At 44.2% G+C, this 144,179-nt stretch overlaps 3 protein-coding genes across 4 annotated transcripts in view; 2 read left to right on the forward strand and 1 right to left on the reverse strand.

The window, feature by feature from the left end:
* The first annotated feature begins 2,815 nt into the window (after positions 1 to 2,815).
* Sh3bp5 (SH3 domain binding protein 5) lies at positions 2,816 to 74,117 on the forward strand. Its single transcript, XM_057769193.1, has 9 exons — positions 2,816 to 3,132; positions 4,874 to 4,936; positions 26,714 to 26,842; positions 59,991 to 60,155; positions 64,661 to 64,791; positions 69,383 to 69,425; positions 70,041 to 70,260; positions 72,209 to 72,469; positions 72,761 to 74,117. The coding sequence occupies exons 1-9, from the start codon at positions 2,989 to 2,991 to the stop codon at positions 72,970 to 72,972; spliced, it is 1,368 nt and encodes a 455-aa protein (XP_057625176.1). The 5' UTR covers positions 2,816 to 2,988; the 3' UTR covers positions 72,973 to 74,117.
* Positions 74,118 to 74,161: 44 nt separating this feature from the next.
* Positions 74,162 to 111,930, reverse strand: Capn7 (calpain 7). Of its 2 annotated transcripts, XM_057769190.1 has the most exons (21): positions 111,609 to 111,930; positions 108,718 to 108,826; positions 104,443 to 104,600; positions 103,519 to 103,586; positions 101,256 to 101,456; positions 100,211 to 100,297; positions 97,285 to 97,411; positions 95,432 to 95,517; positions 93,467 to 93,560; positions 91,170 to 91,316; positions 90,210 to 90,316; positions 89,355 to 89,475; positions 85,925 to 86,069; positions 84,792 to 84,891; positions 82,006 to 82,141; positions 81,448 to 81,523; positions 79,516 to 79,661; positions 78,597 to 78,659; positions 78,035 to 78,165; positions 77,008 to 77,100; positions 74,162 to 76,917 (listed from the first exon to the last, which is right to left on the reverse strand). In XM_057769190.1, the coding sequence occupies exons 1-21, from the start codon at positions 111,708 to 111,710 to the stop codon at positions 76,773 to 76,775; spliced, it is 2,442 nt and encodes an 813-aa protein (XP_057625173.1). In that variant the 5' UTR covers positions 111,711 to 111,930; the 3' UTR covers positions 74,162 to 76,772. The 2 variants fall into 2 exon arrangements, with proteins under 2 accessions (XP_057625173.1, XP_057625174.1); XM_057769191.1 differs by lacking the exons at positions 79,516 to 79,661; positions 82,006 to 82,141.
* Positions 111,931 to 136,678: 24,748 nt separating this feature from the next.
* Positions 136,679 to 144,179, forward strand: part of Dnah1 (dynein axonemal heavy chain 1) — a 60,363-nt gene continuing 52,862 nt past the window's right edge. The window contains exons 1-5 of the mRNA XM_057769608.1: positions 136,679 to 136,972; positions 137,918 to 137,990; positions 139,684 to 139,858; positions 140,229 to 140,385; positions 141,283 to 141,415. Coding sequence (XP_057625591.1) covers positions 136,679 to 136,972; positions 137,918 to 137,990; positions 139,684 to 139,858; positions 140,229 to 140,385; positions 141,283 to 141,415 — 832 coding nt within the window. The remainder of the gene's footprint in view (positions 136,973 to 137,917; positions 137,991 to 139,683; positions 139,859 to 140,228; positions 140,386 to 141,282; positions 141,416 to 144,179) is intronic.

The following is a 144,179-nucleotide window of genomic DNA, read 5'->3' on the forward strand; positions in this document are numbered from 1 at the left end:
TATGCTGAAATCTTAACTCTTTTTTTTTTTTTTTTTTTGTTTTTCGAGACAGGGTTTCTCTGTAGCTTTGGTGCCCATCCCGGAACTAGCTCTTGTAGACCAGGCTGGTCTCGAACTCACAGAGATCCGCCTGCCTCTGCCTCCTAAGTGCTGGGATTAAAGGTGTGCGCCACCACCGCCTGGGGAAATCTTAACTCTTAATTGATGGTTTTAGGAAGTGAAGTCTTAGGAGGTCACAAGGCCTGGAGAGTGGAGGTCTGAGCAAATAGAATTAATATCTGTGCAAAGAGACGCCCAAGATTTTCTTTCATCTTCTATTTTATTTTTATTTTTTGTTTTTACATCCCAACTGAAGTTTCTCCTCCCTCCTCTCCTCCTGGTCACTCTCCTTGCCCTCTCCCACTCCACCCCTTCTCCTCCCTTTCTCTTCTGAAACCATGGGTCTCCCAGAGGGCTTAGGTCAGTCCCATGCAGGTTCCCAGGTTGCTGTTTCAGTCTCTGTGAGCCCCTATAAGCACAGGGTAGTTTTTTTTTTTTATTTTTTTATTTTTATTTTTTATTTTATTTTATTTTATTTTGGTTTTTGCGAGACAGGGTTTCTCTGCAGCTTTGGTACCTGTCCTGGAACTAGCTCTTGTAGACCAGGCTGACCTCAAACTCCCAGAGATCCACCTGCCTCTGCCTCCCAAGTGCTAGGATTAAAGGCGTGCGCCACCACCGCCCGGCTTTTTAATTAAAAATTTTCATTTATTTTACATCCAGACCATAGCTTCCCCTTCCCTCCTCTTCCTATCCCCTCCTCCTTCCAACCCCTCCTCCCACTTAACTGCTGGCCCCCACCCCAACCCACCCCTCCTACACCTCTCTTCAGAAAGGGTCAGGCGTCCCATGGGTTTCAGCAAAGCATGGCATATCAAAGTCCCTCTCCTTGTATTAAGGCTGGAAAAGGCAACCCAGTATTAGGAATAGGTTCCCCAAAACAGCCAAAGCCTTAGAACAGGCCCCGCTCCCATTGCCAGGCGTCCCACAAGTAGACCAAGCCAAACAACCATCAGAGTATGCAGAGACCCTAGGCAGGCCCCAAGTTGTTGGTTCAGTCTGTGAACTCCAATGAGATGGCCAGTTTCTTCTGTGGGTTCCCTTGTCATAACCCTTACCTCGCTCTCATCCAATCCTTCCTCCCTCTCCTTAACAGGATACCTTAGAGGCCAAGGCAGGAAGATCAAAAGATTGAGGCCAGTGTGACTATATAATGAACTATATAGTGACTTCCGGGTCAGCCTAGGTTACAGAACAAGTGCCTGATAGAAAGTGCCATCACATTGGAGGTAGGAAAATCAGGAGTTCAAGGCCAGTTCCAGCTAGTAATGAACTTAACGCCGGCTGTGATTGGGCTAGGGTTGTTTCAGACAAGCAAGAGAGTGAATGGGAAGTCATTAGACCCTAACCTAATAAGGGAACTGTTAAACACAAAAAGGTATCAGGCTCTTCAAGACAGGCACATCGAAGCATGGGAGGGGTGTGATACAGATTCTCTGGTGCTGACTTTGAAGAAGGCCACCACATGACAAGCAGGGCACACAGCCCCTAGGGTTGTGCCTGGCCTTGTCTGTCAGCAAGGAAGCCAGATCCTCAGACTGAATTTAGCCAACCCTGAATGAGGAAGTCATTCTTCCTCAGAGCCTGCAGAAGGAACACAACCTGACTGAAACCCAATTTAACCTGTGAGACCTGGAGTAGAGACTACACAGTGGGTCTGACCCTGGATGGCCATCTTGTTCCAGCCTTATTGGAAACAAAAGCCACTGCATCTTTAGCAAAGAATTTCAAATCATCTCTCCCAGAATTGCCAGCAAGATGCCAACAACGAATAGCTGTAATCTCTTTAGAAATAAATCTAGGCCACACACCTGCACCGTCTCCATTAGACAGGAGTGCTACCTTCCCCGAGTAACCCCTTCCATTTGCTTCTGGAAAAAACCTCAGCGGCAGCGACTTTTGTAAGGTGGCTTTGCTCAGGGGCTCCTGGAAACTTCTCTCTCAAGCAAGCTGTCTTCCAAACCCCATGTGGTGGGCCATAGCTCCCCTCCACAAAGTGTCCATTTTGCTCAGGACATCTGACCAGGTACTTCCTGACCTCACAGTGACCCTGACACGGGCAACTACACAAAGAAACACCTGTACTGTTAACTCTTTCGTGATGCCCAGTTCACTAGGCGAGCTCTGGTTCCTTGTTTGATGCTGGGCAGGAAAACCACGTGATTCCTACAATGACCAAGTGTACCCACGAGCAGGCAGTGTGATCTCTTTTAAAAACCGCCCCAGTCCATGAGATTCCCCAGTTCCACGGGCTCTCGGTGCTTCCTGGATATCCAGGTAGGCCGGAAGAGAACACGCCTGTGTTTGCGGCAGTGGATCCCAGCCTTTGGACGTCCCTTCGGTGGTTGGCTGGCTAGCCACTGCACTCGCTGTACAGGTGAGATCATTGTAGAGTTCCCTTTTCTGAAAAACCGAGTGGATGCAATTCCCCAGGTTGACCCCATAAACAATCCTACCCAGGCTTCCAAAGGTAGCTTCGGAGAATGGAAATCACCTGAACTTCCTCCGTGCCTTGATTGGCTCCACTGGAGGCAGGAGGAAGCTTGCTTAATTAAAGCAGGCGGCCCAAGCGCGGACTGGTGAGCCACTGGGCGGCGCCTGTCCTAGTGGTCATGGCAGGGACTCCGGGGCACTGGGCTTTTTGTGACAGAGCATCGGGTGACGGGCAGACTATCCGGCGGCCCCGGCGAAGCGGGCGCCCTGTGCTGCGGGCCGCGGCAGACAGGGGGCGGTCGCGCCCACTTCCTCCGCCGCTCGGCACCCGCGGGGCGGCGCACCCGGGTGGCAGCACTGCGCCCAGACCTTCCCGGCTGCGGCGAGGCGGCCCTCGGCGCGCTCAGATTCCACCGCGCGCTCTGCGACCTGGCTGCGGAGCGTTCGGCTGCTCACATGGACGCGGCGCTGAAGCGGAGCCGCTCTGAGGAGCCGGCAGAGCTCCCGCCACCCGCCCGGGAGGTGGAGGAGAAAGAGGAGGAGGAAGAGAGGATGGAGCAGGGCCTGGAGGAGGAGGAAGAAGTGGACCCCCGGATCCAGGTAAGACGAGGGAGAGGAGCCCCCGGCCCCACCCGGCCAAGGCTGCCACGAAAGTCGGCGTCTACGCGGACCCATGCCGTGCAGCCCGGGGTGTCTTCGGTCGCTGGGTGTAGGCCATTTAGGTTCAGGACCTGCACCGAGGCTTGGGACACCCCATTTCACTATCTCCCCGCGGGAGGCTGCCGTGCCCGCGTGGACGTGGCCTGATTATTTGGGGGATCCCTGTAGACCTTTGGCCCAACCCGAGGGTCCTTGCAACGCAACCAGCGGTTCAGGCGGATTGCAACAAAGGGAAAAGGGGGGCGGGGGCCCCGAGCGGAGTCGGGGTACCTTGGTGCGGCTCTCGATACCCTGAACGCTGCACAGCCTCTGGGTTTCGGAGCAGCTTTACCTCGGCTGCGTGGACGCGGACACCATGGTGTGCGAGCGGGGCCGGGTGGTTGTCGCATGCCCCTGCGGGCGTGAGCTGCACCGGTGCCCAGCGCCGCGTAGCCCTCACCTGGCAGAGATGCCTGGTCGCACCCGCCCTCCTTTTTTGGTTCATTGTCAACACACAGAGGGCTTCGTTGCCTTGGCCTGAAACTGTCTAAAACCCTGCTTTTCCTTGAGGTCGAGTGTGAACACTAACTAGGGACAGCTGGTGTGAAAAGCAGACGCGTGGAGGCAGAGAAGGAATGGCCTGGCTTTCCGTGCCTCCATTTCCAGGAGAAATGGATTAAAAAGCAATTTCTAAGCGAGATCCAGAAGTGACAGCTTAACCCCTTCACCCTCCTAAGCAGGAAGCACAGCAAATTCCTTTCCATGGTCCGTTTTTATTCCCTTTCCATAAATCCTTTTTTTTATTGCTGTTAAGCATGTTCTGCAATTTCTGGGTCGGTAATTGGTTTTAAGTGCACAGGAAGAAAAGGCTTGTTTTTAATTCAGTGGTTACGCTTTAAATTCATTGTTTTTTCAAATTAATACACTAAAGATCGGTGAGATCTTAGCTACTCTTAGTTCAGACCATAGGTTTGGTCTACAGAATTTTGTGGTTTTAGCGTGTGTAAGACCCTTTGTTCAGAGTAGAGATGAGTTAACTTCATGACACTTCTTACGAAATGTCAGGTTGTAATGTTTAAAAGGAGCAGGGTTAATGCTAGTTAACCAACATGTCCCCTGTCAGGAAGACTGAGCAATGGGCAACTAGGGAAGAAAAGCCATCTATAGGGAAAGACAGGCCCGCTTGACGGGCCAGTGCGAGAAGTCTGCCTTTTACTTGTCTGGCTCACTGGGTTTGTGATTTGGCTTGGTCTTCTGCAAAGTTCTCTAAAGCAAAGGGTGCTGTTTTAACTGGGTGACTTATTGTTTGTAACAGCTAATTCACCTAGGGGGAAATGACCTTTCAGGGAAAAATAAATCCCTAGGACCTTAACAAAAAAGGACAATGTCAAAAGGTTTTAGAAATGCCAAGCCCGGCAGTGGTGGCACACGCCTTTAATCCCAGCACTCGGGAGGCAGAGGCAGGTAGATCTCTGTGAGGCCAGCCTGGTCTACAAGAGCTAGTTCCAGGACAGGCTCCAAAGCTACAAAGAAACCTTGTCTCCAAAAAAAAAAAAAAAAGAAATGCCAAATGCTTTTTAAGCCAAACCACCACTGTTTTAAGAATGAACTGTCATCATTGAGAGTGATTTTCCAGGTGTAGACTAAGTTACTCTAGTAACAAAAGGCATATCCTTCAAATCTGTCTCTCTCTCTTCATCAGGGAGAACTGGAGAGGTTAAATCAATCCACGGATGACATCAACAGACAGGAGACTGAACTTGAGGTACGGAGAGCTGGGCCACTGTTCTTGGGTGAAATAGTGTCGGCACCCTTAACCCTGGGCTGGTTTACTTTGTTTTAATAGCTGGAGGTTGACTGCAGGAGGCCCCTACTCTGGTGCCTGACAGCCAACTACACCAGAGCCCAGGCTGTGGGCGGATGCATGTGGATCCAATTTCATGTGTTGTTTTCATTACGGAGACTCCAGTGGGGCCAAATCAAGGGCTGAGCAGAGTATTAAACAGTACTTACGTCCCAGATATCCTGGTATCTGTGGAAAAGCTGAGAGAATTGTGGTTTAGCTGAACTCTTTAATGGAGAAGAATGAATGACTTCACATCTCTTCAGTATTTTATTTAGGGTGCCCCCTCCCATTCATGCTTGGAGCTGTTTAAGGTTTCCTCAGACTTAAGCCAGATATTTTACCTTCCCATACTAATAATTCACTCCTCTTTCCACATTCTTGCTCATTCCTTTGTTTTCTGCGTGTGTAGAATGTAATTATCTTAAGGGTAACAACAAACTGTTTGGACTGGGAAGGGCTTTCCTGCTGGGAAAAATCTTGGGAGATAACATCCTGATTTGAATTTGAAGATTTTCCAGCTTCCTTTAAACAAGTTAGGGTTCTCCGAAGCTACCAATTTCTGGTAGTGGTTGGGGTTGCTAGCCAAGGTGAGTGACCGTTGGCTGAGGGACTGCCAAGTGTTGTGAGAACACCAGGCCCCTCAGAGTGAGGGTGTGGGGATAAGAAAATACTTTGCTGGAATTTATTGGCAGCCCGCTTTCTGATAACAGCAGATACATGTTGGCGGTGAGTCACGCGCGGCTGTGGGGCGGCTCATCCATCACTAATTCTCATGCTGATCTATATAAAGAATTGGCAAACTTTGGGAAGTTGAGCAGTTGAAAACTCTCAATCTTAGGTTTCTAAAACATTAAACAAACAAGCAAAAACATCTTTACCATTTCTAGAGAACAGTAACAGAAACCAAAGGTTTTCCCTAAGCTTTTGTTCGGTCCTGTTATAGCAGCCCAGAGCTCTGGATAGTTGACTGTGGAAGCCATGAGCTGCTCATGCTTTTCGTTTTGTTTTCTTTTTTCTTTTTTTTTGGATTTTCGAGACAGGGTTTCTCTGTAGTTTTTGGTGCCTGTCCTGGAACTAGCTCTTGTAGACCAGGCTGGCCTTGAACTCAGAGATCCTCCTGCCTCTGCCTCCCGAGTGCTGGGATTAAAGGCGTGTGCCACCACTGCCAGGCTCGTTTTGTTTTCTTAAAAAAAAAAAAAAATCTCATGTAGTCTTGGCTGACTTAAACATTCAGTATATAGCGGAGAATGCCTTTGAACTCTGGGCCACTCACCCTTCATGTAGGTACTGGGGTTACAGGCCTGTACCACTATACCCAGCTCCTCTGAATCTTTAATGTCTGCATCCCAATGTACATAGACAAGTTGGAAAAATATTATTTTTTGTTTCGAGCCAAAGTTTTGGCTTGTTTATGTTTGCAGCATTGGAATGAAGTCCAGGGCCTTATGCACGCTAGACAAGCATTTTACTGATGGGCTTGTGAAACCAGCGATGAACAGAAATCAGGAACAGCTGGCTAGGCATAGCACGCGTGTCTGCAGTCCCAGCACCTGGGAGGCAGAGGCCAGGGGAATTAGGAGTTGAAGGTCACATAGCCACAACCAAGTTTGAGGCACATGAGACACTGTCTCACAGAGGGAGGGAGAAAGGGAAGGAAGGAAAGAAGGTAATCAGGGACAATTGAGGCAGAGCCAGAAAACTGGAGATGGCAAGGCAGTGGTCTGGCTTTCTGTTTCGGTTTCCAAGAGAGATAATAGCCCCGTTTGTCCCTTTTGTTTGCTTAACCCACTGTTAGTCACCATAGCCCCATAGCTCATTCTCTATGGCACTGCCTTATGGGGGTTAGCTTGGTTCATTTGTTAAAACTCTTTTTAGTCCTCATTTCCGAATTCCACAGATTTGGTGTGTCACAGGAAGCCACTGGACAGGTGTTTCCTGCCAGGCTCTGGGGCACATTCGGAGCCCTGGTGTATTAAGACCAGAGCTTATAGAATGAATCTCTTTCTATATAGAAGGATGTTTATTGGAATGGCTTAAAGACTGTGGTCCAGCTGTGCCAACAATGGCTGTCTACCAGTGGAAGGTTCAAGAATCCAGTCCGTGAGGCTGATGTCTCGGCTGGGCTTCAGCATACGTGAGGCTGGATGTCTCGGCTGGGCTTCAGCATAAACCAGAATCTTGAAGAAGCAGGCTTTAATACCAGTGAAGGAATGGACTTACCAGCAAGAGTGAGAGCAAACAGGCAAAGAGCTTGCTTTCTTCTTCCGTGTCCCTTATATAGACTTCTGCCAGCAGAAGGTGTGGCCCAGGTAAAAGTGGATCCTCCCACCTCAAAACACCAGGATTGAAAGTGTGTATTCCCACTTTATATGATGTGATTTAGAAAACAATCCTCCACAGGTGTGCCCAACTGCTTGGGTTTTAGCTAATACTAGATGTAGTCAGTTGACAACCAGGAATTCACACCTGAGTGGTACGAACTGGGCGGTTTGATGAAGGTAGTCTGGCTGGGTTGTGTTGCTGGGTGGCCTTCCCCTGGTGTAGTCACAACCAGGACCAACTCAGGAGTATTATACATGCTGCAGAAGCAATTTTAAAACTCCCTAGATGGTATGTTAAAAATGACAGAAGACAGCCTGGCAGTGGTGGCACATGCCTTTACTCCCAGCACTTGGGAGGCAGAGGCAGGTGGACCTCTGAGTTCGAAGCCAGCGTGGTAGAAGCCAGAGAGTTCCAGGACAGCCAAGGCTACACGGGAAAACCCTGTCTAAAACAACAACAAAAATTACAAAAGACATAGGGGGAAATTAATTGTAATGTATTTTCTTTAATCCAGAATATTCACAGTAGTATACATTCAACAGGGAGTCACTAATAAATAACAATGATTAATCTGGGGGTTGGCAGTGTGGCTCGGGAGAGGAATACTGCCTGGCATGCTCAAGGCCCTGGGTTCACTCTCTGGCGGGTAGGGGTATACATGGCTCTTTGGTGGAAGCTGGGATCCTGGACAAGCTAGGGAAGCACCCTTCCACCATACTGTCCCCACTTATTTCCCATTTAGTCCATGTTACGTTAGAGTTCAACACACACATTAGTTATCACTTACAGCATCATGACACTTGTTTACATTGTATGTGTGCGCATGTGCAACACGTGTGTACAGAGCTTCCCTTTAATCACCATCCCTCACCTTGGCAAACAGCTTCCCTGCCTCAAGTCAAAATTCCTATCCATGCGCTTTAATCTACGGGTACCATTATTTCTGGCTGCCAGGAGAGTTCCCTCGGCAGTGTTTAATTCTCGCGTGCAGGGTGTTCACCACTGAAGCTCTGAGTGATTTGAGCTGATATCCGAATACATTGCTCAGCTTTCCATTGCTCTGACAAAATAATGTCCAAGATAACCAACTTGCAAAGAGGAAAAGGCCCACGGCTTTGGACGTTTCAGTCATTGGTTGACCTTATTGCTGTGTCTGGAACTGTTGTGTACAATATTATGATGGGAATGTGTGATAGGGATTCATTAGGCATTGTCTTAAAAATGTAAAAAACAAAACAGAATACCACAGTTGACCATAACTTCTGGTGGATTACAGGAGTATGCCACCACATCTACCTAGATAAAAAAAGGCTTTTTTTTTTTTTTTTTTTTTTTTTTTTGAGACAGTCTCACTATATAGCTCTCCTGGAATTCACTCTGTAGCCCATGCTGGCCTCAAACACACAGAGATCCACCTGCTTTCTACCTCATTTGTGTTTGGATTAAAGATGTGTACCACCGTGCCTGACCCTTTAAGAAGTATTGTTTTATTATTTTTCTGTGAGTGGTGTGTGTGTGCGCGCCATGGATTGCAAGTGGAGGTTAGAGGACAACGTTGTGAGGTCAGGTTCTGTCCTTCTACCATGTGAGTAGATCTGGGGTTGGGAGCTCAGGCCATCTGGCTTGGCAGCAAGCACCTTTAACTACTGAGACGTCTTGCTGTCTGTTCTCTTTCTTTTCAAATATATCTTAAAACAGATTAGATACAAAATGTCCAAATCTAGTTAGGGCCAAGATTTAGAATAATTACAATACCTGTATGTGTATGTATTCGTACATAGGCATAAAATGCCTTAAAAACTTAACTGTTTTCAGCATCCCTCCATGTTCTGAGAGGAGGGTATCTTAGGACTGTGAAATGGACTGAGCAGGAGGGGAAGGTCACACGCACCTGCTAGACTGTCTTTCAGCTCCTGGGCTGCTGTCAACAGCTGACTCCTCCCAACCCCCTTCCGCTGGGCAGTCAGAGCCTTGCCTGGTGAATGTTTATCTGCTTCCCTTGCTCTCAGAGGAAGGTGAGCAGTCTCACAAGGTGGCTTGGAATTAAATCACTGGAGTCTTCCACATGCCTGAGGCCTGCCCCGGAACCTATCCTTTCCTCCGGGAACTAGCAAACATTTCAATTAGGAAAACAAAAACCAGCCAGGCGGTGGTGGCACATGCCTTTAATGCATTTGGGAGGCAAAGGCAGGCGGATCTCTGTGAGTTCGAGACCAGCCTGGTCTACAAGAGCTAGTTCCAGGACAGGCTCCAAAGCCACAGAGAAACCCTGTCTTGAAAAACCAAAAAAGAAAAAAAAAAAAAAAAACCGAGAAATGAAAGTAACAGCCATGTTTTGAGCTTGGGAACTCAGGAGTAGGCGGGAATGAAGGACACCCATTGGAGAGCCTGGCTTCTGTCCCTAGTGGGTTATCAGGCCAAGTCAGAAGAAGAAAACCCCTTTATTAATGGGCAGTGCCAGCACAGCCTACCAGTTTCTCCTGTGTGTATGTAGACATGGTGGGCACTGGGCCAGGAAGGTCCCATGAAGCAACATGGTGCTTTGAAGAAAGTGCTAGAACATTTGAAGTGATAACTGACTTTAAGTAGCCAATAACTATGTCTTGAAGCAGGCACCAAATTCTAGGCCTGGTGGCAGGGCAGTTGGGCTATGTGAAGCCTGACTGTGTTTTCCACATGAGGTCTGGTTGAAATGAATATCGGCTCATCCCCGAGGTTTTTTGAGACACTTGAGATGCCAAGGGCAGCTGTGATGGACAGAATATGAGGCACTATCCCTTGGATAGTGGATGGAGTGAGAGAGAGAGGTTCAAAAAGAGGACACAGGAGGCCCCGACGGAGTGGAGACCGTCACAGTCCAGGCCTAAAGGATTCGGGTCATCCTGAAGTCACCCTCCAAAGGAGCCTAGAGGTGGAACAGAAAGAGAGCCGACATGACCCGTTGCCTGTGCGAGGACTGGGGAAGGAGGTCGCTGCTTTTGTCTTATCGTTAGCTCCAACAACAGAAGCCTGTTTTCTCATGGAGCAGGAGGCCAGACGCCCAGGACTGGGCTCCCTTCCCAGCTTACACAGGGCTATCTTCTCACCAGGAAGAAGGTGGCTATCTCGTCCTCTTATGGGCACGCTAATCTGTGTGCTGGGCCCTATCCACACAGCCTCACTTAATGTCGCTGTTTTGAAGGCCCCATTTCTAAACACAGCGGAACAGGACCTAGGGCCTTGAGTCTGTCTGTAATCCAGTGGTTTTTTGTTTGTTTATTTTTCTCAGTGGAGCACATGAGGCCCTTCAGTCTGTGAGGCAGACTTTGAGAACAGGGTTGAGAACTCACCAGAGAAACAGGTGAGTTTGTAGTTGAAGTTAGGAGTTTAGAATCTGTCTGCTCTTGTTACTGGGCCATGTTAGCAGCTGGCCCAGACAACAGGTCTCTGTAAAACCTCTATGGGGCCTGCTGCTCTCCACCTAATGCAGGGGGGGGGGGGGGTGGAGGGAGAGAGAGAGAGTTACTGCTGAACTACATCTCCCAGCCTACTCTGTAGCCAAGCCAGGCCTTAAGCTTACAATCCTCCTGCCTCAACCTCCAGAGTAACTGTGATTAGTCTACATCACCATGTCCCAGAGAAAAACGGTGCTCAGGCCTTGTGCTTCAGCCATGCCCCTGCCTCAACTTAACCGTCTTTGGTATCAGGTGAGAAAACAATCATTTGATTTGTGTGGAGTGATTGGCTTTGAATCCCATATTCCCCGCTTACTAGCTGTGGACCCTGAGAAGGTCATTTGATGTGTGAGCCTGTTTCTTCCTTTGTGAGATAGCTGCATTTGAGACTCTGCTGCGAGATAAGCCCGGAGCTGTGGAGAAGGGAGCAGATGGAAAGGAAAGACCATGACTTTAGCATCACATAATTTGGGTGAAAATAGGAGGTCTGATGGCCTTGAAGTGTCTTGGTAAGCCAGTCTCATCTGTGACTGTGGGGAGGTCCTCAGGTGGCTCAGGGAGTGAGAAGAGATGCTGAGTGAGTATCTACTTTTGAGGGTCATTCAGGGCAGAGTACTTATGGGGTGTTTGGATGGCAGGAGAGCTGAGGCCTGCTTGCTGAACAAAAGTCTCTCGTGAGTTGTCCATCTAGGCTAGGCTGGCCCTAGGTCTAGTGATGGCTCGGTTGTCCTCCCCTAGGTGCTTCCATGATCGTTTTTGGTCAGAGAAGACGGTGCTGGTCAAGGAGCCAGAGAGGGGGCTTGTACTGGCCAGGATTAGGCAAGAGGTCTGACCTGCAGTCCTGAGGTCAGAAGGACTTTGTGCTGAGGCTATCTGCTGGGTCACAGAAACAGCTTGGTGACGCGAGGGCAGGACCATCAAGGTCACCCTTTACCATACATCCAGTTCTAGGCCTTCCTGGACTATCCAAGGGTCTGTTTCAAAAAGAAGTAATGTAGCTAGCCAAAATGAGCTGGCGTGCTAAGCGAGCCCTGGTCCACCTCATGGGATTTGCTCTTAGGTAAGTGGCCCCATTATGACTGTGTGACCGTAGATCATCACTTAATGCACTAGGCCTCAGTTTTCCCATTCTAGTGATGGTAATGGTGCTGCTGACTGGGCGAGGAGAGGGGTGCAGCATGTTGGGGAATCACAGGCAGGGCGTCCATTCTAGAATGTGTCTTTAATAATGACTAACATATGAGCACCTGTGGTGTGCCAGCATCTGGGTTGAGCATTGAGTCCTCAAAACAATTTTATGATATATTCCTTGCCTCAGTTTTTGCAAGTAACAAAACTATACAGAGGCAGTGCAAGCATTGTGCCTGTAATTTCAGCCCTTGGGTGGCTGAGAGAAGGGTTATGAGTTCAAGGCCAACCTAGGCTGTACAGAAAGACTCTATGTATTGATCTTATTTGAGCTATACATTTTTATCTGCTCCCCTCCCTTTCTATTTCCTTCCCTTCAACCCTCTCCCATGGTCCTCATGCTCCCAATTTACTCAGGAGATCTTGTATTTTTCTTTCTCCCATGTAGATTAGATCCATGTATGTCTCTCTTGAGGTCCTCATTGTTGTCTAGGTTCTCTGGGATTGTGATTTGTAGGCTGGTTTTCTTTACATTATGTTTAAAAACCACTTATGAGTGAGTGCATATGGTAATTGTCTTTTTGGGTCTGGGTTACCTCACTCCAAATACTGTTTTCTAGCTCCATCCATTTGCCTGCAAATTTCACGATGTCATTATTTTTTTCTGCTGTGTAGTACTCCATTGTGTAAAGAAAGACCCTATTTCAAAGAACCCCAAACAACACCACCACCAAATCAACCAGTCAACCATAGAATCCAAGTGTCTTTCTCTGTGACATGCAGCTCTGGGCACCACGCTGTTCTTAGGATCTTGAGGAGAGCCGTGACCGTCCTTGATAAAACATAATCTGTATTCTCCTTTACTATCCCACAGTCTGTCCACCTATGAAGGTGTCAGCTCATGAAAGGACAATAGTCTGCCATCTTTTACTATATTAGCATTTTAAAATTCGAGACAGGGTCTCCCCATGTAGCCCTTAGTGACCTGGAACCCATGACCCTGCTTCCTGTGTGTGCACCACTACACAGGCCTGTGGTAACATTTTCACACTGGCCTTCTGTGGTGTGGGAGCGGGGAGAGGAGACAGGTCTCATATAACCCAAGCTGTCCTCAAACTCCTGATCCTCCTGCCTCCATCACAGAAGCTTTGGGATCACAGTAGTGCACTATTATATCCAGCTGTACGATGGACTTTAGCATTAGAATGGGATGCCACGTGGCCTTGGGCAAATGGCTGTATTTTGGAAACATTAGGTAAGAAAAGTGTGTGTTGGGGCTGTAGAGAAGGCTCAGTTTGGTTCCCAGCACCCACCTCGATCATTTGCAACCACCTGTAACTCCAGCTTCAGGCAATCAGCATCCTCTTCTGGTCTCTGAGAGTAGCCCTTCCCCCACAACAGTATATATTCACAAGACTCACATGTACACATAAAAAACCCCAAAAACTATATGTAAGGTATATACAAGAAAAGCCTGCGTATGAGGGGAAAAATGGTCTGCTTCCAGTATTCCTGCTGTGGGCTGAGCAACGTGCCCTGACCACCAGTTAGGGCTAAGATACAGGAGTGGACAGTGAGTCTTCTGAGCTAATGGTAGCTCATGCCTGCAATCCCAGCACTGAGCCTTAGGCAGGCGGATCCGGAGCTCACGGCAACCTCGGCTGCATTAGATCCTGTCACAAAGACGATGTTGGCAAATCTTTAGTTTTTAGTAGTTTGACACTGCTGTGGCATTTTACTTTCTGTGTTTGTTTTTATTATGTGCTATAGAAATATCAGCTCACAATGGAGGTTAACAATCTGTCACCTTGTAGTTGGAGAAGCATGGCTCCAAAAACTAAGAGTCTACACTCAGATGTTTCCGCCGGTTGCTGCTGCTTCTGGGAAGGCTGGTGCCTTTATTTTCCATTTCTTGGCACTTTTCTGAATTATTTTCAATGAACAGATTTTATCAACTTAGGCAGGAGGCTAGGGGAGAAATGAAACTTACTAAAGGATGCGTCCTGTGCCAAAAGAATTACTTTTTTTGGGGGGGGGGTGTTGTTTTGGTTTTGTTTTGTTTTTTTGTTTGTTTTGAGATGGGGTTTCTCTGTGCAGCCCTGACTGTCCTGGAACTAATTCTGTAGACCAGGCTGGTCTCAAACTCACAGAGATTCACCTACCTCTACTCCCAAATGCTAGGATTAAAGGTGTGCACCACCACCGCCCGGTGAGAAATTTGATTTCTTTTTTTTTTTAATATTATTTATTTATTTATTTATTTATTATGTATACAATATTCTGTCTGTGTGTATGTCTGCAGGTCAGAAGAGGGCGCCAGACATCATTACAAATGGTTATGAGCCACCATGTGGTTGCCGGGAATTGAACTCAGGACCTTTGGAAGAGCAGGCAGTGCTCTTAACCACTGAGCCATCTCTCCAGCCCCCGAGAAATTTGATTTCTATGGAAGGAATTTTAGGAACCATCAACGCTGTTAGGAAAAACTTGGGGTTGGCAGTTCTGCCTAAATTGTTAGTGGACCCCAATGTTGGTGGGTGAACTGGTTAGTTTTTGTCCTCTTGACTCAAATCAGCATCCTCTTCTGGTCTCTGAGAGTAGCCCTTCCCCCACAACAGTATATATTCACAAGACTCACATGTACACATAAAAAACCCCAAAAACTATATGTAAGGTATATACAATAAAAGCCTGCGTATGAGGGGAAAAATGGTGAGTCACATGGAAAGAGAACCTCTGCGGAGGCATTTTCTCCATCAGACTGGCCTGTGGACAAGCCTGTGGTACATTTTCTTGACTGAGTGTGGTGCCACCCCTGTGCAGGTGGCCCTGGCTTGTGTCAGAAAGCAGGCTGAGCAAGTCGCGAGGAGCAAGCCAGTGAGCAGCATTCCTCCAAGTTAGCGCTTCAATTCCTGCACTGCACGATGAGCTATAAGCTGGAAGGTGAATTAAATTGATTCTTCCCTAACCTGCTTTTAAAGTCAGTGTTGTTACAGAGGCAGAAAGCAAACAAGGACAGTTGGGTTGCCTGATTGGGGTGTCTCCCAGGGGAATAAAGAGCAGCTTAAAGGCAATTTAGATTGGGCTGTAACCAAGAAGCGCTTGTTTGTGCAGTTGATGAAAAACAACAGAAAACATTGAAGATAACAATATAATTTTTGTTTGTATTTGAGTATTTGAATACCTCTGCCCCATCTCGATTTTGGAAACCCTCATGTAGCTCAGGTAGGATTATAGGTCTTTTGTTTGCCCTGCCCCCACTTGGTCTCTTGAGCTAGGTCTCAGTCTGTATTTCAGACTAGCCTGGAGCTCAAGATCCTCCTGCCTCTGCCTCCCGAAAGCTGGGGTAACAGGTGTGAGCACCATGCCCAGCTTCTTTGAGTCCTTTCTAAATGGACAAAGACTTGTGGGCACATGTAGGCTCAAGTCATGTATAAAAGGTTCAAGGCTTGCACAAATTCATTCACTTATAGCCTCAGTAGCAAATGATACAGTCTGGGCTTTGGCTAAAATATAGAAATACCCACGTAATCCTAAAATTGACACCATTGATAGAAAAAATTGACTGTCTCATTTTGAAGCTGTAAAACCCCATGAGAACGTTCTTGGGTCCTTAGCTGGGACCGTCACTGGGGGACACATGCCTGATATTGTAGCACAAACTGACTTCTCCCAGGTTGCAGCCCTGTCTCTGAGGTGTACTGCAGAAGGCGGGCTGCGGCAGTTGACAGATGGGCTCAGCATTGTCTCCTTTGTCTTAGGAATGATCAAATTGACAGAGCGCTCTGGTCCCCATGGACCTTAACCTTTTAATACTGAACCATGATTTTCTTTCCTTCCTCAGTATTTGTTGTGAGGACATTTAACATCGCGCGCGTGTGTGTTTTGGCTGGGGGTATTAAACATCTAACTCAGTCCTTGGCAGGCATCCCGGTTGTCTTTGCTCAGTCCTTTTCTCTGGACTTCCTCGTTCTACTCATGGATGATTTTTAGCAGTAAGCATAGGTGGCTCCCTGCACCCCCAGCGGATTTTAACCAAGAGCGCCACAGAAATTTGCAAAGCAGCTCTCAGAGAGCTCGGTGAATCAGCCCCTTTCATTTCCTTACAGGAAGATGGAAAATTTTTGCTCTATTCTTGTCTGAGCTTTCCTTTGCTGTGTTTTGCTGGATTCTGTGAGAGACACTCATGTTTGCACTGACTGAAATTAGCTGCCTGCAGGCAGACAATGAAAGGAATATCCGCTGTTTGTTGTAGCCATGGCCAAAGCCGCTCAGCGGGGCTGCTCTCATTGTTTGGCTTCAGACTCAGCCAAAGCAAGATGAATGGGTTCTTAAGGCTTCTGTGGCCAGCAGGCGGAAGGGCTCAGGCTCTTGTGATAGATTTGAAGTCCACCGGTTGAATGTTTTTTTCTTTGATGTTTGACTTTTTGGGGCAGAGGGGAGAGAAGAGGTGAAAGGGGATGGTGGTGGTCTTTCTGGCTGCACCTACCGCTTTGGTGTTGACAGCAGCCATTTTATTTAGGACATGGTTTGTGCCTCAGGATTTGGAGAGGAGGCAATGAGGCTCCGCTGGCCTGTCCTTGCTTGAGGAGTCTCCTGCAGTTGCAGCCAGGTAGCGGCTGGACTGTGGTCATCTGAGGGTATAATGGCATCCACAGTGGCCCACTCAGGTGCCTGACAGGTTGTTGGCACTTGGTTGGGAGTTAAGCTAGTGGTTTTATCTAGAGCATTGGCAAGTACCTCTTCAATATGGTATTCTCAGATTCTCTTTCTTAGGATGTGTGGCATCTCCCAGAGTGTTGCTGGTTCCAAGATGACCACATAGAAATTTGACAGCTTTTTCTGTCTAATCCTTTGAACTTTCCGTATGGTACTTCTGTGTTTTCTTGATCCAAGCACAGACAGCCCTGACTTCAGATTTCTCCTAATGGGAACAATGCTGAAGAATTCTAGTCGTGTTTAGAAACCACCATACTCATGATGGTTACAGAGACACAGCGACTCTCCTTTCCTTTGGGGGCACACATCACAAGCAGTTCACGTTTTGAGAGGCACTTTAATGTTTAGTGAGCCAGCAAAACAAGGACTTTGGTTAGAATTTGTGAGCCAACCACATGAAGGGTCAGGGAGCAGGTGTTGGCAGTGCTGTAGGTCTTGATTGGACATAGGGAGCTCTTGCTGCTTTGACATTCTTTAGTAATGGTCTCTGTGAGCCTTCGAGATGGCTCAGTAGGTAAGGACGTTTGCCAAGCCCAACAGCTTGAGCTGGATCTCTGGCACCCACGTGGCAGGAGAGAACCAACTCCTGCAACTTGTTCTCTGAACGCCACACACATTCCATGACTTTGTGTGTGTGTGTGTGTGTGCGCACATGCACACACACACACACTCAAATATAGGGTTTTTTTAAAAAATTATGTTACATCTTCAATGCCTGTTGGAAAAAAATTAGTGCCACCTAGAGCAGAAATTATACTTGCTAAGTTGGAGGGCACTTTCTGAAGGTCCATGGCCACTCCTGCCTTGGTGTGTCCTTCCTTGCTGGTTGCTGGGTCTCTTAGAGAAATCAAATCCCAGCGTTGATTCATTTTCTAGAAACTGGATCTACTTCCCCACTGGAAGTTGTCCAAGAAGCTGCCCTGTAACACTGAAGCTTAGAGTCAGAACCTCTGAGGAGAGTTTTGATAGGGGTAACTAGTAGAAAGAAACTCCACGGCCCGTTGTGGTGGAGGCTGCTGTTGGCTGCTCGGGAGAGCTGCCTTCCTTGTGCAGCCTTGGAGACATTCGGGTTTTGTTTTTCCATCTCAAGATTACTTGGCGGGTGATGGTGGTGAATGCCTTAATCTCAGCACTCCAGGAGGCAGAGACAAGCGGATTTCTGTGAGTTCAAGGCCGCCCTGGTCTACAGAGCAAGTTCCAGGACAGATTCCAAAGCTACAGAGAAATCCTTTCTCAAAAAACCAAAAAAAAAAAAAAAAATTACTCTATTTGATAGAGGGTCTCATTATATAGCCCCAGCTGCCCTCAAACTCACCACAAATATCAGGCTGGCCTTGAACTCACAGAGATCCACCCACCTGCCTCTACCTCCCAAGCACTGGAATTCAAGGTGTGTGTCACCGTGCCCTAATTTTTACTTTTAAGTTGTGTGCGTGTGTCTGACTTAGAAGCCAGGAGGAGATATCGGAGCCTCTAGAATTAGTTACAGGCGACCGTGAATTGTGGCATGGGTCCTACGAAACAAGCTTAGGTCCTCTCAAGAGCTGGGCTTCTTGACCCCCAAGGCATCTTTTTAGCCCTGGCTTGTTTTTGTTATTCTGGATTTTAATTTTCCTCTCTTTCAGATGCAAAAGTCAATACTTATCTGGCAAGGGCTGTTAATGATTAAATGGTGTTCCTGCAATGCCTGGTATGGTCCCTGGCATGTAATTCTGAGCTAGGGCCAGTTCTGCCCTTACCTTCTCTTGTTGACTAATCTACATAAAAATAGCTATCCAGCGAGCTAAGTATGTGTTAAGTGTTTGTGTAGGTAATCTTGGTCTCTTAATAATAGCCCTGGAGGATGCTGAAGAGAGACACTGAGGTGGTAAGTGTGGGTCCTCCCAGGTCACACAGCCAGTGGAGTTAGAGCCAGGACTGAGGCTGGAGTCCATGTGCTCTAATGATTTGGGGGTCCATGTTCGGGAATGGGGAAGAGGCCTCTGTGGCCCCTGTCGAGACTGGCGAAGAGAGCGCTGGCCTAGAAGCTGGCTTGCCCGTCCTTGTGGCGACACCATGCTTCGTCCTTGTGGGGGACACACTTGGTTTCCTCACCTGTGACCCGGAAGCATCCGAGTTAACTGGTGGGCAGAGTCCTTTCCAGCTCTCCGCTCAGCAGCCTTGGGATTTCAGTTTTCGGCTAGTCACATGTTCCTTCCAGGACAAGCACCTGTAGTCTTGACACACTGGGAAGTTGAGGAGCTTTCCGTCAGTCTGCGCCGCAACAGATTAAACTTTAATGTAGTTTAATTTTTTACAGTGCTAGGCATTGAGCCTAGGGCCTCATGTATTCAAAGCAAGTCTATGCTACTGATATCCCCAGCCTTTACATATTTGTTATTTTGAGATGTGGTCTCAGTAAGTTGATCAGGCTGGCCTTGAACTTGCCATCTTTTGGCCTCAGCCTCCCAGGTAGCTGAGATTTTAGGCTAGTACCATAAGATCTGACAAAACTTAAGCTCTATTGAAACTGTACTTAACACAAATTTTTCAAGGGCCTGGAGAAGTAAGGTTGAAAGTGGGAGGCCTCTTTCCTCGAGCCCCGTTTTCCTCCCAGAAATGGACGCCTTTGACAGATGCCTCTGGTGTGTCTGTAAAGTGGTGACAGGGACTTTTGACACTGACTCTTTGTACCCTGTGTTCTGTGTGCTCCTTTGCCTCCACGCTGATAGCTTCAGCCAGGAGAGAGACAAACTGAAAGCCAGCAGAAATACACAGCTCGGCTTGCCTGGAATGCTGTGGTGGGCGGACACAGGCTGAGGGCGGAGGCAGCAGAGGCAGTGCTAGATGACCTCCAGAGCTTCTCGCGGCTGGGCTCTGAACTTGCCCTGTTGTCCTGGTTCTGAACTCGAGCTTCTCATAAAGCGGACCTTGTATTTGGAGCGGCTCCACCGGTGATTGATAAATCTGCCTGGTTAATGTGCACGTCAGTTGCATGTCTGAAATGTAATGACCCAGATTTGTTTTTAAGCATGGGTCTCAAATTAGAAACAGTTAAACCTGTTGGCCTAAGCCTGGAAACCGTCTGCTTGTGGTTGAGTTCAGGGAAGCTGGGCAACTTGAGCCGTTCTGCCTTCTCATACTTAAAGAATCCTGTGGGTTCATGAATGTGTGTGTGGCTGACACACGAGAAAACGTGGGACCTGCCAGTCTCTCTAGCTGCGTGTCTCGGCCTGAGCCCATAGGGTGGCCTTCCCCGCAGTTCCCTCCTTGGGGGCCTGCCTGGCTGACGCATGCACTGGGTACTTGCAAAGGCTGATGAGTTTCTTCGTCTCTGGAGTTTGGGGCCTTGGGTGTTGAAGCATTTCTTCCTAATGACTTTAGCCCCTTTTTTGTGGCGTGGACCTATAGCATTGGTGACAGAGCTGTCCTGAAAAGGAGCCATCTCCTAACTAAGGGACTAGATCGCTGCCCCATGTTAATAAAAACAAATCAAGGCCGTGAAAGCTGAGACTGAAGGTTTGAGGTCAAGGGACAGTAGAGGGATGGAATAAGATAACTAAGTGAAATATACGAACCTCGGGGAAAGCCTTGTTCCCGCCTCCTCTCCCTCACTCGTTTCCTTTGCCCCCTCCGTTCCCTTTTTCTTTTCTAGTGTGATCTGGGCCAGCCTACAACCCCCACTTCTTGTCCTAGCCTTTCCTAGTGCTGGGATGATAGGTGTGTGCCCTCAGACTTACGTGAGATTGTTGGTGTAATGTGCATAGTCATATATCGGGCCAAGGTTAATGTTCTGATTTTGGTCACTGAGCTATCACATGGGCAGTTTTCGCTCTGGGCACACCAAATGTTCACATCTCCACTTTACCCGCACTTTTTTTTCGAATCTGAAATTATTTTAGAATGAAAAGCTTTTAAAAGCTTTTCTTCCCATTCCGATTTTGACTTGGAATTCGGACACCTGCAGTGTGTTCAAAGGGAGGCTGTGAGCTTCTGTATGGGCCTAGGTACTCGTCTGCCTATGTGGGAGTGTTTCTAGTCAAATCAGAGTTAACAGCCCTTCTGTATGGAGGGGATGGATTCTACCAAGGCCTAAAATGTCTCTAAAGCCCTCCCCTTAATTTTAAGGGGAACCTGCAGGAAGACGCTGTGATGACCCCTATCTTTCTTTCTCTTGGTTTAGAACCAGAATGGTTCGTGTGAGGACATGTAAGGGTTAGGTTAAGGAGCAGGGTCTGGCTTGGACACCACAACTGTCCAGGGACCTGGCGCCTGCCCAGGTTTAGACACCTCTGTGCTCTGCCCCACTGTCCGCTCGAAATTCTTGAAGTCCGCAGGAGTCATCTCTGGGAGCTAAAGGAAGAGTTGTTGGATCTTCCTGGGAGAGCCTAGATTTCCCAGGGATCTTGGTGTGCGTGGTTGTCCTCACAGTTACTACCTCTCATCCTGCAAAGGTGTCCTCCAAGTGACCGACTCCATGACCACATTACTCTGTCCCTGCAAGAGCCCAGGTACTTGGCTCCTTTGCTACCTCTTGTTCTTGTCTGCACTGGGTTCTTGGTTGTCTCGTCTCTCCTTCTGGCTTTCTCTGTTCTGGCCTCTGTGAAAGGGGCTTGTATCAGAAACATGGCATCAGGGCTGTGTGTGGAGAGTCGTCAGGGAGGGAACCAGCAAGACTGGCAGGCCCTGCAACAGGTCTCTACTACCAAAGTCAGAGCTTAAAGTGGGGAAAGAATGTGACCAAGGGGATGGGGCTGTGATAACAGTGATCTGGAGGTCTCCCCAATTTAGGGTTCTTGTGCTTTCTCCCTCATCCTGTTCATTTCCTCAGTGGCTGTGGAGTCCTTCTAACCAAGGTGTCTTTGTCAGGTGTGGGACCTGCGTAGTGGTCAGGGGTGTCATGTACTACACAGGGCTAGCCCCAGACACTGCCGCTCTTCACTCTGGCCGCCCCTGGCCGACTCTGCCGCCTCCTGGCCCCGCGCCCTCCTGCTTTGCTCAGCCTTCCTGACCTGTCTTCCTGGTCTCTGCTCCACCCTGCACAGTCAGCAGCTTCAAAGCCTGCTGTGGGATTCTTCAGGTAGAAGCTGTCCTGGCTTCCTTTGTCACAGGGCTCTGGGGTATGGACTGAGAGAAAAACTGACGGACAGTGGCAGCGGCCAGAAGGTCCCGGGAGCATGATGCAGTCATTAAGAGCAAATTTTACAGATAGGGCTGTGCTGTCCAATATGGCAACCATTAGCTATGTGAGGTTGCTGAAGTTAAAGCTTAAATTAATTAAAATGTATTGCAGAAACAACATCAAGTGTTTTTTAGCCACCTGTGGTATGGTTACGGCCTCTGAGCCCTTCAGATAGTTCTCTGAACTGGCAGAGAGCACTTTCCTCCTCCAGACATCACTCAAGTGCTTTCTTCGCGTGTGTTGGGAGCTCTCACAAGTACTCTCAAGACTGGATTGGACATCTTTGGAGAGCACAGTTTGCAGTGAGCTCACTTTCCCAGCTCAGGTTCCTCACTACCGGCTGGTAAGCCCAAACGCTTCAGTGGTCCCTTTTACCGTGACTCTGGAGTGGTCTTGCCGACAGTGACATGGCCGTCACTCGGGTTCATCCCTCGCAGTGGGTAGCTGTCCGCTGGCAGCATTTCCTCCGTGTCCCAGGACTGCGTGTACACCGACTCCACGTAGTCATTTAAGCTGGTGTTTATTTTTACTTCACCCTGCCCAAAGAGGAAGCTTCATTTCTACACATGGGCAACCATCCAATAAAAGGTTATTTTTTCCCCTCTTCGTGTCAGTTTCTCTGTGTAGCTCTGACTGTGCTGGAACTCCCTTTGTAGACCAGGCTGGCCTGAAACTCACAGAGATCTGCCTGCCTCTGCCTCCTGAGTGCTGGGGAGTGCTGGGGTTACAGGTGTGTGCCTGGCTTTATGTATATATAGTATATTTCTCAGGTTTAGAGAGAGGAAGATCCAAATTGCATCTCATCACAGTGGAAGTGTTTGTCTCTTGTCTGCATTCTGTTTCTTGTGATGCCACAAGGCACATGGCCTCTGGAAAACCCCAGGGGACACTCATGAGGGGATGAGGGTGAGAAGGCAAGGGAATGGACTTCTGTGACTAAAAGGCACTCGCCACCAACACTGACTTGAATGTTTCTTGGAGTCACTGTATCGGTGAAAGGACAGAACCAACTGTACAGTTAGCCTCTGGCCTCCACGTGAGGCTGCGCACACATGGCTACACACTAAATTTTTTAAGAATGAAAAGTCCAGTCCTACTGTATTATGAAAGTGGGTTCCAGCATCACCCAGTGGATCCTGCAGACCGCACGCTAAGGGAACCATGAGAGACCTCTGCACGCCGGACTGGAAGGTTCACTGTCGAGCGTGAGATACCTGCCCTGTAGCCTCGCAATCACGTCACCTGGCTCCAGTTTTCTTATCTGCATTCTGTGCCTGTGGTTCCTGTAGATCCTGTCTTACAGGGTCATTTCCAGGCTCAGCCCAGGCATTGGAAGCCTCTCTTCTCGAACCAAAGCTGTGTATATTTATAAACGGTATCACCAAGGAACCTTTGAAGTCCGTGCCATCTCTCATAAGTAGGACAGTTATTTTGAAAACTCTGCCACCCCGTCTTTATGCAGCTGGTTCTGGGGACTCCTCCGTGAAACCACTCATTATTCCCAGTTTACAAGCGAGGTGGTTGAGGCTCAGCTAAGTTGATTGGCCGAAAAACAGGGACTTGTCCCCAGTACAGTGTGACACTGACACCCTGTTCCTAAGGCACACTGGCTCTGGGTGGCTTAGCTGGAGTTCTCATCTGATGTGGGGCTGTGTTTTTGACACACTGACACATTCAAACAAGGAGATCGCCACTGTCAGCGATTCTCTGCTTGAGTAAATTACCCTCCCTGTGAGTCACAGAAGCTTAGAAGATCTGAAGACATGACACAGTGGGAACCAGTTCAGAACTCCTTGGCGTGCAGATTTTTAAGTCAACTGGGTTGCTGGGTGTGGTGGCACACACCTATAATACCAGCACTTACAGGTGGAGGAGGAGTGTGAAGTCCAGACTAGCCTGGGCTACAGGACAAGCCAATAAGACATCTCAAAACAGCAGAACACTAGCCCTGGGATGGTAAACAGATTTGTTTGGTTTGTTTGTTTGTTTGTTTGTTGGGGGGTCAAGCTGGCCTTGAACTCCAGATCTCCAGACCCTCCTTGCCTCTAAATCCCAGGCGCTGGAATTACGGGGTGTGTGTAAGCTTGCACAATAGTTCACGTTTTGACAGGTAAAGTTCTTCTGGAGGTGTTTGTCCTGATTACCTGTCTTCATGGATTGTTTTCCAGGAAAACAACTTTCTGTGCACTCCATCCTGAAGCAGCCCTACTGTTATCTTGGAGGATCATTTGACTGTGATGTAGCTGACAAAGAACTAATCTTTTCTAGAGCTAGGGAATGGAGCAGGAGGCACAAGTCTGTGGCAACTAGCTGTTCAGATAGTATTTAAGGAAATCTTTTTAGCTGAGCTAAATCCCATCCACTGTACGCCAGTGACTGAAGCCCTCCCGCAGCCAGCTGTGTTTAATTACAAGGCTGTACCCGGGACGGCGCATAGATCGGCCTTCTCTTCCTACCCGCATTAGCATAACTAATATAGTAACTAACTAAAGGTGCATGTTGCGGTCTCATGGTTTTTAAAGGCCTATTGCAATTGCAGTTGATGGAAGTCCAATTCCGGCTTGAGCAAAAGAGAAAGCAAGGATGTGGGTGGTGACGGGGAAGGATACTGTCTTAAGGAAGAGAAGAACAGTAGAGTGTAGGACTGCCTTCTCTCCTACCACTGTGCTCTGTCGGGCTTTCTCATGGTTTCATCCCATTCTTCAGCCACCTCAGCGGGAGCGTGATGGGATGGAGCTGATAGTGTAATGCCCACGTGTATAGCTCACTGTTGGGGAAATGATTGCCAAACCTGTGTGTCCCCCTCCCCGTGCCCTTGAGCGGTCACATTTTCAATACAGAGAGTCACAAAGGATGTTAGCCAGGCTGATGATGGGCTCACTGCCCAAGGCACCTTCGAGAAGGCCCAAATATATCAGGTCGTTTGCCCTGAAATCCATCACAAGCTATGATGCTAGCCTCCCAGGGAGGCTAAGGCAGGAGGGCTATGAGTTCAAGGTCAGCCTGGACTACAGAGGAAGGGACCTGTCTCTTACTATTCCACCCCAGCATGGATGATGACTCATAGAATCTGTAGCTACAGCTCCATAGGAGGATTGCCAGCCCTGGCTTGGGGCTTATGGCTGCTGTACTATTCTGGGCATCCTGAACCCTGTAAGCTTGTGGACTTCCTGAGTCTTTAGGGACTTGCCATTCTCCAGGAGGGAAGGTTTCAATTAAGAAGAGAGATGACTGTGTATACTACAAAACCCATGACTGTGACATAGAACTGGGGCAAACACCTGGGTCAGAAGTGGGATTCGGGCTCAGGAGCTCCCAAGGACGGCAGAGGCCACAGCCTCGTGTTCTGGAAGGCCAGCAGCATTGTCAGACGCCCCCCCCCCCCCCCTTTCCAAGCCTGTAGCTTGAGATGATGAGATGAACTGGGAGAACTGATCCAAGCCTCCTTCACCTGCACAAGGTCCTCCAATTCCACATGTACAACACAAGTTTGTGAGGTTAATCAGGAGGAGACATCTGGCTCCCTTAGATGCCTGTAAACTTTGCCATCCTTTTGCTCTTCTCAGCCAAGTAAGGCCATTGTGTCCTTGGGATCAGCCCCTGCTCCCCAAGAGTCTCTTCCCCCTCAGGCTTCTGTGTGGATCCTGCCTACTCCTTTGAAGGTTTTCTAGGGGTCCTCTGCAGTAGCTGATCTAGTGAGAGTCTCTGCTTCTGAGTTCCACAGCATCCCTAAATTCCACAGCAGCCCGGCACTGCCAGGCTGGAAGGGCCCTGAGGTCAGGGCCCCACACAGGGTAAGCTTGCACTCTGTTTAACACTTGTGAGTCCCATGGTTTAGAGCTCTGAGGAAGTGTGGGAAATGGTGTGGTCATATGAACTGAAGCCACCAAAGACCGCTGAGAGTTCTTACCCAGATCAGGAAGGTTTAACATACACAGCGTGTCCAATATAAGTCATTGTAGCCAGAAGTTTCTGTCCACCTGGCTCCACAGCCGTTCAGTCCCAAAGAAACACACAGAGGTTTATATTAATTATAAACTGGCATCTTGGCTCAGGCTTATTATTAACTAGCTCTTACAACTTAAATTGACCCATAATTCTTGTCTATGTTTAGCCACCATGGTACCTTTTCTCAGTGTGGCATTCTTATCTTGCTTCTTCTGCATCTGGCTTGTGACTGCATCTAAGCTTTTCCTCTCCCCAAAATTCTTAGTCTGGTTGCCCCACCTATACTTCTTGCCTGGCTACTGGCCAATCCGCATTTTATTAAACCAATACGAGTGACAAATCTTTACAATATACAACAGCATTATCCCACAGTAAGTCACTAGACACTTTTTTGGTTTTTCAAGACAGCTTCTCTGTGTAATAGCTCTATTTTAGAACTTGTCCTTTATACTCGACTGGCCTCTAACTCACAGAGATCCACCTGCCTCTGCCTCCCAAGTGCTGGGGTTAAAGGTGTGCACCACTGCTGCCCAGCAATTAGATACATTTTTACAAGATTTTTAGATCACGTAAATAAAATATCTAAATTACATTATGTGGTGGTGAATGCAGATTAAATCTCAGTGCCAGGGAGGTGGAGGCAGGAAGATCTGAGTGTTCAGTGCTATGGTAATGTGACTCCAAATGGGTGAGTGATGGGAAAGCCCAACATGTACGTGTAGCTAAAGTAAGTTGCAAATACGGTTTCTTCTCAGTCACGTGACAAGCTTGAAGCTCTCATGTAGCTGGTGGTAGCACTGATTGGACAGTGTGGGTTCTGGATCCTTCTTAGAATGACTGGCAGGTTTCAGATGGTGCCATGCCTGGTACTGGGCTCCTGCGATGTGTGAATTCCATCCAGGTGTCTCTGGTCAGATGCAGCAGATGTTGGCAGCTTCCTCCCTGAGCCTGATGGTGTTTCCTCCATCTTCCCCCTGGCTACAGGACGCACGTCAGAAATTCCGATCCGTCCTGGTCGAGGCAACAGTGAAGCTAGACGAACTGGTGAAGAAAATCGGCAAAGCTGTGGAGGACTCAAAGCCCTACTGGGAGGCCCGCAGGGTGGCAAGGCAGGTAAGGTGGTCTGCAGTTGTCTCCTCTGCCACTGCTCCCAACTGCACTTGGGGGTCACCCTTAGATTTCTGTATCTCCCACTGTAGGTTAGACACACTCGTCCCATGTGAAATGGCCATGGCTTTGTACAATGTACAAGGATGACTGTATTTGATTGCTTTTCTTAGACCCTGCCCCCATCAACTCCACGAGCTCTTGACACCATTGACACCCTATGGGTGCTGATATGCCTCTTGCTGCATGACTTGGCTGATTGCTCTGAGTTGGAGAGCTAGGCTCATTGCAAATGTGTCCAGAGTTGGTGTGTTCCTCCTCTCGGGTAGCACTTCTTACCTCCTGACATGTCGAGTTTTGTCTAGGGTATTGCCTACAGAAGGAATCAATGAACAAACAAGTAAATGATGAGTGTGGGAACCACAAGCCAATCCTTCATCCTCCTCTACCTCCCTGATTTAGAGTTCTCATCATCACTCACATCCCTCCAGACCTTTCCTGCTCGTAGCTGAGGGAGCAAAGCAGGCTGGTTGGCTTCACCCAAATCATACTTGGTGGGTGGGGCCTCATCCGGCTACCACTCTACCCAAGCGGGTTTCATAACCTTCCTTTCTTTTCTGTCGTCCAAATCTCTGTTGGGACAGGGGTGGGAGGGAGCTGTATTGGGAGGCACCTTATCTGCTAGGGAGCAGTGGATTGTGGCGTATCTCTTCCTTCTCTTCTCTTTTTTTTTTTTTTTTTTGTTTTTTTTTTTGTTTTTTCGAGACAAGGTTTCTCTGTAGCTTTGGAGCCTGTCCTGGAACTCCCTTTGTAGACCAGGCTGGCCTCGAACTCACAGAGATCCGCCTGCCTCTGCCTCCCGAGTGCTGGGATTAAAGGCGTGCGCCACCACCACCCGGCCTCTTCTCTTTTGACACTGAGGATGACAATCATGGTCACCTAGTCAGTTATCAGGTGTAGTCAGATAGTTCCAGGTCCTAGCAGGGAGGTAGCTGGCTGCAGTGGACAGAGGCAAGATGAGTCTTGAGGGAATTGAATCTACAGCTGAACCTGCAAAGCCTCTCACTCACCTTTTTCCTGCTTGCTGGTAGGAAGTGGGGAGAAGGGTTGGGGTGCCTCTGCCCTCCGCTCCAAGGCACTTTGGTCTCTTGTGGAGGAACTGGAAGCTTGTGAAGGCTGAGGCAGGCAGGATGTTACATTTCACTCTTTGGGTGACAGGTTACCTGGGCTTGAGCCAGATGTTGTGGGTGGTGGCCCTGTAACCTTTCTGATGGTAGGAGAGTGTCCACTTCAGCTGCTGCCAAGTGGGGTTCCTGTTTTCTTCCTTGGCCTCATCCCAGATCCCTTCCTTTTGATGTTTGCAAACCCTTCTGACTCGCCCAGCAAGGGTTGTAGCTGAGGGTCCTGCCAAGGACTTCCTCTAAGAGTATATCCTGAGCTTCTGTATCCCGTTCTTGAAATGCTGATGGCATTGTTCTTAGGGCTGAAATGAGAGGCTGTGTCTGATAGCGGAGTCCCTGGATGAGCTTGGGTTTCAGTGTCTTTTTCTTTTTTAAGATTCATTGTGGAAAATTTAGAACTGGCTTACTTGCTCCCTTCCTCCCTCTCTGTCTTTGCACTCTTCAGCGGTGGTTTCGCACATCTGGAATGCCTGTGTCTCCAGCCAACATCTCACTGAATCCCACAGGATACTTATAAGGAGAAAAACCTTTCCTACAACTTGGCTTTCTGTAATGAGTTTAGAAAGACGTGTAGTCATAGGACCAGCAAAAATTATAACTGTGCGTCAAAACTCTGCATGGCCTTGTTTTCAACGTCAAATCGTTTTCCTGACAATAAATCAGGCTATCTTGTGACCCTGAGACCAAGTCTAGGTAGTACAAAGAGGAGCCAGACCATGCCATCTTTTCTAAACTGGGCTGGGGCAGGGGACTGTCTTGAGAGCTGTTGTGCTTGGGTGAAAGCTGCTTTCAAGGGGGCCCTGATGTGTCTGCGGTGGCCTGTGTCTCTGCTTGCTCTGTTCTATGGGGTCGAACTGCCTCAGTTGAATTCTTGAACCTCTCGTTATCACTGACAGTCCAACCTTTGTTTATTTTCTGGGTTTTTTTGTTTTGTTTTTCTCTTTTTAAATTGGTAAAACAAGAATATAACAAGAAAGTTTCCGTTTAGCCATCTTAAAGTGTAGCAATTGAGTGGCCTTAACATTTATTTTGCTATGCAACCTAGACCACCAGAACTTTTCTCTTCTCCGATTTAGATGCTGTAGCCATGACTAGAGAGTCAACTCCCCACTCCTCTCACCACAGACCCTGTCAACAATCCTGCTGCTTCCTCTCCTAGGAGCATGCCTACTCTAGACACCCCATAACTATTGAGTTATCAAAGAATGTTCATTATCTGTGACCGACTCGTTTTATTTGATGTATATCCCTACTTTTCACCCCTGGTGTGTCACATGTCGGCATTCCCTTCATGTGTATGTTAATTGACATCTGTTCCCTCCTTGTACAATGTGGGTTCTGGGGAGTCAGGCCACCACCACGCAGCTGCCCAAGAAGCAAGATGTGAGGTAACAAACCATGAGCCTTGTGGTAAAATATAAAATAGTAGGAATGGTGTTCGTTTAAGATGTAAGAGTTAGTTAATAAGAATCCTGAGCTAGTAGGCCAAATACTATGTCATTAATATTAAGCCTCAAAATGGTTATTTTATAAGTGGCTTCAGGAACAGGCAAGCAGAAAAAAAAACAGTTCAGGGGGTCCAGCAAGATGGAGAATAATTGTAGCTACACTGGTGCCCAATGTGGGGCTGACCCACGTTACCCACCACCCACTTCAGGTCCCAGTGCTTGTACACCTGACTCCATTAAGAGGAAAGTGCTGAGAGCACACCTACAGCTCAACACACCCCACTTGAGCAAGTACCTGGATCAGGGCTGCTAGGTGTACACAGGCAGGAGAGCATGGTGGATTCCCGCCACCACACACAGACGTTTCCAGACTGTGCAGCATGCTGCATGGCAAATTTAGCTTTTACTGAGACAAAAAGGATTTATGTGCCGCATGCTGCTCCCCAAAGTTGAGGTGGTAAGCAGAGCTCCCACCGGGCTGTCCCAGAGCTGGCAATGAAGGTACCGCCACCATATTGAAAGGCTGAGAGATGCAGAGCCAGCATCCAGGGCCACCGTGACCAAGCTGCTTACCATTTAAAAAAAAAAAAATGCTCCTGGTCTGGAAAGGATTACAGATACACAGTAGGACAGATCTAAACGAGTCCCAGTGTGTTTTTTAAAAAATGTACATAGGCTTGGGAGAGACTGAAAAAAGAGTATAGACAGTTATAAAAAGAAATAAATTGTTTTACGAAACAAACCAAAGTCTTTAAGGAGACAGTAAAAATATTTTTTTTTCTTTCTTTTTTTTTTTTTTTTTTTTTTTTTTTTTGGTTTTTTTCAAGGCAGGGTTTCTCTGTAGCTTTGGTGCCTATCCCAGAACTAGCTCTTGTAGACCAGGCTGGCCTCGAACTCACAGAGATCCGCCTGCCTCTGCCTCCCGAGTGCTGGGATTAAAGGCGTGCGCCACCACCGCCCGAGTAAAAATATTTTTAAAAAACCACATAAAGTCTACAAGAGCTAGTTCCAGGACAGGAACCAAAGCCACAGAGAAACCCTGTCTTGAAAAACAAACAAACAACAACAAAAAAAAAACCAAAAAAACAACAACAAAAAAAAAACACATAAAGATAAAAATACACAGAGAGTCTGGATTATATATTATTGTTTTCTTTGAATTTTTTAAAGGTATCTTGACTTCAAAATTTGAGTCTAAGGATATGTTACTTTGGAAAAGAGGTTCTACTTTTTTTTTTCCACAGAGGATGGGAACCTATGGATTCCTTCTAGTCTAATGTTAGTTGCTCTAACAAGACACCCTGAAAGGTCTCTGTGAACCCTAAAAATACTTTACCCAACAAGCAACAGAAAGCAGTTTAAAGAAAACTTTGCCCAAATTCTCAATAATTGTTTATAAATGTTTATTTCCATTTTAAAAGGGTTGGCTATAAATGGTTAATGGTCATAGTAAATTTCTTTAAAAAAAAAACAAGGGGAATATGATATGGAGATAAATACTTTACATTAGTATGGATTTTGGTCTATTGATACAAATGTAAGGTCCAGTTTGTTAACACTGTGTGTGTGTAAAAGTATTATATTTATACAGCTCATTTAAAAATATACAGTTAAGAAATACAGATTAATAGTCATCTATAATAGTCAAACTTTTAGTCATGTTAGTTAGGTTTTCTAGATATACAGAAATATATTTCAATTAGAAAATCTTCCACACTTCAAAGACCTATAAAATATTGCATTTGAAAGGTTTTAAGATTGTAGACTTTTCTTGTCGGTGAGACCTGTCTGCTTCTGGCAGCATTAATTACTAACAAGGGGTTGATGGGCATTGAAGAAACTCATTATGGAATTTGCCTTCAGTGTGACGAGGCCAGCCATTTGGCAAGAAACTGCTCTTGCCTGGACTGCTTGGTGGTATGCTGTATGAACTGGACATGCAAGACCCACAGAAAAGTGAATGCTAAACTTTCCAAAGACAGGATAGTCCTTCAAGGTTCCTGCTTCACAGAAGAAACTGCCAGACATTCTGCAGGATACAAAAGAAAGAAACAAATGAACTTTGCCAGTAAAAGGCAGATCAGATCTTCAAATTTCCTGCTTCACTGAAAAGTCTGCCAGATATTATGGGACCTATAGGCTGAAGATGTATACCCCAATATTACAAAAGAACTTTGGGTGACTGTTCAAGCAGCAAGATGTCTGTCATTTCTAGAATGTTAGAAGTTGCTTATAGTGCACTTCCTGTTTACTTAGGTAATATTATATCCTTATGGGGTCTTTGGAGTTCAAGGCAGATAGTTATGGTTTTCATTAGTTATAATAAAAGATAAATTATATATAAAACTTTAGACTCACAAAGATAGATGATAAAATATTTTCTTTAATTTGCCAGATACAAATAGACTAAATTTTGTAACTGTAATTCTTGCTTGATACCTGTTTTGTTATATATAATTTTACTAAGTTAAAGTTAAAACCTTCTTTTTATTTATACAGAAAAGGGGAGATGATGTAGGATTCTCCTCTATATGCTGTGATTATGTTTTATTACCATTGATCAATAGAGAAGCCACTTTGGCCTATTGGGCAGAATAGTGCTAAGCAGGAAAACTAAACTGAATGCTGGGAGAAAGAAGGCAGAGTCACCAGATGCCATGCAGCTGCTCAAGAAGCAAAATGTGAGGTAATAAACCATGAGTCTTGTGGTAAAATATAAAATAATCTAAATGTGTTAATTTAAGATGTAAGAGTTAACCAGTAAGAAACCTGAGCTAATAGGCCAAAGAATATGTAATTAATATTAAGCCTCAGGATGATTATTTTATAAGTGGCTTTGGGAGCAGGTGGGTCAAGAAAACCTGGTCCAGGGGGACCAGCGGGACATAGAATATTTGTAGCTACAAACTTAGATACTTAGGCCTGGTGATGGGGTTCTTGGTCCTCTGAGCCATCCCACTGCCCCCATCTTTTAGGGTGATGGTACGCTCCTGCTTGAACTACCACATCGCACTCATCTCTCCGCACAGGCAGCCTTGTTGTTGTGAAATGGTTGGAATGTGGAGGCAGAGCCCGATGTCGTCTGTAAGGGCGGTGTCAGCACAAAACGACCAGGTCAAAAGGCTTAGCGCTGCATGTTTATGGGGCCACATGAGGCCGTGGTCTACATTTAGCCTTCTGTAGGAGAGTCGCGAAGTGAGGAAACATTTGGGATTTGTGGAGTGACTTGGCTAGAGGAGAACTGGCAAAGCTTGACCTGTGACATCAGACTTGCCTGGCTTAGGATCCCCAGGTCACCAGTTAGCTATGGGACCTTAGCAGTTCTCTTAGAGTCTGAGCCCCCCGTTCTAATAAAATGGGTTCTCTGTCTGTCAGCTCTGCTACAAATCAAACCACCTGTGATGTAGTGGCTTGAAATGCTTAGCTTGTGGCTTTGCTAAGCAGTTTTTGCCAGTCCTGTGTGTACACAGTTGGCTGCCAGCAGCTCATCCTGGATGACCTTATTTGTTAGACTTGATTGGTTGTCACCTGGGGTGGCAGGGGAGACTGTCTCTCATTCAATAGGACAGACTGGTTCCTTTCACGTGGTGTTGGATTTCAGGAGCAGAAAGAGCATGTCCTTCTTAGGTCTCTGCTTGATTTTATGTTTGTTGATATCCTTCTTGCTGGAGTGAGTCACATGACCAGCCCTATTCCAAGAGGTGGAGAAAAATGATCTCCACCTGTAGGCATTTGTGTAATTTACCCTGGTGATTATTTTAGTGTCCTGGAAACATTAGTTAGGAAATACATTGTTCTAGATAATATTTCTGTCAAATATCTTATATCTATGGTGAATCTGCCACCTTAAATACAATGAGACATGACTCCACAGTTAAGCACACATACTGTTCTTGCTGAGGACCCTAGTGTTTCTCAGCACCAACTCCTGGCAGCTCACAACTGCTTATAACTCCAGCTCCAGGGAGTTTGATGCCATACACATACACAGTTAATTATAAATAATGAAGATAGATCTTTTTAAAAATACAGTAAAAACCAAACAACAACAACAACAAAAGAAATAATCTAGATAGATAGAATAAGAAAAAGACCTTACCTGACTGGGAGTAGCTACATATAAAGACATCAATACCAAATGCATTCCACAAATGCAGCCACCTTTTCATCTATCTGTAGCTTCTTTATGTACCATGGATGTTCTAGCACTTAGGAGAGTGAACACATTCATGTTGGCAAATTTCCCCTTCCTTTTTTCTGAAATGTGTATTGCACAGTTAACTCCTTAACCGACTCATTGCCACCAACAGCCCATGGCTGTGTGAAGCTCAGCTAGCACATGGCTCTGCTCCGTGAGGTATGTCGCAGTGTGCTCACCAACACTAGGGTCTCTCTATCACTGCCCTTTCAGGCTAATTTAAATAGCAAAATCGCAGAAAGAACACAAATGTAAAAAATAGGCCATGGAGAGAGGATCCTCTTATGACATGAGAGCAGAACCAGAAGGCAGAGTCTCCCCAGCTCAGAGCATGGCTGGGATGGCAGGCTGCTGTCGCTCCCTGCATGTCTCTCAATGACTCTGGGAGCATCCCAAGCATTGACTTGGGGTTAGAAGGAAGCTTAGCAACCAGGTACGCTTGCAGGTATGGAATTCATGTGTGAGGCGGGGGTTACCTGGGCTTGCTAAGAGCCAGAGGCCCAGTTAGTGTGCTGACAACGACATGGAATAACATCTCTGTGGGATGCTACTGACCAGGAAAGCCTGGAGACCGGCATGCTTGAGATCCTGAGGCCAAAAAGAGAGGCCATGGGGATGGCAGGAGAACAGAGGTCTAAGGGAGAAAGTGGCATGAATGTGACCAGGGCTAAGTATGTCTGCTTAGGGGCCTGGGAAAAGCGGTCAAGGGAGCTGAAGTACCGTTGAGGGATGGAGCATGAAGGGCCAGCGAGAGAAGGCGCGCAAGCTGCAGATCCACTGGGGCGTGGTGGGGCGGGATGCAGGAGAGCTCTTATGTTGTGTGGTGTTCCTATATGAATGAGCACCACTTAGCTTTGTTTGGCTTTGAGTCAGAGTAGCCGAAACTGGTCTTCCATGTGCTAGGATTTCAGGTGTGAACCAGCACGCCCAGGTCAACAACACCACTTGATTAGGTTCTAACTACATTAGGTATCGTGCTTGCTATCATTAGCTTCCATTAAAAAAAAAAAAATAACCAGAAAAGTGTGTCAGATCTCCTGGAACTGGAGTTTTAGATGGTTTGTGAGCTATCATGTGGGTGCTGGGAATAGAATTGGGTCCTCTGAAAGAGCAGTTAAGTATTCTTAATCGCTCGGTCATCTTCCCACCTCTCCCTCCTCCTCATTATTTTACAAATGATAAAATTAATATCAGAGCCTGACGCTTGCCTTGGGGGCCTCTACCCAAACCTTTCCAGTTCAGAGGCTTCATCTGAGAGAACACGAAGCAGGTTAATGCCAAATGAATTAGTTGTTAGTTTTGGTCAGGACTGTGTGGCGGTCTGACTGGACGTTGTCAGAGAGCGGGTCTAGCTTGGGTGTGCGTCATTTCTCAGAACAATTAGGTAGAGGTGGCTGGACGCCTTAGTGAGAGACATCTTGAGAGGGCAGGAAATTCAGTGGTAGGGAGGTTACGACGGGATGTGTGTGGAAGGGCAAGAGTCAGGAGGTTAAAGGTGGAGGGGAGAGGGGAGGTACTCTTTTACACACTTGAAGGGACTTCCTTTTAGGACTGGCCTGGGGAAGTTAAGCTGGCCACAAGGCCCTGCAGTCCTGAGTGAAGGTGACCAGGCAGCTTGGCCTGTGGCAGTTAGATCGTTTGTCAGAGTGGGATTAGCTTCCTCATTCTCAGGGGGATAACAGGTTGAGGAAGTACACAGGGGTTCCCAGACCCTGAGAAGAGAGCAGTAAGGACTGGACCCTGGTTTGCCTGGTTCTGGGTGCCATCTGATTGTTGGCACATTGTAGGCACTTAGGGACTGTATAATCATGACTGACCAACCCGTGGGCAAACTGAGGAGATTGCAGGGCTCACAACGGACTGAAGTCTGTCTGCAGGTCCTTCCTCTCTGCTACCTGTCTCTTCTGGGCTGGGTGTAGCATGAGTAATAAAAACCCAGAGGCAGATGTTGGGGTTCAAGTTGAAGATCAGAGAGGCAAAGCAGCCACGCCACTAGAGAGCTCTTACCTCTGCCAAGGCTCAGACAAAGGGACAGTCCTGCAGGGACTCCATACTCCACTGAGTTCCTGTCTCTTCCCCTTTATATTCCTCTCTTCCCAGCCGTATCACCTGTCTCCACCTCCCTCATGCTGGGATTAAAGGCCTGTGGTCCCACCATTGTGTGAGCTCTGTTTCTCTTTTGGACAGATTCAATCTTGTATAGCCCAGAGTCGCCTTGAACTCACAGAGATCCCTCTGTCTCTCAAGTCCTGGGATTAAAGGTGTGTGCTACCACTCCCTGGCCTGTATGGCTGACTAGTGTGGCTGCCTTGCCCTCTAATCTTCAGGCAAGCTTTACTTATTAAAACACAAATAATCTATCACTATAGCTGGGGTAGCCAGAAGTTCCTTTTTGATTTTTATGTTCGCTGATGTGCAAGTCTGTTTGTCCATGAGCACGTGTGCTGTGGCATGTAGAAGTGGTGAGAGTCAGTTTTCTCTTTTCTGCCATGGGGTCCTGAGGGATTGAACACGGTTTTGTCAGGCTTGCTGGCCGGTTATGCTGGAGGTGCTTGTCTTAGCCTGGGCCCCTCATAGCACACTGTCCGTCTTTGGAACTACAGCACAGCTTCATTGTGCCTCCTTCTACCCAGTCAGTTCTCACTGTGGGACTTGGGTGAGAAGATCCGGCTTGTTGACGTACATCTGTGGCCCCGGTCACATTCCTCTGGGTGGCCACAGGCCAGTTTCTGGGAACTGCGTCATTCATACTGCCTCTGAAGTAAGCGTGCAGTGGAGTGAGGGGGTGCTTGGCCCCCAGGAGAAGTGATTTACAGTGTGGAGGAAGCGGAAGGCTGCCTTAGCCTCTCTCATGCCCAGAGGATGTGCCCTGCTTTGCAGTCTTGGGTGCAGAGTCTGGGAAAGCTTAGATTCTTTTCCTTCCTTGTCTTTTTTTTTTTTTTTTTTGTGTGTGTGTGTGTGTGTGTGTGTGTGTGTCTTGAGACAAGTCCCTTGGCTAGCCCTATGTAGACCAGGCTAACTTTGAGCCCATAAAGATCTGTCTCTACCTTCATATATATATATAGTTTTCATTACGTAGTCCATGATGGCCCTGGACTACTGATCCTCCTGCCTTAGCTTCCCAAGCATTGGGATCACTAGTGTGTGTCACCATGCTCAGGAAGCCAATATTTACTTTTTTTTTTTTTTTTTTTTGAGACAGGGTCTCATAATGTAGTTCTAGCTGGCCCGGAACTTGCTGTGTTGACCAAGCTGGCCTAAAATTCTGAGGGCTCTGCCTGCCAAGTGTTGGGATTAAAGATGTGCAGCCTCACACCGGACTGAAAGCAGCACTTTTAAATTCGAGTGGGCTCTGGAAATGAGTGGCAGCCTCTGCCAAGCCAACACCCCCAACACACAGGGACACGTCTTGATTGCAGCGAATTCTTCCACACCTTGGGGTTGGCTGCACCTACTGCTTGGCTATTTATTTATTTTGGTTTTTCGAGTCAGCGTTTCTCTGTGGTTTTGGAGCCTGTCCTGGAACTAGTTCTTGTAGACCAGGCTGGTCTCGAACTCACAGAGATCCGCCTGCCTCTGCCTCCCAAGTGCTGGGATTAAAGGTGTGCGCCACCACCGCCCGGCCCTGCTTGGCTATTGAGCTCTGCCTCAAGCATTCTGGCCCAGGGCTCAAACTAGAAAGAGATATGGCCTGACCCATCTGGAGGAGGGTTCTCTGGCAGTGGCATGGACGCACTTGCATTTGACTCTTCCTGAGTGCAGGTGGCAGGAAGATGGGCCCAGAGGATTGGTTGTGCAAAGTCTTAGCCAGGCAGTGAGGCAGGAGGAGCCCATTGCCATTCCCGGAACTCTTTACCAACGGCCTGCTTTTCTGTCTCCTGGGAGTTGGCTTTCCTCTGGGACATGGCTGATTCCCAGGAAGCCTTGCTGGGTGAGCAACACGTGGGCACCATGGTACAGCGGTGAGAAAAGAACGGTGTTGTAGAGGTTTTTTTTTTTGTTTTTTTTTTTTTGTTTTTTTTTTTGGTTTTTCGAGACAGGGTTTCTCTGTAGCTTTTGGAGTCTGTCCTGGAACTCCCTTTGTAGACCAGGCTGGCCTCGAACTCACAGAGATCCGCCTGCCTCTGCCTCCCAAGTGCTGGGATTAAAGGCGTGCGCCACCACCGCCCAGCTGTTGTAGAGTTCTTTACACGGGCTGAAACCACGGAGCCCCTTGGTATTTCTGGTGAGCTAATGTGTAGTTTTATACTTGCTGCGTGGCTCAAGCTGACCTGGAATCCTCCTGCTTCTGCCTTCTGCGAGCTGAGGTGACAGGATGGAACCTCCACACCCACTTGTGCTTCCTGTTTTTACTAGAATGTGGCACTGGAGTGGGTGGATAGTCCCTTCCCGCCCTCTTTGCATGCCTCAGGCATTCCCTGGAAAGAGTTGCAGAAACTCTTAATTTGGACGTGTTTCTCTAACCAGTTTGGTCAACATAGGTAGGCCTTTTATGCTGTCACGCAACATGGTTTGAGCTCTGGCCAGAGGGCAGGGCTTCTCAAGAGCACTTTGGTATAATTTCGGTTCCTGTTTTTTTTTTTTTTTTTTTTTTACTTTGGGGGTGCCCCTGCTTTCCTTTTTCCCACCCCCACATGTGACTTTATATTTCCCCCTTCGACTTACGTTTCCCCATGAAAATGACCCTTTAAAAAAATCTGGTCAATTAATTGGGTTGGGAATGTGGCTCAGTAAAACATTTTCTTAGTCTATTCAAGGCCCTGGGTTTGAGAACCAGAACTGCCAAAAAAAAAAAAAAAAAAACCCTCAAAAAAACATAAACATGACATACATACAGCTGTACTCCCAGCATTCCAGAGGACAGCAGGTTAAGGGCAGCCTGTGCAAGAGCATGCGAATGTAAAAACACAATTCTCACCTCGACGGGAATGAGAATTTATTCTGGAGCTAGATTTGAGTGACCAAGTCCCAGGAAGCTCAGAGCTAGGTTACCCCAGGTTCCCTGTTTCCACACAAACAGTTTCATGGAGTTTTCATTTTTGTTTTTTTGTTTTTGTTTGTTCTTTTCATTGAGACGGGGTTTCTCTGTGTAGCCCTGGCTGTCCTGGAACTCATTCTGTAGATCAGGCTGGCCTCGAACTCACAGAGATCCACCTGCCTCTGCCTCCCGAGTGTTGGGATTGAAGGTGTGCACCACCATGTGGGCTCATGGAGTTTTATAGTAACAAAACAAAGAAGGTTATGAATCAAGGCACTTAGAAAACAGACTGGGTGCATTAGGGACGCAGACCCAGCAGGATGGGGTTGTCTATGGGCCTGAGATGCTATTCAGTGACATTCTTGGCTTTTGGTTCTGTGGATGCTAGTGGTCTGTTACATTACTAAATTCCAAAGGGTTTTTATCTGTTAGTCACAAGACGTTCTGATACCGACTAGGCACGGAATGGCTGTCCAGGGGCCCCCAGCTAGCCTGAGATAAGGTAATTGGCCTCTGGACCTGCAGCATTCCATAGCCGGTTATCAGCCAGTTGGCCTCTGCAACGCAGCTTCTTTCCAGGAATTCTCTCACAAACAGCAAGCACCCTTAACCCCTGAGCCATCTCTCCAGCCTCTTGTATTTATTTTTATGGGCTACATCTGGCAAGAAGGAAGCTGCCCTGAGGTGTTAGCAGGTGAAGGAGAGTTTGGGGTGTTAGCTGCCCTTCCTTTGGGCTTCTGACTCACGGCTTGTGAAGCCACGCACGCCTGTTGTGCACACACCCATTGCTTAGCTGGGGTGAGCCAGGCTCAGGCACCAGCGAAGATGATCTGGTGCTGCTGTGCTGGGTGATTGCCAAGCCTGGAGACTCAGCCAAAGAACTGGAGGTTTTTCCTGCCCCGTAAACCCCACTAACAAAGCTGCTGGGGGCTGGTCAGCACCAGACAGAATTCCCAAGGTCTTCATGGGACACCACGTCAGCTGGCTCTCTCTGAAGAATCTCCTAGAATTCGGGCCCCTTCGAGGCTGTTTCTTCCCTTGACTTCTCCAGCCACTTCCAGGTTTCTGTCTTGGTAGTTTTCTCCTCACTCCAGCTCCTCCTCCCTTCCTTCCTTTGTTTATTTGAGATAGTTCCTCTCCGTAGACTACACTGACTTAGAACTCACCGTGTAGCCCAGGCTTGACCTCATAGCAGCCCTGCAACCTCAGCCTCCTGAGGAAGCCTGGGGGTTAACTTCTCAAGCCACAACACCCGACTTCAGCTTTCTGCCCGCCTCTTTCCTCTCTGTTTGCATATTTGATTGTAAAAGCGGTGGGTTTCATGATAGTGTGTTCATACGTGTGTGTGATCATCTGTGAAGCTGTCTTCTTCCCTTCGCTGGCCCCTGTCCTCGGCTTTTGTGCAGTCCTTTTTATATAACGTCTTCTAAAAACGAATTAAGTTGATAGTTTTGAGACAAGTCTCACTGTGCAGGCTAGGATGTCTGAATCCTTAGTCTTCTCCTTCAGCCTGTTTTTCTGTTTGAGTTTTGAGAACTGGTTTCCTGTAGCCTAGGCCAGCACTGTATTTACTGTGTTACCAAGAATGACCTTGAACTCCCAATCATCCCACACACCTATCATCCCTATGCTGGGACTGCAGAGAGCAAAACCACACAAGACTTCCTCTTTTTAGCTTGGTTTCCACATGTGAGATAAAACACATGATACCTGCCCTTCTGCCTGGCATGACTGTCCTGGTTTCAGTCAGTGTGACAGCCAACAGTCATCTGAGAGGAAAGTCACAGTGGAGGAATTGCTGGATCAGATTGGTCTGTGGGCATTCTGAGGGGCGTGGTCTCATTAGCTGATGCAGGAGGATCCAACCCACAGTGGGTGACTCTGTCCCTAGGGAGACTTATAGTCCTAAGCTAGACAGGAAAAGTAGCTAAGGAAGAGCCGGTGTGTGAGCCAGCGAGCAGCAGCAGCAGCAGCAGCAGCAGCCTCCATCTCCTGCTGTATTCCCCGGACTGGGTCTCCTGGGCAGAGGTGATGCTGTGTGGAATAGCGGAGTTCAGCCTTCAGATTCCTGCCACAAGTTCCTGCCTCAGCTTCCTTCCAAGAGTGCCCGGAAGCATGGGCTGAAGGAGGCCCATTTTCCCCTTGCTGCTTTTGCTCAGAGTTCTGTCACAGCAGCAGTGAAGTAACCAGAGCAATGGTTATCTCCAGACCCACTAAAGCTTCTTAGAAATGGCATACTTGCTTGTCGTGGCGGATAACACACCACGTTTTCTTTACCATCTGCTCATGGGCATCTAGGCTATTCTATACCTCAGCTGTCACGAGCAGTCCTGTGATGAATGTGGGCATCCCGGGATCTCTGTGGTACGGTGACTTAGAGTCCTTAGTGATGTGTCCGCAAGTTGTGTAGTTGGGTCATAGGGTAGGATAGTTCTATATTTAGTGTTTTGAGGAACCTCCACACGGGTTGCCATAGTGACCTCTTCATGATTATGACTGCCTTAATTAGTTAATTACGGACTAGTGACTGTTCGCTCTTTCTGTGTAAGATTTTCCTAGACTCTTGGGAGCCGCTGCTTCCTTAGAAGGGAGAGCAGCAGCTCTGCCTCATTTGGGCCGTGACGCGCTGTCTAGGGAGTCTCTGTGTCCATTTTACCGGAGAATGGTTTCAGTGGACACCAGAAAAGCTACTGTTTGCTTGTTAGTTCGCCCCAACCTTGGCAGAAGCTGCGCTATGGAGGAGCTGCTGGGTCTCTTTATTTGTAAAAGGGGTGACTGTGAGAGCTCTTGGGGCTCCCAGATCCTTAGAATTCAGGTCCCAGCCTGAGGCCCAGGCTAGCCCACTGGAAGTCTGCATACAGAAAAGCCTGGGAAGTCTGTTTCCACACTGGCCTGGGTCCTCCTCCAAGTGATAGGAGGTATCTGTACCAGGCTCTTTGTATTTTTAAGTATTTTTTTTTATTTATGGGTATGCGTTCATGCATGTGTGCACAAGTAAATGGTGGGCCAGCAGAAGGCATCGGGTCCTCTGGAGCTGGAGGTGTAGGTGGGTGCTGAGCTGCACAGGGGTCCTTTGGAAGTGTTCTTCAGCACTGAGCCATCTCACCAGCCCTCCCACATCTGTGTTCCAGGATGAACGGAGAGGAGGGAGGGCATTTGTCCCTTGTTTTAAACACTCACCTAGTATATTGCTTCCCTTTATTACTAGAACCGGGTTATGTGGTCACAGGAGCTGTTAGGCTTGGCTTTGAGCTTGCTAGATGGGTTTCCAGGGACAAAAGGGAGAATGGATATTGGGTGGCCCCTTAAACAGCCTCTTCATCTCTGCTCTGTGGTTTACCATCTTCTAGAGAGGCTCCTGACTGGAATAGACGACAGGCAGGCTTATGTGACCCACAAAGCAGACGTGGGACCCCTCTGGATAGAGAAGCACTGTGTACCCACCCAGATTCCTCGGCTGACCAATGTACCAGCCTTGCAGTGTGGGCAACTTCCTTTCTCTTGTGTTGTATCGGAGTCCTGTGAGGAAAATTCTTGCCTCCCACACAGCTGTAAGTGGATGTGCTTGTGTTTTGTAAAGTTGTAGAATCCACTCAGACTTCCTTTTAGAAATATGACTCACTTCCCAGGGCCCTCTCAGAACAAGCCCTCATGGCTGGTATGCACTGTTGGGATAGCATTGCCCCTGCCCCAGCCCATCTCCCGGTGCCCCCGCATCTCTGCACCACCTCCCAGCCCAGCCATCTTTCCAAAGTCAGTTGTGCTGATAGCCTCATCCAGAGGAGCTCACACATGGTTAATCTTACATGTTCTGTGGTCGAGTCATGGTGCCTGGCATGTGGCCAGACATTACAGGGGTTTCCATGAGGATGCTGAAGCAACTGGCATCTGAACAGAACAAAGAGACCTCCCTGCAGCAAACAGACACTGTGCAGACTTGAACTGCAGCCCTGTCTCTTCCTGGAGACTCTACTCCCCTCTGCGGCATCTAGGCTCACCTTACTACACAATCACAGGAGACAGAACTTCAAAGTCAATTGTTCACAGGCTTGCGAGATACATCAGCCAGGTGCCAAGCCAGATGGTCAGGGTTTGATCCCCAGGGCCCACATGGTGAAGGAGAGAACCAGCTTCCATAGTTCTCTGAACCCTCATACTGTGCCCTGGCACATGCATACCGCTCCTCCCCCCCATATGAATACACAAAATAAATAAAATGTAATTTATTTAAGAAAAAGAAAAGTTAGTACTCTGGATTTGTGCATGCAACTCAGGTCCTGTTCCCTGAAGAGGAACTGCTGAACACTGTGCCTCAGAGGCAAACAGAGGGCAAGAAGTTTTCAAATTCCGACTGCCCTGGCTGCTCCAGCTGCACAACTCAACTCGGTGCCACTCCCCACCAGCTCACAGGTGACTGGGTACCGTCCTTCAGCGTGCTGCTCCCCACCAGCTCACAGCTGACTGGGTGCCGTCCTTCAGCGTGCTGCTCCCCAGCAGCCCACAGCTGACTGGGTGCCGTCCTTCAGCGTGCTGCTCCCCAGCAGCCCACAGCTGACTGGGTGCTGTCCTTCAGCATGCTGCTCCCCACCACCTCACAGGTGACTGGGTGCTGTCTTCCCACCAGCCCACAGCTGACTGGGTGCAGTCCTTCAGCGTGCTGCTCCCCAGCAGCTCACAGCTGTCGAGACAAGGTGTTCTCCTCACAGTTCCCGAGTAGTCAAGGGGTGTTCTGAGTCATTGCGCATTCTGTTGCCTTTCTTCCCCAGGTTGACTAGCCCTCAAAAACATAAAAATAAAAAAGGTTTGGGACTTAATGGAATTTTTGTTTTGTTTTGTTTTGTTTTTTTGTTTGTTTTGTTTTTCGAGACAGGGTTTCTCTGTAGCTTTGGTGCCTGTCCCAGAACTAGCTCTTGTAGACCAGGCTGGCCTCGAACTCCCAGAGATCCGCTTGCCTCTGCCTCCCAAGTGCTGGGATTAAAGGCGTGTGCCACCACCGCCTGGCACTTAATGGAAATTTTAGAATTTTGGATGGTCAACTAATAAAACCTATGTAACTGTTATAAAAGCTGAAAAGTCCAAGATCAGAAACACTGTGGTTCCAAGGGTTCAGATAAGGGATGTTCAGCCTGTGGTTGAGTGAATGCAGCTGTACCGGCTTAGAGGTTGGGTCAGGGGTGGGAGCTTGGTACTTCTAGTGGTCTAAGTGCACCAGGCAACTGCTAGAGCCAAGTGAACCAGGGAAACCCTAGAAGTCAGAGCAAGCAGGCGTGGGAAGCCAGGATCCCTGGCTGACCTGGGTTTCTAGGTGGATTATCTGCTGTCCTGGTGATGAGACTCAGGGTCGCCAAGGTGTTTGCAATGCTATTGAGAAAAACAACCAGCTGGCAGAGGCTTTCAAGATATTGGTTTCTGAAAGTTTGGTGATTTTCTTTCTCTCTTCTTTAAAAAAAAATTGTGCAGCCGGGCGGTGGTGGCGCACGCCTTTAATCCCAGCACTCGGGAGGCAGAGACAGGCGGATCTCTGTGAGTTCGAGACCAGCCTGGTCTACAAGAGCTAGTTCCAGGACAGGCTCCAAAACCACAGAGAAACCCTGTCTCAAAAAACCAAAAAAAAAAAAAAAATTGTGCATGTATGCATGCGTGTGTGTGTGTGTATGTGTGTGTAGGTCAGAAAATAACTTACAGAGGCCATCACTCCCTTACACCATGTGAGTCTTGGGAACCAAACTCAGGCCATCAAGCTCCAAAACAAATCTTTACCTCCTGAGTCATTTCACTGCATAGCCCTTTTTAACCGATAAATCAGTTAATTAAAAGAGCTAACTTAATAAACATTGGTGACGTCAGCCTCTTGCTCAACACTGCGTTAGCACTCAGAAGTGTGTAATCACTGAGTACCGTGGACTCTCAGTGCCTCTCAGACTCTCCCCACATTGTTTTTCTTACGGTGTTTTTGTTGTTGGTGGTGGTGGTTTTTGTTTTCTTGAGGACTGAGCCACACTGTAGACCAGATTGGCCTCAAACTCGCAGAGATTTGCCTGCTTCTGCCTCCCAAGTGCTGGAATTGATTGAAAGTGCTTGCCACCTGCACACCTTTAATCCCAGCACTTGGGAGGCAGAGGCAGGTGGATTTCTGGGAGTTTGAGGCCAGCCTGGTCTACAAGAGCTAGCTCCAGGACAGGCTCCAAAGCTACAGAGAACCCTGTCTCAAAAAAACAAAAAGTGCATGCCACTGTGTATGGCCTTTTGTAGTGATTCTTAAGGTATTGATGAGATACAAACTTGTAGCACAAATAATAAGAACCCAGAGACAGATATTGGGGTTCAACCTGAAAACCAGAAAAGCAAAGCAGTCAAGCCACTAGAGAAGTCTCACCTCTACCAAGGCTAGGTGAGCACAGACTAATAAGGCTAAGCCTCTCTCTCCTTCCATTTTATATCCCCTCTAGTGCTAGGATTAAAGGCATGTATTCCCTAGTACTGGGAGTAAAGGTATGAGCCACCACCACCTGGATTTGTTTCTGCATTGATCTTTTTATTTATTTATTTATTTATTTATTATTTATTTTTTTTTGGTTTTTCGAGACAGGGTTTCTCTGGTTTTGGAGCCTGTCCTGGAACTAGCTCTGTAGACCAGGCTGGTCTCGAACTCACAGAGATCCGCCCGCCTCTGCCTCCCGAGTGCTGGGATTAAAGGCGTGCGCCACCATCGCCCGGCTGCATTGATCTTGTGTAGCCCAGGGTGGCCTTGAACTCAGAGATCATTTGCCTCTGTCTCCCAAATCGTGGGATTAAAAGTGTGTGCCACCACTGCCTGGCCTCTAGTGGCTTAGCTTTTTCCCTTCTGATCTTTAGACAAGCTTTATTTATTAAAACATCAATAAAATATCACTATACAAACTAGTCTTTTCGAAAATGCACATTGGTCCTTTCAGTATCTGAGGATTATTTCCTTTATGCCCCTGGGCAAGTCAGCACCCACTTTCCTCCAGACTTCACCGGGCACCTGGTGAGGGCCATTCGGGTTTTATGGGTGTCTTTCTGTATTTTGAAAAGTCATAGCTGGGATATTAGCTTCCTGACCAAGAGCAAACAAAGGTGAGGCCAGATGAGGGTTAGAACAGAGCTCTCCTGCATCCTTGACCACACCTCAGAAGATGCTGGGCAGTTTCAAAGTTGCTTTCACACATGCTACCATATGGCAAAACACAGAACCCTGGACCTGTGAGTTCTAAGATGTTAAGGTTTTCCCCAGGCCTGTGTTTGCTGAAGTCTCTTTGGGATCAGGGTTATGCAACCTCTAGCCCGGAAAAGATAAGGTACGGTGAGGGGATGAGCTAGGGAAGGAGGCATTTGAGACAGGGTTTCTCTGTGGCTTTGGAGCCTGTCCTGGAACTAGCTCTTGTAGACCAGGCTGGCCTCGAACTCACAGAGATCCACCTGGAAGGGGGCATTCTTGTGGTGACTCATGCATACCCCTGGCAGTGTGCTTTCACGTTGTCCTTCCTCAGAGACTTCCAAGAACAAATGCACAGGGAGATGGATTTTATTGTGTGAGCCACTGGAGAGCAAAAAGAATCACAAATGCTTTAAAATAAGTGGCTACAAGGGGTTACACACAGCATGGCTCATAGCGAGATACCTTAATTAAACTAATATTTCTTACACACTGGCAGCCTTGTAGGTATGGGAAGGGAAAACCGCAGCAGTGGGGCTGGAGGAATGGGGAGGCCCAGTGGTTAAGAGGGCTCTTGCATTTCCACAGAGCTGGACTTTGGTTCCCAGCATCCATTGGGTAGCTCACAACTTCCATAACCCACCCAGCTCTAGCAGATCTGATGTCCTCTTCTGGCCTCTCTGGGTACCTGGACACAGATAGCACATGCATGTGCATGCTCACACACTCACAAACTCACACCCACCCACACACATATACACACATGAAAGAGAAAAACAGCAGCTGTACCCTCAGGAGGCTTCCCTGGTCCTAGGGAAGACTGTGCCTTACTGTGAATGAATGAGGGGATGGTGTAGATTGGACTTTTGCTGTAGCATCTTGACCCCAATGCTCTCGGGCCTGGGAACTGGCCAGGTTTCACCTGGTGGTGTTGGTGCTATAATTCGTGTTACCCTTCGGTTTCCTCCCATCACGTTCTCCCTTCACGCCCCCGGCCCCCCCTCGCTGGCTCTGTCGCGGTCTTCAGACTGGGAGGCCCCTGAAGTGGTGTTTGCTGAAGTCATTCTGTATAGAATGCTGAGTCCTCGGTCTTCAGCCCTTCGAAGGGAAGCCACAGAAGCCCCAAACTGAGGTGGCTGGAGCCTGCCCAGGACAGATGTCCCCACGGGCCTTGCACGTGCAGTAGGGGCCATGGCCAGCCACTCCTGACTTTCTATCATGAAGGCGTGGAGACTGTTAATGACTGTGAACTTATGTTAGCATGGTGGAAAGCAGCCTCCAGGTGGGCATAAGGAGCGCACAAGGTTGACTCAAAGGCTGGCATGGGTCAGGGTTAGTGTGTGGACTGGTGGAGGCCGTGGGCCTGTTGTGGCTACCCCTCCACCCATCCCTGTCTCTGAATCTCTGAACGTGATGGTCTCGTGTCTCTTCATGTCTTTATAGTGTTACAGAGTTTCTCTGGCCTGATGGTGATTATTGTCCTGGGGACAGGGGTTGCTTGTGAGTGGTATGCTGTCAGGCAGATGTCTGTACAGGGAGAACCTGATTGTGGCACACTGGGGGATGAGGACACTTCCTCTTCCATCTGCCTGTAGGGTGAGAAGGATGCTATATTGGAGTACAGGCGGGTTTGGGGGGCCCTATGGTCACCTGTGGTAGCTGTGCTGCTCTTGACCGTACTTGAGCTGCTGCAGGGCGGTGCAGAAAGTCGTCAACAACTTTGAAGTTAGCGGCCACAGGTTGGACATCTAAGTTAAACAGGAGCTCAGAAAGGAAGAACCACGCTTGGCAGCGCACATCTGTAATTCCTGCACTGGAGGCAGAAGCAAGAGCGTCTCGTTCAGCCTGGGTTACATAGTGCGACCAGCATCTTAGAAGAATAGGACTCCGAGGACAATTCTGGCTGATTAGTTTTAAAGAGCTGGAAGAAAGAAGAATAATTAACACAAGGCCAGTATTCTGCGGTCAACCGAGAATGCCCAGAAGTTGGGACTCTGAAGTGGGTTTCAGAGGGTGAGTAGGGGTCCCCCAGGATGGTGTCGGGGGTAGGGTTGTGTTTCCTGTTGAGGGAGTGGCAGGTGTAAGGATATGGAATGGGCGGGGAACTGTGGCTCACTGAATGGAGGGCAGACAGGACTCGTGCTGTGGCTATGTTGGGGTGGTCATTAGGCAGGCAGATGGTGCCAGACATCACCAGACGTGCACGTTGCAAAGAGCACCAGGCCTTCCACATGCAGGCATGGAGACTACACTCGCCCGGCACTGCCCTGCAGTGGCCTGGTGGGGTCGGAAGGGTAGGTGGAAAGTGTCTCCTGTGCGCCCCGGGTGATTCTCCTGGCCAAGCCTGGCCTGGTAAAATGGGTCTGTAATCTACTCACTCAGGAGGCTGAGGAAGAATCATAGCCTCAAAGCCTGCTTAGGTTTCAGAGTTCAAGGCCAGCCAGAACAACTTAGTCTTTGCCTCAGAATTAGAAATTACGAAAAGAGATGCTAGAGACATGGCTCGGTGGCAGTTTGCAAGGCACACACAAATATCCCCAATTCAATTGCCAGGTTCCAGCGCCACACACAAATTCCCTGCTTTGGATTTCTGAGTACTGAAATTATAGATATGGACCTTGTACTCACCACACCTGTCTGAAAATTTAGGTGCTCAGTGCCTCAAGCTCCCAGAGATCTGCCTGCCTCTGTCTCCCTAGTGCTGGGACTAAAGGAGTGCACCACCATGCCTGGCTACTTCGAAATTTAAGGACACACATACACACACACACACACACACATTGAAAGAGTAACTAGTGAACACCATGTGCTGCTGCCAGCATTAACAGTTCTGAGGATGTGAGGTGATGGTTAGCACTGAAATATTGAACTCACATAGTTCAGGCTGGCCTTGTCTATAGAGCCAAGGATGGCCTTGAGCTCAGGATCCTGCCTTCTCATCCCAAATACCGGGATTACAGGCATGGGCTGTAATCCACACTGGGCTCAGCAGAGCACCTGAGAACATCTCTCCAGTAGTGTTTCATCTCCTCTCTGCCTCTAGTTTTTGTTCTTATCTAATTCTAAGCAATCCACAGACCTGGTATATCACTTTGCTTCCCAACACGTTTGGTATTTCTCTCCCGTGGATAGGAAGCTTTAAAAGATTACATCTTGGGTAGGGGGTGTAGCTCAATAGTAAAGCACTTTTCGAATGTGCATAAAGCTCTGGACTCATTCTTCAGCAATGGGGTGTGAGGGGGTCACATCTAAGTTAATGATAACTTGATATAATTCAGTCCTTTCTCGGTTGTTTACAAAATGCATTCTTTGGGCTGGCAAGATGACTCAGTCATTATGACTGCTTACCCAAACCTTGCAGAAGTTTGATTCTCAATACCCAAATGGAGTCTCATCAAAGTTGTAATTCAAGATCAAGAGGATCTGATGCCCTTTTCTGGCCTCAACAGTATACATTCATACAGGTTAACACACACAAACATTGATTAAACAAATCCTTAAAAGTGTGTAATTGTGACTGGTTTAAAGCAGTAGTGTCCAGCTCCTTGACACTGTGACATGACGTCACCTACAAATATGCTGGCTGCATTCCTAGCTATCATGAGACACAGGCAGCCTGTGGCCCACAGTCTGGACCTGCCAGGTTTAAAGCATTTGACTGGGAACAGCTGTGTTTTGGGTGCACAGTGTGACCCACCCCTCTGGCTCAGTTGCACGGTTGCTCCAGCCAGTGCCATAGTTTTGAGTTTAAGGAAAGACCTACGTAGCAGAAAATCAGCAGTGATAGCTGAGAAGGGACACGTGGGCTGGGTGTGGTGGCGGGGAGCTGTGAACACTCAGGAGACTGAGGCAGGCTGGGTACACCTTTACTCCCAGCACTTAGAAGACAGAGATAGGCAGATCTCTTTAAATTCAAGGCCAGCCTGATCTACGTAGTTAATTTCAGATCAGCTAGGGCTACAGAGAGACAGACCTGTCACACACACACACACACACACACACACACACACACGTGCGCACGTGTGCGTGCTCACTTCCCAGGACTGTGTAGCAAGGCTCTGTTTCATAAAATGTAATAAAATAAGATGGAAAGAAGCACTTTCATGCACTCTTTATGGAAGTTGCAAACATATCCTAATAATAGACATCCTAGAGGAGAGTCGGGGATAGACTCTGTGACAGTTACTCTTGGTTGTCAACTTGACTAACATCTGGAGTGAGCTAAAATACAGAAATGAAGTGTGCACCTATGGGAGATTATTCTTGCTAGGTTTAAAGTGGGTGAATTCATTTCTAGTGTGGATCTTTGAGATACGAAGGCACTTTTGATCAGGATCTTAAGGTAGGAGCACACACCTTTAATCTGGGCCATACCTTCTGCTGGAAGCCTATATAAGGACATGGAAGAAGGAAGCTTTTGCTCTCGGCCTGTTTGTTCTCTCAAGAGCAAGTTCGGATCTCTGTGAGTTCGAGACCAGCCTGGTCTACAGAGTTAGTTCCAGGACAGGCTCCAAAGCCACAGAGAAACCCTGTCTCGAAAAACCAAAAAAAAAAAAAAAAAAAAAAGAGCAAGTTCATTCCTTCACTGGTACTAGAGCCTACTTCTTTGGCATGCCAGCGTACACTGAAGACCAGCTGAGACAGTCAGCCCTGTAGACTGAGCAACTTGTGGGTTCTTGTACTTTCTGTTCATAGCCGTCCATTCTTGAATTAGCTGGACCATCACCTGTAATTCGTCCCAATATATCCCATCCTTATAAAGAGATTCATTCTATAAGTTCACTGCTCTGAAGAACCCTGATTAGTACAGGCTTGAACTCATTGGCACAGGAAAGAACTTTCTGAGCGGGATACCCATGGCACAGGCACAAAGACCAACAATAATAAATGGGACCTCGTGAGGCTGAAAAGCTGCTACAGTAAAGGGCACTATAATTCAAGCCAAGTTCAGCCTATAGAATATGAAAAAAACCTGCCATTTATGCATCTTATAGAAGGTTGGTATCTAGAATGTGTAAAGAATTTTTTAAATGAACATCAAGAAAAGAACCCAGTTAAAAATGTGGTATAGAACTAAACAGAAAATTCTTAAAAGATGAAAGACAAATGGCTGAGAAACCCTTTTAAAATGCTCAATCTGGGGCTGGAGAGGTGGCTCAGTGGTTAAGAACACTGGCTGCTCTTACAGAGGACCTGGGCTCAATTCCCAGCACCCACATGGCAGCTCACAACTGTTTATAACTCAAAGATCTGACACCCTCACACAGATATACAGGCATGCAAAAATATTAATGCATATAAAATAAAAATAAGTAAACTATTTAAAAAAATAAAATGCTCGATCTTTAGTCATCAAGAAGATACAAATTAAAACTACTTTGAGCTTTTCTTTTTTTTTTTTTTTTTTTTTTGATTTTTTTTTGTTTGTTTTGTTTTCGAGACAGGGTTTCTCTGTGGCTTTGGAGCCTGTCCTGGAACTAGCTCTTTTAGACCAGGCTGGACTCGAACTCACAGAGATCCGCCTGTCTCTGCCTCCTGAGTGCTGGAGATTTTCATCTCTAATCAGAATCGCCAAGATTGATAAGACAAAGGACAGCACAGCTGGTGAGGATGCAGGGAAGGGGAAGACTTATTTACTGCTGGTGGAAGCGCAAACTCTTACAGCCACTGTGGGAATCAATGTGGAGGGGCCTCAAAATTTGCTCTACTACAAGACCCAGCTGTGCCACTCTTGGGCATATACCAAAGGACCCTGCGTCCTACCACAGAGACGTGACCCAGCTATGCCTCTCTTGGGCATATACCAAAGGACCCTGCATCCTACCGCAGAGACACTTGCTCCTCTGTGTGCACTGCTGCTCTAGTCACAATAACCAGAAACTGGAAGCTGCCTGAATGTCCGTCAGCTGCTGAATGGGCAGTAAAATAGGGTGTGTTACACAGTGGAGTGTAATCTAGCTGTTAAGAAAAGGAAATGTGCAGGCTCGGGGATCAAGAGAGGAGGTAGAAACATCGTGAGAGCCGAAAGCGGTGACTGACTCCAGGGAAACGGTGCCTTCTGGACATAACAGGGCTGATGGCCATACAGACTCACAGAGACTGTGAAAGCACACACAAGCCCTGCGCAGAGTCAGCCCACATCCCAGCACTGCCAGGGGGAAGTGGGCACAGAGTCCCACCCCCTCACCAAGAAGATATCTGCTGGGAAAGGAAAAACCGGTCTTCCCTAATGGCATGTACTTGGTGCATCAGCCACACTCCAGGGCAGATCTCGTGCATAGGAATAGTTGGCCAACACAAAACACACTCCGTGGTTGAGGCGGGGTGGGGGGTGGGGTGGGGAACAGGGAGCATGTGTTCTGTTTTGGTAGTTTTTTGTCTTGCTGGGTTTTGCTTGTTTTGATTTTCATTTTGTTGTTTTTAAGAGAGAAAGGAGATGAAATTGGGTGGGTAGAGATGTGGAGAGAGCCTGGGAGGGACTGGGGAGGGGAAGGAATATGATCAAAATATATGGTATGAAAAAAATGTCAGGGGAAGAAAATGCCTGGCTCAGCAGTTAGGAGTGTTTGCTCAGCTGTGAGGGCCAGGGTTTGGATCACAACACACACATGACAAACTGAGCATTCTGCAGATGTCTTAACTCTAGCTCTGAGGTGTCCAGTGGCAATTGTATGATCACAGGTACACATACATATTCACACTCATGCACATGCACACACACACACCAAATCTTTTTAAAAAATAAGGACAGTCCAAGCAGAGTTGCTCAATGGCTGTCCCCTGACGCATGTGCCTCAGCCGACCTCTGCCTTGCAGGACACTTCCTGTGGGTCCCTGTGGTGACATTGTGCTTAGTGTGAGACTTCCTGGGTGTTATCAGAGGCCTTGGCATTTCAGCTAGAGATGGGGAGCTACTTGTTCAAGGTTGCAGGCCCAAGACAGCGGTCTTTGTTGGTGCCAGGAATGTGCCCTGTTCCTCCCGTGTCTCTGGGCACAGCCTCCTGCCTCATAGTGACCCAATTGTCTAAGCCTTCAATGCCAGTTCTGTACAAGGCATTGGAATGTGTCTTTTGTTAGCATGCTGGTGTAGTGGGAACTGGGACACCACAGGGAGCCTGCTTGTATTGGGGATGCTGGGAAATATGGGTACCTTTCCTCTCAGTCCCCAGGTCAACAAGGCTATACCTGCCGGGGTCAGAACTTGGCCAAGGGCTCCTGATGTTCTTGACACTAGGACTGGGACCAAGACCAGGGTTGGGGGACACTGTTTCCACTTCCAGCTTCCTAGTTCTGTTTTCTTTTAGAGGTTAAAGCACCTCATTTTATTTATTATCATATGTATAGTGTGCATGTGTGCACACCAGTGTGGTGGTCAGAAAGCACTTTGTGGAGTCAGGTTTTTTTTCTATATATGTGGGTTCTCAGGATTGAATGCAGGTCATCAGGCTTGCTTGGCAGGTTCTTTATCTCTGCCTCTCTCTTTCCCCATCTCTCTCTCCAAACATCTCTTCCCCCATCCCCCCTCCCTCCTCCCTCTTTCCCCATTTTCTCTTCTTTTCTTTCCTCATTCCCCTTTCTGTGATGGACCCTGGGGCCTTACGCATCCTAGTCACTGAGTTGCAGCCAGCCCTAGCCCACCCTAGGTCCTTATCCATGCTTTCGCTCCCGTCAGCGCCAGCTGATTCGCTGCTGAGGACTGTCGTGAGGATGATGACAGAGTATGTGGCTTTCCCCTAGTGAGCGTTCAGCATCTTTTCTGGTATAAGGCAGCATGCCGCCACCTTGGAGTATTGGGCAATGAGTGACTCGGCCACTTGTATACCCTGAGTCCGCATTTTGCTCCCCAGTAGAAGGAAGGATGATTGTATTATCAGATTCATACGTGTCTTAGACTCCGAAGCTAGCTGCCTATCCTGCAGATGGCATGGTTGCAGGCCAAGTCATGTGTTGGATGTGTGGGATGGAGGTTCTGTCTCACTGCCTTGGGGAAACTGCCACAGCAGAGGGTAGTTTGTAGCTTATAGGTATAAAATGTAGTTTATTCTTGCCTAATGTGTAGGGCCCAGGAAGAACGGTCACTGCTATCTGTCCCTATCCCATGCCCCTTCCACGTGCCTGGCCCAGGACTCCTGCCATCAGCAGCCCCGCAGCAGATGGGCCTGTGACTGCTGCAGCACAGCAGATGTGGGATGAAGCCCCGGAGCACTGTGGGTGCACCCTTCTGGAGAGGGGGGCAGGGAGAAGGTGGCATCTGTTGTGTATGTCCCTGAAGCCGCAGGAAGAGTGTGATCTGGAATGGGTTGTTCCTAGAGGCCCTGCCGCACGTGGCTGGCATCTAAGTCGCTCGTCATTGTGACGGAGGTCCAAGCACGAGGAGGAAGTAGAAATGGCTGATGCTGATTCAGGCTGAGTCCCAGGTCACTGTCCTTGTCCTTACTGTTGACTGTAGATTATCCCACTACCCATCCATGATGTCAGTGTCAGAAGCACCCCAGCAGCAGTGCTTCATGATACAGGGGCCAGGGGCTCTGGGCTCCTGATTGATATGTCTGAGATGCATCACTTCATAACCTTCCTTAGAAAAATGAGGGGGTTTAGACTGGGTGGCCTATAAACCTCATTACACTCAAACCTCTGTGGTAGCCAAGGCTAGTGCCTGGATGCCCTTCAGAGAGCGGTTATGAGAGGAGTGGATGCGGAATCAAAGGATACCCTGCCTGTTGCCCTCTGGAAACATCTACTTTTCACCCTACCTCGCCTGTGACACTGTCTAGAACACCCATGCATCTTCATGTGCTTTGCACACACGACTGACTAGTGTGTAGTGAAGGTCACCTATCCAGCTGTTCATGAGCAGCCTCTCTGAGTCACGGAGGGATTCCAGTCCTTTCCTGTTGTTGGTGTCTTACAGCCCAAGCAGAGCTAGTGTTTGCTTCAGTGGTACTCTTAGCTGCAGGCCTCACCTCTCCAGTTTGCTCATTGGTTGTGAACCACTGCATGACCTGAGCCACACCTCAGAGCCCAAAGCCCTTAGTCAGATCATGTGGTCGGGCCTCTGCTGTGCTTCAGAGGCTGAATTTTATTAGGTGTGTCAAGGATCTCTGGGTGTCATCTTTCATACAATGGTGGAAATGAGGAAGTTGAGTGTGTAGCTCAGCAAGAGAGCGCTTGCCTGGAGTGTGTGAGCTCTTGGGTCCCACCCACAGGATGGATGAATGAATGAATGAATGAATGAATGAATGAATGAATGCTTGAACTAGATAATCATCTTTCTCTAGGATTGAAGTTCCACATCTTGTAATCTAACTGGGATGCTCTCTCAAGTTAAATCTCAAATACAGGTATTAGCTCTTGGATGATTCTGATGGCATGGCCTCAGGTCCAACGCCTGAGAAATCTATCCTAAGAGACTTTAATAACCATCTTCTCTCTTCACGCCGTCAGCGCTTCGTGCCTCTCACGATGCATGACTGTCTTCATTGGAAAGTTCCTAACTTACCTGGGGCCCCTTATTTAAGGCTGGCCTCTGTGTTCTGGAGTAGAGTATCCAGGAGGTATTCAATAGAGGCAAAGCCACACCCTTCTGTGTCTTGCTGGCCGGTGAGCCATAGAATGTCCAGTCCCCTCGTGTGTCCTGTGTGTATAGTTTAGGAAGTGTGTGAGAGGAGTGACCTGTGTGTGTGGCAGTGTGTGCCTGTAGTCCCAGGTGGGGTAGAAGGACCAGGCGTTCACACCCCACCTCTCTGTGTCATAGGTGTGAGGTCATCCTGGACTACATGACACTGTTTCAAACCAGAGAGAGAGAGCTGTACAAGTGGAGACCACTTGTTCGTTCCCAGCCACCCACACATGAAATAATCACACAGAAACTGTATTAATCAAAACACTGCTTGACCAATCACTTAGGCATATTGCTAGCAAGCTCTTGAATCTTAAATTAACCCAATTTTTGTTAGTCTATATTTTACAAGTCTCATGGTTTACCGGTAAGGTTCCCAGGCATCTATCTCCTTCAGCAGCTACATGGCATCTCCCTGACTCCGCCTATTTTCTCCCCTATTTCTGCTTGGAATTCTAGCCTTACTCTATTCTGCCCTGCTATAGGACCAAAACTGCTTTATTCATTAACAAAACACATTCACAGCGTACAGAGGGGAATCCTTCATCAGAGACCAAAGGGGGGGTGTTTTATGGAAGGTGGTCTCCAGCGTGTACCCCAGAAGTCCCACAGCTGCTTTTACCTGATAGGTATTCCTTATATAGCACCTCACTTCTTGGCATCACTGTGACAAATGCCATAGACTGGAGACCTTAAACAACAGCCATGTTCTGGAGGCTGAAAGTCCCCAGAGTCCCCACTGAGTCAGTGTCTGGTGAGGGGTCTTTCCTGACCTCTCACCGTGTGCTTGCTGCAGGAGTTCATGAGCATCCTTTTTTTTTGGGGGGGGGGGGATTTTCGAGGCAGGGTTTCTCTGTAGTTTTTTTTTTTTGGTTTCTGTCCTGGAACTAGCTCTTGTAGACCAGGCTGGCCTCGAACTCACAGCAATCCACCTGCCTCTGCCTCCTGAGTGCTGGGATTAAAGGCGTGCGCCACCACCGCCTGGCTGAGCATCCTTTTTTTAGGATTTTTTTTTTTTTTTTGCCTTTTTATTTATGTGTGTGTGTGAGAGCATTCCGGGTGCCCTGGAGCTGGAGCCACAGGTGGCTGTAAGGCACCTGACCTGAGTGCTGCCTCGCACTTGAACTCCTGTCGTGGTCTGAAGGAGCAGGAAGTGCACTTAACCTGAACTAAGTCCTTTCTAGCTCTCAAGTTCATTTCCTAGTTACATATTCAAGTTTGAGGCTAGTCTGGGCCATACAGGGTCCCTGTTTCAAAATTAGAGTGAGTGAATGAATGAATGAACAAGCAAACACAGGGGTTGGGGAGGTGGCTCAAAGAGTAGTGTACTTGCTATCCAAGTTGAAGACTGCAGCTGCAACCCCTGCACCTACCTGTAACCCAAGGTCCTGGAGAGGGACAAAAACTCTTGGAAGAAGCTGGGTATCTAAACTAGCTGAACTGATGAGCTCTGGTTCAAATGAGAGATTCTGCCTCATATATAAGGTGGCGAGCCACTGAAGACACCATTGTCAGCCTCAGGCTCCCACACCCATGTGGGCCCATACAAGGCAAGTGAACACATCCAGGCCTGGAGAGGTGGCTCAGTGGTGAAGAGCACATACCACTCTTGAAGAAGACCTGGGTTCAATTCCCAGCACCCATACTGTACGGCTAAAAGAAAACCACTTTTAACAAATGAACACACGTGTGCACATGCCACACACACACACTACGAACAAAATAACAAACCACAAAGGCTGATGTGGGATGTCCTTCTGTATATGTCTTGCTCTTGTTGGTTAATGAATAAAGCTGCCTTGGGCTATGGCAGGGCAGAAGATAGCTAGGCTGGAAGAGACATATAGAGAGAGTAGGCAGAGGCAAAGAGACGCCATATAGCCACAGAAGGAGACAGACACTGGAACTTTACCCAGTAAACCATAACCTCATGGCAATACACAGAATAATAGAAATGGGTTAATAAGATGTAAGCACTAGCTAGGAATATACATAACCCATTGGCCAAGCAGTGTTGTAATTAATATAGTTTCTGTGTGATTATTTGGTTCTGGGCAGCCAGGAAACGAATGTGCCCTTTAGCTGCAGATGGGGCTCAGTCTCCTGTGTGGCCCTCCTGTGGTCTGGAGAGCTGGGACTATGGCTATGCACAGGCTAGACCAGGAGGATGCCCATCTCAGGCCATCATGGGTCACTGAGCTTCCCTAGGGCTGCTGTGCTGTGTGCTCAGCTTCTTTGTTTCTTTTCCTCTTAATTTTCTTTGCAAATTCTCTTCAGTGTCTGTGACGATTTCCTCTGTGTCATGTGAGACTTTCTCTGGGGAAGGATGGGGCCCTGTTGATCTCCTCTGAAGTCCCAGGGGCTGTCCTGTTAGTGTCCCATCAGGGCTTCCGTAATTGCCCCAAGGACCCTGCTGACTTACAGGAGAGAGGGAGGGGCAGATTAGCAGGTAGCAGTGGCCTACCCTGTTCTGGTGGGGGGGAACTGGAGGTGAACCCAGGGGAGGCTGGGGCCTCTAGTGTGGCGCAGCTTTCTTTGTCGCAGGGAGCACGTGCTGCAGTGCGTGTGGAGGTCGGAGACAGCCTTGGGTGCAGCTCTTAAACTGGCCTGTGAGCTGAGGAGTCTTCCAGCTCACTGTGGAGAGTGCCTGGTTACAGATGCGTGCTACCAGGTCTGGCTTTATGTGGGCTCTGGGGACCCGAACTTTGTTTATGCATGCTCACACACACACACACACACACACACACACACACACACACAGAGAGAGAGAGAGAGAGAGAGAGAGAGAGAGAGAGAGAGAGAGAGAGAGAGAGAGAGAGAGAGAGAACTTTACCCACCAGGCCATCTCCCCTGCTTGTCTCTGGTGTGGTCACATGATGTAGCCTACTCTTGAGGGAGGAGCATCAAATGTCCAAAAGTGTTGGTGTGAGAGAGTCACCTGTGCACATTTATGCTCTCTGGGGATCACTGAGGTAAGATTAATTTCAGTATATTTGATTTAGTCTACTGTATCTCGAATATTATCTCATCATTGATCAGAAAAATGGCTAATGGGATAATTAACATTTTTGTGTTGAGTCTTTGAAATGAGGTGTTTTTTCTTGTGTATGTGTGTCAGGTGTGCATACGTGTGTCCGGATATCCACATGTGTGGCACACACATGAGCAAGTCCTCATGAATGTACGGGTACATGTGCATGTGTGGGGGTGGGCACCAGGGATCTCCCTCAGTCAGTTGTCCATCTTATTTTTTGAGGCAGGGTCTCAGTCAAAGCCAGAAGTCTGACATACAGCTAGTCTCTCTAACCGCTTGCCTCAAGGATCCCCTGTCTTCCTTTTCTGAGCTGCAGCAGCTGCCACAGCTCCCCAGTGTTTCTGTGAGTTTTGGGACCTGAAGCTCTAGTCCTTGCTTCTAGTATTGTGTAGCAGGCACATTCACCCCTGAGCTCTCCCGGCCATGAGAAATGTTTGTATTCGTTCCTTGCTAACTACATTTCAGATGCTCAGGAGTTATGTGTTGGCCTGAGATGGCTCAGTCAGTACAGAGCTCACTGAGCGAGCAGCAGGGTTCTCTATCCCCAGCACCTGTATAAGATTGCAGGCATGGTGGGACATGCTTGTAATCCCAGCTCTGGAGAGGTGGATGCATTCCTGGGGCTCACTGGCCGGCCTAGCTTAGCAGGTGAGTTTCAGGCCAGTGAGAAACTTTGTCACAGAGAACAAGGCTCCAAGATGAACCTCAGGCTTCTCCACATGCACATGTACACACGCACACACACACTCACACGTATACATATACACCTACATACTCACACATACACACTTGTGCACATACATACATACACACACACGTACACACACATGCACACATATGCTCACACATGAATATACATAAACCTATGTACACAATACACAAAAGCATCACACATGCCGGTCTGCTGTAGCTGTGAGAATGGCTGCAGTTTGTGTTAATTCCTTCCCAAAAGCAGGGTTATATTGGTGATAGGTCATGCCTAGCCAGTTTGTGCAGTTATTGTGGACTGAGACGGTGGCCACACTAGGCTGGCACTCGTGTTGTGGGGTGTTTGCCTGAAGCCTTGCTTCTGGCCAGCTTTGGAGCTCAGGAAAGGCTGCTTGCAGTCTCTCTGCCTCATCTGTAGCATGAAGTCCCACAAGCATGGTCTCTGGGGCACTTTTGTGTGGTGTGAAGGGAAGGGGCCCAGAGCTGCTGCGTCTGCCTGGCTCAGGTCTTCGGAGAATGACCACAGCTGCCTTAGCCCTTGTCATCAAAGATGCAAGATCTATGCATTTACTTCTCTGTTGTGCTCCAGACTGCCAAGACTGTCTGCTCATCTATCTGGGTTCCACTCAGTCATCAGTCAGTCCCCTCCTACCCTGTCCCATGTATGAGTGCCTGTCTGTGGAGCCTATCCAAGAGAGGCAGACACAGACAGGTCAAATCTTGGGCCACTCATCTCCAAAGGGGGCTGGTAATGAGCTCTGGGGACTCCTGGTCTTTGCCTCAGGCCTCACAAGCCCTCCTCTCTCAACAGGCTCAGCTGGAAGCTCAGAAAGCCACACAGGACTTCCAGAGGGCCACCGAGGTGCTCCGCGCTGCCAAGGAGACCATCTCTCTGGCTGAGCAGCGGCTGCTGGAGGATGACAAACGGCAGTTCGACTCTGCGTGGCAGGAGATGCTGAATCATGCTACTCAGAGGGTAGGAGGGCCGTGTGTATGCTGGCCGTGGGGAGCTGGGCCTGTGTGCTGTATGTTCTTTGACTCCCCACAGGAATATAAGTAGGTTCCTAGATGGCATGAGATACTTCTATAAAGGCTGTCTGCTCTCCGGAACCTTTTGGCTGGCCTGGCTTTAAGGCATGCTCGGGCATGACAGTCTCCCAGTGACATGTGAGGATACTCTCTGTATTGCCTGAAACTTATCTGGTTCACATAGACCCCGAATGTCCTGGCAGTGGAGTCGGGTTTTCCAGAGGGGCCAGGATGCTCTCTAAGGTTAGCTTCCAGTACCCCAGAAGGACCATTAGTCCTCATTGGAAGCCCTGATAACAGTTTGAACCTGCACTTGGGTGTGTGTGTTCGTGGGCGAAGTGCCTAGTGCAGAATTAAGTGGCCTTGAGCTTCCTGCCCCCTAGTGGCCATAATGCTTGTAGACTCAGCACGGCTGAGAAAAATCTTACTGGGTCAGCTATAGAGAAACCTAAAGGGGAGGTTGGAACCCGTGCTGCCTTAGCAGAAGGCCATGCAGACACTGATTTCTGGAGTTGCCAGAAAGCCTGTTTCATTAGGGGAACGGAGCTTTTTATAAACCCTCTCCGTCTCTCCACATGTTCCTCACCTAAGGCCATCTGTCTCCTCTTAGTCTCCACTCTAATGGTAACATTAGATGGCCATACTCGGAGCTTTAATAGAAGCTAACAGCCTAGATGTCAGGAGCCCCAACATAGACAGGCCATGGGGACAGTTCTTGGCTTCCTGCTGGCAAACAGCAAATGGTTCCAGTAACACTGCCGAGCTTGCAGCCGAGCAGTCTCCCTCGGGGCTGTGTCTGCTGTTCCCCAGAACCAGAGGGAGGTTTGGCGGCAGAGGCCTCTCCAGCTCTTGGCTGCTTTGATCTTGAAGCAGCCTTCTAGGGAAGGCAAGGTTTTTCAACTCTCTGAGACAGGAGTGCTGGCAGCCTGGGAGGGAGGAATTTGCTTTTCTGACCAGATGGAGGAACAGGTAAGTGTGGTGTGGACACAGGAAGGCAGTCCCTGCTGGTGAGCTAGCAGCAGGGGCTCCTGGGAGGAAATGGCAAGACACAGCCAGCCAACAGCTCCTCCAGGCTTCCAGGATAGCCATGAAGGCTGGAATAGGAGAAGAGTCACTTCCTGGAAGGTTGCTGAAGGGGGTCGAGGGCCACCTTATGGCCCCTCCTTGGCCTAGAGGTGCAGTGGGAAACAGTTTGGAGCTTTTCGGAGCAACTGCGAGGAGATGGGAAAGCCCTTTCTGTCCAGACGAATGTTTCAGATTAGGGAGAGGCTGTGGACAGGCCCTAGGACGAGGCCCATGTTGAGAGAATCTTTGAAACCACCTGTCTGGAGGAAAGACCTCTTTCATCTTGGACAGTTGTCCCTGAGCTAAGGTCACCTGAGCTAAGGTCTACCTCAGAGAAGGATGTGGAAAACTAAGCACCATTGCCCATCTTTGTACGTCCTGTGTGGTTAGGCCGAGGCAGTGGCAAGTGGGGCATATGGATGCAGAAGAAAGCTGTTTCCTCCGAGCTGGGCATGGCGGTACACGGGGATACATGCCCCGTGTATTAGATGATATGGAGATAGGTGGGGAATACAGCATCTCAGATAATGAAACAAAACCTGGTGACATGTTCACTCCAATTGCTGCCTCTGCTGTCACAGCTCCCCTAGAGCAGCCAGAGCTACCCCAGCTGCCTGGATCCCACACTGCTTTGAATGATAGATACATACTGCAGCAGGAGCGTTCATCCCCTGCTGGGCTGCCGACTCCAGGTGTGGCCTCTTGTTCTTTGCCCCAGTAGGTGCCTGATCAGTGGGAACATCTCTGAGGTGTGAGGGTGGTGGCAGTGAGGCAGAAGAGCACCTTGTTGAGATGGGAATAGGGAACCTGAGTCTGGGCTAAATACGACCAATGGGAGCTTCCAAGAGCCAGGGGTGGCCCTGGGGAAGGCTTTCTCTGTGGTTCCATCTCAGTTGCTCCATGCTAGTCCACCTTCCCTGTGTGTGTGTGTGTGGGGGGCTTCTGTCCCTGGGCCCCAAACTTTCCTCCCCCATCACTGCACCCAGCTTATGCCTGATTCTAGGTTGCAGATGGAGGAGTCTCCTTGGTGAGGTAGAAATCCTGATGTGTGTTGCCTTTGAAGGCATTGCAGGTAGGATAGCCAAGTGCTTAGGACGTTCTGGGTACTTAAGTTTAGAAAGGCTTTGCTTGTTTGCATCCTGGGAGCCGAGGTGGAACGAGAGTCTGTGCACAGCTGGGGAACCCCACTTCTCCTGGGAGACACTTTTTTTTTTTCATTTTTATTGATATTTATTGAGCTCTACATTTTTCTCTGCTGCCCTCCCTGCCTCTCCCCTCCCCTCTACAACCCTCCCCCAAGGTCCCCATGCTCCCAATTTATTCAGGAGAGCTTGTATTTTTCTACTTCCTACTTCTCATGTAGATTAGATCTATGTAAGTCTCTCTTAGTGTCCTCATTGTTGTCTAAGGTCTTTGGGATTGTGGTTTGTAGGCTGGCTTTCTTTGATTTATGTTTAAAAACCACCTATGAGTGAGTACATGTGATCATTGTCTTTCTGTGTCTGGGTTACCTCACTCAAAATGTTTTCTAGCTCCATCCATTTTCCTGCAAAATTCAAGCTGTTATTATTTTCTGCTGTGTAGTACTCCATTGTGTAAATGTACCACATTTTCCTTGTCCATTCTTTGATAAAGGGGCATTTAGGTTGTTTCCAGGTTCTGACTATGACAAACAAAGCTGCTATGAACATAGTTGAGCACATGTCCTTGTGGCACGATTGAGCATCCTTTGGATATATACCCCAAAGTGGTATTACTGGGTCTTGAGGAAAGTTGTTTCCTAATTTTCTGAGAAATAGCCACACTGACATCCAAAGGGGCCGTACCAGCTTGCATTCCCACTAGCAATGCAGAAGTGTTCCCTTTTCCCCACAACCTCTCTAGCATAAGTTGTCATCAGTGTTTTTGATCTTGGCCATTCTTACAGGTGTAAGATGGAATCTCAGAGTTGATTTGATTTGCATTTCTCTAATGACTAAGGATGTTGAACATTTCCTTAAGTGTCTTTCAGCCATTTTAGATTCCTCTGTTGAGAGTTCTCTGTTTAGATTTGTACTCCATTTTTTTTAAATTGAATTATGTGATCTTTTGGTGTCCAATTTCTTGGGTTCTTTAAATATTTTGGAGATCAGACCTCTGATTTGGGGTTGGTGAAGATCTTTCCCATTCTGTAGGCTGTCGTGTTGTCTTGTTGACTGTGTCCTTTGTTTTATAGAAGCTTCTCAGTTTCAGGACGTCCCATTTATTAATTGGTTCTCTCAGTTTGTGTTGCTGAAGTCTGACCCCTTTGCATTCTGGACTTTTCTGTGCCTAGCTAACTTCAGGACCTTTGGGGAAGGGCTGCCCCAGTGGCTTTTCTGCTGTCATGCATAGTTTGGGTGTGTTTTTGTTTTACTGTTCTTCTAGTTAGGTAGCTCTGAAGCCATTCCATGGAAGCACAGACTGGTGTCTAGTCTCACAGGCAGACAGGAGTCATCCAGAAGAGAGTGTGGCCACAGGAGTTTGTGCTCTTAGGGCATTTGCCTGTCTATCAGGCTGGCCTCAGTGGTGTAGGAGGTCCTTCTGTTTATATGTTGCTTTTATTGGTTAATGAATAAAGAAACTGCCTTAGCCTTTTGATAGGGCAGAACTTAGGTAGGTGGGGAGAACAACTGAATTCTGGGAGGAAGAAGGCGGAGTCAAGGAGAAGCCATGGATCCTCTGCCTAAGACAGACGCCAGCTAGAATCTTTCTCGGTAAGCCACTGCCACATGGTGATATACAGATTAATAGAAATGGGTTAAATCAAGATGTGAGAGTTAGCCAATAAGAGGCTAGAACTAATGGGCCAAGCAGTGATTTAATTAATACAATTTCTGTGTGGTTATTTTGTGGCTAAGCTAGCCTGGTGACTGAGAAGAACAAGTGGGCCCCCTCCTTACAACACCTCAGCGTTCTCCCAGGTTCTGCAGGCCCAAGCAGAAGAACCTTTTGCTTTTTTTCCCCCAGTACTTGGGTACAACTTTAAGTATGTTATCTGACAGGCTTTTTTCAAAGTATGTCAGGAAGAAAGCAGATCCAACGAATGTTAAGATTATTGACATTTAATCTTAATATTCCTGTAGATTTACTCAAAAAACTTTTTGTTTGTTCTTTGATTTTTCGAGACAGGGTTTCTCTGTGGCTTTGAAACCTGTCCTGGAACTAGCTCTTGTAGACCAGGCTGACCTTGAACTCACAGAGATCCGTCTGCCTCTGCCTCCCAAATGCCAGGATTAAAGGCGTGCACCACCACCACCCCTGGCTTCAAGGAACTTTTTTTTTTTTTAAATGATATAAGTATAAGCAGTATGCCAGCTGGGCGCTGTTCTGAGCTTAACCAGGCTGGCCTCTGCTGTTGTTTGAAAGGTCATGGAGGCTGAACAGACCAAGACAAGGAGTGAACTGGTACACAAGGAGACAGCAGCCAGATACAATGCAGCCATGGGCCGTATGCGGCAGCTGGAGAAGAAACTCAAGCGGGCCATCAACAAATCCAAGTAAGTCTGGGCACATCCTTGCCTGGGTGGGAGCGGCTCTCTTCTGCATCTGCTCCCCCTGTATGTACTTTCACTGAAGGATTGCCTGGAGCTTCCTGCCTAGTGCCCTGTGCCCCTGTAGTCACACGTGACACTCCATAGTACTCCTGCTGCTGCTGCTATGGGCAAGGATGCTGGCGGGAAACAGGAGATGACACGGGAAAAGGAAATTCCAAAGTAAACCATTATTTGGCCTATTGGTTATGCTTTCGGGAGCTTGGTTTTTGTATGCTTGGCTTTGTAGCTGATGGTGTGGACTGGAGAAGGCCCTGTCCCTCAGTTTACCTATCAGCATCATGGGGGTGAGTTCTGCTCATCATTCATGGTCTCTATGGATCAATGAAGTAGCTGATGAAATGCTACAAGTTAGGGTAGCGGTGGGTGCTTTCCCCAAACCCTTCTCCGTGACACCCTCCTACATGTTGACAAAGTAACAATCGGTGGGAAGCACAGCTGGGAAGACTAGGTCCCTGCTTCATTCACTGGGTCTTTGAGAGAAAGAGCGAGCCAGAACTGGGACAGAAAGCATGTGCTAAACTATTGGCTATCTGCTCGTCCTGAGACTAGACAGCTAGAAGCTTGACAGAGAACCGGGGTTCAGGTAAGTAGGGGAAGGCGATATTAAAGGAAGAGGTGGAGCCTCCGTGTTCTGTACGTCCCATGTCTTCTCCTGGGCTTGCCTCTGCTTTCTGCCTGCTCCCTCCAACACACACACATCCGTACATCAGAGAAAATGCTTTGTTTGCCACTGCACTTTCAGGGGACACAGCTGGGAGAGGTGGTGAGGGATCCTGGAAAGCCCTTCCTTCCCCTATTGCAGAGGGAAAGCCTCCGTGCTTGCTTTGTCTGGTGTGAATATGTGGAGTTTTGTTGTAATATGAGCGGCAGGGCTGACTAGCTTATGCCCCGAAATAATTACATGGAAACTGTATTCTTTTAAACATTGCTTGGCCCATTAGCTCCAGCCTCTTATTGGCTAGCTCTTACATATTGATTTAACCCATTTCTAATATTCTGTGTAGCACCATGAGCTGGCTTACCAGGAAAGATCTTAACCTGCATCTGTCTGGAGTGGGAGAATCATGGCGACTCACTGACTCGGCTTCTTTCTCCCAACATTCTGTTCTGTCTACTCCGCCTACCTAATTTTCTGTCCTATTAAAGGGGCCAAGGCAGTTTCTTTATTACTTAACCAATGAAACAACAGATAGAAAGATGACCCACCTCCATCATATCCCCTTTTTCTGTTTAAATAAAAAAGGCTTTCATTTTAACATAGTAAAATTACATATAGCAAAACAGTTATCAAGCAAGAATTACAGTTACAATATTTGTATCTACTTTATCTTTTATCATAACTAAGGAAAACTAACTATAACTAACCATTCTTCAACTCCATCAAAGACTCCAGAAGGATATAATGCTACCTAAGTAAACAAGAAATCCAAAACTCTAGAAATGACAAAGACATCTTGCTGCCTGGACAGTCACCCAAAGTTCCTCTGTACCATTGGGGAATCCGTCTTCGGCCTACAGGCCCATAGTATCCAGCAGACATTTCCATGAAGCAGGAAATTCCAAAGACAGTTCAGTCACTTTCTGCTGTGTCCTGCAGAATGTCTCGTAGACTCTTTCATGAATCAGGAACCCTGAAAGACCATCTCACCTTTAGGCAAGTTCAGTAGTCCTCTCTCTGTGGGTTCTCTGTGTCCAGTTTATGCAAAAGTCCAGGCAAGTGCAGTTTCTTGCCCAAATGGCTATCAAACTCCATAAGGAGCCTCTTCGATGCCCATCTTCCTCTTGAAGTAGATTGGTGCTGCCAGGAGCAGACGTGTCTCATTGTCATGAAAAGTCCTAAGTTATTAAAATATTTTAAATGCCATATTTTGCAGTCTTTGAAAGATATGAAGAATGCCTATTTAACTGAAATATATCTCTATATATCTAGAAACTCTAACATGACTACAAGCTTGACTATTATCGATGATTATCCATTAACAACTTATATTTCCTAATTATACATTACATTCTTAAATGAACTACACAATCACAATACCTTAATATCAGAAATACACATACATATAACAAAATTGACCTTAAAATCCACACCAATGTAAATTATTTATATCTATATCATATCCCCCTTTAAATGTAAAAGAACATTTATAAATCATATTTGGGAACATGGGTGTAGTTTTTTTCTCTCCAAATTGTTTCCTGTTGAATGGGGGCGTCATTATTTAGATCTTTCATGGTGTAACCTGTGTGCCAGGGTCATCTCAGTCGGCAGTTGAGTGAAATAATTTTCTGAAGGTGTTTACAGCAACCTTTCAGGAGGGCGTGGTCTATCATACCATATTGGGATAGATGCAATCCATAGGGTCTCATCTTTTGTGAAAACAAAAGAAGACCCTCTCCAAAGCATCATATCCTTAGACCCAAATTCTGAAGTCATAATACCCTTATGATATCCATTCTGGTTTAGTTTGGCAGCCCATATAATGAAATGTCTCTCTGTATTTAGCTCCTTTATAGTCAAAAAATTTAAAGAAAACACAATGTACATAATCCAGACTCTCTGTGAATTTTCCATTGTTACGTGGCTTATTTTTTATTTCTTTTAATCTATATCTGTACTCTCTTTAAAGACTTTACCTTTTTTTTTAAACCATTAACTTTATTCTCTATATTTTTTTTCTCTCTCTCAATCCTATATACACTCATCCAACAGTGTGATCTTTTATGTCTGAATCTGTTTTATTGTGAATTTGTAATTTTTTTACTATCCAGGAGCATTTTTTAAAATGTTAAGCACTTCTTAAAAACTTAAGTTGCACCATGTAGGGGTAATACGGTACTGCCTGTTTACTGCCAGTCTAAACTTTAACTGCATTGTTATGGTAATTATGGTAGTTCCTGCCTGAGACCCTCACAGTTTAGCATGGTGGAGTTGAGCCACTCCTGCCTCAGAACCATTTGGTGCCCCTGAGCCACACACAGTTCCAGGCACACAGCAGTCTACATTGCCATCAAGCAAGCCGTAGCACTTTACTCCAAATGCTCCATTCAAAAGCTCTGTCTCCCACAGGAGCCAGACAGAGATCACAATGGCGGCACAGCCCAGAAAGCTGGCATTTTAAAACAGCCAGTTTTTTCCTGCTGTTGAGTCAGGACAATTTCTTTGCAGCACGCAACCCACAAACAGCAAAAAGCTGTCTTAAATTCTCTCTCTCTCCTTTTCAAGCCCTCTCAGGTTTTACGAGTTCATTAGCACATTGGGTGCCACTCTGTAGTGATGAACAGCGGGCTGCGTCCCACCACCCGGCTAGCTTTACATCCGAAATAATTACATGGAAACTGTATTCTTTTAAACATTGCTTGGCCCATTAGCTCCAGCCTCTTATTGGCTAGCTCTTACATATTGATTTAACCCATTTCTAATATTCTATGTAGCACCATGAGCTGGCTTACCAGGAAAGATCTTAACCTGCATCTGTCTGGAGTGGGAAAATCACGGCGACTCACTGACTCGGCTTCTTTCTCCCAGCATTCTGTTCTGTCTACTCCGCCTACCTAATTTTCTGTCCTATTAAAGGGGCCAAGGCAGTTTCTTTATTTTAACCAATGAAACAACAGATAAAAAGATGACCCACCTCCATCAGAGTTTAAAGTCCATGGTGCCTTCTGTACAGTCCTCTCACATTTGACCTGCTCACTCATGACTAACCTGTTAAGGAAATAAACTCCTGTGGCCACACTCTGCCAGCCTGGATGACTCCTGTCTGCTTGTGAGACTAGACGCCGGCTGTGCTTCCATGGACTCGCTTCAGGGGCTCTAGTGCCTTCCCCTCCTGCTTTGGTCACACCTGCTTCCCTTGTTCATCTTTGACAAGTTCACATTTCCTTCACCTGGGAATCTCATACACCTACCACACTTTCTCTGCACCTTGGCTGGGCTGATATCCACCCTCATTTAACCACTTATACCCACATTTCAGATTTTCCTTACACACCAAAGGGGTCCTCCAATGTATTGTCATCAGCAATTACAGATGCAGGACTTAGGAATTTGATGGACAAGAAATAGCTCAGACACCAAAGTTGCTATAAAGTGCCAGCTTTTGGTCTGACCCAGAGTCCAGGGGTCTTCTCTCTCTCCTTGCCTGTAACCTGGTTAGCTCACCAACACCTAGCCGTAATCACTGTACAAGAGGACGAATCTGAGGTTGAGGATGTGGTGGCCCTGCTATACCCAGCTGACAGGGAGTGGTATTGCTTTCTTTTATAGCTGGTCCCAGCGGAGGAAGCGTTTTCAGCAGCCTGTTCCTCAGTCCCATCTTCTTTATTGGTCAGTAGACCCAAGCAGTCTCCTAGGGTAAAAGGAACCAGGATGCAAGGTTTCTAAAAATTTGAGATGGGAACGAGAGGCCTTGGATGAGCCAGGAGCTCTGCTGTTGTCTGTGGCTGCCATGGCCTGACTAGCTGTAGCGGATTTATCTATAGGAGTTGACCATAAGATCATATTCTTACCATTTCTTCCTGTCTTCTACAGGCCTTATTTTGAGCTCAAGGCAAAGTACTATGTGCAACTCGAGGTATGTGTGACCTTGGATTTGTCACTGCCCCCCCCCCCCCCAACCACTCAACTCTAGTGTGGTGCAGGCCTTTGACCCCTGTGAGGGAGGATAGGGAAACACGTTCCTCCACCTCGTACTCAAGAGGCCTTGGGCGTTGTGAGTCGTCTGGAGCTATTTGCCGCTCACTGCTCACTGGATGGTACTAACTTAATCGATCTTGGTGTGAGTGCCTAAGACAAGCGGTCCCGGAAACTTTTGTAGTAGAGTTCCCAGGCTCTCCATTTACTTCCAGAACCTTTGGGGATTGGGTCAGCAGTCTACACTGGAAGTGGCTCTACAGATGATTTCAAATATGGGGCCAAGAACTTGTCTGTGACCAAGTGTACGGTTCCTTCCCTGAGGGCTACATTCCATTAACAGCCGTTTCTGCATATTTCGTGTCACATGGACTGGTGTTGAGATGATAGTCATTTTCTTTACAGTGAATGGTTAGCCACAATAAAAGTAACTGGATCCTCCTTAGGTCATGTCTTGGGTGTTGTAGAAAGTTCTGTTGTAGTCATCTGTAGCCCCTCTCTCAGTGGGGACATACAGAGCCACTTGGCTTACCAGGTCCTCCATCTTTCCAATCAGCAACTGAAGAAGACAGTGGATGACCTTCAGGCCAAGCTGGCCCTGGCAAAAGGCGAGTATAAGGCAGCCCTGAAGAGCCTGGAGAGAATCTCAGATGAGATCCATGAGCGCCGGCGTTCCAATGCCATGGGGCCTCGGGGCTGTGGCGTGGGGGCTGAGGGAAGCAGCATATCAGTGGAGAAGCTGTCTGGGAGCAGACCTGAGCCTGATGCCATCTCTGGTGAGTCTGGCCAGCGGGGACCACACAGCATATGTGATCTGCTTTCAGGGCCCTCTTGTCCCACAGGCCCCATCTTTTGCCCATCACTAAAGAATTGGAGAGTTGGGCAGCCCTGCAGGCTATCTGGTAATTTCTCATGATTTGTGGGACACTATGTTTGTCGGATTGCTACTGAATGTTAGCATTCCATGATCAAGTATGTTTGGGAAATGTTCCAGCTCTATCCTTACCCTTCTCAGAGAGTCTAAGTTCACTTTAGAACGTTCAAGACTTTAAGACGTTCTGAGGGAAGATTAAAAGGGACTTGGGACCCAGATCTGATTCAGACCCCACTCCACCACGGCATGGAGTGGGCCAGCTGGGGTCTTGGTGTATTAGCTGCTTCAGCTGTGTGAAGGGGATAGTGTTTTCTCTGCTGGGTAGACTGGTCAGGAGGGTTGTGAGAAGTGACACCTAGCAGCTCTTCCTGGGGTCTGAGCACATGGGTCTCTTCTGTCCAAGGATATCCTGTGCAGATAGAATAGAGGACTGACCTAGTTTCTGTTAAGAAAGCTACCCTGTGACAGTGAACACTTTGCAGCTTCTCTTTTCCTGTGGAATAATCCATTGTGGCTCTTTTAGGCACCTTCCTCAGCAATTCTTTTTTCTTTTCCTTTTATTAGTATTATTTTTAAAAATAATTTGTGTATGAGTTTTTCCTACATGTATCTACGTATACCACATGCTTGGTGTTAGGATACTGGATACTCTGGAATTACAGTTGTGAGCTCCCATGTGGGTGCTGGAAATCAAGCCTGGGTCCTCTGGAAAAGCAGCAGGTGCTCTTAACCACTGAGCCCTCTCTAGACCCATCCTCAGTAATTTTTTTTAATATTTATATATTTATTATGCATACAATATTCTGTGTGTATGCCTGCAAGCCAGAAGAGGGCATCAGACCTCATTACTGATGGTTGTGAGCCACCATGTGGTTGCTGGGAATTGAACTCAGGACCTTTGGAAGAGCAGGCAATACTCTTAACCACTGAGCCATCTCTCCAGCCCCCATCCTCAGTAATTCTTGAAGGCCATCAACAAAGGTTGAATCGCCAGGTTGAAGGGAAATGAAACTATAATGTAATCAATAGCTATGAATGAGTTGTTTTATATCACTTCATTAATCCTGTACGTAGAGCATTTGAGCAGTCAGGTAGCTTGACGAGGCCACACAGTCAACAGTGGGGTCCGGATCTGAACTCAGTCTGTCTCAAGCAGTATAGTACTTATAGCAACCCTCTCTGGAATGCTACACGATCATTTTTAAAGACGCTATAGGCATAATGAGAACTAGGAAGGATCTTAAAGTGAGAATGCAGGCTGAGAGGCTCTGAAAACAAGAATGGTGTGTCTCTGAGCCTTGGTTATTCTGGTTCACAAACAGGCACATCCAGATCACTGTAAATGAGTTCTTTGTTGCAAACAGTGGTCTAGGCAGGCTTATGAGATCAAAAGTTACTTACAGACATACACTCCATGCAGAGCTGCCCTTTCCAACAGCAACTGCTGCTTATGCTGGAAGGAAAACCTTCAGTCTTCATTTGTAAGATTGCCTCTGTAGGACACATCACAAAGGGCTAGTGTCTAAATTTATCTCCCCTTTTCTTCAGTGCTGGGAAGTGAAATCAGGCCTTTGTATATGCTAGACATGTGCTTTACCCTAGCTATCCTTTCTCTAGGTAGCACCTGCTGGCATAAAATTATAAAGCAGGAGTTAATTTTATTTCTAGAACACTGACTTTCCATGGGACCTAGCAGGAGGCGAGTCAGAAGGCTCAGGACGGTTGCAGAACCTGCACTCCATGCTGTGGGACTGCCTGCCTGCCTGCCAGCAGAGAGCTTGTCTGCAAGCCTTTAGGGACCCAGGCTACTTGTTAGCAGGCTCCATGTGACGGATGTTCTCACCCCACAGTGGCTTCCGAAGCCTTTGAAGACGACAACTGCAGCAACTTAGTGTCTGAAGATGACTCAGAAACTCAGTCTGTGTCCAGCTTCAGTTCAGGACCAACAAGTCCATCTGATGTGCCTGACCAGTTCCCTGCAGTGGCAAGGCCCGGCAGCTTGGATCTGCCCAGCCCCGTATCCCTGTCTGAATTTGGAATGATGTTTCCAATACTGGGCCCTCGAAGTGAATGCAGCGGGGCCTCCTCCCCTGAATGTGAGGTGGAACGAGGTAAGTTCGACCCCTGGCACTCTGCCTGGCCAGCTCCAATTGTTACAGAATTTAGGCCCCGAGTATCTTCTTAGAACAATCCCCTTGGCAGGTTCCTGCTAGAGAGGTTTACTTCCTAACTGCAAAGTAAGGATAGTAAATCTCATCTTAGGATACACACTAAGGGATAAATACAGTGTGTTATCCAATGCTGGAGAGCCTGAGATGCACGGTGGGTGGCAGTGGGAATCGTAGAGGGCTTAGGGGGCTGGAACTGTCAGCTCCCATTCGGCAACCTTTGTATCTCTACAGGAGACAGAGCAGAAGGGGCTGAGAATAAAACGAGTGACAGAGCCAACAACAACCGTGTTCACGGCAACAGTGGTGGTGGCAAGGGGAGGAGCCAAAGCAGCACATCCCCTGAAGGCCAGGCCTTGGAAACCCGTATGAAGCACCTCTCCCTACAGTGCTCAAAAGGAAGAGATGGGATTATCGCTGACATAAAAATGGTGCAGATTGGCTGACTCACCCAGGGCTATGGCCCACGTGCAAATCACATTTATACATGAAACTTGAGAAACATCGTGCCAATACTCATTTAACATAAGCCAGATAGTATGCATTTACTCTAAACTGCACTAACCAAGTTTCAGTGACCTTGAGGGCTGAAGCATTTCCCTCTGGTAAGAGCTCTTGGGCTGGTGTTTTTCAGAGCAAAGCCATCACAGGTAAACTGTGACCAGGGTCACAGCCTTTGCGGAACGTTCCCTTGTAGCGGCAGTGTAGAAGCAATAACTAGTTTCTGTGAAAGAAGCCGAGCCAGGAGGGGAACTGGACACTTAACCAGACTGGGGTCACCAGCCTACATCTCTATCCCTCTATTTGGGGAAACTGAGATGTTCTCTCCATTATATCACAGGGCACCAAAATAATTTTAAAACTCACACAAACAGAAACTCAAGTGTTCAGAACACATTGTTTTGACCCAGTGAAATCTCAAAAACAATGCCAAGAACACAATTTCATCTTCATCACCTCTGGTGCAGAGAGGGATTTAAAAAAAAAAAAAAAAAAAAAAAAGCATGTCTTCTGGGACACCCATTATAACCATTTCCTATGAAAGGTACCATGAACTGCACTTTTTGGGGGTGGGAAAGGTGACTGAATGCCAATATGGGGATGGGGAATGAGGGAGCAGGAACATAGCATATGGGGTTTGTGGTTGCAGGAGGTTTACAGCCTAACTTAGCCTGCCAGCCGAGGGGGTTTATTCTAGAAGTGCATGCCACTGTTCTATCTACTGAGACTATTTAAGGTTTATGCTGCACCTAGTATTCTTTAGAGGGAGTAGGCATGTGCTGGCAGGGGCCGGGAAATAGAAACAGTGGATGTTATGCCAATAGTAGTGTTTAGACTCTTCGTGTTTATACTTATGCATATTTAGGGAACTGTATTTTATTTGTCCTGTTTTATCGATTTGGCTTTTCTGAAGAAAGCAACCCCATTTCAAATTGTCTTTTAATTATGTCACAGCTTGTATATTTTAGCCACGTGTGTATAGCTTCATACAATAGTGATTTCTTCTTTTTTATTGATGGATACAGTATCCTAATTACAAGGTTATTTTGTACTTAATACCTTGAGGGTAATAAAAACTAAGAAAACTTTGTGACTTCTGCTGAGAAAGCCACTGTTGTGTCTTCCACTCTGGATGTCACTTGCTTTGTTAAGAAGGACCATGGGATGCTGTGGCCCTCTGCTGTCATCCTAAGGTCTGAATTAGAATTCCACCTTTGGTGTTACAAAGGGGAGCACCGAGGAGAGACAGAGGCAGGCAGCCACAGGCCCAAGAAAAGAGGGTCTCTGCTTCACTGGTCAGTGTAGTCTTCTGGGGATGGCTGGGGTGGGGAGCTACAATCCTGCAATATGGGTTCCTCTGACTCAGTCTGGCTCTAAAGTAGGAAGCTGAGAGTATTGGGTTTTAATGTATATGCTACACACTGAAATGTGTTGTGGGATGACATCCTAGTTAGCTTTGCCTATTACTGTTAGTCCCTCTCACATTACCTCAGGAATGTTTACAGCTGTGTACTCTAATGTTCAGGATTCACCACAGGATCAAGTACCTGTCACCCTGAATGTTGGTCCTGACATCTGCCTTTTAAGTTGGAGTCACATGGTAAAATCTCTTGAGTATTTATGGCAGATGGATTTTGTGTTGGGAAGCATAGCACTATATCCCTTACTTGAGCACTGGGGCTTCATAATCTGTCTCCTACATCAGGAAGGGAATGCATGAATGACCTCTGACCCTGGCTCCTGTCTCATCACTTCCTCTCACGTGCCCAAGTGAGACACAACAGTGTGCTATCATTGTTATTTTGACTTCTTTACTCTTCTTGTTCGTCTTTATGGTCACCATGTCTGAAATTCAGCTACTAACCAATTTCAGTTTTTGGCCCTCTTGGCTTTTTTTTTCCCCTAAGGTGACCACGAACCATGTGCTACTAATTTTAGGGTGTCACCTTTTCTAGATAATTTGGATAATTTTCTTTTTTGTGTCAAGGGGGGAGTTTCTTGAAGCTCAACATCTATGCATGTACTGAAGTGAGATAACCCGAGCCATCCCCTCCTCTTACTAGCAATTTCTAATTTTTCCCTTTTTAAAAAATCTGTTCCACTATTGTGTCACCTTCCTACAACACAGATCCAACTGTCAATTCCAGCCTGCTGTCTCCACATAGAAAGGATTGTAGAAATAGTGCCTACACTTGACTTCTCCATGGAACTTGCTTACAGGAATCAATACTGTTTACATATAGGTCTTCTCCACTGGGTTTTTGTTTTTGTGCTGTTGGGGACTGAACCCAGGACCTTGGGCATACTAAGTGCTGTGCCAATGAGCTACCTCTCAGCCTTCTATTAGGTTTTTTAATGCAAAAATTAACCCTTATCCTCACATTTCAAGTTTATATGGCTAAATCAAAAGTCCTAAGAGTTTAGTTAAAGTAAAATTTCTAAGAGTTTAGTTAAGTAAAATTTCATTGATAAATACCTTCCAACTACTGAATTAAGATATCCTTGAAGCACAGGCCTTTAATCCCAGCACTCAGAAGGCAGAGGCAGGTGGATCGCTGTGAGTTGGAGGCCAATCTGGCTTAGAGAGTTCCAGGACAGGCTCCAAAGCAACACAGAAACCCTGTCTCAAAACTTAAAAAAAAAAAAATCATCGAAGCATGTATTTTCAATATACATCTGTCTTTTACAAAAAGCACAGTAGATTAACTCAAATCAAGTTCTGGAGATTAAACTATATAATTTCCATAAGTATAAATATTTTATTTCAATTAAAGGCAGTAGAAATAGTTTTGATAATTATAAAGTAGAGACAATAACAGATCCCATCCTATTTTTCAGAATTTTAAAATCTTGAGCATCATTCTGCATTGTATGTAAACAAATGGGAACTTACACAACACTAATTCCTGGTAAGTCACTTTTTATGAATGCTGTATAACTCGACCACCACATACTAAAGTCTCAAGGACTCTCCAAATTCCTGTTATGAAAGCACAAACTACGGAGCAGTTTAAAACTCTATACACTAAACTTTAACATTTCCAGTCTCAGATTACTACATTTCACCAACCTAAGAATTAAAAAATGGCAACAATAAATATACCTCAGCTCTCTCTCTACAATGAATGATGTATCTAATACTGAGAAAAGCCTGAGCATCTTCATGCTAAGCTAAATGGTACTTTTTAAAGCTTTATTCTTTCATAACATCTAGGCAACAAACATTTAAACACACAATGGAAAATTCAAATTAGTTATAATGGCATGATTCATTTGGTAATTAGTTGCCTCAGATGTATGGTGGGATTCAACATGAACAGGTTAAACTTACGTGCTCTGTAAAAACGGGAAACATAATGTAAGGATTTCAAAATACTAAAATAGCCTGCTCTTGCATTCAGTGGATCTGTGGCCCTTGTTGTCCTCATCTTGTTTCAGTTCCTTTGTCCTGTTAGCAAAAGCATCTCACAGTGATAGCTAAATCTAATCTGTAACCATATATAATTTTTATACAAAGTTAGCCCCTAAATACATGCCAACTCTGTATGCACAAAACCATGTAAACAGTACCTGTAAGATTAAGGTAATTCTATGTACAGTTCCTAGCAAACAGCATGACAAGTACCAGATTTCACTGTAGCATGTCTTTGAATTCCATTCTGATGGTTTACCATCATAATTTGTCTCTGTCTGAAGAGCCGATGACTGCAAAATATAGAATCCAGTAATAGCTGAGATTTCTCTATCACTGGAGTTGTGTTGTCTTGATGGGGACAGTACTATTAAAGTCCAAGAAAAAAGGTCCTTCTTGTTTAGGCAAAAAAGTACTTGGGATGATATTAAAGATTCCAGCAGGAATATTTTCCAATTCTAAGTAGCAAAATCCACACCTATATTGAAGGAAAATGAGAATAAGGTTATTATGTGACCATAATGTCACATAAAGTGTACACTGAACACAAACAAAATGCCACTGTTACCTATAGTCACCACTAGATTTCCTCTGAAAGCCATGAGGACCAGGATCTCCCGTTATGGAAACTGCTACCACCTCAAATCCAACACTGTATTGCCTGGTATTAGAAATCAAACAGCATTGCTATGTTAGTAAACAGTTTAAAAGACACTGCAAGGTGCAGGTGAGCTATTAAAGTATGTATGTGTGTGCTCCACTCGCACCCCAAAACTCTGCATACTGTTTTTACTCACAATTTCTATCTAGTTTTAAAATGGAATCCATAAAGACTAATAATGCATCAAGCTTACCTTAACACAGACTTTTGCTTTTTGCGACAAGGTCTCAGAAAATAACCCTGACTGTCCCAGAATTCACTATGTAGACCAAGCTGGCCTCGAACTCAGATCTCTCTGCCTCTGCCACCTGAGTGCTGAATTAAAGGCATTGTGCCATCACTCCCAGCTAGATTTTTTTTTAAACTACAGGCTCCCCAGGGAATAATATAAAAGATAAAACATCATTTAACATAAATTTCTAGATGAAAGACTGTCATTTTAACTGACAGAAACCCCTACAGAACAGAAGAAAGCCCTCAAAATCTAAATTCACAGAATAGTTAGTATGTGACTCATATGGCATTCCAAGACACACTCATTCACAGAGAAAAAATGCTGAACTGCATTTCATACCAGATACCTGTGTTATATTCTAGAAGTTACTGTTTACTTTTAACATCTAGTCTGTAATCTAGAACTGACTTTTAGGCCTAGTGTGAGCTAGGTGAAGTTACTGTCATACATGGACACTTACTCAGGGCTGACCTCCCCTTTATAATACCGTAATTATCAAAAATACTTTGCCTATGTTTGCATGGATTTGTTTCCAAACGTTGTTCCCTTAAGATCAGTTTTAATATATCCTCATTAATTTAAAACTAAGGATTCTAAGTTAGTAAAAACATAGCTCAGTGCTAGAGTGGTTGCTGACAAACACAAAGCCCTAGGGTCATCTGCAGCACGAAAAGAAAAAGGCAGCTACGAATCACAAACCTTGGTCCTCTCAGTTCAATCAGTAACGGTCCAGTTTTATCTACATGGAACTGGTAGATGGGGTTATTTTTGTGAGTCTCCTGAAAATTTCCACATCCTCCAGCACTCTGACCACTCCACTTTCCATTAATCTACAAAATAAAGTTTGTCATAACAAAATTTCACATTCTGATTCCACCATAGTTTTAGTATGTTTCTCCAATCTTTGTCACTGACAGCCTGTCGTCCTTCAGCCGTTGCTTTACTATACTCCGCCTCTCACTCAGTTAAATTGTTCTCCCTACCAGGAATTCTCCTTAGACTCTTCTGCATATTTATTTTACCCACACTGCAAACTATTTTCATTCTGATAAGCAAGGCTATCCTAATCCTGTCTCTAGAATTACTTGTTTTCTATTTCCATAGAAACAATGTTGCTCACTGATCTTTTATTCTAACCAAAATAGGCAAACACTTTTTCCCTTTATTTCTGTAAAATCCCAGGAAGTATTTTAATGGCAGTGAAATGGATTTCTAAAAAGCTAAAAAGAACAGTGAGATTACAACCCACAGACTTTCTTACCCGTTTTGATAGGGTATATGGTGAAGGGATCTTCGAAAAAGTAAAGCTGCACGCTGAATATACCTAGATTTAAAAACATGGTAAGGCCCACAAAAGATTATTCTGAGAAACGGCACAGGAATTAATCACAATGATTAAGGGAATACACTGGATCTATTCTACGGCTAAAATACTAGTTGGGATCAAGTCAGACTTAAGTAACCAGGAACTAGAGGATTCTGGCTTAGTCTGTTACTGTGTATGACTCAGGACAATTTTACCAGCCTTAGCTTCTGCAACTGGGGAACGAAGAAGCAGGCAGATTTCTGTGAGTTCAAGGCCAGCCTGGTCTACAAGAGCTCGTTCCAGGATAGGCCCCAAAGCTACAGACAAACCCTATCTCAAGAAAAAAAAAAAAAGACATTCCATTCAAATTGAACTTCTTATATGTGACAAACAAATCTATGTACAACAGAAGGACAGTGACCTTTGAAGCAATATAAGTAAACAGTTGGAACTGTTTTCTTTGAACTTGAGATTCTCAAGTTTTACAGGTGTGTGCTGCCATCATTGTGGCCTACTGAAAGCTGCCATTTAATTGCACTTATTAATTCAATATACCACATTATCTCAGGAATAAACCATCACTATGAAAATCTGTTTACTTAAAATATTATTCAAAGTACAACTTATATTTTTACAGGAAGCATAATTATTTAATAAACATACAAAAACAAAATGATTTTCAGAAATCTTTTCTCTAGCACTTTAGAAGCTGAGGTCAGAGTATATGAATTCAACACCAGCCTACATAGTGACCTTGAAGCCATACAGCAAGACTATCTCAAATGGCCCCACTTATAAAGCAGAACACGGCATAGACCCTTCATTACTGTATTTTGTCACTGCATGGCTGGTTCATGGTTGGTGAATTTCTTACCCGGACTGTGTAATGAATTGTGTTCTGTTTCTCATACTGAGAAACCACTAAGGTAAAGGTGTGAGTCCCAGGCGTGGTCAGCTTTATCTTAGTCAGGTAATGAGGACTGTTGATCCGAATCCCATCAATGTATGGAGGTGGGTCAGCTGCACACACATCGAGTTTATAGAAAAGATTTTCAGAGCCAGGATTAGCTTCCTTGGAGGTTAACATTTTTTAAAGATACAAAACGTTATATAAAGACATCTATTTAGCCCTACCCCAGAACTAAATAAACCTTGGAGGATGTTAAATTAGTTTCTTAAAGTCCCTCTTAACTACTAATCTTCCTTTCACTAATGATTTAGTGGGGCTTTTTACAAAGGGGGTTTTGTTAACAGTGATTTGTGTGTGTGCACATGTGGAGGTCAGAGGGTAACTTGGGGGAGTCAGTCTCCCCTCCACCATATGGATAACAGGGACTGAATTCAAGTTGTCAGACTTGGCAGCCAACACCTTTATCCACTGAGCTATCTCAACAGCCCATGGACTAAGTTTTTAATCTGTCTCTGTTTATTTTGTTAATGGAGAGCAAAAATACCTGATCTAGTGTAATGAAAATAAAACTGTAACCCTAAGGGTATCCTGAAAAATCACTACACATAAGAGGGAACACTGTTTAACTAAAAAACAATAAAAAAAAAAAACCTTTAGTTTTAAAAGTAAAGGGGGTAATAAAATGCATTTGATATTATAAAGCCATATAAAATTTTCATGCATGGAAATTATTTTTTTAGTTATATAATGATCAACATTTGAAAACAGCTAGTTTGACTTGATGACCACTGGACCTTATGTGTCATGCCAATTGCAAAACTGAGATACTGACTACTAAGGTTTAGTGCCTTCCATAACCAGTGTAATGGTGAAGAATTCATATTTTCCTTTATGACTGAACAAAGAAAAACATGAACTCATTCTGATCCTCTCTAGAACTACTTTTCGTACTGGCCTGTTCTTGTCAAGGTCAACAATGACTACCAGATGTTAAGTCCAACTGTATCTTCTCTGACCTCTCAGCAGGAAACAGGTGTCCTCATTTTTCTCTTGGAATACCTCCTTTGCTTAGGTTCCATCAAACCTCACTGTATCATCAATTGTTTCATCAAGCATCCTGATCAAGTTTTCCAGTAATAGTGCCAACTCCTTTGCCCAGCCTCAAAACGTATGAGAACCTAAGGGTCAGTCCTGGGTATTCAGCTCTATCTACAGCCCTTTCCAAAAATGATCTGTACAGTACAGGCTTCAAACGCTACCTATATGCCTCTGCATCATCAGTTTGCACCTCAAGTCCTTAACCTGCCTTATATCCCTGCTCAGAAATCAACTGCCCACTTGGCATCCTAACCTAGAAGTCATATTACCTCAAATTTAACAAGCCAAAAATTAACATCTGATTTTACTCTATAACATAAATCTGCTCCCTCCTTGCATCTGACCAATTCTTATCCGTCTTACTATTACATCTGATTCCAGGGTCCTTATTAAAACACATTATCTGTCCTCTTTACCTTACCCTACAACAACCCAAGTTCAAACCATCATTTCTCAAGTAAAATTGCTTCATTTTGGGCTGTAACTAATAAATGTTGAGAAGAAACTCAATGCTTTTTAAACCCAAGCCATGTCATCTTCCCTCTGTTCTCTTTTGGGTGGTTTGTAGACTTTTGCACCTCTTAGAAATCAAGTTCTGGTGGTATGTACAAGAACATATAAACACAAATTCCAAGAATCTCAAAATTAAAAACAAGACCTAAATACCCAATCTGTTTTGCTATTTTATTAGCCTAACAGCATAATCATTGATTTCTACATGCCACCTATATACAAGTCTTTCCTTTCCAACTCAATTATATAAATAAGAACGTTCAATGTCTGCTCAGCAGAACTTACCTGGGTAATAAACTTTCTTGCCATCAGTCTTGTACACAACCATTGTGATAAACTCACGGTTATTTGCAAAGTCATCCTAAAATCACAGAGAATGCAAGGTGGTTGGGAAAATGGACTCAGGATGTTCTCTATTCTAAATGCCTACTGAACTCATTTTCAAGAACACTCAGCTACTTAGTTCTATAGGAGCCACGCTTTTCTGAATAAATGACTATGTGAATGATTAAGATTACAGTAAACCTTTCTACAATCAAAACTAATGATCCAACATTTCCAAATCCCTTCCAGAGTAGTCTAAGCTTACTATTCATAAATTCCAAAGTATGTATCAACCCTTATGTTCTCACTGAAAAGCAAGCTTCTCCTTCAGAGAAATCTGATTAAGACTTTAGTGCATAATTATAAGGAAACTGACCTGATGATAATAATTATATACTTGAGAAAACATTTTCTGACCACCTATATACATGGAACTGGCTAGTCATAAAGCTATGGCTCTAACAATTGTATTTGAAAGAATTTCTATTTGGTGAATATGGCATTAGAAGGTATCCGTACCTTGTCTGTTATGTGTCTACTAAGCAAAACCCAAACTGCAGCACCCCCTTGTGGACACTGCACCTCCAGTTTGTACTGGGGATTGTTGGCTAGGCTATAAGCATCTTTCACAGGTCCTTGTTTAGCATCCCAAGAACTAAAAGAAAAATCAACAAAAAGACAGCAATTATTAAATTTCCCATAAAGCTATTTTTAAACTTTTTTTAAAAAATTAATCTTTTTGGATACTTACTTCATTATTTTATATATAAGAATGTTTGGCCTGCATGTATCTTTGTGCATGATGTGTGTGTTTGGTGCCTGTGGAGATCAGAAGAGGGCATCAGATCCTCTGGAACTGGAGTTAACATGATTGTAAGCAACTATGTGGGTGCTGGGAATTTAACCTGGGTTCTCTACAAGACCAACAAGAACTCTTAACTGCTGAGCCACCTCTCTAAACTTTTAAACACTACTTTAAAATGTTTCACTGGGTTCTGGCTGGCCGGGGTCTGAAAAAGCATGGGACAAAACCGGTCTCGCTGAACATAACGGACAATGAGGACTACTGAGAACTGAAGAACAATGGCAATGGGTTCTTGATCCTATTGCACGTAATGGCTTTGTGGGAGCCCAGGTAGTTTGGATGCTCACCTTAATAGACCTGGATGGAGGTGGGTGGTCCTTGGACCTCCCACAGGGCAGAGAAACCTGCTTGCTCTTTGGGCTGAGGAGGGAGGAAGACTTGATTGGGGGAGGGGGAGGGAATGGGAGGTGGTGGCGGGGAAGAGGCAGAAATCTTTAATAATTAAATAATTAATAAAAAAATTTAAAAAAAAGAAAATATTAAGCCTACACACATTGTTAAACACACTAAAAAATAAAAAATAAAAAAATAAAATGTTTCACTGGGCGGCAGTGACACAGGCCTTTAATCCAAGCACTTGGGAGGCAGAGGCAGGAGGATCTCTGTGAGTTCGAGAACAGCCTGGTCTACAAGAGCTAGTTCCGGGACAGGCTCCAAAGCCACAGAGAAAACCCTGTCTTGAAAAAATAAAACAAAAAAATGATGTGTTTCCTTCTGCATTGCTGGTGGGAATGCAAGCTGGTCTAACCCCTTTGGATGTCAGGGTGGCGATTTCTCAGAAAATTAGGAAACAACCTTCCTCAAGACCCAATAATACCACTTTTGGGTATATATCCAAAGGATGCTCAATCATGCCACAAGGACATGTGCTCAATATGTTCATAGCAGCTTTGTTTGTCACAGCCAGAACCTGAAAACAACCTAAATGCCCCTCGACCAAAGAATGGATAAGAAAAATGTGGTACATTTACACAATGGAGTAGTACACAGCAGAAAAAAATAACGACAGCTTGAATTTTGCAGGAAAATGGATAGAGCTAGAAAACATTACTTTGAGTGAGGTAACCCAGACACAGAAAGACAATGATCACATGTATTCACTCATAGGTGGTTTTTAAACATAAAGAAAGCCAGCCTACAAACCACAATCCCAGAGACCTTAGACAACAATGAGGACACTAAGAGAGACTTACATAGATCTAATCTACATGGGAAGTAGAAAGTAGAAAAAGACAAGATCTCCTGAGTAAATTGGGAGCATGGGGACTTGGGCAAGGTTGAAGGGGGGAGGGGAGAGACAAGGAGGGGAGCAGAGAAAAATGTAGAGCTCAATAAATATCAATAAAAAAAGAAAAAAGCACTTGGGAGGCAGAGGCAGGTGAATCTCTGTGAGTTCGAGACCAGCCTGGTCTACAAGAGCTAGTTCCAGGACAGGCTCCAAAGCCACAGAGAAACCCTGTCTCGAAAAACCAAAAAAAAAAAAAAAAAAAAAAAAAAAAAGTGATGTGCTTCAAATGCAAATAAGCTTTCAAAGATTTTTTATTAAGTTTTTTTTTTTTTAATTATTTCACTTTATTTGAGTTCGAGACCAGCCTGGTCTACAAGAGCTAGTTCCAGGACAGGCTCCAAAGCCACAGAGAAACCTTTCTCGAAAAACCAAAAAAAAAAAAAAAAAAAAAAAAAAAAAAAAAGTGATGTGCTTCAAATGCAAATAAGCTTTCAAAGATTTTTTTATTAAGTTTTTTTTTAATTATTTCACTTTATTTTATATACATTGGTGTGAAGGTGTCAGATCCCCCCCTAGAATGGAGTTACAGACAGTTGTGAGCTACCATGTGGGCGCTGAGAATTGAACTCTGTCCTCTGGAAGAACAGCCAGTGCTCTTAACCACTGAGCTATTTCTCCAGCCCTAATCAATTATTTTTCAAAACAGGGTTTCTCTGTGTAGCCCTGGCTGTACTGGAACTCACTACGTAGACAGGCGGGCCTTAAAGGTGTGCACTACCATTGCTACACATTAACTATCAGAATTTTTTTTGTTTCATCCTTTAAAAAAGTTTTTGGTGTAATAAAGTAATATCGAAAAAATGTCTACTACAAATACCAAAAAGAGGACCTGATGGTCCTTCTGAATTGATCACTGTATTTAAAAATTTTAATGTGGAGAATAGGCACTGAAGAGACAGACAGCTTGTGGTTAAGAGCATGTACTGCTCCTGTAGATGACCTGAGTTCAATTCCCAGAACCCATTTTGGGTGACTCAGAGTGGCCTGTAACTCCAGCTCCTGAGAACCCAACATCCATCCTCTTCTGGCTTCCCAGGCACATGCATTCATGTGCAAACCCCATTCTCATTTGCCACATAAATTTTGAAATTTTTAAATCTTTCAAATGTAGAGACTATTATGACACATACTCTAAAATGTATAAAAACTTACCTGTGAATGCAAGTTGATTCTTTAAAAAGAGCTGGATTCCAACTCAAATACACTACATCATAATACTGGCAAAGATCATCCCAGGAAATCCAAAATATTCCTAAAAATTAAATGTCTTTGTTAATCTAAAACATATCTTAGCAATAAATAAGAAGACTCAGTGGTTAAGAGCACCTGGCTGCTCTGCAGAGAACCCAGATTCAATCCCAGCACCCACACAACGGCCCACAACTCTTTTTAACTCCAGTTTCAGTGATCCGCTTCCAAGGTCACCAAGCACACACATACTGTACAGATATACATTCAGGCAAAACACCTACATATGTAAAAAAAATAACAATTAAAAATTAGAAACTCTTGAGACAGGTCTATCTCATCTTTTATTTATTTATTTGTTTGTTTTGTTGTTGTTGTTTGGTTTTTCAAGACAGGGTTTCTCTGTAGCTTTGGAGCCTGTCCTGGAACTAGCTCTTGTAGACTAGGCTGGCCTTGAACTCACAGAGATCTGCCTGCCTCTGCCTCCCGAGTGCTGGAATTAAAGGCGTGCGCCACCACCACCCAGTGGTCTATCTCATCTTGAAATGATATTAAAGGGCTGGAGGAGCTCAAGATAGCAAGTGTTAGTACTTGCTGCTCTAAGACCTGGATTTGGTTCCTAGCACCCACACAATGACCCATACCCATGTGTAACCCTAGTTTCCAGGGAATCCTCTTATGATTTCTGTAGAGACTGTACACATTTGGTGCACATACATACATGCAGACAAAACACACACATAAAAGCAAGTAAAGGCTAGGGAGATGGCTTAGTTAGCAAAGTGCTTACTGCACAAGCATGAGGACCTGCGCCCATCTCCAGCACCCATACAGAAGCTGGGCATGCCAGTGTGTGTATATATTCCCAGTACTGGGGAGGCAAAGACTGGAGGATCCTGGGGTCTTGATGGCTAGCCAGGCTAGTCAATCAGTAAGCTCCTTGTTCAGCAAGACACCTTGTTCTCAAAAAGTAAGGTGGAGAGCAACAGAGGAAGATATTTGATATTGAGTTGTGACCTCCATATGCATGCACACACAGGCACTCATACACACCTCCCAATCCCAAAATGGTATTAAAGTTACAAAGAGGTATTTACCATTATCTATTTTCTGAGCTGTTCGGGGATCAAAGTTTAAATACTTTTGCAATTCTGGGGTCCAGTTTTTCACATCATTTTCACTGTACCTTCCTTTCCAGCGTAAATGGCTCCAAGGGTTTTTCAACTGGATAAACCGCAGGCCCTATATTAAAAGACAAAACAAAACAAAAAGATTAACAACAAAAGATAACATTAAATTGAAAGAGATTTACCATGTTATAATCTTCTTAGAATAAACTTCATTACTTATCAAATAACAATTCTTAATTCACAGCAATATTTTCTAAAAGGGGAGCATAAAGGAATAGAAATTTCTGCTAAACTGCCCAGAGGCAGATCTTAGACATCAGAGACATTCAAAGGCATATGATTGGAGATTTTACTGATAAGCAGAAAGGGCCCAGAACAGAAGAAGAAATGCAAGAAAAGTTCAGAAAAAAAATTAGTATATGCGCAGCATACAAATTCTAGTTATTTCCAGCAAAGGAGAAAGCCTTAATATAGGTTAAGAAATGCTGTAAGGTGAGTGGACAGAAAAGCAAGGGCCTTGAACCATGGATGGGCCTTAGAATAAACTATGGGACAGTCCCTCCAGGAGACACAGAATTGAAGGAGGATGGGAAATGGAAATAAAGATCACAGAGCATGCAAACATGTTAGATACAGATACACACACAAAAAAAATACTTTTAGGAATATATTAATAAAAGTCACAAATGAGATTTTAAGTAGCTTTAAGACTGTGAAAAGAAGTCTTATAGGCATAATAACATTTTAGAAGGAAGTCAAAATTGGTAGGGCATGGTGGCAATATGCCTTTAATTACAGCACTTGAAAGGCAGATCTCTGAGTTCCAGGCCAGCTAGGGCAACATAGTAAAACCCTGTCTTAAAATTTGAATAAATGTTTCAAAGACTAAAGACAGCAGAAATAAAACTACACACCCAATGAAGGACAAGCCCAGGAAAAGTTCAAATTTATAGACAATTAAAGAACACTAGTTAAAGCTTTCAATTTCAACACACATCAAGAATTTGAGCAAAGATCAACTCTGACAGCATGAAATTCACAAGCAAACTTAAAGTGGGCACTCTACAGGTTATAAAACCTGCTCAAGCTGGGCAACAATGCACATGATTGCAGTCTGAAAGGGAACATTATTAGTGAAAAAACTATTACTGGGCCACAACGTATTTTGGTTACACATACTCTAATAAAATGCCTCAGTGTGTACGGAATGACTGTACAGATTAGTGTAAACACACTAATCTAACTAGAAAGGCTGCTGCTTCACTATCCAAACTTAATCACAGGCCACTATCTTACTATTCTATCTTACTATATTACTATACTATCTACTGCACTGACACCAACCTCACAGGAGGCTCTAACAAAGGAGCTCCAGTGGTAGTGGTGCACGCCTTTAATCCCAGCACTCGGGAGGCAGAGGTAGGCAGATCTCTGTGAATTCGAGGCCAGCTTGGTCTACAAGAGCTAATTCCAGGACAGGCTCCAAAGCTACAGAGAAACCCTGTCTCAAACAAACAAAAAAGGAGCTCAGGCCTGGATAGTAACTGTTAACTGTAGTACTTCCTGTGTGGAGAAAACTACGATTCTAAAACAAGCACACCTTTTGGCTTTCCTGAACTTTGCATTAACTTTTTACTTTTTGCTTTAAGGATTCAATTTTACTGACATGTTTAAGGAAATAAACAATTTTACACAACATGGTTGGGGTTGGAATCCTGCCTAATTCATAAAACCTTAAGATCATAAAGTTTTACCAAGGATTGAGGATTGAATCTATGCCCTCATGCCTGCTGAAGTTTAACTGTTGTGGCAGGCTCATACTGCCTTTCATTCCTATACAATTATGTGTCACAACAGCATTTGGCCAGTAGTGGACCTTATATATGACGGTGATCACATAAGATTATAATGGATCTGAAAATTCCTGCTGCTTAGTGACATCATAGCCATCCTAAGGTCAGAGTGCAATGCATTATACATACACATTTTAACTAAGTAAGCTAGGAGGCTTGTTTGTTTAGAACTGAACACACCATAATCACTGGCCAAAATATTATGAATAACAGTTATTACTGTTAAATACTATGCATTTGTTGTTTGAAAGGTCTCATTACATATCCCAGGGTGACTATGTAGCCCAGGTTGGCCTTTAGAGTTTGTTTCCTACCCTGTCTCTGGAATTCTGGAATTGTTTTTTAACCTTTTTTTAAAATTTGCTTTGCTTTTATTGTGAGGCTTGTAAAAATAAACCTATTGTTATTTGTACAGTCAACTGTGAAGAGTATAGCACATATAATTATGCAAAGTACACAATATCTAATAATTACAAATACTTCTGGCACTAGTTTATATTTTTTTATCATCATTTTAGAATATACTCCTACTGAAAAGAAAAAAAAAGGAGCCAGACATGATGGCACGTACCTGTAATCCCAGTGCTTGGGAGGCTGGGCAGAAGGGTTAGGAGTTCAAGGCCAGCCTGGGATACCTGGCAAAACCCTGTCTTAAAAAAAACCTTAACTGTCAAACTGTATGCAGCTACCTTAAGCTAACAACAGCTTCACACATCTTGTGTCTCCTGTTGCACCATTTTCTCTTGTTTGATTTAATCTGGTATTTCTTCTTGAAGGCCCTAGGAGCAAGACAGACAGACAGACACAATATTGCCTAGCTGTATAATAGACCATACCATCTAGGCTCTGTAAGGAACTCTCGTGCCTGCATCACAAAATCACAGACAGATTTCTTGGATTATATCCTGGGCTAAATAACCTATTTCTGTATGCCAACTTGGCAGTTTAATCAAAAAATAATGGGTACTGTTTTTGCTGAATGATCACACCTCTCTATTCAATTAAGGAAGGACACTTGTATCTTCTACTGCAGAGAACTCATCAATTTTTCATTTAAAAATAACAATAACCTGCAGAGTAATAAGGTCACATTTGAAGACCTCAGAATGCCCAAGGACATACTGAGAAAGGCTGTAAAAGGCCTGACAGCATGCAAAAACTTCAAGGAAGAGAAATGCACATGCACACAGGCCCAATCATATCTCTTATTCCTAGCCATTTTCCTATATTTCCTTTCACAAATATATCTTCTATGACCTTGAGCTTTCTACCATGACTAACCCAAAGCACCAACATGCTACCTGGGCCCGTCAGAGCTAGGTACTAGGCTCAACTGTGGTGACCGTCCTGGAGAAGAAAAGGTGTGCTGGCATCTCTGTTCCATTGTCACTGCACTGTCACTGCATTTCATCTGCACCTTTGGTCTCCTAATTTCCAATGGCAGAAACCAAGTTGCTTACATTAGTAGAATGGCTCTAAAAGTCTGATCACTGTGATACTGTAAGATGTTATCAATCAAGAAAGATAAAATTATAAGGCTTAACCTTGAACTCTCTAATATCCAAAACAGCATATGCATGTGTGGGAACCAGGCCCCACTTCTCCCCTTCCGCTTCGGTCATCATTCCAGTTGATGCAGTGATGAGAACATCCCCTTTGTGAAATCTGCACGGGCACCAGAGACAGGCAGTTAGAGCACAACACACTTTAAATCTCAGATCACACCATCTTTCTTACTGTCTGCTGGCTTACACAAAAACTTCACATTTGAAAACTGCTTTAAAAACTGGCTATTTTAACAGATGAATTATCATTTTTATTAGCCACCACCCCACCAGGACAACTTAATTCTCAGGCACAAACCTATCAGTGAAGAAAAACAAGTGCTAAATTTTTACCTGACAAACAAGGATACAGATGTGAAATATCAAATTTACTTCTCCAAAATGGATTTGGCTTTGTTTACCAAATCACAAGTTTCCTACTTCTGATACTGTATGTTTGTTATGGTTTGGAGAGTTTCCCAGAACCTCCATATAAATTTCCCATTTGCAGTTTAAACTCTCGAGACTTCTTTTCCCACCTTCCCTCAGACCTGATAAGTACTTTGGCAGGAGCATATGGTTTTTCTACATTCCACATTCCATATTCAACAACTATGGGACATCTAAAATTTGGATTAACTGTGTCCACAACTAAGGCTGTCAGTTAGCACACATGTAAAATGACTGCTTCTACTGGAGGTAGTGTGTGCAGAGGTGATTCCAGAAAGCTGAGGCAGGAGGACCACAAGGTGGAGGTCCACCCATACTTCTCAAAAAACAGTTTCTGCCATCCCTACCCTAAATAAAGTGTGATGCCTTTAAACAGGAAGGGAGAGAGTGAGGAAACACACTTGCCTTTGATAAAGCATTCTGAATGAATTATCCTTACTGAAGGTCTGGCTATCTGAATGCATCGCAATCCTCTCTGGTATCCACCCAGTCAGTGCATGCAGATCAATATTCTGAAATATAAAACAATTCAGAACTGTCAGTGTTTTTAGGCTGTTAATAAATTCCCAAGAGAGCTACTGATTTGGCATAATGATCTTGAAGATAAAGTGGCTTTTCTGCTTTCTGAACTCGAGAATTCTTTAAGAAAGATTTATGTGTATGGGTGTTTTGCCTGCCATGTATATCTGTGTACCACTTGTGTGCCTGGTGCCCATGGAGACCAGAACAGGCATCAGATCCTCTTGAACTGGAATTACAGACAGTTGGGAGCTGGCATGTTGGAAGCTGGGAACGGATCTCAGGTCTTCTACAAAAGCAACAGGAGTTCTTAAGTGCTAAACCATCTATCCAGCCTCATAAAAGACTTTTTTTTATTGGTAGATATAAGAAGACTCAAAATGCAATACAAGAGATTGCTATGATGACAAGTTACTAATCACACAGTAAGTTTTTACAATCAGTCAGTTCTAGCATGTTACATACACTCCTACTCTTTCTTTCTCTAAGTTGAATAAAAAGGCAATCACCTAGGTAGGCATGATGGAGGCAGAGGCAAATAAATCTCTGTGAGTTCAAGGCCAGCCTGCTCTATATAGCCAGTTCCAGGACAGCCAGGGCTACATAAAGAAACAGCATCTCAAACAAACAAACAAAAAAAAGGGCAATTAATTACAAAACTAAACTAAAAGCATCTGAAAAAACTTAACTGAATGTGCAGGTTGGGAAGTAAAACTGTTAATATCGATATAAGTATGACCTTTCCATTCACTGCCTTGCATTGTAAGATCCTGAAGAATGACTTTTAAACTTTAAAATATATTAGGTAGCATAAGTGTGTGCCTGTAACACATATCCATGACTTACCGAGTTGGATCCTGGGAAATCATATCCTCCCATAACTTTCATGTATGCTTTCTCTATAAGTGATACCCATAATTCACTTTTATTGTTGGAATAAGAACACAACAATTCTCCTTTATGATCAACAGGTAACTGATCATCAATTATCACCTGTAGAAAGAGAACATTAACTTCATTAGGTGAAACAATCTTTAAATCTCAATTTAAAAAAACCAACTTTATATCAACAACAGCCACAATGTACCTATTATTAAGATAATGACAGCTTTATAAAATGCTTAGCATTTTAATACAATGTCTTTATTCAGTCTTATAAGCTAATCTCACTGACAAGAAAGTCAATAATTACACACAAAAGATGTGTATGTGTGTGTGTATATATATAAATATATTATATACATATATATAAAATCAAGATTATTAGGGATTCTAGAATGTACACTATATTTAAAATTACAAAAGAGCCTTCCTATTTTTGGTATATCTTTATAAAAAGATTTAAACTATATATGATTGTACCAGTAGAATATTCCAACTAAAAAATACATTTAAATAACTGAGCAAGCAATACCACAAAGATTTGGTATCTAATACCAAAAATGACTTGGGAAGAAAAAGAAAAAAAGAAGAAGAAAATGATTTGGAAGACATGGGGCTAAAATGAGAGTTCTAATCTGAAAACAGTACAAAGATTATTACTTCAAAAACTTTTTGAAACAAGCTATGTAGCCCAGGTTGGCCTCTAACTAGCCATCCTCCAGTCTCAGCCTCCTGAGTCCTAGGTATAGGTATGTGCCTATGTGCCACCATGCTCAACACTGAAAGGGTCTTTTAAACAAGAGGTTACTATCTTTCTCAAAATTGCTTATTTAGTTCTTAAGTAATCAAAGTAATTCTAAAGTGTTCCCAAACAATAGCATCAGCATTAGGATTAGCACTGAGACTGTTAGAAAGGCAAGTTCTGGCCTCATCCCAGATCTGCTAAATGAGAAAGTAAACCAGGGCTAGAGATACAGGCCTATATTCTAAGCTACTCCAAAGGCTGAGGCAGGAATCAGGGTATCACTATGTAGTCTTGGATGGTATGAACTCAATATGTACACCAGGATGGCCTCAAGAGATCTATCTGCCTGCCTTTGTCTCCTGAATGCTGGGAATAAAGTTATGTACCACCAACCTCTTATTAATTTATAATTTTTTAAAAAAATATTATTATTATTATTATGTGTGAATGTGCATGATGCATGTACATGTGTGGAAGGATATGTCACAGCAGGAGTGAAGGCACTCAAGTCCCCTTCCACATTTACATTCCAAGAATTGAACTCATCCACTAGGTTTGCAAGGGAGGTGCCTTTACCCATGAAACAATTTGGCTGATCCCCATTTCCTTTTAATTAAAAGAATTAAAGAGCCTTTCCATTGTTCTCAAGGTGAGGCAAAAGCATTACAGGTTTGAGGCAAGAATGGGATACATTAACCACACCCTGTCAGAAAAAGGAAGCAAAACAAAAATTTAGATCAGATTAAAAATTATTAATCATTAGCAATTCTTTTAGAACTCTGCATAAGGTATTTGAAAATCTTTTTTTTTTTTTTTTTTTTTTTTTTTGGTTTTTCGAGACAGGGTTTCTCTATGGCTTTGGAGCCTGTCCTGGAACTAGCTCTTGTAGACCAGGCTGGTCTCGAACTCACAGAGATCCACCTGCCTCTGCCTCCCAAGTGCTGGGATTAAAGGCATGCGCCACCACCGCCCGGCCTTTGAAAACCAATTTTTAAAATAGACTTCAGTGCAGTGACTCATACCTGTAGCTCCAGCTATTCATGAGGATCACTTGAGACCAACTGAAGACAATTTGAGCAAAACAATTAAATCTATAAGAAAATATTTTTATGGGGCTATAAAGACAGCTCCGTGGTTAAGAACACTTGCTGCTCCTCAAGAGGCCAGAGTTCAGCTCCTAGTACCCATATCAGTTTACAAGGACCTATAATTTCTAGTCCCAGGGACCTGACGCCCTCTTCTGGCCTCCACAGGCACCTGCACACATGTAATGCATGGACACAAATATACACAAATTAAAAAAATCTTGAAAAATTTTATACTTGTTTTATTTTTAATTACTAACAAATGATTCTATTAGTAGTAGTATATACATCACATATTCAAATCAAACAAATTGACTTTTAAAATCGTTACACAGTCAACTTTTCTTAGTTTGTTTCCCTCAAGATTCAAGGGTGAAGAGGTAAAGAAAGAAGAGATGGAAGTAGGGGTTGGGAAGGAAAAAGATATTCACCTTTCTTGGGACACCATTGAGGTGAAGTTTTACCATATACTTTCCACAGGGATTGTACTCTGGTTCTCCATCCTTATTCTGTGGATAAATTATGCTTTGGAAAGAAAAAATAAGTATTAAAATACCAATGTTAATATTCAGCATCAACTAATATATAAAATTTGTATTACATTTAAACATAAGCCATTCACTGATAAATATTTTCTTCCAAACTTTATAAAAAATGAACAGACTTTTATTTTAATATTTTAAACATTGCTTGGTTTTGGTTTTCCTTTTGAGATAGGGTCTCATTATATAGCCAAGTTGATCTTGAACTCATAAGCTTCCTGCTTCAACCTACCAAATGTACCACTATTCCCAACTTAAGGAAATATCTTCTAAAATCATAAACTAGAGCATAAATCTTCACAATATTCTGCGTTAGGGTCTTACATCCTTCAGGATGGCTTCTAACTATATAGCAGAGGAGGGTTTTGAACTTCTGATCTTCCAGTTTCCACCTCCAGAATGGCGAGATGATAAGTGTACTCCATTATGATAAGTTTATACAGTATTGAGGATTGAACCCAGGGCCCCGTGTACTAGGCAAGCACTTTATTAACTAAGCTACAGTCTATAGTACTCAATTTTTAACTACAAGTTTTAATAAATCACATATTGAATAAATATATTTTAAGCCAGTTAAAATTATCTTTTATCATTGGTTTTAAAAAGATCATTTCAATAAATATAATTAAAGCACTTAGCACCATTCTAATAAGGCTACACAAAATTAAAAGTATATAATGAATTCTAGAGAGATGACTCAGCACTTAAAAAGTACTTCTCGTCTTTGCAAAGAACCTGGGATCTGTTGCTAGCATCCACACGGTGGCTAATACCCATTTTAACTCCAGATCCAGGCAATCCAAAACCCTCATCTAATTTCTAAGGGCACCAGACAATTTTTGTGTAGAGAGTAAAGACACAACACATATGATCATACAATTAATAAATTACAAAGTTGCACAAAAGGCATGTGGTGCACAGATATACATGCAAGCAAAACATCTATCCATACACATTTTAAAAATTTTTTAAATTATACAATGAGATATTTTAAGAACTTTCATTACCAATTTTCTTTTAAAAGTGTGCACCAAATCAAGCGCATTCCAAATTGTTTATTTATATGGCAAATAAATGAAACTAAGCACTGCCTGATTTATCGTTTATTCTTAGGACAAGCTAAATGAGAGCATGGTTATAATTATACTGAGTGCTTTTAAGCTTAATATAATTTTCAAAAACTGAACAAAACTGAAATATTTCAATACAATTTAAAGCGTTATAGTCAACAGAAATGCATGCCATTTTATATTTTCCTGTAGCCATATTAAAAGTTAAAGATGAAAAGCATTTAATTTCAACACTAGGGAGGCAGAAGCAGATAAATCTTTGTTAAGTTTGAGGCCAGTCAGGCAACATAAAGACCATGTCTCCAAAAACAAACAAAAAAGTTAAAAATCAGATTAATTCTATAATATTTTTTGCTTAATCCAATTATGATTCCAACAAATACTCAATACTTAAAGAAATATTTTCCAATTCTACAATTTGTATGTTAAGTTTTCAAAATCTCATGTACCTCTTGCACTTGCCACCCATCTTAACCTATTCCAAGTGTTCAATAACCAGTCATCTAGTGGCTAATTTTCTATACAGTTAAAATTACCAAGTATAAATAGGACATGGTTTCTACCTTGATTACATCAATTTCTAAACACATTCCACATACATTATTTTGCAACGTATGTACCTGTTCTTTAGATGAACTTCCCACATTCAGGAATCATCTATTTAACCCACAGAAGGGTCATAATAATCTAGTGATATACCCTCTCCACTACTACATGCATATGGTCTAAGCCTTAAATTTCCAGTTAAGTAACAATTATATGAAGGACAAACACAAAAATTTACCTGGTAATCAACTTCTTATTGAATCGTCTCTCATAAGCTGCACTGATGGCCAATGATGCCACAAAGGAACAGTCTGATACTATTGTCTGTTAATAAGAACATATTCTTTCATTCATGTAACTTCAGCATTTGTACAAAATTTATACATTACATCTACCACCTTAGCTTTTATATTAAATATCTTGATTATTATTCAAATAGAAAAATAGAACTGTCATGTTACTAACTCATATGTTTTATTCAAACAAATCCTAGAAAAAGTATCCCAATAAATACTTTTAGGTTTGTGGTGTATTATATACTTTTATGGGGTGGTGTATTAGCATGAGTGTAAGCATGTACATGTAGGTATATATGCAGGCCCAAGGTCAATGATAAGGATTGTTCCATTCAATCACTTTCTACCTTTTACTTTTAAAATATACATGTATGTGTGTCTGTGTTTATTTTTAATTATGTATCTCTGTATATGTCTATTTGGGGCTATATGTGCACATGGAGTGTGGAAACTCAAGGAGGACAAAAGAGAACATTGGATCCCCTGAAGCTGGAGTTGCAGGCTTATGAGCTCCATATCATGCAGTGGGAACCAAACTTATCCACCCTTTACTTTTTTTTTTTTTTTCTCTTTTTTTGTTTTGTTTTTCGAGACAGGGTTTCTCTGTGGTTTTGGAGCCTGTCCTGGAACTAGCTCTTGTAGACCAGGCTGGTCTTGAACTCACAGAGATCCGCCTGCCTCTGCCTCCCGAGTGCTGGGATTAAAGGCGTGCGCCACCACCGCCCGGCCACCCTTTACTTTTTGAGAGGGTCTTTCACTGAACTTGAAGCTTCTCAATTCAAGTAGGCTGGGTGGCCAGATAGCATCAGGGATTACTTATCTGCATCCCCAAGGCGGGGTTACAGTAGTACGCAGCCATCCTTTTCCTTTTTAAAAATTTTTATGTGTATGGGTGTTCAGTCTGCATATAATTCTGTGAACCACATGTTTGCCCACTGACCAAAAAAATTAGAAGGCATTCAATCCCCTGGGACTAGAGTTACAAACAGGTATAAGCTTCCATGTAGGTGCTGGAAATTGAACCTGGGTCCTCTGGAGGAGCGGCCAGTGTTCTGACCCACTGAGCCATCTCCATCCCCTCCTGAATTTTTATGTGTTTCTGAGGATGCAAATTCAGATCTTTATGCTTATGCAGCAGGGACTTCCCTAGCCTCCAAGAGTTAAATACTTAAATAATTAAGTATAAAATTTCCTTGGCAAGTATAAAATTCAATTCTCAAGTTTCACATCTACAAATGCAAAAATCTATACTTGGGGCTTGGGTTGTAGCTTAGTTATACAGTGATTGCCTAGCATGCACTAGATCCCAAATTCATTCCCATTATTGGAAAAAAAAAAATCTGTAATTGCTCAAAACAGTTTCTCGTATTATTTTCTCAATGTTAAAGACAGAATGCACAGATTGCACTAGGCATGGTGGCAACACCCGTGATCTCAGCTACTTGGGAGGCTGATGTTGGAGATCACTGAATTTAAGGCCAGCTCAGGCAACAGAGCAAGATGCTATCTCAGAAGAAAAAAAATAACAAATTTTCAGTCTCATTTTGAGATTTATCTTGTTATGTAGCCCAGACTGGTCTCAAACTTACTATGTAGCCCATGACAGCATTAAACCATGAGAGCAGAGATTATAGGTATGTGCTACCAAATCAAGCTGGAAATAATGTAAAGGATGAGAAATTTTTGCAATTATACTCATGCATCTAAATATATACAATCTAATAAAAATCAAATCTAAATTCAAATTTCCTTAGAGTACCAATTTTCTTAAACATTATACAAAATAAATGTTTACCTGCTTTATACTAAAACTGGATACAGTGTATATCATTGTAGGGTTGTTGGTGAGATCTTCTGGTCGTACCCATTTAGAAAATGTAGTTTTTTGTTTAGGTGATAATGGAAGCTTGCCCCATCTATCACTGAGGAAACAATAAAAGTTAAAAGAATGTATTAATTTTTAAAGATGACTTGAGCGGGAATGAAACCTCCTTTTTGGCACAGATATCATACAGCTACACTTCTGCCTTCCTAAAATAATCAGTCAGATCTGGCTCTTTACACTCAACCTTGAAATCAGTCAACCTGAACACCTTCTCCAGTTTAAAAAAATAAAAGTGAAGACAGAAGTTTATATTTACTTAGAAATATGGTATAGACACTTATCATAGTTATGATGGTCAGGAAACTCAGCAATAAAATGGAGTCATTAACAATACACACTGACCCACTGAGGACCTAGGAAGCTACCAGCTCCTTCCCTTGCTCTTGAAAGGGCAGAGACCAGCAAATTTACTAAACAGTGACCTTGTGCCAAGCATCACGCCAATATGCTTTATATATTATTCTCCACTTAAATGCTCAAAATAACTATTCAGTTAAGAACTTTTTAGAAAAGCACAAACTGATTGGTTACCAAGGTCATGAAGCTAAGAGGTGACAACCGAATCCAAGCCTGTGGTACCACATCCACCATGTCACCCACTACACTGTACTCACTCTGTGCTGTAGGATCTCTTTAAAGCTGACATAAAACCCGAATAAAAACGACCTACCTCCCCAAACCCCAAGTCTTCACCTTCCTACAGCAATGCCAACATGGGTCTCTTTGGATTTCAAAAGATTATGCGGTAATGTGTAATATGCAAACTAAAACAAATTTGTGTAGTTCTTTTATCCAAGAATGTTGATGAGTATTAGATAAGAAGATTTTGTGCTCAAGTATGACCTGAAAACTTAAAGTACTAGTTTCTCCACTGTAGGTAAGATACTACTAGACTTTTATGAGCCCATGTTGTTGCAAATCTCTTGGATAGAAACAACTGCCTACAACACTGCTTAAAAACGTTTTGTTGTTTTTACATTTTGAGACGTGGTCTTGAACTTATGATCACCCTACCTCTGCCCTCGGGGTGCTGTGACTGCAGGTGTGCCATCATACCTGGACTCTCAAACATTCTGATCATCACCTCACAGAACCTCTGCCGTTCAGGTAACACTTTAGCTAGAACCTGTGTAATGTCAGGAGCCGAGTATAAATAGAGACAGGGCTCAGTAAACTTAGGAGTTTAAAGGACAGCGATCACAAACTCGTAAGGAAGAAAATCAAAACTAATTCAAGCCTATAATTTTATCTATTGCTCATCCATTATTAGCCTCCATATAACAGATATTAGAGAATAAACTGAAGATTCCACGGTATTTGTTCTCTCAAATCACTGTTAGTGATTGAAGTCAGTGTTAAACACATTTCTTTTCTTAGACTCATAAGGGTACTAAAAGTATTTTATAAACTACAATGCTTACGATTTAAAGGTTAACATATTACCAGAATACAAAAAGAAAATTTTAAATCAGTCTCTAAATCATTGGTTCTCAATCTGCAGGTCATAATCCCTTTAGGGGAGTCCCATATAAGATATACTGTATAACAGTTATTTACATTACATTTCATAAAAGTAGCAATATTACAGTTATAAAGTAACAACAAAATAATTTTATGGTTGGGAGGTCACCACAACATGAGAAAGGGCCGCAGCATTAGAAAGGTTGAGAACCACTGCTCTAAATTATGTTAAATTATGAAGCCTTTTTCCTGTCAATCTGTTAAATGAATTTAAATTTTTACATTTTTTTCTTGTAATTATTCTCTATGTAAAATAATTTAGATGACAAAAGTGGGAAAATACTGCCACTTAGTCAATTTTAGTATTTATCTATTCTTCAAATAGATAATATAATTCAATATATTATAATTTTAAATATAATTCACTAAGTAAATATTGAGTATTTACTATAAAGAGATATTATAGAAATTAAAAAAAAAGAAAGAAAAACAGATATTGTGCCAGATACAGGGTAGAATTTAGTTAAATAGACATGATCTCTGTCCTTACGAAGCTTATAATTTCCAGATGGGGACATGTATTAAGCAAGTAATTATCAAAAAAAGAAAAAGTGGAGGGGGAACTTCTAACTGTGGAATTTAGAAATCCCAATTTAGGAATACTAATTCCTAAACTGAGGGAGCTTTGTCGATGGCCATACCACCCTAAACACATTGATCTCCTGCAAATTAAAAGAGTTTTTGTATTTCATGTTTTACTTTTTCAATCATATTACTAAATTGTCTCAACTTTTCTATATTTTTCTTTTGGACATTCTCGCATGAGAGATGTGATTTAATTTGCTACATTTAAACTGAAAACACAAATTTATATCTCCTTAAATATAATCATACTCTAGTGTAAATACATATATATAACACATACGAGAGTGATTTACTCTAATAATTCACAATTATAGTATCTTTTGTGTAGGTATTTGAGTATATCTCTAAACACTTAGATTACTTTCTGGGGTTTGTTTTCTACAGTGATCCAATCATTAACTAGACAAATGCTCAGTACTTACACTGTGTACCAAGTATTATATTTATTATATTAAGCACTATGTCTATAATGTTAGGTTAAAAAAATCCCTTGAGCCCATAACCAAGCCAATTAAGATCAATGTGATATACTGGTTCTCTATCATCGTACTCTATTAAACTGACAACTTCATGTTGCTCACATCTTTATTTCAACCTCTTTATCTTTCCACCTCTTTCCCAAAAGTACTCCTCTTTTCCAACCAACTTTACATATAAAATTTAACTTCAAGGCTATGAATTAAATTGAACTTCAGAGTACTGGAAATAAAAGTTAAATGTGCTTACTTACCAAAAAGGCATTGGATAAGCAAAACGTTCCCTCAGATCAACACTCATGAAAGGAACATATTCTATACCATTTATTTTTGACGTTGTCCTATAAGGCACAAGAAAAAGATCTAAGTTTTCAAGTCTATCTTATAAATCACCAATTTTAGTTAAACTCTAAGTTTAAAATACAATAGCATCTCAGTCTTTTAGCTAATACTGAAGTAAAAGTTTCTTTTCCTTTTTATTTTGGTTTTTTCAAGACAGGGTTTCTCTGTGTTGCTTTGGAGACTGTCCTGGAATGAGCTCTTGTAGACCAGGCTGGCATCAAACTCACAGAGATCCCCCTGCCTCTACCTCCTAAGTGCTGGTATTAAAGGTGTGCACCAACACCGCCTGGCTCTGGTATTTCTCTTATCAAAACCATCCTAATAAAGATCTGAAAACTATGACGTTGTCAATTTAATATAGTACCATACTTTGTCATTGAAATTTTTCCTTCATTGCCCAGCATGGTGGCGTATGCCTTTAATCCCAGCACTCAGGAGGCAGAGGCAGGCAGATCTCTATAAGTTCGAGGACAGCCTCATCTACAAGAGCTAGCTCCAGGACAGCTAGGGATGTTAACACAGAGAAATTCTGTTTCGAAAAACCAAGAGAGAGAGAGACAGAGAGAGATACCAGAGTATAACTGTTATAATTCAATTCATTTTAATAAGAACGTTCTTTTAAAATTAACTTCCTAGACTTGGGACAAAGACAAGTCTAACCTAAGACCAAAGAAAAAAGCAGTAACTTAGTTATTTGGGGATTTAAAAGACAAGCTGGGCAATGGTGGTACAGGCTTTAATCCCAGACAAATCTATGAGTTCAGGCCCAACCTGGTCTACAGAGTAAGTTCCAGGGCAGCTAGGGCTACAAAGAGAAACCCTTACTCGAAAAACTAAAAGGCAACCAAACTAACTAACTAACTAAAAGACACAATAAACTCTTAAAAATGTGATCTATCTATAGTCTGCATTGGTTATTTTAAAGTTTTCATTACCCTGAGTCATGAGTGGATTTACCTGAGTACTTCTATTTCTTCTGCTGTGTATCTCTGTCCTTGGGCATCACATGACTGTGGACTTATAAATGGCTGAGGCTTTTCAAGGAAAGGATTAGGTCCCAGAGGAAAATGTGTTCTTACTGGGGCAGTCTTCACTTTCATATTTGTTGATTTGAGTTTGCAAAATGGCTTTGTCAAAGGTTCACTCAATGCTTCTGCTCTAAAACAGAAGCACAGAAGAATTGTTCTAGTTTTTTTCTTACATTTATGCTTTTGCCTTTTATGAGACAGGGTTTCGATAAAGAGACTGGCCTCAAACTTGCCATGTAGCAAACTGGCCTTGAAGCCCTAATCCTCCTGCCTCTACCTCTTGGGTATTTCATTTAAACTTACAGGACACAAAACTTACTTTGAGTTAGTAAAGCATCCTAATGTAAAATCAGTTCATAAAATCCTTACATACTAACCAAAATTTCTCCATGTAAGCTACTGCACATATTTTGTAAGTAATACTTAAATGAACATTTTATTTATTATATGCAAGGTAAAGGGTATATAATAATGTATAAATCATATCCTTAAAAGATTTTGTGTATAAAAAAGATAACTGTCAAAACGACAGATGCCAGGACAGAAGCGTTTCATGCAAATGAATACACAAAAGAAATAATAGCCCTAGTCACCAAGAAAAGAGGGTGAATGGAGGGAAGGGCACTGAGACTCAATGCTTGAGTCTTAGAGAACTTCCTCTGCAGTGAAGAACACACAGCAGTACCAAACAGCAGAGCAAGCTATGGTAATATCAAAGGATGGATACAGACACCGTCAAAAGTACAAGTGAGAGATAAGCACGAGACGAGGTGAGAGGAAAGTAGGAATTGATTGACAGGGGGCATCACATGACATGCAAGGGGATTTTGACTGTTCTGTCAAAGAACTAACAAGCTAAAAACGTTCTTCACCTAAGATCCACATATGAGCTTCATGAGTCTTACAACACTCCAAAATTATATGCCAAGAACACTAGACATACATTTTCCTAGAAGAAGGTCCTTACTCTTCCTTCAGCAGATCCTCAAAGGACCCTCTTAAATGATACCTCGCCCTACCTACCTTCACCTAGGATGGACTCAGAAATACTGGATGGCTTATCTACACAAAAGTAAAAACCAACTATGATTAGAGGTGATAAAAGAAATCATGATGGAGAAGGCAACCATGCCTGGTGAACACGGTGATTCCCATGTCATGGAAACTGGAGAAGGCAACTGTGTCAAGTGCTCATACTTCATGAGTTTGGGTAAACAAACAAAAGCTTCACTGATGAAGCAGAGAAGGGATAAGCTATTCTGCAATGAAAGGACTAGAACATAGCTACAGGTAAAGCTTCAAACTAAGAATTTCGAAAATTCACATTCTAGAAATAGATGAAATTTCTACTCCTTTCCTTTACAAGAAAGTTTTCTACCTCAGCTCTTGAAAGAGGCAGCATTATTCACTTACACAGATCCATTCATTCACCAAATACATGCTGAACACATCTACATTAGGCATTCTGCAGGGTGCTCACTTAAGCAGTGAACAAAATAGGCAACTTTGTCTTCGCAAGTTTCCACTTAGGGAATAAAGGTTGAATGTAACACAGACATCAACAAAAAATACAACAAACTGGTCTTTTTGTATATCCCACAATGCGGTAATAACAATGGAAAAGAATATTAAAACAAGCAGAGCAATCAGAATGAAAGTGTTGGAAGAAACTCAACTTTAAATAAAATGTTTCTAGCAAGCCTCAGGACACAAGCTTAAGATGAAGGCAACACATACAGTTTGATGTTGGGGATGAATGTAAGGCCATTCTCAATGTCTATCTTTTAATAGCAACTCTGGACGGCTTTCTAAAAAGGTTGTTTTGGAAGTCTGATATTATACAACACAGAGAAAAGATTCCATCTGAAATATGACTGCGGGGAGCTGGGAATATGGTTCAGTGGTAGAATGAATACCATGCACGAGGTCCTGGGTTCAGGCCACAAGACTACCACAGACACTCAGTAACAGGGCAATAAAACAAACCAAATATCACAGTTAATTCTCTAAATAAGCAAAAACTAAAAGACTTCTTGACTAATGAATGGGCTACTTATTTGGTCTGAAGTACTAAGTCTCAGCTTATGGACGAACATTTAGACTTCTACCACACATTTAAGATGTTATGATTAAAAAAAAAAAGAGCACAATTCATGCTGTCCATTGATAAGAACTTAAGTGACAAAACTCACCTATCTAGTGCCTGTCGAGCCAACTGTTTCAATTTATTTTGCAGAGTCTTATCAGCAGTTTCATAAGACTTAAGAGAAAGAGAGACATTCTAAAGCATAGTTCTTTAATTTGCTTAATCCATATTTCTATGCAAAATTAAATATATTTCTTGAAATTATGAGTAAATAAAGACAACATTTTATTTCTGTCTTTAAAGGTTATCACTTAAAACCATATTGAGCATTTTGTCACATTTCTGTAGACAATGTGAACTAGACCATAAATGTGTAAACATGGACCATGGGAAGGCTGCGCAGGAGGAACCAGGGAGACTAGCACTTATCTATGTTCTCCAGGGTTGTAGAAATCAAGGTGGATGGTTTTTCTGACCACAACAGCCTGCCAAAAAGCTTCCATGTGGAAGACAATGGGAACATCCTCTACTACATTACCTCCTCCTCCTCCTAAATTCACGGTACTCTTAAGTATTAGATGCCCCTTGAAGCTGAGCATCTCAATCAAGGTCCATCAGGGAGTACTAAGAGCCACTCAGCATATAGATTTTATATCGCAAGCTAATGAAGTCTCCCAAACTACTACTTTATTTTTTACTGTATGAAATTGAAAAAAGTTTATGCTAAATTTACAGATTCATGATGGTGAATCCTTCTTATAGTAGTTTTAGTTACATGATAACCTTAAACAGTTTAAATATAATAATAAGCAAATATAATGTTTTAAAAGCAATTGCTTAGTGATTCAGTAACAGCAAAACTTTCATAAGGTATAAAACTCTATTATTAGTGATCTACTCAACATTTTCAATGAAGATTAAATTAGTTTTATTCATAACAATAGAATGTAGGGGTTCCTTCAAATTAAATTCGTAAGAGAAGCAATTTCCTAACATAATTCCATCAAGTTTAACTCATAGCTATACCTACGGTTTTTAGACAGAGATCCACAGCTTCTGTATATAATTCTATGGCATCTTCCACATTTCCCTTTTCATCCTCATCAAAGGCTTGCGTAACAAGAAAATGGGCACGCTCCAGATCCAACTGATGTTTTGATTTCAAAGGATCAGCACTCTTTGACTGAACTAGTACAGAATAAAAAAACATGTAGAAAGATTATTTAAATGTAGCCAGGGAATACCAACATTTTAATATATTTAAGACATTCCTTACTAAATTTTACATCCCTCATTTAAAAGACTTAGCAAGCTATACAACAAAAATCTTTTTAAAGAGGAATAATTTCTCCTTTTTCTCTCTAATCTTAAGTCCCCTGGCCAAGCTCAATTGTTCAGACAGAGACAGGGTATTAGAAATGCTTTACTGAAAATTTCCCTGAATTTTTTCCTATTAGCACTCCCTTCATTAAAATAAAAAGCAAAACAAAGGAGAGTCTTCCTCATATCCTTCTCCCTCCACATGAACAAAGTAAAAACTTAGAAAATGCTAACTATTAAGAAACATATAGGGCTGGGGGCATAGCTCAGGGGCAGAACAAACTTGCTTCACAGTATGCCCTGGGCTCTATGGCTACTACCAGAAAAGGAAAAGCGGAAGAAGAGGTGAAAAGGAGAAGAAAGGAAAAGAGGAGGAGGAAGAGGAAGAAGGGATGAGATGGGGAGAAGTAGTGATCATCATATTTTAAGGTAATTTTTTAGTACAGATAATACTAGACCATAATGATAACTTCCTGCTCTGCTTTTCTTATCCATCTGAGTCCAGAAGAAGCCATCATGCTTTTACAGGTCTTTGAAATAAGTATTTCAATTTGTTTTTGTGTGTCTTTGTGTTTTGTTTGAAAGATGTGCTTATGTCCATGGGTGTTTTTCCTGCATGTACATCTGTACACTCGATCATGCCTGGTGCCCTTGAGATCAGAAGAGGGTATAAGATTCCTAGGAAGTGGAGTTACAGACAGTTGTGAATCACCATGTGGGTCCTCTGCAAGAACAAGTACTCTTAACTCCTCAGCCATCTCTCTAGTCCACATCACATGTGTAGATGCTCAACATCATTACTCCTCAAGCAATGCACATCAAAACTCAGTGAGATATAATCCATCACTATGGCTAAATATAAAAGTCATTAACAAGGCAATACTGGAGGCAGAGCTCTGTAATTCCAGCACTTGGAAGGTGGAGACAGGGGTATCAGAGTTCGAAGCTGGGCAGCAAGGTCTAGTCTTTAAAAAAAAGGTGTTGCAGAGCTATGGATATTGCTCAGTGGCAGGGCACTTGTTTAGCATATATCAGGCAATTCCCAGTACTCTCCACATACACAGAAAAGAGAAGGAGAGGGAGAGAGAGCTTCTTTATAAGAGTAAGAACATAAGGGAACTAAGAAACTGGAGTCAGCTATGCTGCTGGTGGAACAGTAAGCATAAAATGGTGCAGCCATTTTATACCTGAGTGTACACAGTCCACTATGCACAGAATTACATAGTACCTGAACGTGCACAGCATTACTCATAATAGACAAAAGGGATAAAACCCAAATATTTACCACTTGATAAATGGGCATACAAATTGTAGTATGTTAATACAATGGACTACTATCTAGCCATGAAAAGGAATAAAGTACTGATATATCCTATTGCTGTGGAATAATCTTTTTGTACACTGTGAAGAAGTGTCACTCTGGTTGGTTTAATAAAAAGCTGAACAACCAATAACTAGGCAGGATTTCCAGGCACAGAGGATGCTGGGAAGAAGGGTAGAAATGCAAGGAGACACAGAAGTAGCAGGAAAGCAGTATGGGCAGTACATAAATGATGTAAATGAGCCTCAGGACAGCACACAGATTAATAGAAATGGGTTACGTTGTAAGAGTTAGCCAAAAACAAGCTATTGGCTGAGGTTTCATAATTAATAATAAGTCTCCGTGTTGAGATTTGGGAGCTGTCTGACAGGACAGAGAATGACTAGCTACATCCTATAACATGAATAAACCTTAGAAACATTAACCTCAGTGAAAGAAGCCAAATGACAAAAGAGTAATTAAGAGATTAGTGTTTTTCTTCTGTAAGAGAGAATCATATTCATAGTATCAATTTTAGAATTTACTTTCCACGATCAAATGCAATTTGTTTTTGTTCTGCATTGTTGCTATATTGCTTAGGCTGGCCTTACATTCATAGACTCAAATGATCCTTCTGCTTGAGCCTCCTGAGTACTCGGACTGCAGGCTCATACCACTACACCAGTTTAAAAGCAATTTTTAAAATTTTAAAATATAACACAAACTATGGAGATATTTCCTAATTCTCTAGGGGAAAAATTTTTGTATTTTTTTCACAATTGTTGGAAGAACTTGAAGAATTTAGAGACCACTGACTGGAATAAATATAACAGCCCATGGACTAAGAAGATGTAAATTCCCTCAGTTACTAGTTCTTACTCCTAAACTAGTATTATCACACATTCTTTTCCTTCTAGATAAGTCTATGTTCACATTTGGCTAATATGTTTCAGAAAGAGTTTCTAAAACACTGCAATGTTCCTATTTTTAGATTTCCACAACTGGCTTAGGGCTTCCTGGGGGCTCTTGTACCACCCACCCATTTACCATTCAGCTCAAACATTAATTCAGTACATCACTGTTGAAATAAACTAAAATATCTATAGAGAGAATAGGGAAATCATGAAAATAATCCTGAAGAATTATTTTATGAACTTTAAAAATAATTTTCTTAGGGCTGGAAAGATGGCTCAGCAGTTAAGAGCATTTACTGTTATTAAAATAATAATTATTAAATAATAATTTTCTTGGAAAACAGTATATGAAATAATGTGAATCATTTTTTAACAAGGCAAATACATTTAAGAGCATCATTTACTTGGCTGGGAAAATGAAATTCTTTTTAATCATGCAGCAGGTCCTATGCCCCTTCACCCTATCTTAAGAAGGAAACCCAGAACCTAAAGCATGCTAAATAGGTCTCCCAGCTGAGCCACTTCCAGAGCTCCCAACAAGATATTCTGAATGCAGCGATTAGTGTAACTTTCTGTCAAACAATTCCTATAATTCAGGCAACTTCTGAACACCACTGTTAAGCAGCCTATCAACTTTTAAGAAGACTGTCGTAACAGGGAATCAAAAGCAAATCACACAGACTTCATCCTAATTATATGCTTATAACTGCTCACTCATTCTACTGAGGAGGGGTGGACGGTAACAGAACCCATCTAAAACGAAATCCTGAATAGTCCTCTGTGAATTAGCCAACAACAGAAAGAGATAAAAGATTTAAAAATCATCCTAAAGACAAATATTTTCTTCTTTTTTTTTCAGTTTTTGAGACATGGTTTCTCTGTTAGCCTTGGTTGTCCTAGAACTTGCTCTGTAGACCAGGCTAGCCTGGAACTCACAGAGATCCACTTGCCTCTGCCTCCCAAGTACCAGGATTAAAGGCGTGCACCACCACCACCCAGTGAGATGAATATATTTCTAAGCCAAAGGTCAGCAATATTTTTCTTTTCTCCCCATATGAACAACAGATTTTGACACAAACCCTTTTTCTCTAACAAAACTGACCACTAAGCTAATAAATGCGTCTCTTGTGGCACCTGCTAAGCTGTTCATAAAGCTAAATACCAGCTGCTCCAGGCCTTTGCTCCATGTTGTCTTTCCAAGGTGTAGCATAAAAACAAAAAACAAAACAACAACAACAAAAAAACCAGTTCACTCAAGGTAGAAGACACTGAGAGAAAAGTCTGAGAATCTACTGCCCACTGCTGAAGTCTTTAAACAGTAACAACAATTCGTGTCCTGACTTTAGTGTCAGAACTAACACTTTAAAACAGGTTCTGACATGGTGCTCACTGCAACTCTGTCAATGATAAATTCAATGTGGAGAATTTACTATTTCTACAGCTAGAGAAAACTAGGCAAGTGTGCTCTACATAGATCTTGAACATTTTTCTTATTTCCCTATCATGATTTCTTAAATCTCTTTAAGAGAGTCTTCTCAGCAAACAAAAAGAGCGAGTGTCAGATCTAAGATGAAACTAGGCAGTGGCACACACCTTTAATCCCAGCACTCATGAGGCAAGGACAGGTAGGTCTCTGTGGTTTCCAGGCCATCCTGGTCTACAGAGTGAGTTTCAGGACAGCTAGGGGCTATACAGAGAAACCATGTCTCGAAAAAGATCCAAGATGAAGAGGAAAGACAAATACAGGAGTAATGTGGCACCTTTGACTAACCTGCAGAGTGCAGAGCTTGGACTCTTTCCAGATATTCACTGATCTTTTCTTGGATCCGTTCTAGGCTGGATCCTGCCATCTCAGCATAAATTAAGGCTTGTGCAGCTTCCTTAAAAAAAAAATAATATAAAGAATTCAAAAGACTTTCACAGTACAAATTTTAATTACTACTTTCTAATTTTCTAGTCATTTCAAAACAAAACAAAAGCATCTACAAATTCTTTTAATACAGCAAGTAAGTTAAAAAGTTTAGTATCTTTCTTTCCATTTTCAATATCCTTTTTATATTCTGCTTAAAATTGAAGAACCCAATTATTAAACATTTCTTCAGAATAGTTGTGACTTACATGTTTTCTGTGTTCCTTATGTGTAAATTGTATACTTGAAAAGACACCGAATGACTTACATGTTTTCTGTGTTCCTTATGTGTAAACTGTATACTCTGAAAAGACACTGAACGACTTACATGTTTTCTGTGTTTTTTATGTGTAATCTGTACAACTGTGGAAAGGCACACCGAGTCTTAAAAGCATGAAAACAGATGTAGGGCTTAGCTATGTACAGCAGTTGCCTGGCATGTGGAAGAAAGGCACTGTGTTCAATATCCAGAACCATCAAAACCAAAACCAAATAATTAAAACCATCACCAAAACAAATTATCAATTAAAAAAGTCTTAAACTGTAAAGGTTAAAAGTCTCACAGCAGAATATAAACATAAAGTAGATTTCAGTTTTATAAAACAAATTTAAGAAACCCTAATTTGCCTTCCAGTTTTCCCTAACTTCCATAGTCAGTTGTACTATGGATAGCAAGGGAGACAGAGCTTCTACTTTTCCCATCACTGTTCTAAGGTAAACTGTGTGCTATAATCAGAGGCCTCATGCTGTTTCCAAAGCAGCTACCACTGAGCTTCACTTTGCAAACTAGATTTTAAACAGAAACTGTTTAACTGAATCCTACAAAGTCAGTAAATGAAGTTTACAACCCATGAGAAATTCAGCCATAAAAGCCAGATGGGGTAGAAAACATTTCTTCAGGGTCCATAAAGCAGGTATTTCAAGGGAGAAAAAATAATTTTCCATACAAACATTAAATATCTAATCTTATATATTTATCATAATTATTAAAATACATTAAACTTCAATGAACTGAACCCCTTGTATATAAATTAAATATTAATTCTCAAAATTAAATAGTAACCTGAAAATAGTTTACCCTTCACATTAAGTACTGATTTTCAAATAATCACCTTGCTTTTTAAAAAGTCAAACAACTATCAATCTTATTTTACTCATTTCACTTATATTCAAAAGTGAAAACATAATCAGGGGCAAAGTTCAAACCCCTCCCCCCCTTAATTAAAGACACAGTTTCACTATGTAACTTTGGTTAGCCTGGAAACTGGGATGAAGACCAGGGTAGCCTTAAACTTACAGAGACCCACCAGTCTCTACCTCCCAAGTGCTGGGGACTACACGTGGGTAAAAGGACTCTCGATCTCTCTCCCTCTGTCCCCTGACCAACCCCCCCCCACACACACACAGGGTCTCATATGCCCTAAGCTGATCCTCCTGACTCCAGTTTTTATGAAGCACTGGAGAGCCACAGCCCTCCTCAAAGAATGAATTTAAATCTTAAATTACAACTTCTTCTAAAAGAAAATGGCTCAAGGGTTTCTTTTGTTTAAAAAAATAGTACAATTTTTATACTGTACTATTGGGTTTTGTTTTTGAGACAAAGTCTTACAGTGCAGTCCAAGCTGGCCTGAACACAGTGATGCTCTCACCTCTTTGGGATTACAAGCAAATAAGCAGGTGCTACTTCATTAGGCTACGTGGCAGTGTTTCACTGGTTTAGTAGTTGGGAAGTCGTTTCACAAAACTAAAACGGAATTTTCTTTTTAGGAACTATCAACTGGTAGTCAGGCATGGTGGCACATTCCTGAAATCTCAGCACTGGGGAGGCTACGGCAAGGAGAGGACCAGCCTCCACTATACAGCTAGATCCCAGAGATAGAGGGTCACGGACACACAGACACACATGGGGACGGACGGATACACAGACACACACACACAGGGGATGTAAAATCTAAAATTAGAAAATTGAAAATGAATGATCCTAAAACACACCAAAAGTCTCTAAGTGTACAGTAGATCTTAAGATAAAAGCAATAAAATATTAAGGGAAAGCAAACCATGCTTTCTTTATTGATAGCACATATGTGTGTGTGTGGGGGGGGTGTTACTATTCTGTATAATCAAGGATGACTACATCATGAAGCTGTAACTGGAGGGGTGTGTTTGCAAACCCTCAGGATAAGCTGCGGAAGCGAATGATCCTTTGGTTTAGCAATTGTGCTCCCAGTCATTCATCCAAAAGAAGTATCACAAATGCCCAAAAATTTAGCACTAAGGAACCCGATTCATTACATTGCTAGACAACAACCAAACTACGGAATAGGCTGCAAGTGTGGCACATGAAAGCAACAAAATATTATCTAGAACAATGCAGAAGTGAGGTGTTAAAATAGTATAAACGATAGGATTCAAGTTTCGGAGTGAAAAAATCTGTGCACACAAACGTTTAGGAAACAACCATTAACATATACATCAAATGCTGGTAAGAGATGAATTTCTTTTCTAATTTACATTTTCTTTTCTACATCGAACATGCCCTCTTGGCATATTATGACAGATCATCCACGGCTGGCCACAGATCAGGGCCAAGGTACAGCGAAGAGGCCGTCCACTCCCCGCCCGCCGCCTGCCGAGCCGAGGGCATCTGCCAGCTAGACCGCGGCCTGGGCAGCAGGACCCCGCCCCTCCGCCTCGGGCTCCGCCAGCGCTCGCTCCGGGGAGCCGGCCCGAGCCCGCCCGCCGCCTGGCCTTACCTTGTAGTAGAACACCGCCTCAGAGTAGCGGCCTTCGTGGTCGCGCTGCACCGCCAGCCGCGCGAACTGCACGGCGTCCCGCTCCAGCGCCGTCGCGTCCATGGCGCCCAGGCCCCACGCCGGAGGAGGCAGACAAGCCCTGACGCCGGCCCGCGCCGCCCGCAGACGGAGCGGTGAAGTTGACTTTCGAGGGCGGAGGAAGGGAAGACGGAGCCTCTACTCCCTCAGACCGGCCAGGACGCCTGCTAGCGCTGAACAGCTTCGCTTCGGAGCCCTCGCGGTCGCCCCTCCTCACATCCTCCCCTCCTCGCGTCCTCGCTCCGCCCACTGGCGGCATTGCGCAGGCGCACTCGGCCCCAAGGCGCTCCCTCCGGAGAGGGCGGGGCTAAAGGCGCCGCAGGTGGGCGGGGCCTAAACGGTGTTCCGTGGGATTGGGCGAGAAGAAGCAGGTGCCAAGTCGACGCCGAGGCGGCAACGCGGGTGCGGTTGTTGCAGACGGTTCCGGTTTTGCTTAAAACGAGCATGCGCTTTAGAGCCTTTCATCCACTAAGTGTCAGGTAGGCGGAAAGAAACAATCAGTAGCACCTCCCGTCGCCAACTGGATTAATTAGGGATAAATCAGAGATATGAAGTGAGGCTAGGACGTGCTCTTGAGTTGGTCTGTTGCGTGATCTTGAGATTGTGTTCATTTTCACAAACTAAAACATGACCTTATATGACGCCCCACGGTACACACCTAAGTGTGGTAGTGTTTGAATTGTCTACGAACCAGATGATGTATTTTTACTGTATATCTTTAGACAGGTTTAACGTTGTAATTAAATATATGATATTTTAATTGCCTTTTTCTGTCCTTTTAAAAGTTTGAATTCAGCGGTGATAAAAAAAAATAAACTAATAGGGGAGTATAGAACTTGGATAAAATTCAAAATTCATGCTGCGTTGAAGTAGCAGGTCTTGACAAAATTATATACTGTAGTGTGACTCTACTAATAAGAAACGTTAGAGCAGCAAGTGGTCACACATGCCGGGAAGCCAGCATTCTGGAGGTTGAGGTAAGGGGACTAGCCCAGCACATTTTACACAGCAAAAAACCCTGAACAACCCCAGGAAGCGTATGTCTGTCATAGTGCACTGCTTCCCCATGCAAACACGAACACACGTCACCTGGATATCTTGTTCAGAGTTCATTGTGAGCTGAGCGTAGTGATGAATGCCTTTAATCCCAGCACTCAGGAGACATAAGCAGAGGCACGCAGAGCCCTGAATTTGAGGCCAGCTTGATCTTCAGAGCATATCCCAGGACAGTCAGGGATACAAAGAGAAACCTTGTCACATAGAAGAAAAAAAAGTTGATTGTGATCCAGTCCAGAGTGGTGTCTGCTGTCCACAAACTCAAGAAAGACTCCCTAGTAACACCAATGCTGGTGGTTCAGGAAGTTCATTATCAAGGTCACAACCACGTGGATACTAGCTACTAGAACTAGTCAGTGTCCAGCTAAATAGGCTGTGCTTAGCATCCCTGTCCATCATGAATACCTGGACCTTTCACCTTCCTTGTTCCAGCTATGATTGTCGTCTCTTCCTTCCCTTCTTACTGTCTCAAGCCCCAGCGTTAGGATTTTCTCCACACCAGCCCCTCAGAGGCATGGGTCCAGGGCTTTTGTTCCATGTCATCTCCTAGGGAAGCTCTAGGCTGAGGCTTAGTCTTGGATGGTCCATCACAAATGCACAGTGATGAGACAGACAAATCATGTTTCAGGTGGGTAATTACACATTTGTATATTTGTTCATCAATTGAGAAATATTTACTTATTCTCACACATGCCAGATCCTTCCTTACCTGTCAAATCTCCCAGGTTTCGCGAAGCTCAAAAAGGATGTTCATGAACCTAAAAGGCAAGAAGTGCTTTTAAGAGTAAATACTTTTTTCCCCAGGGCTGGAGAGATAGATGGTTCACCTGCAGAGGACTCTGGAGGGATTCCCAGCATCCACCTAGTGGCTCACAATATCTGTAATTCTGGTTTCGATGTCCTCTGCTAACATCTTAGGACATCAGCCACACACCAGACTACATTCAAACAAAATATTTGTGTACATAAAATAAATAAATCTAAACATAATTTTTTAAAGGAGTACTTTTTCACAAAAAGCCATGAATGTTCATAGTGACTTTATTTTTACATTTATCTTGTAATTAGTAAATATACATATCCATGGTGTATAAGATGCTGCCTTAAAATATTTTTGAAAGGTTAAATTGAGCCAACAAATGCATCTAGTCTTATTCTTACTAACCAAAAACTAGAAATAATTCAAAGCGCAGATAAAAAAAAAAGTCGTGATATATCTACACAATGAAATTCAGCTCGGCTTCATTACTGACACATTCTAATGTGGATGAATCTCAAAAATATTATTCTGAGCAAAGAAAGCAAGGACAAAGGAGTATGTTCTCTGACCCTATATCTCTAACACTCAAGAAAACATAAAACTAAATTATCATGACAGAAGGTATGTCAGCGTGTACCAAGAACTGTGGGGCAGAGTGGTTGATGGGGAAGGATCACTGAGCTCTCAAAGTGTTAGTGTTTTATATGAGTATAAAAAATTTCACCCTAGTAAAGTTGGTTTTTAAATATAAAAATGATCATAGGAAGGACTTCATGAATGTGAAGTGACTTACCAGTTATTTCATTACTACTCCTAGCCAGGCAGTGGTAATTTATTACTTCATTCAATAAATACGCTGGGTGTTAAGGCAAGGTGACCTGCTGACCCGCACCAGCCAACAGGTGGCAGCACCTCTGGGTGATTAATGAGAAAGCTGTCGGGGCTGGGAGAGCCTCAGGAACAGCAGCTGAATCAGCACTGAGTCTATGCTGGTGGGTATATAAACTAGAGCAACCACTTGGAAAATGGTTTGATAGCTGCTTATTGTGTTAAAAGAAGCATAGCTTCTGATTCAGTAGCTCCATTTCCAGACCCATATGCAGGAGAAATGACTGTACATATCCACCGTGAGACATAAATATGCTTTCCTCAACTTTACTCTTGAGACTGGAAATGATCAGAATGGCTCGGGGCTGGAGAGATGGCTCATCAGTTAGAGCACTAACAACTGTCTATGACTCCAGTTCCAATGGACTCAACATCTTCCTCTGACTACAGGTATCAGACACTCATATGATACATAGACATGCATGCAGGCAAAACACCCATACACATAAAATAAAATTAAAATCTAAAAAAGTTTTAAAAGAATAGAATGGGTAGGTGAATGAAGTCATATTTAGGTGATTGAATAGCACATAAGAAGGTTTTTGTTTTATTTTGGTTTGGGTTTAGTTTGTTTTTTTGGAATAGGGTTGCTCTGTGTAGCCTTGACTGTCCTCGAAATCCCTCTGTAGACCAAGCTGGACTCGAACTCACAGAGATCTGCCTATCTCTGCCTCCAGAGTGTTATTAATCTTTTTTGTTTCTTCCTCTTCCTCCTCCTTTTAAGAAAGGCAGCCTAGATCTCATTTTCTTTTGCTCTGTTTTTTTTTTTTTTTTTTTGAGACAGTTTATCTGTGTAGTTTTGGAGTTTGTCCTGACACTAGCTCTGTAGACCAGGCTGGCCTCAAACTCACAGAGATCCGCCTGTCTCTGCCTCCCAAGTGCTACGATTAAAGGAATTAAATCCACCACTGCCTGGCTACAAGTTTTAAAGGGACATTAGAATGAAAAAGAGAAAAACAGGATGAATCTCAAAGACATGAGGAATTAAAGAATCCAGGCCAAATGCTGCCACAGGGACCATGACAATCTGAGTGGCTTGCACTGTGGTGTGGGGCCATGGTGACATGACACCCAAGCCTGGGTCTCGGGTCCTACCATAGCTAAGTTCTGTGTTGATGTCCATGGTCCATGGTCTATGGGACCACCAGGGGTCTGGGCCACAGCCTGTGGCCATGTTAGTATCTGATGGCTGTGCTGCCACTGGGGCCATGCCAGTCTGGTTGGTCTACACTGCCACACAGGGCCATTGTGTTCAGGCCTCAGCTGCTGCTGTGGGCCATGTCTGGGTTTATGTTCCTACTACAGCTGGGGTCTGTGATTATGTCCAAGGCCCATGTAAACGCCGGAGGTAATAGAAACCATGTATGTTGAAATCCAAGGGCTGTGTTGGGCCAGCCAGGTCTTCCCTGGCTCTGGGATAGCTGTCCTGCCCTCACTGGACATTGCAGCAGGAGAATTGCCACCTTCCCCACACTCACAGAGATGGTTCCATGGGCCTAGGAGAACTGGCCCACCCCCCATGGGAGAACACCCTCCCCACTCCCTCCCCATTCGATGAGAAGAGATGGCCCCACCCCTCACTCCAACCCTCACCAGCCAGACCTACAATCTTGAACCTTGGGTTGGTCCACTATAACATCTACCCCATCTCTGACCTGCTGGAGTGCATGCCGGGACTGGTCCTGTAGAATAACTGCACAATCTCCATGACTCTGGGAAACAGCAGGGGATCCGAGAGGAGTTTCAGTAAGGGCCCAGTGGTGATGGTGTGCCAGAGCCCTTGAGCCAGACCAACGACTCACTGCAAGGAACATTTTGTGGGTGGAACTGATTGAACAGAAGGTTATACTGCCTGACACATTGCAGTTCCCAATGCCGCTAGGATGAATGGAGAGGCAATAGGATGATGAAGATCGAGGAATTTTCTTGTTTGTTTTTAATTAATTTAAGGGAGGATGTTACATGGGTTGGGGGCAGATATGGGAGGATTGGGAGTTGAGCGGGATGGGGATGCATGATATGAAATTTTTCAAAGAATCAATAAAGAATTATGTTTTTAAAAAATCCAGGCCAAAGTGGTATGTACCTATGATTTCAGTTATACGAAACTAGATCTGGTAAAGCTGATCTAAGTGAGAAAGTTGAAATAATGGTTATATCTGGTTAATACTATCTAGGAGAAGACAAAAGGGGGCAACTGGGATGTTGGAACTGTTTTATTATATATTTTAATTTTGATATGTTTTAATAAGTACATAGAAATGTAAATTATTTTAGATATACATCATTAAATGCTTATTAGAATTTAATAAGCATGTGTGTTTGTGGTATGTTTAGACATAGGTGGTCCCTGTACAAGAGAGAACTCACCGCCTGCCTGAGGATGATGTGGCCAGCTGCTGGCCTCTTCCTAGTCTCTTTCTGCCTTCAAGTAGAAGGCACTCTCTTCTTAGATACTCCTGCCATGGTCTGAAGGTGTCCCTCCAAAGTTCAGACTGGAAGCTAATCTCCAGCGTGAAAGTGTGAGGAGCAGAGGTTACGTCTTGAGGGTGGAAACGACTTGTACAAGAGGCTTCACTCAGCCTCTGGCCCTTCTGAGCCGGTCTCCTCTGCCATATGAGAACACGGCAACAAGTCACCTTACTGGGGTCAGTACGAGTGCTTTGATCTTGGACCCCCAATCTTCAGAACTGTGAGAAGTAAGTTTCTTTTGTTTCTAAGTTAGCCCAGAAAGTATTTTGGGGAATTGTACCACAAATAAATTAAGACAGCCAACTCCCAACTGATAATTGATCAAGACAATGATACATGGGCCAGGCATTTCTGCCCAAAGAGGGTCACCATGAGAGGACAAGCTACTCATCAGTCTGGAAGGTGCATACTGTCGGGTCTGCCTAATGACCCTAGCTGCCTTCCGTTCTGTCTTCCTCCCATTTCCTTTCCCAGGTGCTGTTCTTAACAGTCTCTTTAGACTCCTGACTCCATTTTAGCATATGATTTCCTGAGATCCTAGTGTGCGACAACAGAATACCATCAAGATCTCGACTAAAGAGCAAATGCTACAGTCTATAACATGTGGGTGGACACAGTATGTTTATCTAAGAATCCTGATGCCAGTGGGAATGTAATGTGAGCCACATTAGTTGTAAATTTCCTAGGAAACATTTTATTGTCTGTTATTCTACTTGTTTAAGACAAGAGTCTCATTGTCTGGCCTAGAACTCAATACCTAGATTTGCCTGACTTTGATTTAGCAGCAATTCCCCTGCCTCTACTCCCATAGACACATTATTTTAAAGGAAACAAAAAATGATGAGGATATGGTTTAGTAGGTAAATGCACTCTGGCAGAAGTGTGAGGACCCAGGATCCCAGTAAAAACTGGATGTGAGTGGAGAGATGGGAGATGTAGACAAGAGAGTCCCTAAAAGCCATGGCTGCGAGCTGGGCACACGCATTGGGGAAAAAAAAACCTTGTCTCAGACAAAGTGGAAGGCTAAGATCAACCCCCAAGGTTTTCCTCTGGTCTCCACATATGTACTTCATCATATGTGCCGACAATCGTATACATTGATTGTGTAAATATACATTGCCACACACAGAGGAGGTAAAGCAAGAGAAACTGGTTTTTGAAATATAATTCAAAATATATGTTTAACCCTGTATCTTGGAAAATGGTTCGTCTCAACTAATACAAAAACCACAGCACTTTACGTTCTCTTCTGTGCTGAATTCTAAAGACATAGCTCACTGTCCCTGTTTACCGCAGGTGTCGGTTTGAAGTGGTCACCCTCATTTTCAAGTGCTTTCAGAGAAGAGAGGTTTATCAGAAACAGAGGAAGCGAGCACCACTGTAGACAAAGGAGAAGTGTGAGAACAGCATTGTTATTTCTAGCCTGGGTTATTGGAGCTGTCTCCTAGGCTTGACCAGGAAGCTGTATCATTCCTGCTCTCCTCCCCTGGCTTTCTCGGTGACATATACCACTCGTTTTTGTCACATCATGTCCTGAACTCCACTTCTCCAAATTTATGAAGGATAACTGGCACATAGTTGTCCTCTACGTTTCTATTTGGTCAACCAGGCAGAACAGTAGGTAACTCTAATACCTATGTGAATAACCCAATCAGCATTCCCCAATTCCCCTGATATACCTCCTGGTGGGAAGGCAGTCCAGGTTCTCTTTGGAAATATTCATAGTTATATATCCTTTTGAAAGGTGTTACAGTTCGCCTGCAAACCATTAAAAGATCCAGATACACTCTCAGAACTCCTGGATCTCAAACTATGAAAGTATCGGATTCAAGTCCAGGATCTTGTCATATAAATCAGACTCGGGGCAGGAGTAAGGTGACTTGGCTGTGTGTTTGGGGGTAGTGACCAACTCTGAACATTACTGTCTTTGATTGAATTAAAGGGTTAAGAAATCGGCTCACAAACACACCCAATGTGCAGACCTGGAATTCTCACTACAGAAGAAGTCTTCAAGAAAATCAAGAGGACTGTGGTGGCCACAACTATGATTCCAGCACTTGAAGGGCGAAAGCAAGAGAATCAGGATGTCAAGGTCACCCTCAGCTTCACATAGAGAGTTTGAGGCTAACCTGGACAACTTGAGACCTTTCTCCAAAAAGGGGAAGAGGGGAATGAACATGGGGGATAGCATATAAACAATTTGAAATTTGATTGGGTATATATCTTTATATTCCATTTAGTGTCACTTGCATTCATCTGGAAGTGCTCCTGGTTCCTTGTCAGGATACAGTCCTACCACAGGGTAGTCAGTCTTTGTGAGTTGCAAATTTGCACCAAGGATTCGACAAAGATTTGTAAACCTGCTTTCAACACATAATCCTGTAGGCAGATTTTTCTTCGGGCCACCAGCTTACACATACACACAAAAAGCCAACATGGAAATTTTTAGTTATTATGAAAGCTCAACCAATAGCTTAGGCTTGTTTCTAACTAGCTCTTATAACTTAAATTAACTCCATAATTTTTCATATACATTTTTTCACACACTTTTTTTTTTTTTTTTGGTTTTTCGAGACAGGGTTTCTCTGTGGTTTTGGAGCCTGTCCTGGAACTAGCTCTTGTAGACCAGGCTGGCCTCGAACTCACAGAGATCCTCCTGTCTCTGCCTCCCGAGTGCTGGGATTAAAGGCGTGCGCCACCACCACCCGGCTTCACACACTCTTTAACCTCACCTTCATTTGCCCGTCCTGCTTTTTCCAAGTTTGACTGGTGACTCTGCCTTCTTCCCAGCATCCTCTCTTCCAGGAAATCTGCCTAGCTATTGGCCGTTCAGCTTTTTAAACCATTCAGAGTGAAACATCTCACTTTGTAGAGGAATATTCCACAGTATCGTCTGTGGGAAAGGAAACCTATGAATACTCACATCCATAGTCCCAGCTCTTGGACACTGCTGTTGGTTGTGTCTTCCAAGATGGTCAGACTTCAGGACATGGAATCAAAGTTCAGCAGCCAATGAGAGAAAGCTAGACCACCATGCATTTCTTCTGACTTTGCATTGATGAATCATCCCTGAAATAAGCAGGAGAGCAAGGACCATACTATTACAGAATTTAATCTTGTCTATATGTTCCAGGCACTGTGCATTTCCAGCATTTTCTTGCTTAGTCATAAGACCTTATGTAGTAAGACTAATGTCTGCAGCAGGCTTTCTTTTGGGCCACCAACCTGCTCCCAAATCATGACACTGAGACTTCTTATTTGTTATAAATGCTTAGCCTTAGCTTAATGCTTGTCCCACCAGCTCTTATAACTTAAATTAACCTGTTTCTCTTCATCTGCTTTGCATCAGGACTTTTTACCTTTCTTTTACTCTCTGTACATAGTTAAATAGCCCACAACATAAACAAATGTAACACACCTTTATATAGTTAAATAGCCCACAACATAAACAAATGTAACACACCTTTATATAGTTAAATAGTCCACAACATAAACAAATGTAACACACCTTTATGTAGTTAAAGTAATAGTCCACAACATAAACAAATGTAACACACCTTTATATAGTTAAAGTAATAGTCCACAACATAAACAAATGTAACACACCTTTATGTAGTTAAAGTAATAGTCCACAACATAAACAAATGTAACACACCTTTATGTAGTTAAAGTAATAGTCCACAACATAAACAAATGTAACACACCTTTATATAGTTAAAGTAATAGTCCACAACATAAACAAATGTAACACACCTTTATGTAGTTAAATAGTCCACAACATAAACAAATGTAACACACCTTTATGTAGTTAAATAGTCCACAACATAAACAAATGTAACACACCTTTATGTAGTTAAAGTAATAGTCCACAACATAAACAAATGTAACACACATTTACAGAGTTAAATACTCCACAACATAAGCAAATATAACATACCTTTACATAAAGTAATAGTCTACAACATAAACAAATGTAACACACCTTTACATAATTAAAGTAATATTCCACAACAAATGCTCCCATTTTACAGGGACAGGAAACTGAATCTTGGAGACATTGGTGCTCAAGGTTTATGATAACTCCAGGAAAGCAGTAACTACTCCCTCCCTGCTTCCTTCTTTCTTTTCTTTCCTTTCCTTGCTTCTTTCCTGATGAGGTCTTGGTATAAGGCCCTGGATGTCCTTGAAACTTATGCAGTCCTATTGCCTCTGCCTAGCAAGTACTGGAAATTAAAGGTGTGAGCCACCATAATAATTATTTTATTAGCCGGGCGGTGGTGGCGCACGCCTTTAATCCCAGCACTTGGGAGGCAGAGGCAGGTGGATCTCTGTGAGTTCGAGACCAGCCTGGTCTACAAGAGCTAGTTCCAGGACAGGCTCCAAAACCACAGAGAAACCCTGTCTCGAAAAACAAAAAAAAAACAAAAAAAAAAAAAATTATTTTATTTACATATTCATTCTACCTTCTGGTTTGCTATTTAATTGTTTTTGTAAATTTTTTGAAATAGGGTCTCATTTATAACAGGCTGTCTTTGAATTCATAATTGTCTTGCCTCAGTCTCCAATTACTGAAGTCTATTTTAATAGGTTTTAGAATGTAGTTTGAGATTATTCAGTAATGATGAAATAATAGTATATTTTACCACATGGGGAAAGATCCCCAATGTAGTTTATAATTAAAATGTAACTTGTATTATAAAGGTTCCAATTGAAGTAACATGCTAGATAAAAGAGCTTTATATGTATTGGTATGTATTGTTAGCGTATATTAATATACATAATGGTGGATTTTTATGGTGACATTTTCTGTAGATTAGATTGTCACTACACAAAACTATGAAAAAGTATCAAAAGAAACTAAGATCTCAGAGTAACTGCTTTCTTGAATGTAGACAAAGATGTAGTCAATGTAATACTATCAAACTGAACATAGTAACATAAAACACATCTATATCATGACAGAGTGTGGTTGTACCATGATGTGTGACTTAATATCTAAAGTAGTACAGGTGTGTCCATCATATCTGTACTTCCAAATTTCCTGGTGTGTGTGTATGTTTGTGTACGTATGTGTATGTGTGTGTACATGTGTGTATGTGTGTGTGGTAGGTATATATGCATGTGTCTGTGTATGTTTGTATGTTTGTATGTGTGTATGTGTATGTGGTGTGTGTATATGTATATATGTATGTGTATGTGTGTAGTGTGTGTCTATATGTTTGTATGTGTGTATGTGTCTGTATGTTTGTATGTGTGTATGTGTGTGTCTATGTGTATGTGTACGTGTGCGTATGTATGTGGTGTGTGTATATATGTGTGTGATGTGTATATGTGAGTATGTGTGTGTATTGTGTGGTGTGTATGTATGTGTGTATGTGTGTTTTATATATGTGTATATGTGTCTATGCGTGTATGTATGTATATTTGTGTAGTGTGTGTATGTGTGTGTATGCTGTGTGTATATATATGTGTGTGTATATGTGTGTGGTGTGTATGTGTATGATGTATGTGTATGTATGTGTGTGTGTGTGTGTTGGGGTAAGCACATAACCTGGATGGTTGGTTAAGTGGTACTATATTATAAGTATGATCAAGAAACTTATAGGGACTGGAGAAATGGCTTAGTATTTAAGATCAAAAGATGCTTTTCCAGAAGACCTGTTTTCCATTTCAAAAACCCACATGGTGGCTCATAACTGTCTATAACTCCAGTCCGAGAGGATCCAACACCCTCTTCTGACCTCCAGTGGCACCAGACATACATTCCAGCAAAACATCCACACATGAAATAAAAACAAATATTTTAAGAACTTAAGTCAAGTCTATTAAATATGTAACTTTCTGTATATCAAATTATAATTTCTGTATAAAAAATAATTATATCATGTAATATTAATAAAATAAGGGAGAGTATGGATGTGATAAGAAATAACAATGTACTAGATCTATCTACAATTAAGAACTAAGAAAAATAAGAATTAAAGAGAATTTCCACACTCTACTGAAGTACACTTAAGAAATCTAGTCCTCTGTACCCTAGCTGGAATAATTTCACTCTACAGAAAGCAGCCACTTGGCTGTTGTCTGTATATTGTGTCCACATTCTAGACTGTATCATTATAAATACTTCCTTCCATTGTCTGAAAGTTTGCTGGGGCCATCAGAACCTTTGATAAGAACTAGACAGGGGCCATATAAACACGTAGCTTTCAGTCTGGTTTTATTCGTGCTCTATGTTATCGGAGTGCGTGGTCACATCTGCTGTTGAACACTAGGCAGTGATGTAAGTCAGGCTTGTGCACATCCCTCAGCAGACTTAAAGTAGCCGCCTGAAGTGTGGTGGAGGACGATGGCAGCTTCCATACTTGCACTCATATTACTCTGAAAATAGCTGATCATAAACACGGCGCTTGCCAAGCTACATTTCTCCAAGACATTCTTCAGCTGTGGGCAGCATCTCAGTCTGGAGGCAGACTGTTTACTGTTTGTTTGTGACTTTCCCAGGAAATTCACACAGCAGGTATCAATAGAAAACCTATAGTAAGCATCATAGAAAGACAATTCCCCTGCTGTGGGAAGTCCTTCTGTATACGTGTTGCTTTTATTGGTTAATGAATAAAGATGCTTTGGCCTATGGCAGGGCAGAATGGAGTAAGGCAGGAATTCCAAGCAGACAGAGGAGGAAAGAATGTGGAGTCAGAGAGATGCCATGTAGCCACTGAAGGATACAGATGCACCGAAACCTTACCGGCAAATCACGAGCCTCGCAGTAAAATATAAAATAATAGAAAAGGGTTAATTTCATTTAAGATGTAAGAGTTAGTTAATAAGAAGCCTGAGCTACTAGGCCAAGCAGTGATGTAATTAATATAGTTTCTGTGTGATTATTTCAGGTCTGGGCAGCCAGGAACAAACGAGCGGACTCTGCCTACATCCCCCTCCCCACCAAATATGGAAGCCAAACACAGATATTCATGTATTCGACATTGTACTCTAGGATTTTGCTAAATAAATCCTGTAAGGAAAAAACAACATATTAAAAGAGTGAAGTGTTGGAGAATATTATTTTAACTTGGTAAAGGTGTGTTATATTTGTTTATACTGCATTTGTTTAATGGTGTAAGGATGTGTTATACTTGTTTGTGCTGCATTTGTTGAATTATGAAAAGATTGCTGCATTTGTTACTCTTTGCCTGCCTAAGGTACCTGATTGGTCTAATAAATAGATGAATGCCAATAGCAAGACAGGAGAAAGGATAGGCATGGCTGGCAGCAAAGAGAATAAACAAGAGAAATCTAGGCTCTAAAGGAAGGAGAAGAGAAAAACAAAAGGAGAGAATAAGGGACAAGCCTGGGATAAGAAGCCAGGCGGATGCCAGACAGACAAACATAGAGAAGCAGTGAAAGTTAACAACAATGACATCTTGAATTTTGCATGCAAATGGATGGAATTAGGAAACACTATCCTGAGTGACATAACCCAGACCCAAAAATATGAATATGGTATGTACTCACTCATGGGTGGATTCTAGCCATAAACAAAGGACATTGAGCCTATAGTTCATGATCATAGAGAAGCTAAGTAATAAGGTGAACCCAAAGAAATACATATATAGATGTAACGATGTAATAACCAGGCTAGCTTAATATGAAACAGCAAATTTTAATGAAGGAATAGCTTACAACACCAGGGATCCAGCAATGAGCAGGAAATACAAAAAAGAGAGCAGCGGGGTTCATGCTCGCCAGATTTATATGTAAACATTAGCCCGAGGTGAACATGCCCCCAAATGGGCAGGGCTAACCCTACATCTCCCCTTTTTGTCTAAATAAGACAGAACTAAACCAAATACAACTATATACAATAGTAACAAATAATAAATATATTTCAAGGAGTCTAAATAATGTAGAGAGTAACTATAATTATATAATTTTTAACTCCGTTAAAGATCTGAGAAGGGAATTAATATTACTTAACAAACGAGAGATATCCAAAATGTGTAACAAATGACAGAAACAACTGACTACCTGGGCAATCACCCAAAGTCTTGTTTGTAATGTTGAGTCAACCAACTTTGGCTAAGGCCTAACATAACTGACATACCATTATTAAAGGCAAAGAACTTTTTTAGAACTATCCTACGGGACCCAGGAGGTTTTGATTTGGGGCAGGTATCCGAAAAGCCTCACGTTGGGCGCCAAATTGTAACGACGTAATAACCAGGCTAGCTTAATATGAAACAGCAAATTTTAATGAAGGGATAGCTTACAACACCAGGGATCCAGCGATGAGCAGGAAATACAGAAAGGAGAGCGGCGGGGCTCACGCTCGCCAGAATTATACGTAAACATTAGCCCAAGGCAAACATGCCTCCAAATGGGCAGGGCTAACCCTACATATAGATCCACCTGGAAATTGGAAGCAGACAAGATCACCTGACAAAATTTGGGAGACTGGGGGCGGGGGTAGAAGGAAGGGGAGAAGGGGGTTGGGGAAAGCTTGAGGGAATGGGATGGTTGAAATGGAGGAAGGACAGGTATGAGAGCAAGGAAAGAGATATCTTGATTGAGGGAGCCATTTAGGGGTCAGCAAGAAACCTGGCTCTAGAAAAATTCCCAGGAATCCACAAGGATGACCCCACCTAAGACCCTAAACAATAGAGGAGAGGGTACCTGAACTGGCCTTGCCCTGTAGTTTATCTGATGATTATCTTAAATATAACCATAGAACTTTTGTCCAACAACAGATGGAAACAGAGGCAGAGACCCACATCAGAGCACTGGACTGAGCTTCCAAGGTCCAGTTGAAGAGCGGAAGGAGGGAGAATATGAGCAAGGAAGTCAGGACCACGAGGGGTTGGTTCACCTACTGAGACAATGTGCCTGAGTTAATGGGAGCTCACCAACTCCAACTGGACTGGGAATGAACGAGCATGGGATCAAACTAGTCCCTCTGAATGTGGTTGACAGTTGGGACAGACTGGGGGACCAATGACAATGGCACTGGGATTTGTCTCTACTGCATGAACTGGCTTTTTGGGATCCTATTCTCTTTGGATGTATACCTTGCTCAACCTGGATGTAGTAGGGAGGGCCTTGGACTTTCCACAGGGCAGGGTGCCTTGCCCTCTCTTAGGATTGGAAGGAGAGGGAGGAAGGGAGGAAGTGGAAATTTGGATTGGTATTTTTTAAAGTAATAATAATAAAAATAAAGAAAGATATACAGAAGGAAGAAAGATATAAAAAGCCCCAAGGCAAAAGGTAGATAAAAAGAAACAGGTTAATTTCAGTTAAAAGAGCTATCCAGGAACATGTATAAGATAGGCTGAGCATTCCAAACAAATAATAAGTCTCCATGTCATGACTTGGGAGCTGGTTGGTGGCCTAAAAGAAAAAGCTTGTTACTGTAAAGTTTTGTCTTAATACCCAAGACATAATAGTGTATAATAAAGGAAATTCTGCAGAACATATAAAATAAGAAGTTCAACATACTATAGGCTATGAGGTCAAGGCATAAATATGAACTGTGTTTCTGAACATTATCAATGAACACACCTGAAAGTAACTTAAAGTACATTCCAAATATCATCAAAAAGAAAGAGGGAACAGAGAGAAGTCTCTCTGGTTAAGAGTGCTAGCTGTTCTTCCAGAGGACTGGAGTTCAGTTCCCAGCACCCACATGACAGTTGACAATGACCACAACTGTGTGTAACTCAAGTTCTAGGGGATCTGACACCCTTTTTTTCCATATGCACCAGGTACACATGTGGTGCACAGAGAAGCATGCAGAAAAAATATCCACATAAAATAAAAAAAATAAGTAAAATCTCAAAAATGAAAGAAAGAGCAATCATTGAGGAACATTTAGTTGCAAACTGTCAAACTCTTTAATGTCCATAGAATTTTTCAAAGCATGGACACAGCCAAGAGTTGAGGAAGGTAAGGTTTTAATTAAACACCAATGAAGATGTGTGTGTGTGTGTATGTGTGTGTGTGTGTGTGAGAGAGAGAGAGAGAGAGAGAGAGAGAGAGAGAGAGAGAGAGAGAGAGAGAACACGTGTGCTCCTAAGAATCCAAGTAAAACAAATAACGGGGAGATGCCAATCTTTAACTTAAGGCGGTGGGAATGACCTGAGAGGGGGTTTGGACAGATGAGCAACACCTACTAAATGCCAAAAATACTAAGAAAAGAAAGTAAGCAATCCGAATTGTGGCTCAGCATCAGTCCGGAAAAATGGGACCTTGCAGGATCCAAACACAGGCACCCCAGGAAATTGTGTTCACAGTCTGTTATCTGGACCATCACCTGCTCCAGGTGTGTGCTCCAGAGATGCATTTGCAAGCAGGCTTTGTGCATAGCCTGTGCTCATTTGGCTAGGCTCCTGTCTCCAGTGTCTGAGGCACGCATATGAGCACCTGTGGTGAACACATCAATGCCGTGGCTTGGCCGTGAAATAGAGCACTGTCAAGTACTGAACCACTTAGAGTTGTGCACAAGTCTACTGTGTTTAGCCATGATTCTAGGTAACAAAATGCACTGACAGGTAAGGAACCACCGTCTTTCTGGGAATAGGATGTTCTTTGAAGAGCAGAGGGAGAATTGACTTACCTTCAAAGGCCTAGGGTTGAAAGAGGCAGGGAAGGAACCTAGGAGGCCCTTGGCCTGATCAATAGAAGATGTTAACTCTGATGTCCAGATTCAAGGTGGCTCTCAGTCCTCAAAGTAGTGAAACCACCTACTTGGGCTTCAGGTGTGCTAGTGGTGACAGTCATCCAGTGCCAAGGTACCTCACCAGTTACACCGCTGTGGGATTGCTCCACAAGATTGCTAGGTGTTGGTGCTGGGGCAACCGTGGAGCGCTCCCTCACATTCCAAGAATATAACATTGGTGACAGACAAAAGAGACAGACGGGTGGAGGGTCTAGGACGAGTGAGGAGTAGGAGAAGCAGCAGTTATTGGGGACAGGCAGGGGCAGCATGGGAGAAGCATTACCTTCTGGGAGCTTCTGAGATAGGGGAAAGGATGTTGGGCTTTCTTCCTGCCTCAGTCTTCCAGGCACCTGGAACTTACATACCATGTAGCATTCAAGATATCTTTATGAGAAATAAAACTTTCCCCCTGGTTTTCAAATACACCACCTGCTCTTCCTCCTTTAGAGCACTTTATTGGTAGCTTTAAAGCGATCTGGGTGGCATAACTACTGTGGATGTGTGTCAGGGAGGGCTATATGCACACTGTGAAGGCGAAAGCCATCAAATCCCCTAGAGCTACAGTTTCAGGCAGTTGTGAGTCACCAGATGTGGGTGCTGGGAGCTGAACTCAGGTCCTCTGCAAGATTGGTAAGCCATTGCTCCAGTCCCATAACAAGTATTTCTAATCCGCATTGTACAGATGAGGAAACTGAGTTGCTGAGCCTAAAGAGTCACTGGCAGGTAACAGATGACAGGATTCAAATCCAAGGTGAATTAACTCTAAGGGCCATGTTCCTTTCACTCAGTCAGCTGCTCTGAGCTGGGATGTAGCTCACTGATAGGCGCTTGCCTTGAATGGGACAGCTGTGTGAGATACCTCTAGCACTGCAAATGAAGCACATGAATAGAGAAAGAAATCTATCCTAGCATGTCCTCGTTCTTTGAAGAAAATGAATTACATCCTAATAGCTAATATTCTTTGATGCAGCATTCTGTCATTTCCTAAAATGTGCCTTTATTTTCTCAGGACTGTTCTGCATTTCCTGCACCTATGACCACCCAGATGTGGTGACTTCTGACAGAGAAGCAATGTAACATACTGCCCGTGATGACGGCTACTTCACGTCTCTAATTAAAGTAGATCGTGGACGACAGCTTCAGTTGAGATGGATTTGATTTTGATGCTTAGAATATCTTGGTGTGGTAGTACACAACTGTGATACTAGCGTTGGGAGGCTGAGACGGGGAGATTTTTAATTTAGGACATGTGAGCTACATCAAGACACCCTGTCTCAAAAGGAGAGGGTAATATCCATATAGCACAGAAATTTATCTCATTTAAAGGTAACTATTCAGTGAAATTTTTGGAATGTTTGTCTCAACCTCCTTGAATCGATAATGTGTTTCTTTGTAAAAATACCTACAGGCCGCCCGGTAAGATGGTAGAAGGGATGTGTGGCCATATTCCTGAAGCCTGGTGCGGATCCAGAGCCGTGGATTCCCGTGGGAACACAACCCTCCACTGTGGTGTGTGGATGGGAAACACATGGCTAGCTAACCAACTGCTTGAACACAGAGCAGATAGCGAAGCAAGAACAGAGGTAAAATCATTCAATTCCATTCCCAATGCACTTCTAACAGTGGCACACGGCTCCATTTTCTACATACAGAAGCTCAAAATTTACTGGATGAAAATACTTTGAAATGGGTCAGTCATCAAAGGCATTACTTAAAATATTGATGCTGTGTGTGTATACATGTCATGCTTGTGCATTTGTGTGTGGGGGCTGCATATGCAGGTATAGATTAGATGCTGATATCAGTGACATCTTCATTCCATCCTCACATTTATTATTATTATTATTATTATTATTATTATTATTATTATTATTATATGTATTTAGGGCTGTGCATGCCATAGTACATGTGTGAAGGTCAGAAGACAACCTTGTGGAGTCAGTTCTTCCCTTCTCCCCTCACATGGGTTCCTAGCGATCGTGCCCAGGTCGCCAGGCAGTGCGCCAGTGCTGTTAGCTGTGGAGTCATTTCACTAACCCACCCCCACTTTAATTTTTGAGACTACATCTCTAATTGAATTTGGAGTTCACCAATCCGACTAGATTAGCCAACCAGCAAGTCCCAGGGATCATGTCGACAGGCCATTCCAGTACCGGGACGACAGACACTCGCAGTCACACCCCACTTTTTACACGGGTGCTGGGGTCCAAACTCAAGGCTTTGTGTTCGCATGGAAAACACCTTAACAAGGGAGCCATCGCTCCAGCTCCGAGAGAGGAAATTTTAGCGGCCACAGCTCTATTCAATTTCTTCATAGCAAACATTTGTGAAAACAGCAAATTTGTTAAGGGAAAAGATTTTTCTTCAAATGCATTCTCACAAATTTTTGGTAGCAAATGAAGCTCAGCAAAGCAAAGATTGTCGAGAATTGGGTTTTGTTTTAAAGCTTTTAACATAAAGGATGTAGGACCAGCAAGATGGCTCCTCCATGGACAGCAGTGATTTCTCTGCAAGCCTGGTGACCCAATTTCCATCTCCAGATGGTGGAAGAAGAGAACTGACTCCCAAAAGTTGTAATCTGACCTCCACATGCCCCCACCTCTCTCTCTCTCAACTTCTCCCTCCCCCCCCACACCACATGCACATACACACAAATTTAATAATAAAGTTAAATGTAAATAAAAAATAAATGATTCTATGAAATGTTTTGCTGTTGAGTTGTTCTGAAGTGGTATATCTCAGAGAAGATACTTAAACCGGGAAAATCAGAAAAAGAAGGGGACAAATTTGGAAGTTAGAGTATTGAAGGGGAATACCAAGAAGACATTGGTTATTTAATCGTTTCAAGTTTATGTCTGCACCCCACCCCAAAAAATTGCTCTTCAGTTTGGGAGATAACAGTTCTTAGTTTGGGAAAGAAATGAGTGATTTTATAAATGAACATGGAGATTAATTTTGGAACTCTGAGGCCAACAGATTGGCACAGGCTAGGTGGTGATTGTGTGGGATACAAAAGGAAGGTTGGTGAATTTAGCACTTCAGCGCGTTTTCCTGCAGAAGGAGCCCTTAGATAAGAGTCTAAATGTGCAGCGAGTGTGTGTGCCTTTGGTTTTCTCTTTCCCCACATCCCTAAATGAGATCGGTGACGAGAATGGGGGTGCCTTGCCCACTTCTCTAATTCTCAAGTAGACTGTGCAGTCCACAGCCGGGGTCACCTTGAAAGTTCCCAAGTCCAGGGTCTGATTGAGTAATTTCTTTAATATTTAAAAGAGATTCTCTCCAGATGAAAATCACTGATATAATAATGAGAGTGAGTTCCCTGATGCAGAAAACTGAAGACATGGCGGTTAGGTAATCCTTCTTTCCTATCTCCCCTTTCCAGCAGTGTTTGCTTCCTCTCATCTGACTTGCTCCACTCCCATGGTTGGCAAATACAGAGTGGTATTGGCTGTGTCTTTGGTTTAAACCCCTTCCCTTCCAAGCATTGGCCACTCGCTGCCCTTCAGAAGGACTCTAGAGCGTTGCTTGTAGGTTCTGTTTTAATAAATAAAGGTTTTCCTTTTTGTCATTTCATTCGGGGGCCACAATGTCCTCTAAATGTAGGTGACAGTTTTGTGTCTTGGGCAGTCTGTGGGGCCACTGGCAGTAGGATAAGGATTTATCCCTAGTGCATGAACTAGCTTTTTGAAGCCCATTCCCTATGGAGGGATACCTTGCTCAGTCTAGATATAGTGTGTGGGGGGGGGGGGCGGGGGAGGCTTGGTCCTGCCTCAGAGTGATGTGCCAGACTTTGTTGACTCCCATGGAAAAGTTTACCCTCTCTGAGGAGCAGGAGAAGGGGAGGAAGTGGAAACTGGGATTAGTATGTAAGATGAGAAAAGATTGTTTTTTACATAAATAAATAAATGCAATAAAAATAAAATGTAACCATATTGTAATTTTATATTGCTTGACAGATTTTGTTAGGGTATATAAGGTATAAGGAAAAAATAAATACACACAGAAGGAAGACATCAGGAAAGAAGAAAAAGGGAAACATCCGGGTAGTAGAACAGAAGAGAAAAAGAATAGAACAAGTGACAGTAAGAATAATAAAATAAAGGACTAAGCTTTGACCCTCAGAAAAGTCCTCGTGTGTCTTCTGTCTGTCCAGTATCTCCACATCTCCTCTTCCGTTTCTCTGACCTGTTGAAGGCTTTCCATTCATCATCTCCCTAGGTGAGATCCTGACGTGTTGGGGGAGGTGTGTGTGTGTGTGTGTGTGTGTGTGTGTGTGTGTTTCCCTTTTCACCAGCTCCAGAGAGTTAAATTTCACCCTGACTACTGGCCCCAGAAAATTAAGTTTTACTCCCTCAGAAGAGAAACTCATCTGAGTGGTTAGTCCCCAATCTTCATGGCTCCCCAACAACTCCTGAGCTGCTGAGGGCTGATCCTCACAGCAACATTGTAACATTTAGTTCTTCCTGTGTTTTATAATCTTCGGATTTCAAAGTTCCCATGCTTTGTAATCTATTTAGATCTAATTAGACAACTGTCCTTCCAAGAGCATAATTGGCCCATGACCTTGTAACCAGCCCTAGCTCCATGGTACATCTCTTACCTTCTGAATAGTTTGACTCGGGACTGGGAGCACTACCATGACTGTACAGACCAACTCCACGTCAATCAAGGACCGATGAGCACTAGCATGATTATCTCGAATATCACCCAGTGCATCTCTTGCATTTGGAGTTTATCACAAATTTCACAAGATAGAACTAAAATTCATATCACAGAATATTAAAATTATTCAAAGGGCGTATTAAAAATCACAAATCGGTGCTGGTTTAAGATTTTTTTGTGTGTGCCAGGTACATGTGGTTACTTTCAGAGGTCAGAAGAAGGAGATAGCAGTTTCCCTGGAGCCGTAGTTAAAAGTCAAACCAGGATTGAACCAATGACCTGACTGAGTCTGTGATCTCCACCAGAACCGGAACCCCGGGAGTGGGACTGAACAGCTACCTAGGACAGAGAGAACAAACTCTACCAGGAGCAGAAACCAGGAGCAAACCCAGTCCTGGGACATGGGTGGATCAGGACTGAGCCAGCGACCAATCTCCACCAGAACAGGTACAGGGGAGAAACTGCAGATCCAGATGCAGAACTCTCAGCTCTTTCTGCAGCACCATGTCTGCCTGCATGCCACCATGCTTCCTGTTTTTCTTCAGATACACTTTTCCTATTCCACAGTAGGCCAAGCAGTCAAGCCCCTCATTGGGGTAGTGCTCGATGATCCTTTTGAACCGGTTTTCTGCTTCTGACAGCTCCTCAGGCCATCCTATTCCAAGGAGAGAAATAGCAAGTCCATAGACTACTAGTATGGAATTAATCATGGCCAGGTTCAATTGCCTGATTGTCTGAGGATCTAAACCACTCCACAACTCTGTAAAGGCCTGGGCTGCGCTGCGGCAGCGCTGCTCTAACAAGGCTGTGTACACATCCTGAATTAAGCTTCTCAACATTTTCATGATGTTAGCAAAATCGTGGTGTACGGCTCTGGAAGATTTTGAAAACTGTTTCTCCAAAATGTTTTTCAAATCTACTGGTAAAGTCACTTGTGAATTAGAACTGGCTATAATTCCAGGTCCAGTGGTTCCAGCATCTTCTTCTGGTCTCCCTAGACAATAGGCACCCACATGTTGCACATACATACATGTAGGCTAAATGCTCATACACATAAAATAAAAATAAATAAATCTTTTTAATGTCATTAAAAAGAAAAAAACAATGACAATCCCCTATATATCACAATAACTACTGTCACATTAAATAAAACAAATCACCAGGTATGAAAGCACATTGCCTTTAACTCCAGCAATGGGCAGACAGAAGCCTGCAGATCTTTGTGAGTTCTGAGTCAGTCAGGGCCACACAGTGAGACTCACCTCAAAAAAAGTGGAGGGGTTCTGTAGATCTTTGAAGTGTTTGAAGATGACCTTTCTATCTAAAATATATCTTTGTTTGACCTTGAAAACATACCTAATGTGACTACAAGTTCAATTATACTAGGTGATTAACTACTAACCTTATTTATAATATTCATATTTCCTTATTATCCTCAACAGTTGGTAATAATAATTTTCAAGGACTAGAAATTTGCATTACATTGCTAAATGAGTTACATAGGTACAATACTTTGAACAAAATTAGAAAAGTATGTACAGTATGCCTTAACAAAATTAATCTCAAATTTGTATCAATATACAAAATTTGTATACAATATACTGCCTCCAGGAATCTCAGAATCAGACTGTGTGTTGAGAGTTGTTTCCTCCTCCTGTTTTACAATCCTCTCTAGGGCTGGGATTAAAGGCGTGCACCATCATGATTAAAGGCATGTACTGCCCGATTTCTATGGCAACTAGTGTGGCTCCTGGGATCAAAGGTGTGTGTTACCATTACCTGGTCTGTAAGGCTGATCAGTGGGGCTGTTTTACTCTCTGATCTTCAGGCAGGCTTTATTTATTAAAATACAATTGAAATGCCACTGTAGAGTGGGGAGAAAGAAACCTGTGACCATAATTGTGCACGCCTTTAATCCCAGCACTTGGGAGGCAGAGGCAGGTGGATCCAGCCTGGTCTAGGTGGTGAGTTCCAAGCCAGCCAGAGCTACAAAGTGAGACCTTGTCTGAAACAAACAAAAACTATTCAGTATTTAGAACAGGTCAGGGAACAATCTGAACCCATGCCCAGTTTGAAGCCGATGCAGACACTAGACAGTGACCTACTATCAGGGAGGGTGAGGCAAGTGCAGCCACAGGAGGCAGATGCAGTAGCAAGCTGGGGCTGGGAATGGGGTCAGAGGAGGGAGGTGACCAGCTGAGCCTCCAGAGACCCAGAACCAGTGTTGTGTGCACGGTGCCCTGTGACCATCTGTCTGAAGCTATGGCTTGAACGCCAAAATCCAATTCATAATCTCACATCCTTTTCGTTGATATTTAGTTATTGTTGATGGTGTTTTGTTTTTGTTGTTGTTGTTTGAGATGTGGTCTCTTGCATCCACAGCCGGGGAATGACCTTGAACTTCTGGTCAACTCTCATCCACCTCCCCACTGCAGGGATAACAAATGTGCTCCACTAGTCTGCAGACAGGCCAACACTCTACCATCTGAGTTAATCTGCAGCCCCAATGGCTTTGTTTGTAACAAGGTTTCGGGTAGCCCAGGTTGACATCAAACTTGCTAGGTATTCGAGGATGACCTTGCCTGTGCGTTTTCACCCCCAGTTCGCTACCCATTATTCAAAGTTTCCACGCTGCATTTTGTTGTTTTGTCAGAGAGCCCTAAAGGGGGAAATAGGGGACGGAGTTTGGATTTGAGAACTAGATGCCCACCTCCAGCTCGGCGTAGTGTAAATGGTCTCTGCTGTGACTAGCCTTGAAGAATCAGACTTCTCTCGGGTGAAAAGTTCGTAGCCGGAAGCTCCCGCTCCGCGGTGCCGGATGGTCCCGCCCCCTCGCAACGGGCTCAGCGTCCCTGCCTAGAGACAGGCGCGACAGACGACTTTGCTGTATAGGGGAGCCGGTAGGTCCGTGAGGCGGCGGGATGATTGGGTCGGGGAATATTCAAAAAGGCACACAAGTGAGTGGACACGGAGAAGGCACTTTTGCCCACTTAAGATCACCGTTCCCTCCCTCAAGTGTGGGTCCCTTACCGAGCCTTTGCGGGTCGGAGCTGAGACGACAGGCTATAGGAGATGGCACGTTAACCAGCCTTGCTGTTAAGTTCTGTACTTAGCACACCGTTTGGGGTGCGGATCCCACCCCTGTGAAGGGAGTGCGACTCATTGCCCTCCTCCCTGTGGCAGGCTCCTGCTAGAATTCCTGCAAGGAAAGAAACAAAATTCTGGGCCTCACAAGACACCATTCTCTCTCCTTACCTGACCACAGAGTTCTTGTAGAGATCGACTCTACTCCTTCCTTTACAAACCCCATCCAGGTATTTATTGGTTTGCACAATAATTCAGCAAGTGCATTCTGGGGACTGTGTACCAAGCCAGTGACCATCTCAGGGTGAGCACCTTGTTTGCATAGATCAGTGTTACTTGAATCTCCATTCGACAGACATGAGAGAGCACAGCACCATATAATTTCTGACTATGGCCAATGGTGCAAGAAGCTGTGGGTATCTGGGGCTTCTACCAGAGTCCCACCTGCCTTTATTTGTCCTTCAAATGGCCTTCCAACTCACCATCTTCTGCTTAGGAAGTGTTCAGCTAATGCAATTGTCTTCTGGGCTGCTGTGCAACTTTGGTCCGTATAGTCCCATCCCATTCCCCATGGTAGTGTAGATGAGACCCTCTGCTACTGTGTATAAGGAGATGCCAGACAGTCCCACTGAGAATGGAAGACCCCCAAAACATCCCTGTGTTAAGAGGAGCTGAGGAAATGCGATGAAGGCTTGCCAGCTCAGCCCTCTGGTTTTTGGGGAGATGTCTCAGTGGGTAAAGCGCTTGTGGCACAGGCCTGAGGACCTGAGTTCAGATCCCGAGGACGCATGGAAAAGCCAGGTGCAGTGACACATACTCGTAAGTCCGGCACTAGCGGGTAGCAGAGACTGGTGGATTCTGGGAGCTCATTGACCTGCTAGCCTAGCTGAACTGGTGTCCTCGAGGTTTCATGAGAGACCTTGTCTAAAAAATAATAATTTGGGCCCGCAGTGGTGGCGCACATCTTTAATCCCAGCACTGAGGTGGCAGAGGCAGGTGGATCTCTGTGAGTTCGAGGCCAGACTGGTCTACAAGAGCTAGTTCCAGGACAGTCTCTAAAGTTACACAAAAGAAACCCTGTTTTGAAAACTCAATAATAGTAATAATGTGGCCTATAAAATGCCTTAGCAAGTATTTGTCACCAAAACTGATGACCTGAATTCAATCCCCAGAACCTACATGGTGGAAGGACAAAAATGACTCCCGAAAGCTGTCCTCTGACGTGGACTTGATGTAGAGAGGCAGTCTGTCAATCCATGAATCACAGTGTTACCTGGGCCGAGACATAGGTTATCAAAGTGTGAAGGATGCTTTTCTTTTCGTAGGCGCTCTAGCCGGGGCAACTCTCTGAAGAGCAGCATGGAACGGTGTGATAGAGAACGACCAGGAAGGAGCTCTCAGGGCTCAGGGTGCTGCCCAGTACCGGCTCATGGAAAACCAGAATATAACCTGCAGAAGATACTCCAAGAATCATCTCATAGTTTAGAAAGAATATCTCCCATTCCTGAACCCAAACCCCCACCTTTACCCCTCTCAGATTTAGGGCAGCCCCGGAAGTCACCTCTGACAAGCACTGATAAGAAGTACCCCATAATGAAGCAGCGTGGGTTCTACTCTGACATCCTTAGTCCCGGAACCTTAGACCAGCTTGGGGTGAGTGTGGCAGATGTTCCTTGCCAGCTTTAATCCCTTCCAGATGGGTTCCATTCACCCATCTTTTTGTCCCACTCAGTGTCCATCCATTGGTCCACTTAGCTACCTGACTGTATCTATGTATCTGTCCATCGTTCATTTGCCCTACCACCCACCTAGCTTATCCATGCTTCAGGTCACCATTTGTCAGTTCATTGCTATGCTCTTTCTATGTGCCGGACCCAGGGCTGAGCACTGGAGACAGAGTAAAGATAAGACATTCATATCCCCGCTGTGATGGCCTTCGGAAGTCCCCCCAGTACCAGCTCTGGTTAAGAAGGGGTGTGTGGACGAGGCAGCATTCTGCTGACATCTAAAAGCTAGCGATTTACTTGCTGGATAAGATAGGGGCTGAAGAACATGTCAAGCAGGGAGAAATGCAGGTTGGAAGACCCTGGGATCCCGAGAGAAGGCGCGGCCCGGGTAAAGAAGTAGAATGTAAACAGAGAGATCAAGGGATGATGCTGGGGCCCGGAGGGAGACAGGAAGGAAGCTAGAGGTGGCTTCCCAGAGCCCTGTAGGTTCCAAGCAGCCTTAGGGAGATTTTAGGCAGGGGAAAGACTGGAGAAGCAGTGAGGATGCACTGGTACCCGGCTCACCAGTAGTGCCAGAGTGGCCCCTGGGAAAGGAAATAGCTAGAGACAACTCCTGGCTTTACAGTTTCGGACACATGCTGGGGTGTTCTCTGGAAGGAAACTATGCTGGACTCAAACAGGGCAGCCAGGGGTGCCCCAGGTGACCTCAGTTTGTCATCCACCATAGAGTTTGAACAATGTGTATAAGCTCACCCCCATACTTCTGGGGTGTTCTCTGGTGGGCAGTTGGGAAACACCCAGCCTTAGAATCATCCCTGGGTCCTGTCTGTGGGATGTTTGTACACACTCAAGGTTTTGTGCTTTGTTTCAGAATGTGTGCCGTGGCCCCTACATGTCCCAGAATTTGATTCGTAAAGCTGACCTTGACAAGTTTACCCCCAAAGGTCAGTTCTGGGAGGTTTGGGCATATAGTGTTAATGGACATTCAGACTATCTCAGGCCTCGGGGAAATGGCCTCTTCCTGCAGAAAGTCTCAGCTTCTTCAAGGGTGAAATAATATTAGTGAATTAGGGAGCTTTGCAAAGACCCAGTTCACAGTAGTGCTTTGTCCTGACCCTCAAAGGAACTGAGTGAGAGCCTGGCCTTGGGCTCTTGAGGGTCATAATTCTCTCTACTGGTCTAGGCTCAGTAGGGTTTGAGTTTTCCTTATCCCTCAGAATATGACTGTCGGGAAGCCAAGATCATGTTTGAACTGTATCTGAAACGGAACCTGGCACAGGTAGATGACTGAGAGATCTTTCCTAATGGAGAGAGGACTGTCTGTGGGCTTCATGGCAATCCTCAGAGCATGCCTGGAAGCAGGGAGAAGATGGCCTTAGCAGAGTCCAGGTTATAAGAAGGAATTTGCCCCCATTGTTTTCCTCCTTCAACAGACTATAACCCTTCCATCGGACCAATATACCCCATGGTCCCAGGCATCCATTCCTATGCCTACCCCAAGAAAGGCTTTGCTACTTCCTAACACTTTTCAAAATAGCTCTGTCAGTCCCCAAGTCTGTGAACCCCTTAAAATGTCCCAGAAAATATCACCACCATGAACATAATGTGTGTTTGTGCAAGGGTCTAGCTGGTTCTCGACCATCTCACAAGCACTTAGGATTCAGGAAATGGCACTGAACCTGGGTCTCAGCCTGCAAAGGATGTGAATGGTGCCCCTCCCATCCATGGCAGAGGTGGGCCATAGGGAAGGCCAGTGGCTCAGCAGCCTACTCGCAGAAGGAGAAACATCCCAACAGGCCCAGGGTGTTGTCGGGCACTGATAGAAGTCTGTGCAGTGACTCAAGGCCTCAGCAAAATCTCAGACACTAGGCCAGGCTTCTGTGTGATTCCAAAGGATACCCCTAAAATTAGCTCATGCCTCTAACTGCTTTTTTACTCCAGAGAGAAGGTGGGGTCCCAGGAGGGGATCACAGGGTTACATAGAACATAGTAGTAACACATGGTGTTCTACAGCATAGTCCCACACCCCCTTTCTTTACCTATATGGTCTTGGTTCATCTGTATCTCAGAATACCCCTGTCCTGGCTAGTATGATAGGCCATCCTACATATGACTCTCTTCCCACTGTCTCCCTCTCCCAGAATTAGAATGGAAGCCTCTGTCTGTCATTGTCTAATTAGGGACAGCAACCATTTGGTGGCATAAGGGTCCCATAAGCCACTTCTACAGTATCCAAAATGCCTCAGTCCTAGAAACAAGTCCAAAGAACATGTGGGGTTCAGACTCTGACATGTAACACACCGTGGGTGTCTGGGATTGAGTAGCAGGAAGGGACCCCACTTTATCTTCCTGTCCAGTCATGACTGTCACTAGTGTTGCAGGTTAAGCATTGGTCCCCGGTATCAGAATAATTGGTAGCTTGTGAGGGAATGGGCAATGCTGACCTTGGACTGGCATAACAGCCCACGGTTTCTCATTTCTCCCGATCCTGCCAAGCACCAGGCAAACCTAAGCGCTCCACATCGCGGGACATGCCGCCCTGCATCCTGTCTGAGAACATGCCTTATGGGGTGGCTCAGAGTAGAGCTGTTGGTCCTGGCCTGAACCCTCAGCTGCTCGTGTCTCCTCTACCCACAGTTGAATCGTTCAAGGTTCCTGAGGACTTCCAGGAGCTTGTGGAGCAGCAGCGCATTGGCACCACCACACGGCTGCACACTCAGACGGACTTCCCGCTCCAGGCCTATGAACCCAAGGTGCAGGTTCCATTCCATGTGCTGCCTGGCCAGTGCCCTCGGAAGACTGAGATCGAAAGGTATGCCGTGAGGGCTGCAGAGGAGAACCTGCCCCGGAGGCGGGGGGGGGGGGGCAGCATCCGCCAGGCTCCGGGGGTGGGGCACTGCAGACCATGAGGTGACAAGCCCACAGAAGGGCATGTGTAAGTGTGCGAACAACTCTTTTTAAAATATATATATATATATATATATATATATATATATATGAACAAATGGTATATATGAACAAATGGTTTTCCTTGCTGTGGAATTTGGGAGGGCAGCAATTAAGTCAATGAAATGAGGCTGCCAGGACAGGCTAGAAAGGATAATTGGGGCCCTGGGTCTTTACTGACATCCCTGAAGCTACCTCATAAGACGCCATCCCATGGCTCTCCCTGCTCTGGCTAGGAGGAAACAACAATACTTGCGCCTGGACATTGAGCAACTGTTGGCCGATGAGGGCATCGACCCCAACAAGCTCATGCCCAGACATCCAGACCTGCAGAACCCGCAGACCATCGAACAGGGCCATGACCCACTCTTCCCCATATATCTCCCATTGAAGGTGAGCTGTACTGCCATGATTGCTGATAGGTGGTGGTCCTGAACCCCAGGGGAAGCTCAAGGAGTCACATGACAAAGGGGACTCCCACTTCAGCCATAGGCACTCATTTCTCACATGATGGAATAATCACAAACACCCCAGGTGTTTGTAGATCCTGGGTTGAAGCAGACGTAGCCCCCACACAAGTCATCATTTCCCCACTTCTTCCCTGGAATTGTTTACAGCCCATGCGCCTGCTCTGTACCCCAGCCCTGGCCACAGGCATCTGTATGCAGTCAGGATGAAGTGTGTAGTAGGATCCTGACCCCCTGACTAGAGCCCCTGATGATGGGAGCTTATGAAATGAGGAGAGGAGGATGTAGGAGGGATTTGGTACCGCTTTCTCAAGGTACAAACTGGGGAGCTGAATCTGGGGAGGAGAAAGAGGGAGCATAGCCAGGCCCAGGCTCTTGATGTCTTCTCCTCCCTTCCTCTGTGACCCTGTGTATCCCTTGGCTAGAGCCCCTGTGGGAAGCAGAGCTGAACCCAGATGAGTGTGACTATACCAAGGTCACCCTCTGAGAGCACTGAGTCTCTGTTGTTTCTGATCAGCATGGATTTCTCAGGAAATCCAGGGCTATATGTCCCCTTGGGCCCACAGGAGTCAAGAGAGCCCAAGTCCTCCTCTGAGACCCTGGTCACCCCTGCATTGAGCCTTGAGTGACTTGGCTAGACATATATCCAGGGCAACACCCCTCGTTCAAACACTGGGGGTCAGTGGAAGCAGCAGAGGTCTTACAGATCAGTCTAGTACTGCCTGTAGCTAGCTACTGAGGCTGCAGAAGCCTCTGGCAATGCTCAATTTTGCTTGGGCACTAGGGGAACTGCTTCATTGGACAGTTGTCTGTTTTTGCTAAGGTGTTTGATAATGAAGAGTTTGATTGCCGAACTCCCAAAGAGTGGCTCAATATGGGCTTGGAGCCAGGATCTGAAAACAGGAAGCCTGTCCCTGGAAAAGCCCTTCTTCCCACCGATGACATTCTGGGCCATGGTAAGTAGGACGACCCTGGAGTTGGGAAAACTGTCTTGTCCCAGCAACCCCTTGCCAAGACACTCAGTCTCCCCGGGACCAGGGACCAGGAGAGCTAAAGTATCTGCTGAAGTTCCCCAGCTGTGGCCCAGTCCAAGAATCTGGACGCAAAGACCAAGGACAGTGCTGTCAGGAGGACTGGGGACAAGACAACAAAGAAACTAACTTTGGGAGGTTAGGAAGATGGCTCGGTGGGTAAGAGTGTTTGTTGCCCAAGCATGAGGACCTGTTTCAGAATTCAGGTAAAAAGCAAAGTGTGGTAGGCACATCTATAACCACAGTACTAGGGATGTGGGTAAAGACGGGGAGATCACATGGGCTTGCTAGTGCCAACCTGACCAAGACATGGTGAGTTCTGGGTTCAGTGAGATATCTGCTATCAAGGGAGCAGGCAGAAAGCAACAGAGGAAGGTACCTCTGTCCCTCGCGCACACACACACACACACACGCGCGCGCGCGTGCACACACACACACACACAGAGAAATGTTTAAGGGCATAGTTACAGACCTTCCATCCATCCTCCCTGAAATCATTGTTCTGCTCTCAACGACTTCTCTTTCCCTCCTGGGTTTTTGAAACAAGGTCTCTCTGTGTAGCCCTAGATGCCCTGGAAGTCACTCTATAAATCAGGCTGGCCTAACAATCATAGATCCACTTATCTCTGGCTCCCAAGAGCTGGGATTAAAGGTGTGCACCACCACCCAGTTTCTGCTCTTTCTCTTGCATGAACAGTACACTGTCACAGAGTTGCTCAAAGAGGCATGCGTACACAGTTTGTCACATACATCCATGGTCACGTTCACTATGTCACACGCCATCCCACTTCCTGGCATGTTGTTGTATTCAAACATATTTCCACCACACTGTCACACATCCTCCACGTGTCCTCATGTGTCTACCCCAGTGTCACATCCTCCACGTGTCCTCATGTGTCTACCTCACTGTTACACGTCTACCACAACTGACACACCCTTTCTATCATATATCCATCAGATGCCACCCACATCTGTTTACTGAGTTTCTGTTCGGTTCCCACAGTCATTAAGTCCCAAAGAAATCACATAGAGGTCTATATTAATGATAAACTGATGGGCCTGTTAGCTCAGGCTTCTTATTAACTCTTATAACTTACATTAGCCCATTATTCTTATGGGTGTTAGCCACACGGCTCAGTACCTTTTTCAGCAGCATAGTCACTTCTTGCTTCTTCAGTGTCTGGACAGGACTGGGGAGGAATGGGCTTCCTCCTTTCCAGAATTCTCCTGTTCTCATTGACCTGCCCCTACTTCCTGTCTGGTTGTCCCACCTATACTTCCTGCCTGGCTACTGGCCAATCAGTGTTTATTTAAAATATAATTGACATAATATAGACAATTGCCCCACACCACACATCTGTTTACAAAATGCCTATGGTACCTCCATTGGCCTCTGATCTGTGGCCCAATGGGCACAGAAATTCTCTTCAGTTGCCTGCTGTTAGGAGCAGTGACAGGGTGAACATAAGTGCACTGTGGCCTGCATGACTGGTTCTGTGCAGCCTTCATAGGAAGGTTCCTCAGGCTGCTCTGTCCCCTCTCTGGGGTGGATGGCGATGTGTGGAGAGAGTAGTTCCAGTTATCCAGTCATCAGGTGGAAGACAGGACTAGATAAGCAAGAACAGGGCTAAAAGTGTGTATCCTCTGGGAGGCCCATGACAGTTCTCTGAGCAGGCCACAAATATGTTTCATTTGAAAAATACATTAATACTGGAATCAATTTATCTGAAGCAGACAAGAAGCCCAGAGTGTTTCCTTTACTTAATGCTTAAACTACAGAAATGGTTAACTAAATTGATCCCAGTTCTCCAGTTCCTGGCAATTAAACCATAGAGAATGGAACACATTAACCTTAAATGTGCTGAATTCCAGCCTCCTCGCTTCACTGAGGCCCTGGCCTTGAGCCAGGTACCCTAGAGCAAAGAGGGGCTCACAGGGAGCATCTGTCAGGGACCTTGTATTTTGTCTGGTAGTCTCTTGGGACATATTATCCTATAAGTTGAGCCAAGATGAAGATTATTTTTTCAAAAAGGAAACATCCCAGGAAGATAGAAAAGCAAAGTAGAACCAGAGAGGTGAAGGGCACACGGCGGTGGCTTCTTTGACTATCTGATGTCAGAGGCAGGCACCATCTTTCTGGAATTCCAGCCCTTCCTTCCTTAACCCAAGCTGGAGAACCCATCAGCTTATTTTAAGCCATTCCATGTGGAGAAGTTCTCTGCAGGCTACTGTGTGTGCATCTTACTTCTTCAATAACGTATTTAATACCAACTATGCTCCAATCTCTGTCCTGAGTCCAAGTCTTCAGCTGTGCTTAAGGTGGGACAAAAGTGGCTCCTGGCCTTGGGGAACAGACAACAGCATGACCAAGAATAGCAGGTTAGAGAGCACGTCGGACAAAGATGCTATGTGCAGCAGAGATGCTTCTCCAGGGACAAATCATCAGGCTGCAGTCATGGCCGGTGCAAAGGGCCTGAGCCAGAGCAAGCCCAGAAGTTACACGGATAGGCAGACACACGGTATATGAGCAGAAAAGATGTTCTTGACCCTGCCCTGTCCTGTCCTGTCCTGTCATGTCCCATAGTGGTCAGTGGCTCTATATCCAGAGGTGTCTCGGTCACCTTAAAAAGGTCATCTAACTTCACCCGTGATGACCACTTGTGGTCCTCAACAGTTTTATTTTTGATTT

This window comes from Chionomys nivalis, chromosome 5, assembly GCF_950005125.1.
Source record: "Chionomys nivalis chromosome 5, mChiNiv1.1, whole genome shotgun sequence".
Lineage (NCBI taxonomy): Eukaryota > Metazoa > Chordata > Mammalia > Rodentia > Cricetidae > Chionomys > Chionomys nivalis.

Coding starts and splice junctions, on each gene's coding strand:
- Sh3bp5 (XM_057769193.1), top strand. CDS start 2,989: ATGGACGCGGCGCTGAAGCGGAGCCGCTCTGAGGAGCCGGCAGAGCTC. Junction 26,843..59,990: donor CCCGCAGGGTGGCAAGGCAG/GTAAGGTGGTCT, acceptor CTCTCTCAACAG/GCTCAGCTGGAAGCTCAGAA. Junction 60,156..64,660: donor TGAATCATGCTACTCAGAGG/GTAGGAGGGCCG, acceptor GTTGTTTGAAAG/GTCATGGAGGCTGAACAGAC.
- Capn7 (XM_057769190.1), bottom strand. CDS start 111,710: ATGGACGCGACGGCGCTGGAGCGGGACGCCGTGCAGTTCGCGCGGCTG. Junction 89,476..90,209: donor TTCAGAATGCTTTATCAAAG/GCAAGTGTGTTT, acceptor GTGCCCGTGCAG/ATTTCACAAAGGGGATGTTC. Junction 84,892..85,924: donor AGCTCAGAAAATAGATAATG/GTAAATACCTCT, acceptor TTTAATTTTTAG/GAATATTTTGGATTTCCTGG.